Here is a 144,179-nt window from a genome sequence, read left to right as displayed (position 1 = left end):
ATGCGTACGAGAAGGGGGCGTATTTTTTTTAATTCCGGCCGCTTCCTCCCCTTGGTCGGCCAGCTACCGATCCGAACTTAGGGACGCAACTTGCGAGGGAATCATTTGCATATCCGGCCCCTTTTCCCGTACGACCGTGCGGCCGCTTCGACCGACTCTGAATGAGGTCCTAATTTCTTTAGACAGAAAAGTTTTTTTGTTTTTTTTAGTGTAGAAAACAAGTGTAAAAATACTTTAAAAACAGTGTAAAATTTGCAGCCAACATGGCTGCGTGTAATAAAACTGTCTTTATGACAACACTACAAAATTGGCATTCCAAACATGGAAAAAACAACTGTGAAAATGCATTATTTTTCTGTATATACATTTATAATGTAATAGGCAATTATCAACAAGTTGTATCAGTCCCAATAGCTATGCTGCTTTATGATATATGGTGGGTCAGATGCCTCCTTGAATAGGCCAAGAAACACATGGCGCAAGTACGGATTGTGGCCCCAGCTTCCAACAATCTGTCCTTACGACATGTGTTTAGTGACCATGTCCAATCAGCATTGTCACCACCATATACCATAGAGTAGTATTGGGAAATATAAAACGTGTTGATAATTGTATAAAAACATTAAATAAAACTGTTAAACGTTGTAAAACCAAAGAATCTCCACCACAGACTCCAAAAGGCCACTATAAATTGCCTGGCTTGAGGTAGACGGGTTAGTGGGTGGGGGAGTAGGCTGTGACTGGGTTGGAGGCATCACAGTGGCGGGAGGGGTAGGTGGGTAGGGATGAGGGTCAGCAATGTAGGTGGCTGGTGACAAATAATTTCTGAACCCCCTGATGACTAAATCATACAGCAGACGCTGAAATTCCAGCTGCATGTTAGGCATCATCTGCCTCATGGAGCAATTTATGTGGGAAGTTAGGTGATCAAAGTGGTCGGTTGGCCTTCTTAAGACCTCTTCAGCCTGCCTGGTCTGGGGCTGTTTTCTTCCCTGCCGAAGCCTTCTTTTTTGGGTAGCTGTTGGTGGTGGGCATGAAGGCAGTGATACCTCGCCCTCACTTTCCCCAATGAGGCTCAAATCAGGAGTCCCTGCCAACTTCAGTTCTTGGGTGGGAGTTTGTTGGAAAAAAATAAACCAAAAATTAATGATCATGTTTTAACCCATATTTCATTTTTTTCTAGTTTCCTACAACCGTGGATGAGTGTAAAACCATCGCTAACTGCTGGGGAGCCATAGATGGGAAACATATCCGCATAACCCCACCTGCCAACAGCGGATCCTACTATTATAATTATAAGGGGTAATTCAGTATCATTCACATGGCGGTGATGAATGCCAACTATGAGTTTATTTTTGTAGATGTTGACAAAAATGGCCATGCTTTGGATGGTGGGTCGATCAAACAGACCGCATTCAACCGAAGGCTCATCTCCAAGACCCTCAACTTGCCTACAGTGGAGGAGACCAAGCACGGCCTAATTATTTGTCTTTGTGGCTAACGAGGCTTTCGCATTACGCGAGTATATAATGAAGCCATATGCGCAAAGGGGCCTGACCAAAGAGAAGCCGATCTACAATTACAGGCTTTCCAGGGCACAACGTATTATGGAAAATGCATTTGGAATTCTCAGTAACCACTTCTGCATTTTCCACACCTCAATAAACCTGCATGTGGACAAAATTGACTGGGTCATCTTGGCATGTTGTGGCCTGTATAACTTTCTATGGTGCAAAACAAACCCAACAAAGGGCATCTGGCACAGCTATGCCAGACGACCCTGACCACCCTAATGAGATTGTCCAGTAGTTGTCTGTGGCCACACCTGGACTGCAAAACACAGAGACTGCCTGGGCAAAACAAGTGAGGGAGGAATACATGGCCTATTTTAATGGCCCGGGGCCAGTGCCATGGGAGGAGGACTGTCTCAGATAAAAAAAAATAGAGAAGACATTTGGGGCAAGGAAGGAAAGTAATGTAAAGAAAAAACAACAGCAAACAAGGTGTGTATGCACTGTATATATACTTACCAAACCTTCCTCGGATGCCACGCTCACAACTTCGGCCACCTCCTCCTCTCCCTCTCGTTTGGCCATGAGGACAACCGACCCTCACTGAGGTTCTCCCTCCAGGACACAGGAGATCAAATTGTAATACAGATTGTTTAATGGTTAGCATTACTGCCTCATAGCACTGAGGTCATGGATTCGATTCCCATCATGGCCCTACCTATGCGGAGTTTGTATATTCTCTCTGTGCTTGGGTTTCCTCCGGGTATTCTGGTTTCCTCCCACACGACAAAAATATACTGGTAGGCTAATTGGCTCCCAACAAAAATTAACCCTAGTGTGTATGTGTGTGTGCATGTGATAGGGAACATAGATTGTAAGCTCCTCTGGGGCAGGGACTGATGTGAGTGGGCAAATATTCTCTGTAAAGCACTGCGGAATATGTGTGCGCTATATAAATAACTGGTAATAAATAAATAAACAAATAAATAATACCACAAGGTCGGGTGATAAACATCATTAGCTGAGGCTCCAGATCTTTTGGACTCTTCCACCTTCTTCCTCTCTTTAACAAAAACTGTCCTGAGATTCTGGATTTTATTCCTCACCCATTTAACTGTTGCGTCGCTGTAGTATCGCCTGCTATATTGGACCAACTCCTCCAATGCCAATAGTTTTTTGGACTTGTTGGCATAGTCACGACAGATAACCCTCCAGAGACATTCCTTGGCTTGCAAAAGCTTCAGGAAGCCAGTAATAAAATCGCAATCCTTATCCAAAGACATTTCTATGAGTAAAAAAAAAAAATGAAATGGACATTTTTATTGTTATTATACAAGTTGGTTTTTTTTTAGGATTCTTAATGTTGCCATATGTTGCTGTTTTTAATGTTGTTTATAGTTATAGTGTTTTTAATGTTGTTTTAAGTTATGCTGTTTTAATGTTATGGTGTTTTAATGTTTAAGTTTATTTTGAATTGTTGCATTTTTCAATAAAGTTTTATTTAGAACAATTTAATATGAATGATACTGTTTTTTTAATAATATATATTATGTGTATACACAATAGGGCTGGCCACAGAATAGTGGTCAGAGGGTGGGTCATGCATTTATATACAGTACATTGGTGGTCAGTGGGTCATGCATTTATATACAGTACAATGGTGGACAGTGGGTCATGCATTTATATACAGTACATTGGTGGTCAGTGGGTGGGTCATGCATTTAATAATAGACATTTGTGGACAGGGTTTGCACTTAAAACACATTGGTGGTCAGTGGATACATTGGTGCTCAAGAGCACTACATTATACTTACCAAAATATAATAGATCACGATCAGGTGTGCAAGCTGCTAAAGGAATCGCGTCCATCTCCTTCCACGCACGATGCTGCACAAAATGGAGACTGGGTGTGTACAGGGATATGTCAGTCAAGTGACACGGAATGGACAATAGATCGTGCCAACACACGAACAATCTGCACAATCTGTAGACAAGATCTGAAGATGCGATATACGAGCAGCGGGTACGCGCATTGTGATCGTGAGTGGACACAATTTTTACATATTTTAAATGCGTCGAAATCGAGCGAATCATGTAAAATCATGTAAAATATCGTCTAGTGTGTACGCACCTTAACTATGATAAATTGTGGGGCAAACACATTCTGTTACGCTGTGATAAGCAGCTATACAGACTGTGGGCCTGATTCAGACCCGCTCGCTAGATGCGGCCGCTCGCTCCCAGCATATGGAAATTCAGCTAAGTGACGTCAAGGCAGGCGATCGCACGGCAAGGCATAAGCATGCCCACTATGTCTTGGCGAGCGATCACTTTGTGTTTATAGACGCCCACCAGCCTGTCTTTAGCTACCCACTAGCGAACGTCATCTCCAGGAAGTATATACAACCATCGGTACATCGGGTTCATCGGATCTGACTGCGGTGACTGTACCCTACCACAAGCACTGCAAGCACTTCAGTGTATAATTCAACCAGGTGACGTGTACTATGACGCTGCCTGTTAACTATGCACGTCTCTGAAACGGCGTTGAAACACAGGCACGCCTGCGTTCGCAACTCCACTCCCCCGTTACAACTGCCCTGCCCCTGTTACCACCCACAAACAGTCTCTCCTGTCACTCATTCACCTGGGCTGTCTTTGCTGAGCAAGAGAGTGCTTCCCGATCGCTCTGACTAGTTCGCGCACGCGCACTGCGATGTATACGCATGCGCAATTGCATAACATTGGCTGCGTACGATGGAGCGGCTGCTTGCGAGACGGTCTGAATCAGGCCCTGTGTGTTAATATTGAGTAAACTTAAAGATAGATTGATTGGTCCCATGCAGAGAGAGGAACACTAAACTAAGAGATTCCTTATTGTGTAAAACAAAACTATAATTGTACTGTGACCCTTGTAGGTTTTAACAAACTCAGCCACCTCTCTGGACTTCCAAAGTGGCCACCTGCCCCATACAATGAGGATACACCATTAGTTTTAAATAGACTTGCTATAAACAAGTGTGGACATAAAAAGCACAAGTGTGAAAAGTGCAATGCATATATTGGCTCATTGTCTTTTCCACACTAATGCGCTGATTTCAGCAGATTTGTTTCCTGTCTTAGTGCCACCTCACAGAAGGTGGTTAGAGCAAGTGAGCAAAACAGAAGATTGTCTACATTTTGACCCCTGAAATATACGGTTCTGGCAGAAATCAGTGAAAATAAACTCTTTTTTTTTTTGAGCCATTAGGCTTTCACATAATATTTTGTTTTAATGTAACTCCAAATGTGTCTTGTAACTTTCTTATTAAAAGAACAGCATACACTGATTTTTCCTGAGCAGCCCTAAAATGCCCCACTCATTTTTAGTAGAGATGTGCACAGACTCCTGTGTTTTGGGTCTAAATTATCATTGTGTTTTGGGTCTAAATTATCATTGTGTTTTGGTTTTGGCAAAACCACTGTCAGGTGTTTTGTTTTGGTTTTGGATTTTTTTAAAAATTGATACAAACAGCTAAAATCAAATAACATGGGCCTGTTTTTGTTCCTATGGTAGTATTAACATCAATAACATTCCATCCAGTCATTTCTAGTCAATTTTGACCACCTCACAGCACCTGAAATCACAACGGAGGGCCTTACATGCAATCCAAATTATGCAGGAGACAGTTTTTAAGATCTGAGTTCCGAACTTGGCAAGTAGACCCGAGTTGGGACTGGGTTCTACTCTAAACCCCAAAGTGATCTGAGCTGGGATACGGTTCAACTTGGAACAACAAAGTTTGGGTGTATTCGGTTTTCAACAAAACCAAACTGCTCATCTCTAGTTTTTAGATGTTTTAATTTACTCTCTGATATTGTTATCAACTGGAAAACTTGCTGGACAGCCATCCGTTCAATTGCTGACACTAACATTGGCTACACCACCTTTGGAATGTAATTTGTCTGCTACTATTGCTTTTGATAGTTTAGCAAATGTCAAGAATTGAAAAGACATGTTCGTGGGAGCACACAGATGTAATATCATGTAAAATTACGCTATTTCAAATTTGAGTTTGCAAATGGTGATGGAGTAGGTATTTCCCCCTAAGGTACAACCAAGGAATGTATATAAATATGTCAGGGTAACTAAGGAGGCCAAACACAAATATTTTCACAAGTAAAGCATCCTTGGGAATGCACACTTCACTGTAATAGTGTCTTAGCTCATGCAGGACTGGAGTCTACTGGGAATACATGCTGTGATTTATATGGCAGTTTGACCATTATTTAGTTACGGTTGTTCATTTCTGTATCCTACCAGCTACTGCTCCTACATGTCTGTCTATTAGGAACATATTATTTTAAACAGTGTAAGTTCCTGGGCCAGCATTGTCAACAGTGCAGATAAATATGGTGAGTGATATGCATGCCTCTAGCTTCCAAATAAATTATTAATGTGATTCAAGTTTTTAATTGGATAATAGCAAGTAAGACAGATAATATAAGGTTTATAAACTAACCAATAAAAATACTACTAAGATCAAGCTATGAAAAGTCAATTCAGATCAATCTTAGATAACTGGTATCAAACGATTGCTAACATCCAAATGAAATGCAAATTAAGATATGAGGGAAAACTCAGTATAAAAAAAAAAACATTTACCTGGTCCAGTCTTTAATAGGTTACCACTTGATCTACAATATAAAAGTGAGAGGAGGAGGAAAGGCATGACTGGCCTAAAGGCTATTTGAGACTTGGTACCGACAGTAGTATAACTAGGGGGGGTTGAGTGGGGCACGTGCCCTGGGCGCTGTTGGACCCGGCGGATGTGCCGGCGGCCGCGATCCTGGTCAGTGTGGTCCGCAGCACTACACTGTCTACACACTAAAACAAACACACTGGCACCAGATAGTACATTAACTGACAGTGACTGTACTATCAAGCGGCGGTGTGTTTGTTTTAGCAACCAATAAGGGTCAATCAGACTCTTATTGGCTGCTGCATCCAGGGCACTCATGAGCTCTGCCTTCCGGCTCCCACAGTGGGTGAAGGAAGAGACGTCATTGCCGAGCAGGAGGAGCGGCCGGCGGTGGGCACAGGAGCAGGGATTCAGGTAAGTATAGTTTTGTGTTCTGTGTGTTTTATGTGTAAATGGCACTACTACTTGGGGCACTATATAGGGGGCACTACTGGGGGCACTGCATAAGGGAAGCTACTGGGGGCACTGCATAAGGGGCACTACTACAGGGGGCACTGCATAATGGGCACTACTACAGGAGGCATTGCATAAGGGGCACTACTACAGGGGACATTGCATAAGGGGCACTACTACAGGGGGCACTGCATAAGGGGCACTACTACAGGGGGCACTGCATAAAGAGCACTACTTCTGGGGCACTGCATAAGAGGCACTGCTACTGGAGGCATTGCATAAGAGGCACTACTACTGGGGACATTTCATAAGGGCCATACTACAGGGAGCATTGCATAAGGGGCACTACTACTGGGGACATTGCATAAGGGGCGCTACTACAGTGGGCATTGCATAAGGGGCACTATTACTAGGGGCATTGTATAAGGGGCACTACTACTGGGGGCATTAAGGTGCATATGGAATGGAAAGCAATGTTCCCAGAGTGACGAGAAATGGTGGGGTGTCATGTTGACACACCCCCTGTGGCATGTGGCCACATCTGCTTTTTGGCCTGCGCACCTTCGCCACGTGCACACAGTGAGGGGGCCTCATTTCAAATCTTGCCCTGGCCGCCAAAGATCCTAGTTACGCCACTGAGTACCAAGATGCAGAGATTAGCCCAGACTGAGGTCTCAAAGTGTATTACTATGATATTTATATAACAATATAGCTGTCCCTTTCAATGTATATACTTGTGTGATGCACAACCTCTGCAGCGAGCTGCCTGGCACATTACATGTCCCCTCCTGTACCCAGGAAAAAACGTCCTGTAAGCTGTGACTTCTCCCTTGCCTTTGAGTCCACAGGCTGCTTTCATTTGTGACTAAACTTTTGGTTTCGTGTTAGAGCCCTTCCTATCCTAGTATCATACCAATATTCAGCAGGGGCTAGAGAAGGTCTTGTGACTTACCTCTGACACCTGTCCTGTCTGTCAGGATATTCTGATTTGCCTGGGAAGTCTGCTCAATATGCAGACTGCAACACCTCCAGTGTGAGCATGAGACTGTGCTATTTCTTCCAGGCTGATTATTTACCTGAGAGTTCTTCTGTCTGTAGATGCCTGATTAGAACAGTGGGCCTGATTCAGACCCGCTCGTAAGTGCTATGCACTCGCAAGCAGGCACACGCACGGGGCTCGCTACAAAAGGGTCGATGTTGATCGACAGCTCACCCCGTTTTGTAGGCAGGGAGGGGGGGTGGCTACACAAACGGAGGCATTCCCGAAGGAACGCCTGCCGTTTGTGGGACGCATCACTGACATCACCAGTGATGTCAGTGGAGAGCTTTCTGCTCTGTTAGAGCAGGAAGCTCTCTGGGGCTTGCGACGGACGAGACCCTACCATAAGGGTCTCGTCGCAAGCCCCGATGGTCGCAATGGTCGCGACCATCACCTAGCCGCTCACAAAAGTGACCCACAGTTTAGCGAGCGGCCAAGAGGCCGGTGTAAAAAAAACACCGGCCCACCCTGATTCAGAGCGAGCGCTCGCTTTTTGCGAGTGTCTCTGAATCAGGCCCAGTGTTTGCAGTCCAAATAATAGTGCTGGACTTGAACTGCAGAGATCATTAAGATGGATTTGCTCTCAGTGCCTGCTATTCCCTCTACACTTCCACAGCTTTCTTATCCTCAGACTGTACACCAAAGTTCCCTCCAAAATTCAGGATGGGCGCAGCCATGTTGGAGTCCTGACTAGCCCCTACCACTCAGAGTGCTGCTCCCAGACCAGCTGACCACAGCAGCCATCCCCAACAGTCCAGGGGTATATAAGGAATTTCCTGGCAGTCTGCTGGTGCCAATGCTTTGTGGTCTGTATCCTGCTGCAAGTATTTCTTCAGATTCTTCAGCATAGTGACTTCCAGGGAAGTATCCGCCACCAGCACTCCTGGCTTCAGCTATTCTGGCTCAATCCCAGTGTCCAGCATTCTGGTTCAATCCCGGTGTCCAGTATTCTGGTTTAATCCCAGCGTCCAGTATTCCGGTTCAGTCCCGGTGTCCACTATACCAATTCAATCCCAGTGTCCAGTATTCCGGTTCAATCCCGGTGTCCAGTAATTAGGCTCAATCCGAGTGTCCAGTAATTCGGCTCAATCCCGGTGTCCAGTTTTCCGGCTCAATCCCGGTGTTCAGTTCTCTGGTTCAATCCCAGCACTCAGTATTCCAGAATCCAAAATCAGTCATTACCACTCCTCTCTAAGCCACTTGACTGCATGAGGAAAAGTTACATAAAACCTCCCAGTTTCTGCCCAGACCTCTTAGACATCATTCCAGCCAGAACCCTTAGTCCGGGTCCACAACCAACCACATCCATACCAGTGACACTTGACAGACGCCAATTGTACATGTGTAAATATGGGGGATGATAAGGCATGTATCCTGTCCATATACTGAAAACATCTTTTTTCCATAGTGAAGGGTGATATTGTCTGGTGATTCCAGGTGATACTCAGACAGTAACTAATTGGGATATGAATCATCAGTGTTGGTGCCCCTGATTTTATGGAGCCAGGTTGGGGGAGATCTTTCCTCAGACTCAATGTTTTTCTGCAGTGTAGTGGTAAATCACTGGTAGTCACACTGACCACCAGATATTATCTTTTATGGGGGCATTTAGTTTGAAAGAAAAGTTTTTCAATTAAGTGTGCGCCCATCTTTGTAGGTGCCAAGGTAGGATAAAAATATGGACTTTTCCTTTTTCATTCATTTAATTTCAAGTTACTACTTTTCCATTTTTTTCCTTCTTTTGAACTAGACGATAAGTGGGACTTATTGTCTATAGTTTTAGTGTATATTTAGACTTGTCATCTGCAGTAAAGGGATAAAGTAAAATGTTTGTGCCTCTGAAGTCAAGACCTAAAAGACCAACCTTAGGGGTTTATTTGTTAAAGTGTGGGTTTATAGAATTGGAGGTGTTGCCTATAGCAATCAGTAAGATTCTACATATCATTTATCTAGCACCTTTTAGAAGATAATAGCTAGAATCTGATTGGTTACTATGGGTGATAGCTCCACTTCTATAAAACCCAACTTTAGTAAATATACCCCTTTACAGTGTACTACTGGACTGCTAGACATTCCAGTACATATGTATCTATCTTATTAGTGAGGGTTGATATTGAGTGGCTATGTCTCCTTAGTTTGACTTGTTGACTTGTAGCTATTAAAAATAAATTGATTAAACTGTGTCTAGAAGTTATGGCTTTCCCACAAGGACTCTCATTTACAAATATGCTATATAATTGTTTGGGTTTTTTCTTGTAAGATTACATAATCTTTTATTTTTTTTCCTCACTTTAGCAATCATGGGGCCCATTTATCAAAGTGAATTTGAGGGGATTTACCTCAAATACTAAGTATCCCCCGGATGTATGAAGGAGGGACCGGGACAGGTATCTCCGATACCTGCTGCGATCCCTCCATTGCCGCTGGCAGCCGCCTCCCCCATAGGTTTCTATGGGGGATGCGATGCTGCCAAATGTACCAATATCCGGAATGCAAAGCATTCCCGATATTGGCTCCAGCAGCTAACGCTATCTGAAGATAGCGTTAGCCGCTGTAGCCTATGGGGACTTACCGCATATTTAGCCAGTGGAGGGATCTCACGGATCCCTCCGCCGGCAATGAGAGCATGAGAGCAGCTCATGTGCAGTCCGCTGGACTGCGCATGCGCAGCAGCCCCGACTGCCCTCCGGAAACATCGCAGGGAAAGGCTCATTTCGGACCCCGTCTCCCTGCATGTCCCGAATAATACATCCGGCAGATAGGATCGCATTTTGCAATGCGATCAGGGGCGGTACTGCATGCCCTGATCGCATTGCAAAATGCGATCATTAATAAATGGGCCCCCATATGAGCATTAATTGGAAAGGCTCTGAAAAAAATTAAACATCAGTGCTTATACAAGGGTGTGTTTGCTGTAAAGCACATAAAGGGCCTGATTGAGAGGTGGACACAGTGTCGATATATGACGCAATCGGCTAATGTTTTCAGTCTGTGCATGTGTCCAAGTCGCACTGTACATGCCTTCCGATGGTTACCCTTAAGATGCAGAACGAATTTGGAGAGCTGGGGATTTCCTGGGAGGTAAAATAGGAGTGGCTAGACAGATTCAGGTGATTTCTGGTCAGCAACTGCGTCCAACGATGTAGTTGCACTGATACAGGTTGCCATGTTCATTGTAGAATCTGCACCTCCATAGATCTGGTGCAAACTTCGATGTTGCGACCGACAGTAGGTCTTAGCACGGATTAGTGCCGCAGCTGGTGGGTGTCTCAGTAGGAAGACCATCGGCCATGGCATTACCTTACCTAATTGATGGAAACAAATAAGTAAGTGTGTGCCCACACAAAATAAAAAGAAAATAAAAAATTATATATATATATATATATAATATATATATATATATATATATAATTTTTTTTAATATATATATGCATACAGTATGTATATTATATTTGGTGCCCAGCCCCATATACTGCCATGCAGCCTTAAAGTCTGAAGTTATGCTTTTGCTTCAGTGATTTCTAACTACAGAATACCATTGTTCCAGGAAAAAGAGAAAATATTCCAAAGCTTCAATACGTTATTCAACTGCAGTTTTCTAGAAAATCTATAGCCCGGAAAAGAGTTGCTGAAATATTTTCTCCAACCACAATCTGTTAAAAGAACCTAATAAAACATCATTACTCTAGACTGACAATGCCCTTTATGATTGTACAGTCATAACTCACAAGAGAAAAACGAGGATGTTTTAAAAGAAACCCATAATAGTTACACAAATAAAACAAGAGACAGTATCACAGGTTCTTGTGATATCCTGAATGTCTTGTGGCCAATGATGTGAGGGAGATGGTATTTCCAGTCTTTTTATTAGCACCACTTAGATGAAAAACTTGGTAGTTAAGAAACTCAATAAATAGTAGATTCTTTTTAACAGTATTTAGTAAATTGTTACTAACTTACAGTAAATGAGTCTGAGTTCGTAGGTGTGAGGTCTAATTTTATTTTAACTTACATCTTTTATCTTTTGCTGTTGGTAATTGCATCCAGAAAGATAAGAGGATTAAAGTTAGTTTTGTTCCCTAATTGAATAAATATGTTTTTAGAAGAATTTACATTGAGATGTTTTGCTGTGAAGGTTTCATTCACAACAACTACGGCTTAAGTTTTACTGAGTAGAGATGAACATTTTAAAATACTAAGTTTTTCTCCAAACAGCAGTATATTCTCATTTTTTTAATGTGAAATGTATTTGCTACAAATCATTAAAATTATGAAAAATTAAAAATTTTGCTGAATCACCTATTTCTTTTTTTCTTTCCTCGGTGTAGGAAATAGTGCATAATAATGATACAATCAAAGACATCTTTTATGAAATCCAGTTGAAGATCTGCCGATGTAAGGATTCCAGATCTGCCGAGGCTAGGATTCCAGATCTGCCGAGGTAAGGATTCCAGATCTGCCGAGGCTAGGATTCCAGATCTGCCGAGGTAAGGATTCCAGATTCTAGATATGGGACTTTAACACATTTGCAAAATGCTCACCGTGCTGGCCGGCACTTTTTTTCTTAAGCCCCATACACACTGGACGATTTATTTGATCGATATATCGTTCAAATCGTCCAGTGTATATGCACTTACCGACGAACGATGCGCACTCCTGCAGTCGTTATCGATGTCCCCATTCATTGTACATGCAGTCCAATCTAGGGATATCGTTAACGATGCCATGCTGCTGATTAATAATTATTATATTATTATTATTATTATTATTATTATTATTAACATAGAAAACACTACACAGTAAAAGAGTATTAGAGTATAAGTACAATACACAATGGTATACCATAGCTAAAGTACATGCATTAGCCTAAGGACCAAATATTATTATCACACCACAGGCTGGGTAGGACAGATAACAGGGGCACAGATAGGAAACTCGTTGAATCTAGCAGGTGGGAATCAATTACGATAGGAGTGAATTCAGTACTAAGTGATCCTATACCCAATTTATGGGAGAACACACAAAATTAGAGCCACTGAAAGGGAGAAGCAGACAAGGGAGTGGAGCACTGGTGACATGTAGGGTGCTAGGGAAGAACAAGAGGGTACTGCCTGTAAAGCCTACCTACTAAGGGAAAGGGATTTGAAGGATTAGCTGGTGGAGTGGTTGGAAAAGAAAGTATTGAGTTATGAGGAGGTATGAGAGTGACCAGAGTGGAGGAGAGGCATTGGTCAGAGGAGGAGCACATAGGGCAGGTGAGAGTGAACAGCATAAGGTTAGAGATGTAGGGAGGGGCATAGAGGTTTTAGTGAGAATGAAGAGAATTACTTAGATTCTGAGTAAGATAGTGAGTCACTGATGCAAGTTGCAAAAAAAGGTATTGTATGGCGGGATAGGAAAATGAGATAAGCAGCAGCATGAGGAATAGATTAAAGTGGGGAGAGGTAAGAAATAGATAGGCCAGAGAGGAGGTTACAGCAGTTTACCTCGGAGATGATGAGAACATGAAAATAAGTTTTGGTGGCATCAAGGTTATAGAAGAGCCAGATTCTGGAGCTGCTAGGTCGATAATATGCAAATGTTAGTTTCAGTCTTCTCCTTGTGTGCTAGCGTGCTCCAGAATGTGCAAGCCCTGAGACTCCCACTTTCAGTGCCCGTGTACGCTGCCCGATCCCTGGTGGTTCTGGACACTCCATCATCAGCGCACCATCGCGTGCACCATCAACACTTGCACCAGCCCTATGGAGGTGGAGTGTCGCCGTCTGAACTTGGCTGCGACTCTACGCCTGAGGATGCAGCTGCTTTCACTAACATGCGCTCTCCTCGGGCCACCTCCCACCACCAAAGAACTTCCATGGTTTTACCTCACCAGTCCTGATACCAGTGGTTCAGGACGCAACAGCGCATTTGTGTGTACAGTCAGGGTAATGCATGCGCTGTAGAGGTTTTCAGAATATTTTCTGCATGCGCAGTAGCAATTAATCGCTCAGCTGTGAGCTTTAGCATTGCGTGCACCCCAGAATAAGGCCCACCATGTCTGAACTTTAACTAAAATTCTGTGGGAGCCTTGGAGAGTGATATAGTGGAGAGAGATAAAGTACCAACCAATCAGCTCCTGTCAGTTTACATGCTGTGTTTGAAAATGGCAGGAGCTGATTGGTTGGTACTTTCTCTATCTCCATTTAATCACTCTCCAAGTCTTAGTACATCTCCCCCTGTGCCACATACACGGATTCCTGCCTAAATATATCTGTGTCAGTATCTGAAATACAAATCAGTGTCACCTACAGTGACTTATACCTGTAAATTAACTATGACTCTATGCCACCCGCACTGTCCTGTGTCTGTTACCAAGATAGGAGTTTGACATACTAAGTAATTAATAGTATTCTGTGTACAAGGCTACAGATATATAAGTCTGTGAATAGATACATTTCTGTTCATCCTTATGTTAATATACAATGTGGATGTGTCATAGGCAGATGCTCCTTATTATAACAACCACACTATTAACTCCCTGCGATATTCTGCTTAGACTGCACAATTCCTGTTATCCCACAGGAATATGCTTTTAAATATTTAACGTCTTACCTTGTTTAATTTACACGCTTGTTTAGTTTAAGGATACCAAAGTTTGTGTACATTTTCCAAGCATTAAACATACTTTGCCAAATACACTGGTGCTTGGGGGAAGCAGCCCTATTAATAATAACTAGGGTTCATTTTAGTCCTACAATTGTTTAGTAAAATGTATGAGCACAAATCTGCACAGAGGGCCTGATTCAGAGCCGCTCGTAAGTGGCCGCTCGTTCGCTCCGAGCGATGTTCGCACAACTGCGCATGCGTATGGGTCATAATGCGCATGCGCCAACCAGTCATTGCGGTTGGAAATCGAGCGCTCGCAAAATAGCGAGTGCCTGCTAATTTGAGTGACAGGATGAGGCATTTGTGGGTGGTAACAAGGGAAGGTGCTTGAAAACGGGGAGTGGAGATCCGAACGCAGGAGTGCCAAACGGTCAAAACGGGCGTTTTAAGGGTGTGCATAATTAACAAAGCAGCGTCATCGACCACGTCACTTGGTTGTTTCTTAGCCTGAACTGTTCGCATGACTGCGGTAGGAAAATCCAACCACAAGCACTGCGAGCAGTTCAGACGCCTTTCGATGTACTCGATTAATCAAATAAATAGCGGGGATGACGTATGATGCGAACGGCCAGGGGGCGTCTTTACAAAATAGCGAGCGCATGTTTCGTTCGCTCGCTCAGACATAGAGGCGTCAACAGACCGCAAAGAGCGAGCGCTCTATTTAAATAGCCGGCACCTTTTTCTGAACGAGCGATCGCAAATAGCGTCCGGCTCTGAATCAGGCCCAGAGAACCTAGTTTTGTTTAACTTAGAGGTAACGTAGTGCCCCAGTGAGTTAGCTCTGACATGGCAAATTTTTATCCCTTACATAAATAATCCAATATGTAATATTAGTGTAGTGTACACAATAAAAGACAATAGTGAAGCTTTACTCATTTTCAGTTCTACCACCAAGATAAAATCCCAAAATGAACACTTGCACATTTTTGATGTTTAAATGTTATTTACATTATTGCATTCAGCAGGTCTCCGTCCAATGCAAGTACCTTATTGATGTGCTAAGTGCTGTGCCTACTTCCATCAGCTGCTTCTTTTTGCCTCATGACACCATGCCACTTGCCATACCAGCTGCTACTAGCCTGTGCTATTATTGGCTTTTAGCAGCTCCATTTCCTCTTTGGCAACAGAGTTTAGTGCAGGACAGGAAATGGAGTCACTCTAACCAATAATAATGGCAGCTAATAGTAGTTTAATGGTCTGATGGGCAGTCAAAAAGAATTGGAATGATGGTAAATAATATTTCAACAAAAAATGAATTATGTGTGAATAGTATACTAACCACCAGTGTACTGGGTCTGTAATGTCCACTAACTACTTGTTAATTTGGTCCACAATTGATCACAAACCACCGGTGAATTGGGTCTCTATTGCTGATTAGAAACCAAAATATTGCGTTTGCAATGTACATTTGTCACCAGTCAGTTGGGTATGTAGAATCCACTACAGACTAAATTTCTACCATCTCTACCAACAGTAAATTGGGGTTGTATTATCCACTACTAGTCACCAGTAAATTACTTGTCTAAAATGTACCTGCCGTCAGTGAACTATGGGCCTGATTCAGATTTGGGAATAGAGTAAGAAAGAGCAAGTAACTGTGTATCTTGGTCAAAAAACCATGCTGCACTGCAGGTGGGGCCGATTTAATATGTGAAGAGAGAGTTAGAATTGGGAGGGGTGTGTTTAAACTGAAATCGGAATTGCAATTTAAAAATAAAGCTATCCAGCATTTTGGGCTACATGCAAAAGCAGCCAGTATTTACCCCACATGCAAACAAAAAATGTCTGTATTTGCACCCCTTGCATAGCAACATGGTTTGTCCAGGTACAGAGTTACTTACTCTATCTTACTCTATTCCCAAAGCTGAATCAGGCCCTGAAACTGTAATGTCCATTACTCACTCTGGATTGGCTGCTTGGGAATGGGGAATGGGGAAATAGAGAATGAACAATATTAACTAACCATTATATATGTTACCAGAAATATCTTTACTGTGCTTGGGGAACATATTATTTATGATCATTCATCGCATGAGATGTCAAAAAAAAATTTCTTCTTTTTTTTTTATAAACAAAGGTTTTAAATAGGTAGAGAGATTATTTGGGGCACATTTTGCAAACATCACCTCAAAATATGTAGTATAATTTGGAGTTTTGGGCTAAGTTTTTGCTATATTCCACTAAATATCCTACTAACACTAGTTGCATCAGTGCCAATAATGATGTCACTCTTCTGTAGAGAAATATCATATTGACATAATTACATGTCCACTATGTATGTGTTAAAAAAAACGCATTTTATATGCTTCCTTTGTCTAGAAAAGAGAATAGAGAAACAGAATGCATTGTATGTAAATGTCCTGGTGAGAGTAAAGCTGGGTACACATCTATTGAATTATGGCATTGATCACCCAATATCGGCTGATCACCCCAATATTGCATGAAGGAGCGTTAGCTGATAAATGGTTTCAAATGCTCCTGCAATGGTTGGATCAGGATGTCATGATTTTTAGTCCTGCTTAAAAATTGTGATCCCTGACCTCTTGATCCTCTTATGCTTGGTACACACTGACAGATATATTGGCCGATCAACTGATCGGCCAATCTATCTGCTGCCTGTCGGCCAGTGTGTACCCGCGATGTCGGTGAACGTCATTGTTCACCAACATATCACATTGGCTTTGCTGCACAGCCGATGGACAGATATGTCTGCAGACATATCTGTCCATCGGCAAGTGTGTATGGGTGGTCTGCAGACTGCCCGTAAACACACAGCGGCAGCCGCGAGGAGGGGGACGGGACATGCCCCCGACACACCCCCGGCCGCCGAGACCCAAGGGCAAAGCAGATGATGGCCGTTTAGTGTGTATGAACGACCATCATCTGCAGATATAACTGCAGATCACTCAATCTGAAGATATATCTGTCAGGTCTGTACCCACCTTTAGACAAAGCACCGTGGCTACAGGATGTACACTGATAGGAAAATCACTTTGAGAATTGGAGCTTTTATTAGATCTACAGAGTGAACTGCGAAGTGTGTACCCAGCTTAAGGCTACTTGCTGATCTATGCTGTCTCCTAGGCAATGTCCTTCCTATGTCACAGTTCCCCTGTCTCACAATCAACTGATTGCAGAAAGCTGCCATGCAGTGAGCATAGATCAGTATGCGGCATGGCTCTGAAGGCAAATCAGGGCATCTGTATGCAGCAATTCTGTTTTTCTGCTCTTTATTCCTGCCAAAGAGAAATATGTAAAAAAAATGTGCTCAACAGATTCTTTTTTTTAACGCATATGCTAACAAGCCATATTCTGCTGAGTGGGGACTCCATAACTTTATTATTAGTAGAGTTCTTCAACAGAGACCTTGCAGTGCTTTTACAGTGATTTAACCTTGAAGACTTTTAACATGAACACCAGGGTCAGTGCTATGCAATGAGTCGAGTCTCATAATTAATACAATGTGAACCTAGTCACAGAAAGTGTAAACACTGCTCTTTTGTGCTATTTTGTTTATCTAAAGAGTGGAATATATTATTTTTTATTGCAGAACTGTGGACGTCTTAGGATAAGAACAACATACAACAACTGATTCTGTGTGTAACCTAAACATAGGGCCAGAAATTGTATTTAGTACATTAAGCATTTTATATAAGAATATTGAATGGCTCATTCAAAATAAAATTATTATTATTGTTAGTTACTGGTTCTTACATAGCACAAATCAGAGCTGGATTAAAACCCACCACTAATACTGGGCCCCCTCTAATCTGTATATACACCACTTCCCCGGAGTTTGACAGAACCCACAAGGGTTCCTGCACCTTAGCTATGATTGGTTAAAAGTCAGACCACTCAGCCAATCCACAGCCGCTGTGACAGTAGGTGATGATTGGCTAAGAGTGGTATGACTTTTAGCCAATCATGGCTAAGGTGCAGGAACTCTCATGGGTTCAATTAAACTCCGGGAATATACAGATTGTGGGGGGTTGGGAACAGAATGCCGGCGCTGAGGATCCCGGTGGCCAGAATCCTGACGCCTGCATTCTGACAGGGTTAGGATACCGACACCTATCAATAAGTACCCTACACCTACACCTAAACCTAACCCCTCCCCCCATGCAGCCTAAACCTAACCTCCTCCCCCAGTGTAACCCTAACCCTCCCCCATCCCGCAGCCTAACTCTAAACCTCCCCCTAGTGCCTAACCCTAACCCTCCCCGTAACTCCAATACTTACCGTCAGGATGCTGGTGGTACGGGAAGCTGACTGGTGTCGGGATTCTGTCAGCGGCATTCTGAGCACCTGCATCCCAACAGCCGGGCTATAAACTACATCCCCTTGTGGGTTCTGTCAGACTCGGGGGAAGCCGTGTATATACAGCAATGTATATACATCGCTACTGTGTCCGATGAGAACAAGTAATCATTTTGTTTTTTTGCCAAATCCCATGATGCCTACATGGACAAAAGGACTGACCAGCTCCAGGGAGTAGGTAAGTATGTAGTGTGAGTGCGGGTGAGTGAGTGAATGTGTAATGAAGTGTTAAAACCTTAAGTGTGTGTGTCATGTCTTTTTTTAATATATTCTTCACAGTGGCAGTAGAGGTGCCAGCAGCCTCCTGGCACTAGTGGTTCTACAAGTGTTGCAGGGCAGGCTTGCTGGGACTTGTAGTCCCACTGTAAAGAACATTACTATTACTATATTTAAACCATTAGCCCTGCACCCACCACCTCCAGGGGTGCAGGGAAGAGCCCTGGGCTTTCAGCCCATGATTGGTTGATCCTTAGGATGGAAAACTCCATTTTAATTTTGGAGTCTCCACTTTCTGAGGATTGCCAGCCCTGGGCTGACCAGTTTAGGGAAGGTGAAAGCTTAAGCAGGAGGACCCTATGCTGTGTGTCCTCCAGTTGTGGCATTACCACCTCGGCTGTTCAGCCCGGTGCTGGATATAGGAAAATAGGGGGAACCCCATGCCGGTGTTTCCCCTGATTTCCCTGCAGCAGAATGGGCACAGAGGTCCAGGGCTTGTTATGCTTTCGAAGGGGTGGACCCAATGCCGTTTTCTTTTATTTTGGTTTTTCACTATTACATTGCTTTAACCCTAAGAAGCCTGCATAGATCATAGTGATCTGTGCACTGCTTTTTTATGTATTCATGTTTTAGGTTTTATTTGCATTGTGAAAGTTTAAAACCGAATGCATTTACACCTTCCAAATTCCGACTAACATTGAAGTCGATTTTGAAATTTACTTAAAAATCAAATGTTAGTAAATCAGTGATTTGGACAGTGAAATAGAAAGTTGATTTCAGTCGGTTTCAGTCGATTTAAATCAACTTTGAAATTGACTACAAAATCGACCTTTAGTAAATATCCCAAGTAAATAAAACTGATCCATTACTATACTCAAAGTTTGAAAGAGGGGAATGAATGTATCTGCTCTAACAAGTGGATGATTTAAATTGTTGCCACATGAAGAAGAAAAAGAGATCATAAAACTAAGTGAAGTTCTAGACTCACACTTTGATACTAAAGACCTGATAGAGGTGACTTACTACGTAGGAATTCACATACAGCGAGAAGAAGATTGGAGTTTTCTACTAAATCAGTCTGCTACAATTTTCCATCAGTTTGGAATGTCAGAAGCAAACTGTGTGACCACACCAATGGATGCATCATATCTGACATTAGAAGGAGAAGACTATCTATAACCAAATAATGAACACTACAGACAAACAGTGGGGGCACTTTTATATGTGGCAACTACTACAAGACCTGATATTTTAGTAGCTATGTCTCATCTTTGTAGATGTGTGAGTAAACATCATCAAAAGATTGGAATGCAATTAAGAGAGTGATGCAGTACCTTAAACAAACGCAGGAATTGAACCTGATATTGCCGGCAGAAGATATACTTGAATTTTAAGGATATGTAGATTCAACTAGCGCAGGTGATTACAGGGAAGTCAATAAGTGGCTACTTGTTAAAACCTGGGAACAGTCCAATATCATGGTCCAGTAAAAAGCAAATGTCAGTGGCTTTATCATAAACAGAAGCTGAATAATTTTCAGTAGCTTTTGCCAGTCAAGAAGGTGTTTGGTTACATCAGCTACTACAGGATTTTAGAGAGTCAGTAGCTCAACTGACAGTATTATTTGAGGACAGTCACTGATGTATAAATCTTGCAAACAGTTAAAAGATAAACGCTAGAACCAAACATGTTGATGTGAAGCATCATTACCTTTGTGATCTAGTGGAGTAATATGTGATTCTGCTTACATACTTTGAGACTGTAATTATGTTGGCAGATGTTTTGACAAAGTTAATCCCAAGGCCGAAGTTTAAGGGCATTAGATTCAAGATGGGACTGGGTTGAGAAGCAGTTGTTGAGTGTTAGACGTGTAATTTTGATATTGCCACCACTGTTCTAAACTGTGTTTATTATACATGCACATGTCATCAGTGTTCTGCTATTGATAAAGTTAGATGAAAAGGAAAATAGCTAGGGTTGTGTTTATTCAGACTAGGGGTGTGCACCGGCCACTTTTCGTGTTTTGTGTTTTGGTTTTGGATCTGGATCTTTCTTCGTGTTTTGGATCTGGATTGGTTTTGCCAAAACCACCCTTCCGTGTTTTGGGTTCTGGGTTTTGTGTTTTGGATCTGTATTTTTTTTAAAAAAAGCATAAAAACAGCTAAAATCACAGAATTTGTTGGTTTCTCTGCTCCTATGCTATTATTAACCTCAATAACCTTAATTTCCACTCATTTCCAGTCTATTCTGAACACCTCACACCTCACAATAGTGTTTTTATGTCCAAAAGGTTGCACCGAGGTAGCTGGATGACTATGCTAAGCGACACGAGTGGGCGGCATAAACACGTGACCCATCTAGGAGTGACACTGCAGTGGCAGACAGGATGGCAGTTAGAAAAACTAGGCCCCAAACTGTACATAATGCAAAGAAAAAAAAGAAGTGCAAGATGGAATTGTCCTTGGGCCCTCCCACCTACCCTTATGTTGTATAAACAGGACATGCACACTTTAACAAATCAATCATTTCAGCGCCAGGATCTGCCACACAACTGTGGCTGAAATGATTGGTTCGTTTTGGGCCCCCGCAAAACAAGCTGGCAATTAATGTGTCCCTGCACAAACTGGCTCTACGGAGGCAAGATGTCATCCTCATCCTCCTCATCCACCGATTCCTCACCCTCTTCAGTGTGTACATCCTCATCCTCACAAAGTATTAACTCGTCCCCACTTGAATCCACCACCACAGGTCCCTCTGTACCTTCTGGAGGCTGGTCTCCCTGGAAGAGCTGATAATTCATTTTGATGAACATCATCTTCTCCACATTCTGTGGAAGCAACCTCCTACGCCTTTCGCTGACAAGGTTCCCGGCTGCACTAAACAATCTTTCGGAGTACACACAGGAGGGGGGGCAACTCAGGTAAAATAGAGCCAGCTTGTACAGGGGCCTCCAAATTGCCTCTTTTTCCTGCCAGTACAGGTACGGACTGTCTGACATGTCTACTTGGATGCTGTCACCGATGTAATCCTCCACCATTCTGTCAATGGTGACGGTATCATATGCAGTGACAGTAGACATGTCAGAAATTGTTGCCAGGTCCTTCAGTCCGGACCAGATGTCCAAACTTGGTCCTGCCTGCCCTGCATCACCGCCAGTGGGTTGCTTAGGATACCTAAGTTTTTTCCTGGCAGCCCCAGTTGCGGGAGAAAATGAAGAAGGAGCCGTTGACGTGTCACGTTCCGCTTCAGCTGACAGTGTGTTCACCAGCAGGTCTTTGCACCTCTGCAGGCTTGTGTCGGCCGGAAAGAGAGACACCACATAGGCTTTAAACCTAGGATCAAGCACGGTGGCCAAAATGTAGTGGTCTGATTTCAACAGATTGACCACCCTGGAATCCTGGCAAAGCGAATGAAGGGCTTCATCCACAAGTCCCACATGCCGAGCGGAATCGCTCCATCTTAGCTCCTCCTTCACTTTCTCCAGCTGCTTCTGCAAAAGCCTGATGAGGGGAATGACCTGACTCAAGCTGGCTGTGTCTGAACTGACTTCACGTGTGGCAAGTTCGAAGGGCTGGAGAACCTTGCACAACACGGAAATCATTCTCCACTGCGCTTGAGTCAGGTGCATACCCCCTCCTTTGCCTATGTCATAGGTGGATGTATAGGCTTGTATGGCCTTTTGCTGCTCCTCCATCCTCTGAAGCATATAGAGGGTTGAGTTCCACCGCGTCACAACCTCTTGCTTCAGGTGATGGCGGGGCAGGTTCAAGAGTGTTTGCTGGCGCTCCAGTCTTCGGCACGCAGTCGCTGAATGGCGAAAGTGGCCAGAAATTTTTCGGGCCACCCAAAGCGTCTCCTGCACGCCCCTGTCGCTTTTCAGAAAATTCTGCACCACCAAGTTTATTGTGTGAGCAAAACATGGGACGTGCTGGAATTTGCCCAGATGTAATGCCCGCACAATATTGGTGGCGTTGTCAGATATCACAAATCCCCAGGAGAGTCTAAGTGGGGTAAGCCACTGGGCGATGATTTCCCTCAGTTTCTCTAAGAGGTTGTCGGCGGTGTGCCTCTTACTGAAACCGGTGATACACAGCGTAGCCTGCCTTGTAACGAGCTGGCGTTTCTGAGATGCTGCTACTGGTGACGCTGCTGCTGTTGCTGCGTAAGGTGATACATCTACCCAGTGGGCTGTCACAGTCATATAGTCCTTAGTCTGCCCTTTTCCACTTGTCCACATGTCCGTGGTTAAGTGGACATTGTGTACAACGGCATTTTTCAGGACACTGAGGACACTTTTTCTGACGTTTCTGTACAGTCTCGGTATCGCCTGCCTAGTGAAGTGGAATCTAGACGGGATTTGGAACCGGGGACACACTACCTCCATCAATTGTCTAAATCCCACTGCACTAATGGCGGATACCGGACGCACGTCTAACACCAACATAGCAGTCAAGGCCTCAGTTATACGTTTTGCTTCAGGATGACTGCTGTCGTACTTCATCCTCCTCGCTATGGACTGTTGGAGGGTCAATTGTTTAGTAAAAGTAGTGGTGTTCCTACTTCCTCTCTGGGATGATGAACGACTCCCAGCAGCAGCAACAGCAGCAGCGGCAGCAGTAGGCGTAGCAATGCAGGATCCTCCAGAGGAATCCCGGATAGGAGAGTCAGTCATGCCAGTTACATGGCCTGCAGGACTACTTCCGATCCTGACTAAGGAGGAAATTGACGAGGAGGGAGTTGACGGTGTGGTTTGCAGGCGCTTGGATACAACAGGACAACGGGATTTAGGTGTCCCTGGACTGCTTACGGTCTTAGCCAAAGTTTCTGAACTTGACAGTAACTTTTTATGAATGCGCTGCAGGTGCCGTATAAGGGAGGATGTTCCTAGGTGGTTGACGTCCCTACCCCTACTGATTTGGATAGAAATATTGCCAGACCAAAGAGGTGGAATGTTTGGTCTTCTGCCCAGGCATGACCGTGATGGGCTTTTTCATCCCACGGACAACAACTGTCTCCCCCGGAGCCTGATTTAAACAAACCACATCACCATCAGAATCCTCCTCGCCAACTTCCTCCTCAGCGCCAGCTACACCAGTATCCTCATCCTGTTGTACTTCAACAGTGACATCTTCAATTTGCATATCAGCAAGTGGACTGTGGGTGCTCCTTTCAGCACTTGCAGGGGGCGTGCAAATGGTGGAAAGAGCCACCTCTTCCCGTCCAGTGCTGGGAAGGTCAGGCATCGCAACCACCACCACACTTGGACTCTCCTTGGGGATTTGTGATATCTTCTTAGAAAGCACAGTTCTTCGCTGTGCTTTTGCCAGCTTAACTCTTTTGATTTTTTTAGTGGGAGGAGGGCTTCCATCGTCATGTGAAGCTGAACCACTAGTCATGAACATACTAGGGATCGACCTTAGCCGTTCCTTGCCACTCCGTGTCGTAAATGGCATATTGGCAAGTTTACGTTTCTCTTCAGCTGATTTAAATGTCTTTTTCAAGGTCATTTTCCTGAACTTTGCCATTTGGGATTGTATGTGCCCTCTACTATGACATTGGGCATCGGCCTTGGCAGACGACGTTGATGGCATGTTATCGTCTATGTCATGACTAGTGGCAGCAGCTTCAGCACTAGGAGGAAGTGGTTCTTGATCTTTCTCTATTTTATTTTTATCGGAGAAAGTTTGGTCCACCATTTATGTTATATCGATTTGATATATACGTGCGGCTAAACACAGAAAATAATTTTTTTTTTGGTTTGGACTGGAGTGTACTTTGGGGGTTACAGCACCCTTTAACGGTAAAGCCAGCCGGCCCTTTACTTATGACACAGGCGCACTCTTGGCACTACTTTGTTGATGCACGTGCGGCTACTGCGCACACAATTCACAAACACAGAAAATAATTTTTTTTTTGGTTTGGACTGGAGTGTACTTTCGGGGGTTACAGCACCCTTAACGGTCAAGCCAGCCGGCCCTTTACTTATGACACAGGCGCACGCTTGGCACTACTTTGTTGATTCACGTGCGGCTACTGCGCACACAATTCACAAACACAGAAAATAATTTTTTTTTTGGTTTGGACTGGAGTGTACTTTCGGGGGTTACAGCACCCTTAACGATCAAGCCAGCCGGCCCTTTACTTATGACACAGGCGCACGCTTGGCACTACTTTGTTGATGCACGTGCAGCTACTGCGCACACAATTCACAAACACAGAAAATAATTTTTTTTGGGGTTTGGACTGGAGTGTACTTTCGGGGGTTACAGCACCCTTAACGGTCAAGCCAGCCGGCCCTTTACTTATGACACAGGCGCACGCTTGGCACTACTTTGTTGATGCACGTGCGGCTACTGCGCACACAATTCACAAACACAGAAAATAATTTTTTTTTTGGTTTGGACTGGAGTGTACTTTCGGGGGTTACAGCACCCTTTAACGGTCAAGCCAGCCGGCCCTTTACTTATGACACAGGCGCACTCTTGGCACTACTTTGTTGATGCACGTGCGGCTACTGCGCACACAATTCACAAACACAGAAAATAATTTTTTTTTTGGTTTGGACTGGAGTGTACTTTCGGGGGTTACAGCACCCTTAACGGTCAAGCCAGCCGGCCCTTTACTTATGACACAGGCGCACGCTTGGCACTACTTTGTTGATGCACGTGCGGCTACTGCGCACACAATTCACAAACACAGAAAATAATTTTTTTTTGGTTTGGACTGGAGTGTACTTTCGGGGGTTACAGCACCCTTTAACGGTCAAGCCAGCCGGCCCTTTACTTATGACACAGGCGCACGCTTGGCACTACTTTGTTGATGCACGTGCGGCTACTGCGCACACAATTCACAAACACAGAAAATAATTTTTTTTTTGGTTTGGACTGGAGTGTACTTAGGGGGTTACAGCACCCTTTAACGGTCAAGCCAGCCGGCCCTTTACTTATGACACAGGCGCACGCTTGGCACTACTTTGTTGATGCACGTGCGGCTACTGCGCACACAATTCACAAACACAGAAAATAATTTTTTTTGGGTTTGGACTGGAGTGTACTTTCGGGGGTTACAGCACCCTTTAACGGTCAAGCCAGCCGGCCCTTTACTTATGACACAGGCGCACGCTTGGCACTACTTTGTTGATGCACGTGCGGCTACTGCGCACACAATTCACAAACACAGAAAATAATTTTTTTTTTGGTTTGGACTGGAGTGTACTTTCGGGGGTTACAGCACCCTTTAACGGTCAAGCCAGCCGGCCCTTTACTTATGACACAGGCGCACGCTTGGCACTACTTTGTTGATGCACGTGCGGCTACTGCGCACACAATTCACAAACACAGAAAATAATTTTTTTTTGGTTTGGACTGGAGTGTACTTTCGGGGGTTACAGCACCCTTTAACGGTCAAGCCAGCCGGCCCTTTACTTATGACACAGGCGCACGCTTGGCACTACTTTGTTGATGCACGTGCGGCTACTGCGCACACAATTCACAAACACAGAAAATAATTTTTTTTTTGGTTTGGACTGGAGTGTACTTTGGGGGTTACAGCACCCTTTAATGGTCAAGCCAGCCGGCCCTTTACTTATGACACAGGCGCACGCTTGGCACTACTTTGTTGATGCACGTGCGGCTACTGCGCACACAATTCACAAACACAGAAAATAATTTTTTTTTTGGTTTGGACTGGAGTGTACTTTCGGGGGTTACAGCACCCTTAACGGTCAAGCCAGCCGGCCCTTTACTTATGACACAGGCGCACGCTTGGCACTACTTTGTTGATGCACGTGCGGCTACTGCGCACACAATTCACAAACACAGAAAATAATTTTTTTTTGGTTTGGACTGGAGTGTACTTTCGGGGGTTACAGCACCCTTTAACGGTCCAGCCAGCCGGCCCTTTATTTATGACACAGGCGCACGCTTGGCACTACTTTGTTGATGCACGTGCGGCTACTGCGCACACAATTCACAAACACAGAAAATAATTTTTTTTTTGGTTTGGACTGGAGTGTACTTTCGGGGGTTACAGCACCCTTAACGGTCAAGCCAGCCGGCCCTTTACTTATGACACAGGTGCACGCTTGGCACTACTTTGTTGATGCACGTGCGGCTACTGCGCACACAATTCACAAACACAGAAAATAATTTTTTTTTTGGTTTGGACTGGAGTGTACTTTCGGGGGTTACAGCACCCTTAACGGTCAAGCCAGCCGGCCCTTTACTTATGACACAGGCGCACGCTTGGCACTACTTTGTTGATGCACGTGCGGCTACTGCGCACACAATTCACAAACACAGAAAATAATTTTTTTTTTGGTTTGGACTGGAGTGTACTTTCGGGGGTTACAGCACCCTTAACGGTCAAGCCAGCCGGCCCTTTACTTATGACACAGGCGCACGCTTGGCACTACTTTGTTGATTCACGTGCGGCTACTGCGCACACAATTCACAAACACAGAAAATAATTTTTTTTTTGGTTTGGACTGGAGTGTACTTTCGGGGGTTACAGCACCCTTAACGATCAAGCCAGCCGGCCCTTTACTTATGACACAGGCGCACGCTTGGCACTACTTTGTTGATGCACGTGCAGCTACTGCGCACACAATTCACAAACACAGAAAATAATTTTTTTTGGGGTTTGGACTGGAGTGTACTTTCGGGGGTTACAGCACCCTTAACGGTCAAGCCAGCCGGCCCTTTACTTATGACACAGGCGCACGCTTGGCACTACTTTGTTGATGCACGTGCGGCTACTGCGCACACAATTCACAAACACAGAAAATAATTTTTTTTTTGGTTTGGACTGGAGTGTACTTTCGGGGGTTACAGCACCCTTTAACGGTCAAGCCAGCCGGCCCTTTACTTATGACACAGGCGCACTCTTGGCACTACTTTGTTGATGCACGTGCGGCTACTGCGCACACAATTCACAAACACAGAAAATAATTTTTTTTTTGGTTTGGACTGGAGTGTACTTTCGGGGGTTACAGCACCCTTAACGGTCAAGCCAGCCGGCCCTTTACTTATGACACAGGCGCACGCTTGGCACTACTTTGTTGATGCACGTGCGGCTACTGCGCACACAATTCACAAACACAGAAAATAATTTTTTTTTGGTTTGGACTGGAGTGTACTTTCGGGGGTTACAGCACCCTTTAACGGTCAAGCCAGCCGGCCCTTTACTTATGACACAGGCGCACGCTTGGCACTACTTTGTTGATGCACGTGCGGCTACTGCGCACACAATTCACAAACACAGAAAATAATTTTTTTTTTGGTTTGGACTGGAGTGTACTTAGGGGGTTACAGCACCCTTTAACGGTCAAGCCAGCCGGCCCTTTACTTATGACACAGGCGCACGCTTGGCACTACTTTGTTGATGCACGTGCGGCTACTGCGCACACAATTCACAAACACAGAAAATAATTTTTTTTGGGTTTGGACTGGAGTGTACTTTCGGGGGTTACAGCACCCTTTAACGGTCAAGCCAGCCGGCCCTTTACTTATGACACAGACGCACGCTTGGCACTACTTTGTTGATGCACGTGCGGCTACTGCGCACACAATTCACAAACACAGAAAATAATTTTTTTTTTGGTTTGGACTGGAGTGTACTTTCGGGGGTTACAGCACCCTTTAACGGTCAAGCCAGCCGGCCCTTTACTTATGACACAGGCGCACGCTTGGCACTACTTTGTTGATGCACGTGCGGCTACTGCGCACACAATTCACAAACACAGAAAATAATTTTTTTTTGGTTTGGACTGGAGTGTACTTTCGGGGGTTACAGCACCCTTTAACGGTCAAGCCAGCCGGCCCTTTACTTATGACACAGGCGCACGCTTGGCACTACTTTGTTGATGCACGTGCGGCTACTGCGCACACAATTCACAAACACAGAAAATAATTTTTTTTTTGGTTTGGACTGGAGTGTACTTTGGGGGTTACAGCACCCTTTAATGGTCAAGCCAGCCGGCCCTTTACTTATGACACAGGCGCACGCTTGGCACTACTTTGTTGATGCACGTGCGGCTACTGCGCACACAATTCACAAACACAGAAAATAATTTTTTTTTTGGTTTGGACTGGAGTGTACTTTCGGGGGTTACAGCACCCTTAACGGTCAAGCCAGCCGGCCCTTTACTTATGACACAGGCGCACGCTTGGCACTACTTTGTTGATGCACGTGCGGCTACTGCGCACACAATTCACAAACACAGAAAATAATTTTTTTTTGGTTTGGACTGGAGTGTACTTTCGGGGGTTACAGCACCCTTTAACGGTCCAGCCAGCCGGCCCTTTATTTATGACACAGGCGCACGCTTGGCACTACTTTGTTGATGCACGTGCGGCTACTGCGCACACAATTCACAAACACAGAAAATAATTTTTTTTTTGGTTTGGACTGGAGTGTACTTTCGGGGGTTACAGCACCCTTAACGGTCAAGCCAGCCGGCCCTTTACTTATGACACAGGTGCACGCTTGGCACTACTTTGTTGATGCACGTGCGGCTACTGCGCACACAATTCACAAACACAGAAAATAATTTTTTTTTTGGTTTGGACTGGAGTGTACTTTCGGGGGTTACAGCACCCTTAACGGTCAAGCCAGCCGGCCCTTTACTTATGACACAGGCGCACGCTTGGCACTACTTTGTTGATGCACGTGCGGCTACTGCGCACACAATTCACAAACACAGAAAATAATTTTTTTTTTGGTTTGGACTGGAGTGTACTTTCGGGGGTTACAGCACCCTTAACAGTCAAGCCAGCCGGCCCTTTACTTATGACACAGGCGCACGCTTGGCACTACTTTGTTGATGCACGTGCGGCTACTGCGCACACAATTCACAAACACAGAAAATAATTTTTTTTTGGTTTGGACTGGAGTGTACTTTCGGGGGTTACAGCACCCTTTAACGGTCAAGCCAGCCGGCCCTTTACTTATGACACAGGCGCACGCTTGGCACTACTTTGTTGATGCACGTGCGGCTACTGCGCACACAATTCACAAACACAGAAAATATATTATTTTTTTAGCACTTGGGGGGAGCACCCCTGATGGACAGAGCACCCCCTGGACAACACTACAGCACTCCTTTAGGACTGGGACACTGCACAGGACTTTGGAGTGGACACAGCCCCTATGGAGAACTGACTGCACAACACAGTCCAGCCAGCCCCTATGGACTTTGAAGTAGTGGACACAGCCCCTATTAACAACAGCAGCACAACACAGCCAGCCCCTATGGACTTTGAAGTAGTGGACAACAGCAGCACTACACTACACTACACTACACAGCCCTAACTCCCACCCTCCCTCTTCACTGTCCACAGCCGAGTGAGAAAATGGCGCCGACGCGGGTACCTTATATAGGATCCAAAACCCGCGAGACTCGGAAGGCGGGATGATGACGTTTTGCCTCGATTTCAGATCCGAGTCAGGCGGGAAAAGTCGAGCCTGACTCGGATCGGACTCGGATCGGGGGGGCTCGGGGGGGTTCGGATTTCAGAAATCCGAACCCGCTCACCCCTAATTCAGACTGATGTAGAAGAAGGTGTCCCTGCTCTCTTCTTTTCCATGTGACATGTGGGACTAACTGGCCCTCGGCAGAAACCAAAGATTGCATAGCGGGTGATTTGACCCTGGCACAAATACAATTTTTACGGAGTATACACAATTGTACAGACAGCTTCCTTTACCAAATGAGTGTACAATCAGGCTTGTGGCGTCCAAGAAGCTGATACTGGTGATTATTTATGAACAACAAATAGGCCACAAATGCAGCATTGGACCCACTGTTCGTTCTGGTTTTGCACAAATATGCTCAGAGTTCCAGTGGCGAACACCAATTTATGGAGCAAAATGGTCACAGTTGTTATGGAGCAGAAGTTTGCATAGACGCTGAGGAGTTGAGAACATTTTGGCACACTGAAGACATTCCCACTGAAGAACAAGTACAGTCAGCTGAGTAATTCAGAAACAGGACTTCATTTTACAGAGCAAGATTATTATAATGAGATAAAGGGATGGCGAGCGCTTATATTAGGTGTGTACAGATATTTTCTCTCCGCAAAGGGACCTGGATTGTGCAGACCTGGCAGAGACCTTTTCGCAACAAAATAATTCCCGTGCCCATTGAACTGTTTATAAAATAAATAAAAAGTTGGTAGCGTACCCCTCCCTCCAAAACCTCAACCAGGCCCAGCGCTAAGTAGCCTGGTTAGTAACTCGATAACCCTGGTTGTCCGCACTCCCACCCTGCTACAAATTAAGAATAAAAGTACTAGTTTATCCAGGCAGAAGCTACTTCCCCCAAAGGGCCCATTTCACCTAATTAATGATTTGGTTGTGGTTTTTAAGAGAATAAAAAAAAGACATACTTTGTTCAATTAAAAGGAATGTTGCTAAAGGGATATAGGACCTGATTCAGAGATACACGCTATGCCGAGATTTATACAAATGGCATGGTTCAGGGATGGACACTGTCAGTGGCGGGCTGGGCCGGGGGGCAGGGTGCCATTTGCCCCCCGGGCCGCAGCGTCATGCAGGCCGCGGGCCGCGGGCAGTCTGTGTCACTGTGACACAGACTGCACCGCGTGTGTAGCGCTGACAGGACGGAGTTCGGTCAGCGCTACACAGCACAAACACACAGCCGCCGGAGCCGGCAGCTGTGTGTTTGCTTTAGCAGCTGATGAGAGTCAGACAGACTCTCATCGGCTGCTGCTCCCACTGCCAGAGCCGGACTTCTTCCGGCTCCCGCAGTGGGTAATGGGAGTGACGCGTCACTCCCATGACGCGTCACTTCCATAATGCAAAGCGGCGGACGGAGGAGCTGATCTCGGCGGCGGGACCAGGAGCAGAAGCGGGTGTCAGGTAAGTGTTTTTTTTTTAAATATATTATGTGTGTCTACTGCGGGGGGTCTGGCACTATAAGGAGGAGACCACTACTGGGGGCACTACAAAGGGGGGGACTACTACTACTGGGGGCGTTACAAGGGGGGGACTACTACTACTGGGGGCACTACAAGGGGGGGGACTGCTACTACTGGGGGCACTACAAGGGGGGGACTACTACTACTGGGGGCACTACAAAGGGGGGAACTACTACTACTGGGGGCACTACAAGGGGGGGACTACTACTACTGGGGGCACTTCAAGGGGGGGACTACTACTGGGGGCACTACAAGGGGGGGACTACTACTGGGGGCACTACAAGGGGGGTACTACTACTGGGGGGGACTACTACTAGGGGCAATACAAGGGGACTAGTACTAGGGGCATTGCATAGGAGGGAGGGGACTACCACTGAGGGCACTGCATCGAGGGACCACTGCTGGGGGCTCTATATAAAGGGCAATAGTGGGGGTACTGCATAGGGGGAAGATTACAACTGGGGCCACTATTTAAGGGGCACTGCATAAGGGTTACCACTACTGGGGGCACTATATAAGGGGCTTACTACTGGGGGCACAAGGGACACTGCATAGGGGGGATAACTACTGGGGGCACTACTCGAGGCCTGCATAAGGGTATCCTCTCCTGAGGGGGGGGGCGCCGTTGCATGCACGTTCTTTCGGGCACCCTGGCTACATGCTACTCCTCTGCCAGTGCTCCCTGCATGCATTTGCCCCCCAGGCTAAAAGTTGCCAGCCAGCCCCTGGACACTGTGGTACAGCCGCTGCGTGTTTGTACACAGTAGCTATGCTACAATATGTAAAAGCCACAGTAGGTGTCTTAAGTAATAAGACGGCCACTGCCAGCTTCTCTGATCCGATGCTGCATCTGGAGACGCAGCCATCAGATCATCTGCGCGACCATTGGACATCTGAGTAACTCACAGGTTACTCAGGATGGCAATGTATTTCACCATGATGGGGCCAGTGAAGCTGACTGGCCTCAGCACGCCCAAAAAACACCCTTGTTTCTGTGATGCTGGCCGTCACTGCCCCTCCTCCACCCCTAAACAGCATCTGGGCATGCGCAGATCTCACACCATTGGAGATGTACATAAGCTATCAGGTTTAATACATTTCTGAATCGGGTCCAGAGTTACAGATAAAATTTATATTCTGCTGAAATGTAAGGGGCATTCTTGGACAATCACTGGGGGGGTGGCTAAACAGATGCACAGAGATATTGCCTCTTATGGGAGTGTAGAAAGACACTGAACCGCAGGAGCCCCTACCATGGGGTTGGTGCAAGTTTCAATAGTGCGACCAATGGTTGTGTCTGAAGACGCACTAAGTTGTGTTTCAGTGTCTACGGATGCTGACAGCAGGTGTCTCAGTCCTTGTATATTCGGATGCATGGCTGTACACCAGGGAATGACTTTGTAATGGCATTAGCATACAGATGCATATGCACCTGTGGCAGAAGACACAGCCGTGGCCATGTCTGTGTGTGGCTCAGAATCAGCCCCAGAATGTTTCGCTTTGTAGGGGTAACATAAATCTTCATGTGTGAGGACCACTGAGTGCACCTGAGAAAAATAATGTGTTTTACAAAAGGCATCATTTGTGCTTCATAAATGCGGTCCACTAGGATTCAAATGAGAATATACTAAACTTAGTCTGGTTAGTGTCATATAATCATCCCTATTAATCACTGAGAATATTATTGGTTACATATTTGTGTAGGTTACAAAATGCTTTTACTTTTAAAATTGTTTTTGTTCTTCTACTAGCCGCGTGACCAACTATTCCTTAGATTCTGACCTTGACTGTGAGCCCCCTGCACTGCCTGTCCCTTCTCTTGGTTTCTCTATCCATCTCAATAGAAGCTGGACACTCATTGTAACACTAGTCATGGTGAAAACACTGGTGAGTCTTGTTCTTGCTACCTGTTTCACTATCATACCTCTGTGTTATCACTCTGTCTCCCATATATCTTGCACCAACATCAGAAAAGATATAAGCTCCCACTAACACGTGTTGTGTCCTGTGGGTAACTGAGTACAGATGAGCGCATGACACTATGAGGAAGGGGGCTGCTGTAGATGAATGCCACATGTAGCCTGTTTTAGTGGACCCATTCTACTTTCTGGTGTTTGGCATCAAATGGACAAACAATAGCTTCATGCTCATTAGCATCAAGGCTCCATAAGGAACAAGTCATTTTTTTGCTAAGGTTTTTTAATTTTAACCATTGGGACTGAAAAGGAGGATCCACTGTATCCCAGGAATCGGAAATTAGATAAGCATTAAATTGGTGAATAATGTGCGTGCATGCTTGTACTACAGTATATGGCCTAGTGTATCCTGGATTTCTCTGGGCATGCTGGTGTTGTAGTATTACAACAAGTATTAGCATATTCAACCACTTTAAGGTGGCCTGGACTTGCTGAAAACAGTAGTGCACTGTGTGAAATTATTTCAATATTAGTTTCATTTCATTACAACACATCACAGTGGTATTGGAAGAACCCGATTGCTTTCAACATGGGAAGAGGCACTTTTTTTGTGTGCTTGTCGTCTATAGCCTCGCTAAATCTCGCGCCCAATTGAATATACCCAATACTGTGCCTTAAAATGCCCTTACAGAACGTAGGATGCACTAGCCCCTTCACTCCCTGTGACCGCTTCCTGCATTATATATGCCCAACTCTCTATAAGAGGAAGCTCATAACCATTTTTATTGTGTATGTGCTTTATTGAAAAGCGCATATCGAGCTTACATTCAACTCCACATCAGCCTGTTTGTCTGCAGTCATGTTTATGGGAATCTGCCTGTGGGCCTGATTCAGAGATGTATGCTAATGCAATCGCAACTGCGATCTCTCAGGGATTGCAATTGCGAAAATATGCTAATGGCTCACTTGCCTTCCAATTCTTAGAGACGGCCACTGAAAGTATCTCACATCCGCCGCTTGCGCACAAAACCGGAAACATCAAGCAAAGATTAGGCAGCCTTCCATCTTCTGAGTAAAATCTAACATGCCACAGACACAGCGTGTCTCCAGACACACAGAGGGCTCTCCTGCTGCGAGCAAGAACACAGTGGCTAGTTATGCGTAATCTCAATTCAATTACACGTGCGGGGAGGGTTTATTGGCAATAGTTACATTAAATAAAAGTGTGATATTCAACCTTTAGTAGAATCCCCCAACATGTGAGCTGAGGGCCTGATTCAGAGCCGCTCGTAAGCGGCCGCTCGTTCGCTTTGAGCGATGTTCACACAACTGCGCATGCATATGGGTCGTAATGCGCATGCGCAAACCAGTCATTGCGGTCGGAAATCGCGCGCTCGCAAAACAGCAAGGGGCTGCTAATTTGATTGACAGAATGTACCGTTTGTGGGTGGTAACAGGGAAAGGTGCTTCAAGACGGGGGAGTGGAGATCCGAACGCAGGCATGCCTAACGGTCAAAAGGGCGTTTAATGGGAGTGCATAATTAGTAAAGGAGCGTCATCGACCACGTCACTTGGTTGTCTTTTACCCTGAACTGCTCGCAGTGATTGCGGTAGGAAAAACCTACCACAAGCACTGCGAGCAGTTCAGATGCCTTTCGATGTACTCGATTAATCTAATAAATACCGGAGATGACGTGTGATGCGAACGGCAAAGGGGCGTCTTTACAAAATAGCGAGCGCATTTTTCGTTCGCTCGCTCAGACATAGAGGCGTCAACAAACCGCAAAGAGCAAGCGCTCAATTTAAATAGCCAGCCCCTTTATTGGAACAACCGTCCGCAAATAGCGTCCAGCTCTGAATCAGGCCCTGAGTCAGAGATGGACATAATGCCGATGTTTACGCAGTTGAGCAATTAACAGTGGTCTGAGTATGCGTCTGAGTCGCACTGCACATGCATCATCACCGATGTACCATGCACAGAGGATTTATTTGCAGAGTGATTGACAGGCAGGGATCGTTTGTGGGCGGCAATGGGGAGGTAGCAACTCAGACATGTTGTGAACGCTTTCGTGACATGTTTCTGCCTGCAACTGCGATCTTGTATGCAGTCACAATGACTCCACTGTCTCAGTTCCCGCGGCCATTCTACACGACAATAGGGTTACTCAGAAGACTGATTAAGGGCTGATCGGTGGCCGAGTTGCATCTTTATATGCAGTCGCCTGAATTGGTGAAGCTGCCAGTGGGTGTCTCAGTGCAAATCCTGGTGGCTGTGACATTTGCATATTTTCATACAAATTTGCAGCTGCGGCATGTGCCATCTTACATTGTTTAGTCTGTGACATATATTACGAGTACAGAGGCACATTTGTAAGTACACAGGCATACTAGTAGAGCAGATCTCTCACTGGGAAAATATGTTGTGTGAACAGGTCCTTTGTATTGTTTCTGACACAGAAGATTATGCTTTTTTAGTGACATCAGTGAAATAACCTTGAGCACAAATTGTCTTTGTGATTTGTTTTGTCTTGTGGTTTGTACTTATTGCTTGCAGTTTCAGCGTCTTTACACAGTTAGATTTACAGTTTGGCAACTCCCTCTCCCTACTGTATCTATGCCTTGCTTTAAAGATGTCAAATTAGCCCCTGTCGCCATTTCTCTCTGCTCTTTATATTCACATTAAACTTTTCAAAAACCTTTTCTAAATTATAGCCATCATTGAATTGATATTTAATCATACCTGTAATGTGATTTTAGAACAGTGTAATGTTATATACTATCTTTGTTTTTGAGTTTCCACATCAATGAGACCACCAAACACACCAATATGATATAGCACTTAAGTCTGGCAGCTTTCCCAGGGCAATCCTGGTTTTTGTCACCAAAACTCTTTATTCAGAATGTTTATGCAAATCACATTCATCATTTGCCTGGATTATCGGAAATAATGGTAAAAGACATTTATTACTGTTGTACTCCTACTTTTTAATACTGAATGCATGTCACACTAGTATCCTAGTCTTATATTACAGCAATGTGGGCATATTAATTATTGACTTCTACCAACTTGCGCAGTCTGCTTGTTTTTCTTCTTTCCAATTAATGTTTCTTATTTGCCAGTGTAGCTACTGGCATTATTAGACTTGCTGCAGTATTGGTGTATTATACAAACATATGCTTGTTGAAGCACCTGGATCTCTCAGTTATCAGGTAACTGATCAGCTGTTTTACCCCTTTTTTTTGATCTGTTGGTCCTGGGACAGAATAGCCACAGGAAGGTGCGGTGTGGGCTTATAGAGGCCTTGTGCTGGGAGTTACAATTACTGTAGGCATGGGGCACAGGAGGGAGTGTAGCCACAGTCTAGTAGGAATTGTCCTACCAACTGCTTTCATGGCAGAGATCCAACTGTAGTCATGTGACCGTCCGCTGTGTCTCCTAGCAACAGCTTATCAGGGCCTGCATGAGTGCCCTAGGAAAGGAGTCCCCCTCCCACTCGATATCAACCTCCATGTAACAAATCAGCTGTTGGGGTCCAGATTCCAGAATAAGTGATGCACAAAAATAACCATTAGGCTGGCAGTTTTGGACACTAAGTCAATCTCCATCTAAAAATTAACAAGGTGCCAAGTATGTGAAAATTTACATTTTGAGGAACATTTGCCCCCCTCCTATCCCCTGGCTATGCCACTGAATGAATGTCCACTCTTTACCAAAGACTCCCGCAGAGAGGTTATGGGCTTTGAGACACCTAAAGACAGCTGCTGATAAAGGAATAACCAGGGAGCAAGGGACACAACACAAATGATCATAGACAGGCCAAGGTCAAGATAAGACTGAAAAACGAGCCAAAGGACAGGAATGGTCTGGAAAGAGAACAGGTCTGTAATGGGAGATCAAACAAGCAATGCTGAAAAAACCATGCAGCAATGAAAACCTCTTGTTTAGTCTCAGGGTATTGCATTGACCACACTTTTGAACCGGGAGTCAGCTGAAACTAATCCAATAAGCTGCCACACATCAAGTAAAAAAGTATGTATCACTAATGTGAGGACATGGGATGTGTGTTACAAATTTACTGGCAGCATCTCAGTCATTGCAGAGATCAATTTACTTTTTAGTCCTTTTGTGTCCCCCATCCGTCTCCTAGTGTATGTGTGATCATTCTCAGGACACACATTTTCATTAGCATGTCTATTATGTACTGTAATAATGTAAGTTATTGAAATGTTTAATACTGGATAAGCCTTGATGTTAGTCGCTGACTTTGGCTAAGAGGCCTCGCTCTGCCAAGGTGCTAGTGGAACGCATCACCAGTTCTGTGGATTTATACTTGGAAATTCTGCAAGGACCTATACGCTATTCATTGCTGTGTGTTCTGTGATTAGCTTCTACTGCATGGGGTCCTGGAAATGCTTGATTGTACCCAGGGACTATCACTGCTGTGTGATCTCTGATAGTTTCTACGTGTGGGGTCCTGGAAGTGATTGAGTGGACATACGCTATGCACTGCTGCGTGATCAGTGATAGTTTCTACTGTGGGGACTGAGGGTCTCTAGCTATTTCGTGGAATTGTTCTGGGACATTATACTCTACTGGGACTGCCTCTGTCTGGACTGCTACCTGTTTATTGCCCGTTCACTGGATTTACTGCTTGTCCTGACATATTATCTATTTCTGTGTGCTGTGGAAAAATAAACCATCACGTTGGTTTCATCTGCTCGGTGTCTGGGTGATTGAGTGAACCCCGTATCCTCACACACTATATCATTACATCGGAATCAGTATGAAATACCGACTGCTGAATAGTCGGCGGTTCTCATATTGACGCCGGAAACTCGACTGGGGCTGGTAAGAAACGTAACCCTCCCCTGACCCCCCGTAACCCTAACCCTCCCTTGGTGGTGCCTAACCCTAAAACTCCTGGCATGGTGCCTAACCCTAACCCCCCCTCCCCGCACCCTAAACCTAACCCTCCTGGGCATGGTGACTAACCCTAACCTGCCCCCGGTGGTGCCTAACCCTAACCCCCCCTCCCCGCAGCCTAATCCTAACACTCCCAGAGGGGTGCCTCACCCTAAATCCCCCCGGGATGTCTACACCTAACACCCCGCGGCTAACGCTTACCTTTGTTTGGGATGGCTGCTGTCAGGATTTTGGCATGGGGCTAAAGATAGACGTCAGGATTGTAACCTGTAATCTTTAGTCCCAGGTTGGGCTTCTCTTGTCAGGATTCCGCCGGCCGACATCCCGGCTGCCGGTAATCTAACTGCATCCCATTACATCTACTGAGCTTATTCTAGGGTGACACAGTGGGCTACGGCCCAAGGAATCACGGTACTTTTATACACAGAGGGCAACTGCCCAAGGAGTCACAGAGCTTTTATACACAGAGGACCACTGCCCAAGGAGTCACGGTGCTTGTATACATAGTGGGCTAAGGCCCAAGGAGTCACTGTGCTTTTATACACAGAGATTTATACACAGAGGGCTACTGCCCAGGAGTCACAGTGCTTGTATACACAGAGGGCTACTTCCCAAGAGTCACAGTGCTTGTATACACAGAGGTTTACTGCCCTAGGAGTCACGGTGCTTGTATACACAGAGGGCTACTGCCCAAGGAGTCACGGTGCTTGTATACACAGAGGGCTACTGCCCAAGGAGTCACTGTGCTTTTATACACAGAGGGCTACTGCCCAAGGAGTCACTGTACTTTTATACACAGAGGGCTACTGCCCAAGGAGTCACGGTACTTTTATACACAGAGGGCTACTGCCCAAGGAGTCATGGTGCTTTTATACACAGAGGGCTACTGCCCAAGGAGTCACAGTGCTTGGTCAGTGGTGTAACTAGGGCAGGGCGAGCGGGGCACATGCCCTGGGTGCCATGGGACTGGTGGCGCAGGGGGGTGGGCATCGCAAGCCACGGTACCGGCCCGCCCTAGCCAGTGTAGCGCCGACCGCAGTGTGTGCAGTCAGCGCCACACATTTACACAGGACCGGCACTAGGCTTCCCAGCGCCGGTCCTGTGCTGCAAAGCTGAGCCCCTTCCCTCCACCTGAGCTCTTGCCCAATAGAGCCAGGAGGAGGGTGGCAGGCGGGCGGGCTCAGGCTGTGCTAACACACACATCGCCGCCAGCGCTGGTAGCAATGTGTGTGTTAATCAGCAGCCAATGAGAGTCAGACAACTCTCATTGGCTGCTGCTGCTACTGCACACACATCACCGCCGAGCGGCAGCGATGTATGTGTGAATCAGCAGCCAATGAGGTCAAACAGACTCTCATTGGCTGCTGCTGCTGCTGTATACACATCACCACCAGTGCTGGCGGCAATGTGTGTGTTAAACAGCAGCCAATGAGAGTCAGATAGACTCTCATTGACTGCTGCAGCCGCAGCGCCCACTACAAGAGCTGGCTCCCTTTCAGCTCCTGCAGTGGGTAATGGGAGAGATGTCATGATGTCTCTCTCATAATGCAGAGCGCGCCAGCCCAGGAGGATTGATGTGCAGACGGCAGCGGGACCCGGAGCATGGATTCAGGTAAGTATTTTACTTTTATTTATTGATTAATGTCAGTGTGTATTATCGTGGGGGGGGACTACTACTGGGGGCACTGCTTCGGGGGGAGACTATTACTAAGGAGGGGATTACTACTGTGGGCACTGCTTCAGGGGGGAAGACTATTACTAAGGAGGGGACTACTACTGGGGGCACTGCTTCGGGGGGGAGCCTATACTGTGGGTGGACACTGTTACTAAGAAGGGGACTACTACTGGGCGTACTGCTCCTGGGGGGATTCTACTGGGAGCACTGCATTGGGGGGGACCACTACTGGGGACTACTACAGGGGGTACTGCATCAAGGATCAAGGGGGACTCCTACTGGGTCCACTATATAAAGGCACTGTATAGGGGGGACTACTACTGGGAACTACTACTGGGGGGGTCACTACTGGGGACTACTACTGGGGGGGCACTACTGGGGGGGACTACTACTGGGGGCACTATATAATGGGCTTACTACTGGGGGCACTGAAAAGGGAGAACCACTACAGGGGGCATTGCATAGGGGGGATAACTACTGGGGGCCTGCATAAGGGGGGATCACTCCTTGGGGCACTGTATAAAGGGCACTGCATATGGGGGATCACTACTGGGGGGCTGCATATGGGAGATCACTATTGGGGGCACTGTATAAGTGGAACTAATGGCGGGCTGCATAAGGGGGACTACTACAGGGGGAACTGTGTAAGGGGCACTACTGGGGGCCTGCACAAGAGGGACCACTACTGGGGTTTGTATACTGGGGGTACTATATAAGGGGTACTACTGGGGGCTTGCATAAGGGGGACCACTACTAGGGGCACTGCATAGGGGGGACTGTATAAGGGGCACTGCATTAAGGTGCAAACGGAAAGCAATGTTCCCAGTGACAAGAAAGGGGTGTGTGTCATGTTGACATGCCCCATTTTTCAGTGGCCACGCCCATTATTCATGGGGGGGAGCTCCATTTACAAATTTGCCCTGGGCTCCAAATACCCTAGTTATGCCACTGGTTACGGTGATTGTATACACAGTGGGCTAAGGTCCAAGGAGTTACGGTGCTTGTATACACAGAGGGCTACGGCCCAAGGAGTCACAGCGCTTTTATACACAAAGGGCTAAGGCCCAAGGAGTCATGGTGCCTGTATACACAGTGGGGTGCAGCACCAAAAAAAAATGTTTTGTTTTTTTTTAAACTTTTAACTTTCTTGAAAAGTTTTGTTTATTTTTTAAAACTTATTTTTTTTGTACACACAGCCTCTTGTGAGTCTCGACACTTTAATCAGCGCAGCATACATCAGTGTGCAGTGTGCCCCTTATACACAGTCACTTTGCCAGCACAGCCACTTGTAAGTCTGGAGACAGCCACTTTAATCAGCATAATATAGCGCAGCACACATTAGCGTCAGTGTGCCCCCTATACAGTCACTTTACCAGCATAGCTACTTGTGAGTCTCTGAACACAGCCACTTAATCAGCAGAGTATAGCACAGCATACATCAGCATGCAGTGTGCCCCCTTACACAGTCACTTTGCCAGCACAGCCACTTGTGAGTCTCTGGACACTTCCACTTAATTAGCAGAGTATAGCGCAGCATATATTAGCGTGCAGTGTGCCCCCTTACATAGTCACTTTGCCAGCACAGCCACTTGTGAGTCCCTGTACACATCCAGTGAGTATCAGCAGAGCAGTGCGGAGCGTAGGAGTGAAATGGCGCTGAGTCCTGGTCTTGGCACCTTATGTAGAGGTGAACTCTTGTAGGAATCCGACGTCAAGAGGATGACGTTCGGCCTCGCAGTGAGATCCGAGTCAGGCGGGAACACCCGGGCCGTGGCTCGGGTGGACTTGGATCCCCGCTGTTCAGAGCGGTTCAGCTTCCACAAATTCCGAACCGCTCATCCCTAGTGTGAATGAAGCTGGATGGCTTAATTATGCTATATCGCATGCAAGCCACTAGCAGTAGCAGATGACTGATGCTGCAGAAAGATTAGCAGGACAGGTATTGAAAACAGTTGCAGGCTAGCAGGATAGCCCGTGGCTGTAGTAGTAAATAGGATATCTTGGAGCAGACTTCAATTGTACTGGAACTGGGTGTCGGGAGCACAATTGAAGCAGGCTGCAGTAAATGCTGTGAAGCAATGCTGGAGCAGGCTTGCTGGATTATATTGGAGAGAAATGCTGAGAAGCATTACTGGAACAGATATTTTGGAACACACTGAGGCAGAATGCTTGTGAAGTAATTACTAGACCAGTTGAGCTAGAACACACTAAGACAGAATGCTACTGGAGCAGGTTTTCTGGATAGCACTGGAGCAGAATGTTGTGAAGCAACACTGGAGCAGATACTGAATCAGGAGCCAGTGTAAAGATCCTCAGAAAGAGATGTTGTACTGGCAATGTGTTCTCAGCAGTTCCTGGTTTAAAAAGGGCACTCTGGGTGCTGATATTCTGGGTGAGGCATGTGAACAAATTGCTGGGAGCTGGTTAGATAGAGGGGATCATGTGATACAGTCCAAGATGGTGGCACTGATGAGGCAACAGCAAGAACTGCCGGGAAAGGAACGCCAACCACACTTACAGAAAAGTGAACACAGGTCTCAGGAATGCCACAGGCGGCCAGTCAGGACAAAGGTTGCAGTAAAGTCACACTGCCGGGCCTAGTAATAGGCCCCGATGTGTAATAGTCTAAGCAGAACTCAAAATAATTATATATTGATCACTATGAGGAAAGCATTTTCTATACTGTCTGCATAGTTGACTACTCTCCCAGAATTTCCAGGAGCTTCACAAATGTAGGTTAGTTCTGCCAGCTTCCGCGAGATTGTATGCAATCAAGGGGAGTGGTAGCCCCATAAATGTATTCATTACAGCCAGGGCCGTAACTAGGGTGGTGCGACCTGTGCCATGGCACAGGGCACAGCAGGGCAGGAGGCGCTGTATGGGACTGCCAATTTTCCTGTTTAATATCATTCTCACTAGTAGGCTTCTCTTCTTTTAACCCCAGCATCTCCTGGCCTCCCCTATCTCTTCCCTGGCCCTTCTGCATGAGCAGAGCCGTAACTAGACTTTTTGATGCTCTGTGCCAGTGAAAGCATTGGTACCCCCCCCCTCCCCATTTTTTAAATAGGGACATAAGATAGTGCACCTGAAAAAGGACCATGGCCTCATGGGGCAGGGCCAGAGAAGAGATATGGGAGGCCAGGAGAGCTGGGGAAAAAGGAAGAGGAAGCTACAAGTGAGAATGACACTAAACAGGAAAATTGACAGGCCCAAACAGCACCCAATGCCCTGTACCATGGTACTGGTCGCACCACCCTAGTTACGGCCATGCCCATGAGGCCATGGCCCTTTTTCAGGTGCACTATCTTATGTCCGTATTTGAAAAATGGGGGGGGCGCCAATGCTCTTTCTGGCACAGGGCACCAAAAAGTCTAGTTACGGCTCTGATTCCAGCATCATAAACATACAATATTAGAGTAACCATCAATAATTCTGTGCTATTTATTCACTGCATGAAATATAGGCCAAGTGTCCCTCATAGTAATCAAGAGTTCTTTTGCTGGCTAAAGCATTCCAGGGCAGCACAGCACAGTCAGATATTAAACTGCAATTGAATAGAAGCTCTTAAGCGGCCCTTACATGTTGCGATTTTTTACACAATGTGCATGATTTCAATCAATTGTAACGATCAAACGTGCACATCGTGTGTTGTTTCTGTGTGTATACGATGCCGATGCACGTCCCCGCATTCATATAGTTGGATTGTAGACAGGGCCGGACTGGGACCAAAAATAGGCCCTGGCATTTAAAGAGCACACAGACCCACCTCGCGTCAGCATCTGTCTCCTGGCATAGACTCCTCCCCTAACTATTCCTGACCCCTCCCACTTCTTAGTCTATGCTCTTACAAATGTAATTAATATTAGAACAACAGACAAGTACACATCATTATCTATTAAAATACATACAACAGAGCACATCCTGCATGGGAGTCAAACATTTGGTATTGTGTTGGTTCTGTTAAGCTGTATACACACCTATAGATATATCTGTCCAATTCGTGTGGTGGGACAGAAAATCTGGGAATGTATGGGAGCAAATAACAATAGAAATTTGCTCCCAGATGCTGGAAAATGGACCAGATTTTCTTTCCCACCAGACAGATTGGACAGATATCTATAGGTAAAGCTGGCACTTCACTGGTGTAGGTCATACACAAGAAAGGGGAAAGCATTTTCCCAAGCGATATTTTAGCAGTTGTAGAAGATTAGATAGTGTTCACTGTAGGACTTTTTTAGGGTAGGGGTGCTGAATGCAGAGGACACCTCTGTGCACACCAAAGCAGAGCCACAACTACACATTTTAACAAAAGAGCAACGGGAGGGGGAGAGAGACACGGAGATGGGAGGGGGAGATGGAAGGGGGAGAGGGAGACAGAGATACTACATGCTGCACACACCCCCAAATGACATTGCACATGCTGCGCGTGCACCCCCCCAGGCTCCAACACTGCACCCCGCACAACTGACATTATTTACACATGCTGATCACCCCCCCCCCCTTCCCCCTGCTTCCCCCGTGGAGGTGCAGTTACCTGGTGAAGCTGCAAAAAGCACATGCGCAGCACAGCACATCTCCCTGCTGTGCGCTTGCCTCATGATCCTGCCCAGTCAGTGCCCAGTTCGGAGGGCGGGCATGGCAGATGGGAGTGGACAGCCTGGCCCCAACCACCGTCCAGAGAGAGGACAGACCGGACAGACTGACAAGTGCAGCCAGCAGCAGGACTCGGAGGCCGGTCTCAGCCGGCGTCCGGACTCTTCAGTGTGGCTGTGTGCGTGGCCCTGGTGGCGGCAGTACAACCTCCCGTACCTCTTCATGCTCAGCAAGAAGATTTCAGGAACGTGCGGCCGCGTCATGACGCAGCGTGATGACGTCACTGCGTCATGACGCGGTCGCGCATTTGTACAATCTGTTTACTGAGCAATGTGCCGCCCAGAAGGTTGTACTGCCGGGTGAGCCTGTGCTCAGCCAAAGCGGCCCATTTGGCCATCGGCCCTTCTGGCATTTGCCAGAAGTGCCCGATGGCCAGTCCGGCTCTGATTGTAGATCTTACTGCAAAACAGTAAGATCTACGATCTTTTGAGTACAATGTGATACACTTCTATGCATCTTGTCCTATGATCGTAGCGATCAATCGTACACCATTTGACCACATCGTATGAAGAATTTCAAGGGATGAATTTTAAGGGCAATGGTACAACACATCCTACCAACTTGAATCGCACCATGTATGGGGGCCTTTATTCTATGTAATGGTGTTAGGCAATGCACATAACCCCAACTTGAGAGTTCATGGTAGTCACTTTTGTTCTGGAGGGCAGCTCTAGAGGTGCATAATGTGACATCAGCTTACTCTCCCTACCTTGGCTTTGTAGACTGTTGATTTATAAGGCCACATATTTTCGTGACTTTTAGCACTCCCTCTAACACTCCTTTGACCTTTCATGTCCATTAGCACGGTTCAGATTTCTATTTCCCCTTGTACATGCAAATACTAAAGTACCAATTAACTTGTTCTCCTAAATTAAACATATTGTTGTAAATGGCTCCAAATAACATTTGATCAAAGGAAATTGGAAATGTGATTTTCTTTTCTTTCCTGCCTATATACATGTAAAAGTAATTCTGCCTGGCAATAAGTGTAGAAATGAAAAATATACTGGTTTCAAGCTAATGCTCTGCATCAGTGATCACCCAAATCCTAGATTGCATTCCTCTAGTTCAGATTAATCAGTGAACTCATGCTGCACGACATACACCAAACAGCTCTCTTGTATGTATTTGCCAGTAATTACATCATCTTCTGTGATTCCAAAATGTGTTTAAGGACATCTGTAGCTTTTACAGCTTAAAAGTACTCAAAAAAGGCTGTAAGTTTTGAGAACTAACAAGAAGCTACATAGGACAATATGAAAAATCTACACATATAACCAACGGGATACGGTCAATATCTTGACAGCGAGGATTCCAGCGTTCAGAATGCCGACCAACGGAATCACGAAGGTGAGTACTGGGGTAGGGTTAGGTTTAGGCACCATCCCATAATCAGCCTGAGCAAGGAGGTTGATTCACAAACCATGATGTATCCAGGAGCAATAATTTGATATGTGCTCTGCTATGAATGGCTGTTGATAATTCACTTATGGCCCCGATGCTCTCACTTTTCCATGTGCGGGTGTCCTAGCCAGTAGTAAAGTGATAGTGATAGTGATAGCCCCCACAACTCTGTAGCCATTAACGATATTGATTTTTCTATTAGAGTAATAATAGTTAAAATGCAGGAAAAGTCCCAAATGGGCTTTTTTGTTCATATTTTATAAAGTACAGTACAGCTGAAGTTATACTGTATACATCTCTATATTTGCTTTTATTCTGCCTCATGTTTATTACCTATTTTACTATGTTTAGCCATAGCTTACCTTGGATAATGCAATTTAGCTCCATTTTCTCCTTTTCTTGTAAAGTTATGAGTCTGTGTATTTCAATAATGTATATATATATGTGAGAGGGACTATTCAGTTTGAAAAGTACTTAAGCTTAAGAGTCTGAAGTAGTTAGCTCTCTGCTTAGTTCCTGTTATGTCATAGAAACAGGAAATGTCTAAGATCATTCTTGGCATCAACACCTGTGGCTCAAACCACCTTCATTGGGAATTACCAACCATCTTTAATTTCAAGATGCAATCTTGTGTTTTAAAATTGTGTCCCTCAAAATCCCCTCATCAAGCTTAGCAATCTATTGTAATGTTATGGGCTTTATCAGTTAAAATTGAATTGAGTATTTAAAATGCAAAACAAATACAATGTAGTTCAAAACAATATCATGACAGGTTGTAGTGCTAAGTGTTCCCTATAGACCCAGGATTGGCCAACGTTACAATAACTAGGGAACTTGAACATGTCACCCCTGTTTTCTAGGAATGCTATGGCCAGGATCTGCGTCTCCCGACGCACACTTCCTGGCCTCGGCTACGGAGCTGCAGGGACAATCTGAATTCCAAGCAGGAATCCTACACTATTCTCAGGTATCTCATACTTATCATCCTCCGCTGCCCTCTCCTTAGCTGCGGTTCTGTTTAACTCTCACCCTGCACTGCTTGGGCATCAGAGATTACAGGACCTGCACTAACAGCAGAGACAGCACTATTGGTAACAGAACCATAACCTCTATCTAGACACTACCACAGGTGATGTGTCTATGGAAAATATTTTAAAATGTTAGTACCAGGCTTAATTAGATGGCTTATTGAATGGAACCAGTATTGGTTATATCTGTGGTTACATCATTTTATCACTAGAATCATAAAAAATAAAAATATTTTCCATATTTTGAACTGCATCAAAGGGTTTTTGAAAAGTTTTTGCACTGTAAGAGTTTTGCTGTCATCTCTTGTCTTGTGTCTCAGTCTCATAGTTGTGTGTTTACCAGATTACAGATTAAAGCCCCATCTTGTCTGAACATTTGTTCATTTACAAAGTGTGACTTAGTTAGTATTTATATTTTTACATCTTTGATCAGATATTGACTATAGGCTCGGAGATGGTTTTTTAATGTGGTCGGATTGTGTGATTCATAATAGGTGTGGTGAGTTTAATATCAACATAGAAAGGTTTTTCAAAGGTATCACTGCAGTTTGCTAAGTATATAATCACGTGGAGACTGGCTTGTAAACAAAAAAGCCCAACCTTGACAAATTTTCCCCACAAACCTCTGTCACTAAGATTTATGTTTTCTGGGGAATTATAGAGGATGATTTAAAACACTGGAGGATAATTGTAAAGCCAGTCCCCAATGCCACTATAATGTCACAAATAGAGATGGGTGAACTGATTGAGCAGATTCTGAAATTCCATTTAATAGAAAAGAGTTGTCGAAAACATGTAAAAATGAATGCATAGTAGAGAATCAAGCCAATCACAGTGAGTGTAACACTAAATAACCATCAGAAAGCACCGATAAATGTCTCAAGTCTATGGGGCCTAGTTATCATTCAATATTTGTGGCATATCATCAAATATTAAGTATCACCCCAATGTATGAAGGAGGGACCGAGGCAGATGGAATCGGTATGATTTACTGGCGGCCCCATGCCCGGCGGTTGGAATCCCGACAGCGGCATCCCGGCAGAGGAGGAAATCCTGATCATCCTAAGGTAAGTATTGACTAACCTAATTCTACCCCCTAACCCTAACCCTCCCTTAGGGGTGCATAACCCTAACCTTCCTCCCCAGTGCCTATCCCTAATCCCCCCTCTAAGTGCCTAAACCTAACCCCCCCTTCCCTGCCGCCTAGACCTAATTCCCCCGGGAGGGTCCGTAACCTTAAGTCCCCCCCGGGGGTGCCTAACCTTAAACCTCCCTTCCCCTAGTTTAAACCTAACCTCCCAGGAGGGTGCCTAACCCTAAGTCCCGCCCGGGAACCCTAAACCTAACCCCCCCCCCCCCCCGCGGCTATCCACACTCGGCACCCGGCGTCCCTTCAATCAGGATGCTGGGCGCCAGTCTCCCGATGTTGGTAAAATGACAGACATCTAAATTTAGATGCCTGTCATTTAACCCTTGCTGGGATTAAGCAGTCAGGAAGCCGGCTGTCGGGATTAGGTCTGCCGGCTTCCAGATTGTAAACCAGGCAGATATCTCCATATCTGCTGTGTTGTGTAGGATGCGGTCAATATCCCGACCGCAAGGATTCCGGCAGTCAGCATGCCGATGCCGGAATACCGACACTAGTCAGAATACTGGCGTCGGCACCCAACCACCGGGACCCGGAAGGTAAATACTGGGGTTAGGGGGAGGGTTAGGGTTAGGGATTAGATCCAGGCACCATCCCATAATCAGCCTGAGCAAGAAGGTTGATTCACAAACCATGATGTATCCTGAGCAATCATTTGATATGTACTCTGCTATGAATGGCTGTTGATAAGTCACTTATGGCCCCCATGCTCTCACTTCCCAGGTGTCTTAGCCAGCTGTAAAGTGATAGCGATAGTAATAGCCCCCACAACTCTGTAGGCATTACCCTGTCCCAACTTTATTGACAGACTATTAGAGTAATAATAGTTAAAATTAGGGGTGTGCACCGGCCACTTTTCGTGTTTTGTGTTTTGGTTTTGGATCTGGATCTCTCTTCGTGTTTTGGATCTGGATTGGTTTTGCCAAAACCACCCTTCCGTGTTTTGGGTTCTGGGTTTTGTGTTTTGGATCTGTATTTTTTTGAATAAAAGCATAAAAACAGCTAAAATCACAGAATTTGTGGGTTTTTCTGCTCCTATGCTATAATTAACCTCAATAACCTTAATTTGCACTCATTTCCAGTCTATTGTGAACACCTCACACCTCACAATAGTGTTTTTATGTCCAAAAGGTTGCACCGTGGTAGCTGGATGAATATGCTAAGCGACACGAGTGGGTAGCACAAACACGTGATCCATCTAGGAGTGACACTGCAGTGGCAGACAGGATGGCAGTTTGAAAAACTTGGCCCCAAACAGTACATAATGCAAAGAAAAAAAAGAGGTGCAAGATGGAATTGTCCTTGGGCCCTCCCACCCACCCTTATGTTGTATAAACAGGACATGCACACTTTAACAAACCAATCATTTCAGCACCAGGGTCTGCCACACGACTGTGGCTGAAATAATTGGTTCGTTTAGGCCCCCACAAAACAAGCTGGCAATTAATCTGTCCCTGCACAAACTGGCTCTACGGAGGCAAGATGTCGTCCTCATCCTCCTCATCCACCGATTCCTCACCCTCTTCAGTGTTGTGTACAACCTCATCCTCACAGAGTATTAATTTAATTTGTCCCCGCTGGAATCCACAACCACAGGTCCCTCTGTACGTTCTGGAGGCTGGTCTCCCTGGGAGAGTTGATAATTCATTTTTATGAACATCATCTTCTCCACATTTTGTGGAAGCAACCTCCTACGCCTTTCACTGACAAGGTTCCCGGCTGCACTAAACACTCTTTCGGAGTACACACTGGAGGGGGGGGCAACTCAGGTAAAATAGAGCCAGTTTGTACAGGGGCCTCCAAATTGCCTCTTTTTCCTGCCAGTACAGGTACGGAATGTCTGACATGCCTACTTGGATGCTGTCACCGATGTAATCCTTTAACAGACAGACGCATGCTTGTCGCTGCTGCTTTGAGGATGCAGGTGTGGTTACAGCCCACACAATTCACAAAGACAGAAAAAATGGAAGAATTTTTTATTTTTTGTGGAGCACACTTTGAGGGTTACACCACCCTTTAACAGACAGACGCACGCTTGTCGCTGCTGCTTTGAGGATGCAGGTGCGGCTACAGCCCACACAATTCACAAAGACAGAAAAAAAAAGAAGAATTTTTTTATTGTTTGTGGAGCACACTTTGAGGGTTACACCACCCTTTAACAGACAGATGCACGCTTGTCACTGCTGCTTTGAAGATGCAGGTGTGGCTACCGCCCACACAATTCACAAAGACACAGAAAAAAAGAATAATTTTTTTATTGTTTGCGGAGCGCACTTTGAGGGTTACACCACCCTTTAACAGACAGACACACGCTTGTCGCTGCTGCTTTGAGGATGCAGGTGCGGCTACAGCCCACACATTTCACAAAGACAGAAAAAAAAAGAAGAATTTTTTTATTGTTTGTGGAGCGCACTTTGAGGGTTACACCACCCTTTAACAGACAGACGCACTCTTGGCGTTGCTGCTTTGAGGATGCAGGTGTGGCTACTGCACATACATTTCACACACAAACACAGAAAAAAAGAAGATTATTTTATTTTGTTGGAGCACACTTTGGGGGTAACACCACCCTTTAACAGACAGACGCACGCTTGTCGCTGCTGCTTTGAGGACAGTATCATATGCAGTGACAGTAGACTTGTCAGAAATTGTTGGCACTTCCTTCAGTCCGGACCAGATGTCCAAACCGGCCCTTGACTTATGACACAGGCGCACGCTTGGCGCTGCTACTGTGTTGATGCACGTGCGGCTACAACGCACACAAGTCACAAACACAGAAAAAAAAATGTTTTTTATTTTTTGGAGCACTTTGGGGGTTACAGCACCCTTTAGCGGTCAAGCCGGCCCTTTACCTATGACACAGGCGCAAGCTTGGCGCTACTTTGTTGATGCACGTACAGCTGCTGCGCACACAATTCACAAACACAAAAAAATATATTTTTTTATTTTGTTTGGGGTGCCCTTTGGGGGTTACAGCACCCTTTAACGGACAAGCCAGCCGGCCCTTTACTTATGGGACACAGGCGCACGCTTGGCGCTGCTCCTTTGTTGATGCACGTGCAGCCACAGTGCACACAATTCACAAACACAGAAAATATTTTTTTATTTTGTTTGGAGTGCACTTTGGGGGTTACAGCACCCTTTAACGGTCAAGCCAGCCGGCCCTTTACTTATGACACAGGCGCACGCTTGGCACTACTTTGTTGATGCACGTGCGGCTACTGCGCACACAATTCACAAACACAGAAAAAATATTTATTTTTTTTGCACTTGGGGGGAGCACCCCTGATGGACAGAGTACCCTGGACAACACTACAGCACCCCTTTAGGACTGGGACACTGCACAGGACTTTGGAGTGGACACAGCCCCTATGGACAACTGACTGCACAACACAGTCCAGCCAGCCCCTATGGACTTTGGAGGAGTGGAGACAGCCCCTATGGACAACAGCAGCACAGCACAACACAGCCAGCCTTTATTGACTTTGGAGGAGTGGACACAGCCCCTATGGACAACAGCAGCACAGCACAACACAGCCAGCCTTTATTGACTTTGGAGGAGTGGACACAGCCCCTATGGACAACAGCAGCACAGCACAACACAGCCAGCCCCTATGGACTTTGGAGGAGTGGACACAGCCCCTATGGACAACAGCAGCACAGCACAACACAGCCAGCCCCTATGGACTTTGGAGGAGTGGACACAGCCCCTATGGACAACAGCAGCACAGCGCAGCACAGCACAGCACAGCACAACACTACACTGCACTACACTACACTACACTACACTACACTACACTACACAGCCCAGCCAGCCCTAACTCCCACCCTCCCTCTTCACTGTCCACAGCCGAGTGAGAATATGGCGCCGACGCGGGTACCTTATATAGAATCCAAAACCCGCGAGACCCCGGAAGGTGGGATGATGACGTTTTGCCTCGATTTCAGATCCGAGTCAGGTGGGAAAAGTCGAGCCTGACTCGGATCGGCCTCAGATCGGGAGGGCTCGGGGGGGGTTCGGATTTCAGAAATCCGAACCCGCTCACCCCTAATAGCAACACTCCCTGATTTGCTGTTTTTGATATAAGGATAGCCCTACTGTCACAATCTATTGGAGGTAATTTTTTTATAACTTTATCTTCACAGCCCTCTCCATCTCCACTGTTTTTATTTAATATATAAGTTATCTACTGTATATATAAATAAAATTATTATTATTATTATTATTATTATTATTAACCATATAAGTTTCGGAATATACACGCAATAAAATGGCATCTCATCTTGTGTATTTTTTAACACACTGAGTGGTCCAAAATCCTGATTTGTTTCTGTATTTGCCATTAGTGCTATATACAGTAGTCATAAAAATGCACAGCAAATATATTGCAATATCAACCAATCCATTTAACCAAGTTATTTTTCACATGGTACTGTCTTGAATGAAAACAATATTTTTGCTGTACTTGTCACTGTTTGAAGAGCACTCACGCTGCTTCTGTTTACTGCCGGTGCCCAGAGTGGCAGGCGCTACCTCTGACCTGCACCTTCTGCGCATGTGTGGCTCCCTGCTGTAACTTTCTCTCTGTCTAACTATACATATGAACTTGTCCCTGAGTATCTCACAACAACAGGAACCCCACGGAGACCTCTCTATTCACTGTGCTACCACTGCAGTATATATATTAATATATTCCATTGTCACCTCACCACTGCACATAGGTGCAAACAGTGAGTGCAACCTGGCACACCATAACGCCCAGCAACCCTAAACGCTACTGGTTGCAACAGGCTAAACCTTACAACCTGTACCTGCTATGAACCTGTGCTGCCTTGTACCTATTTGTACCTAGTTAATAAACCTTTACTTGGTTAAGCTGACCTGCAGTGTGGACTAATATCCATTACACATCATTGCCACTTACCACCAAAGTGTCTGCCAATAGTCATTAGCAGCACTATTAGTTATATGTGTGTACACATATTCAGGCAATAAACTGTGATAGTATTTGGATTGTATTCTACAACATACTAACTACTAAAAAAAGACTCTTAGATGGTAGACATAATGACTTCAAATGAAGTTTGGTAATTCATGGGGAATTCATATATTTTTAGTTCCAAACCAGTATGTACAGGTTGCGTCCATCTTGGACTTTGAATGGATTGACCATCAAATTTGCACATCAAGATGCTAACATTACAGAATTTGCAAATCCGATTGGTGGCTTGCATGATAATTTTTGTGTTGTTGCAATAGACTAAAGGTGGGTACACATTAGACGACAGGGTCACCTGATCTGGCGGATCAGGCTGACAAATCGTCCATATCGGCAAATGAGGACCCACTATGGACGCCCATAGGTTACGAGTTCCACAGAAAAATGTGCAAGTATACCAATGGATTTCATTGCATGAAAAATATATTTGCCACATAAACTAAAGGATGCCACACTGTCTCTTTACTTTTATGAGACAAAGTACATTAAAGTAGTAGTGTAGAACTAGCAGTTTATTTGACATGCGTTCGGCGGTCTGGATGCTTACATTACCGGCGCCAGAATACCAACGTCTGTCAGAATCCCGGTGCCGGCATCCTCCCCACCAGGATGCCGAAGGTAAGCAACGGGGTGGGGGGAGGGTTAGGGTTAGGTTTAGGGGTTAGGGTTAGGCACTAGGGGGAGGGTTAGGGTTAGGCACTAAGGGGGGAGGGTTAGTTTTAGGGGTTAGGTTTAGGCACTAGGGGGAGGGTTAGGGTTTGGCACTAAGGGGGGAGGGTTAGGTTTAGGCACTAGGGGGAGGGTTAGGGTTAGGCACGAAGGGGGGAGGGTTAGGTTTAGGGTGCGGGGAGGGGGAGGTTAGGTTCAGGCACTAGGGGGGAGGTTAGGGTTTGGCACCAAAGAGGAAGAGTTAGGGTAGGGAGAGGGGGAGGTTTAGCATACCGACCAGCAAATGTCAGTATGTTAACCCTGTCGGAATCCCGGCGTTGGGATTCTGACCGGATCCCGACTGTCGTTATTTCATACCAATTCTGTTTATTTTATATGGTGTATAATGGGATGTAAAATAAGGAGAGGGAGGACCTTTGTGATAGTATATAGTATTGTGCAATGACAATGTTTCTGTTCCAGGTGATACACATAAAATGATGTAGGCATTATTCTTATTATCTGATTTTATCTATATCCAGTACAACAATAAAGCAGTTGAGCACAAAAAAGGAGTATGCAAAAAGCAACTTCACCTTACAGATACATATGCTGCACATTTTTTATGGTTAACTGATGATTTTTACATTTAGCACAATTAGATCGCCTTCTGTATTAGATAGTTAAAGGCGTAGCTGTACCTTCATCAATCATATATCTAACTGAATAAAAAAACCATGGACCATCCAACAAAGCATGATCATTAAAAAAAGGGCTGGTCCATTAACTCCTGTTGTTACTCACCACAGGATTAACCCTGCCAACATAAATAAACAGGTGTCTGACTTTTAGTGTACTCAGCTGTAGTCCACCAACATGAACATCATGTTACACATACTGAAAATCTACATTAGAGTGTATACAAGCCTAGGGAAATAAACCTGAAATCAATCCTCATATACCAATCAGCACATTCAATACACATGATTATAAGTGCTAATGGGTGTAACTAATGAAAACACAAGACAAACAATAGCAATAATTTAACTTTGCACTATGAGCTGATTTCCTGAGAACGAGTTAAAGAAGAAGAATATACAGTAGATATACCAGGGTAAATTTACAAACTGTACAAAATGCATTGTCGCATTGCTTCTTTTTTGTTTGCCTAATAGTTCACCAAGTATATTTCAAGGTGGAAATCCATTTCCCAATTCTTGCCGCCCCTGGAACATCAGTCTGTGCTTAGCTGTGCATTTGTGGCTACATCTGAATATACCCAGGGAGGAAACACCCTTCAACATAGTAGCAATAAGACTACCGCACTAGTCGCAAAGCTCCCTCTTCCCACAGTGACCATCTGTATTTTCTCTCTCTGGAGAGGAACATGAAAAAGTTGGCAAGTATGTTACTATCGAAATGGGCAGATGGCAGCACGGATGGTGGTGTAATGGTTAGAGATGTGCGCGGACCCCTGTGTATTGGTTTTGGCAAAACCACCCTCGAGTGTTTCGGTTCGGATTCGGTTCTGGATTGCTTTCAATTTTAAAAAAAACATGTCATTTGGACCTGTTTACATGTAATCCAAAACAGAGATTCATTTCTTAAATCTGAGTTCAGAATTTACAGAAGACCCGAGCCAGGACTTGATTCTACTCAGAACCCCATCTGAGGCGGGAGCCCCTAAGTTTGGGTATTTTTCAGGAAAACCGAACTGCACATCTCAATAATGATTAGCATTACTGCCTAAGGTCTTAGGTTCGATTCCCACCATGGCCCTAACTGTGTGGCGTTTCTATATTCTCTCCGTGCTTGTGTGGGTTTCCTCTGGATGCTGTGTGCCTGTTTGAGCGTGCAATATGAGGCTGCCTGTCTTTGTTCTTAGGCTTGGACCTGCACCAGTGATTCATCTTGCCACAAGCATTGCAGCATTTATTGAATGCAAGATATTTGTGACGCTCATAGAAATGGCGACCACCACAATTCACACAGTGTGCTAGTAGCTAAGCATGATGCTGGAGGTCACATACCTGAGACTCTCTTTTAAATTATTGGGCACTTTTGGTAGCCTGTTAATGCAGCATGCAAATGTGTATTGCAGTTTCCAGTGTTAATCCCTGCAAGACTTGTATCGAGTTTACTTGTTAGTACACCCGGAGAGGGCAGTCAGAAAGTCGACAAGTTGATACTACTCAGTTGTGTTTCACAATGGTTTTTATAAATACTGCTTTTTGCAAGCACTTTCATTTTCACTGATTGTTAGCAAACTGTTATTTAATGAGCATTGCTCTCTACATATGATGCACTAACTTTATGGTGCTTTATTTACTAAACATAGCCCATGTGATGTGTGGAATAGAACTATGGAGTGGCACTCTCGGAATATGATAAGGCAGGTGAAGGCAACTATTGGTACTATTTCCTTCAAAGTTGTAATCAAGGATATTTTGAGTGGCACCTGCGGGGTCAGTCCCTCCCTCACAACATGTGCCAATCCACCCTTTTGCTCCACTTTCTCTCCCCACAGAGGAGATGATTTCAACATGCTAGACCCTCTCCAAATCGGAAACCAAAGTATGGCCTGCACACCTAGTGAAGCCTGGGTTTCCACTGAGTGTACCCTGTCACAGTTAGTCCTGCTCACAGTTAAATAACAGTACAAAAATCTTAAACATGTCCTCATCTACAGATTACAATTTAGAAATTACGGGGTATATTTACTAAGCCTTGAATGGAGATTATTATTATTATTATTATTATTATCATAAACTGAATGGAGATTAAGTACCAGCCAATTAGCTCCTAACTGCCATGTCACAGACTGTGTTTGAAAAATGACAACTAGTAGCTGATTGGCTAGTACTTTATCTCCGTACACTTATCTCCATCCAAGGCTTATTAAATAGACCCCTGTACCTGAGCAAACTAGCTTCAAAATGAAGTAGTGTGAAGCCACTAATATTTTAGTACTCATTTATTATTTTTGGAAATGCTTGTATATGCAGTAATGGTGGTGGCACTCCAGAAATGTTTTTGCCTTGTAATGTTAAATGTCTGGCACCCAAAGAAAAAAACTTTGCCTACTCTTACCAGGAGTACTGGCTGCAAGCAACAACAGGAAAGTCCAATTTTCAGTTAAGTAAAGCACTATTGCATGTTATAAAGTAAGACATGCCTACAGCTTGGCATCTGTACGCAGTTTAACTCTAAGATACATAATAATAACAAAGCAAAGTACAGTACTGAGCCAAGGATCCTGTTCCCTATTTTTTCCTTCTTTTTTATCCTTCCTTCCTGAAAGCTCAGCTAGAAAAAGATGGAATGATACATTTCACATTTGAGTGTTTACCTGTGAGGCAATATGACCTAAGAACATAAGAACCCTTTCACTGAGGTCACAAATGGATCTGTATCTGGGACTCAGGTAAGCTTAAAGTGACACTGTCACCAAAGTAATAACAAAAATACCTTTTCAGAATTGAACACATTTATAACTACTTTCAGATCATGTACAAGGTTTGCATCATCTTCATTCCAGTAAGCAGTTTTGTTTGAGGTTCTTTGTTCACAATAGAATAATAAGAAAGGACAAAATGATTAAAATTCAACTAATTCATGTGCAACCTGACTTAAACACTATCGAACAGGCTCAGACATGTTCAAAACTGTTTGATATTCTTGATTTCAAGAGTTTTTCTTAAATTCAACAAATCCTGACAAATTTAACATTTTAGCACTGATTTGGTAAACGTCCTTGAGAATCGCATTAACACTGGTTCACACATCTCTAGTAAATAATTTCTACTACTGACATAAGCATGACACATATGTTACTAGTACAAAGCTGGATACATAGTGAAATACAATATTTCTATCATGTTTGCCGACATTCTGGCTGCCCCTTCCGGGAGGAAGCAGCCATATTGGCATAGCAGGGGAGCATGGCTGGCATAGGGGGGCACGGCCGGACATCTTACCTGGCATTTGTGGACGGAGCAGGGCCACAATGATGCAATTCAGCTGCGGGGGTTTCTGTAGTAGCTGCGCGTTTGGGCGGGTGGAAGGCATGCCTGCCTTTCCGGGGGGCGGGAGCGGCTCACAATTTTTCGAAGGCTTTCGGCCGAATCGGGAGGGTAGGCAAGTATGATTTCTATGTGCATCTCATTTCAGCTTTTTTGCTTTCTACTGTATATGTGTCCAATGCAGCATCTGGATTTTCAACTCTTCTTTCTGCATGTTGCTGTGATTCCCCGGATCCCAATTCCATGAACATTTCTTTGCCTGACACCCTAATTTCTTATTGTCTCCCCAATATCTGCTTCCAGATATTTAACTCTCATTAACTTTCTCTTTAAGACTCTCCCAGTGGAAGAACGCTTCTAGTCATCATGATAGCTACTGCCTTTTTCTGGTGTTCTATTGGCTTTGTTTAGTTTTTTATTTCTTTAATACCTCCTTCCTTTCTCAGACCATCATCTTGTTGGAGAGTAGTGTGTGGTCTCCTTTCAGTCATACACGGCCTGCACTCGCCACTGTAGAGTGCCAAAGTGCTCCTCCAGGGTAAGATCTTACAATGCTATAATATCCACTATAGTGGCCACCGCTATTCACCCCTGTTTTATCACTGTACCGCTGTTACCTGTGTGTTTACCTGCTGTTACCAATAAACCTGCAACCCAGGTTAAGGACATTCTGTGTGGCCTAACATTCACTTTCACATTCAGCTGGCACCTATTGTGATCATCCAGATTGCACCAATAGGTCATATCAATACATTTGACCACTTGTAATTTATCTTACACCTTTTTAAACTGTTGAACTCTAACTCGACAAATCTTATATATTATTTACATCTATATACTGTATATAAAATCAAATGTCCTGACTGACTCACTGAGTGACTGACTCATCAATGCCCAGTGGACCTAGAAACATGAATATCTGGGAGTTGCCAGGATCGGACTCAGGGGGACTTTTGTCGAAGGGCAGGAAGTCAGGGTGCTAGGATGTGGAGAGAGAATTAATCGAGGGTGTTGTGTGTAAGTCTTCCTCATCAGCTAGATCCGGATGTTGGCGAGACGTGATCAAAGGCGCGGAGTCTAACTTACAGGGAGGTCTTCGCCAGTGACCCCTCCAATTGGGATTTGAGCTTCTGCTGCACCCAGTAAGCAGGGTGTGGCCCCTTGGTCAGGTATCCGGAACTAGCAAGAAGACTGGAGTATGCTCGGGAGAATACAGATGCAGGGAGTACTGGAGACTGGCACACTGACTGTGTACTGAGATGTAACTGAAGTATCCAGACGCAGAGTAATTACTGGAGTGTAATACTGGAGACTGGCACACGGACTGTGTACTGAGATGAAACTGAAGAATCAGATGCAGAGTAAGTACTGGAGTGTAATACTGGAGACTGGCACACTGGCTGTGTACTGAGGTGTAGCTGAAGCATCCAGGCTCAGGGTAGTGTCAGAGTAACAGTAGAGAAACTAGTTAAGAGAAGACACAGGAGTAAACACTAGTGAATATCGCTGGGAACAATCACTGGTAGATACTGCATGGAGCCTGGAACGATGTCACTGCAAACTGTCACTGGAAGTAGCAAAGTTATTCAGGCAACTTCCTGTTCCTGGAGTCCAGCTATATAGGTAGCTGTCCATTGGAGGAGAGAGTCAGTTGAGCTGCCAAGGCTACCATTGGATGAGAGACTGTTCAGGTGATACAAACAACATGGCTGCGCCCATGACCGCCGCCGCAGGAACTCCGATGAGGAAAATTGCGTGGACATCACTTGTACCCCAGGGAGAATGCTCAGCATGTCACCTGTTGCTACACCAGGTGCCTGACTGCAATGCTAGTCAGGGGAAGCCGGCACCGTGGTAGGTATGGCCCCGAACTATTAGATTCAGGGAAGAATTACAATCGAGGTGTGGTCATATAGATTGTTACCCAGACTCATTTATTGCACCACTGGGTCAATTACTTTAACATTTATTGATCCCGCATTCTCTTCAGCTCCAAATCCCATATGGTGCAGCATAGGATAAACACTTGAGAAAAGAGCCCTAGTTGCTGCTTTTTGGACTAACCATTCTTGTTGCATCAATCAGAGCAAAACATTTCCAGCTTGTCAGTGCAGAGAGGAAAGGAAAAGTAAGCAGGGCTTAATCAATTCGCCTAACCTGGAGGAAAAGAGATAGTACTCCACCTAGGAGCATAGGGTCACAAAACCACAGCAGTGCACCACCTTTAAAGAAATATCGGGCCAGCAACTGTTATAATCTAATGACTTGAACAGTGATAGTTAGTAGTTTAGTTATACAGGTTATATAGTGTATTGCATCATAAAGCTTGCACAAAATACTGTTTTCCTGTTTAGTGTTGTAACCATCTTCAGTTTCACAGACATACGGAACGGGAGAGAAGGAGGTTCCTGTATAATAAAACTTAACTGGAGCAAGTGTATTTTCTGTGTGAACTTTGAACTTGTAATGTACACTTTAATGCATCTGCATAAAATGAAGTGTTAATTTAACTGTTTGCTCTAGCTGATATTGCTCCTGTTATTGCTAATAAAATATAGCATTGAGTACCAATTGGTCTGATGTTGCTGGAACCACAGGATAATTGACTTATCCCAGCCTCAGGTAACTTTCTGAAGAACTCTCTCAAGTAGAACACATTGGCCCTGATTCAGACCCGCTTGCTGGTCTGAAGGGCGTTTTTTTTTTTTTTGGAGACTGGCCTCCTGGCCGCTCGCTAAGCTGCGGGTGACCTTGTGGTAGGGTCTCATCTGCCGCGAGCCTGAGTGAGCTTCCGGTTCTAATAGAGCCGGAAGCTCACTACTGACATCACTCGTGATATCAGTAGGGCCGCCCCCAAATGACAGGCGTTCCTTCAGGACGCCTCTGTTTGGCCAGCCACCCCCCCCAACCCGCCTACCAAACGGGGCGAGCTGTCGATCAACATCGACAGCCGCCCCATTTGGATGCGAGCGCTGGAGCAAGTGATTTCTCACTCGCTCCGGGGCTCGACCATCGACCCGCTTGCAAGCGCTATGCGCTTGTGAGCGGGTCTGAATCAGGCCCCTTGTGAGGGTGACACAGTTGCACTTCCAAAAACATGACCAGCTTATATAGTGCCCACACTGAGTGGATTAGTAACAGGTGTAAAACTCAATTCACCAAGCCGCATTTCAAATTATCAATATAAGTTCATATTCAAGGAGAAATTCATGTATCAGAACCCTCATATCAAGCTCAGTTTAGATTAAATTAGAACCCTTGTAATAAATTATACAAATAAATAAATACCTGTACCGATGAGTCCCTGGTCCAGAACACGTGACCTTCACTGTGGCCATCTGACCCGTGACTCGTAGAACTGCTGATAGCACTTGGTTAGTGAGATGAGTCAGTTGACAGCATTCATCTCCTGCTGTTCGTCTAGATGGATAATGCCATAGTGGGGCACTTGATGTAAACACACATCACGTGAATCCGTATTGCAATGTCTATGTATCAAAAGGATTTCATTATTACACTTGGTAAGGCTAATCATGTTCTCACCATAATCATATAATATCTAAATAGCTATCTCTATATCTAATATTGCAGTGGAACACTCAACGTAATAAAACATCACATGACCACATACAATAACTTCCTAAAAATAAAGAGCAATATTAATGGATGATATAACCCCACATTTTGTTTACAAAATTATTCAATCCAGAGTATGTTACACACATTTTAAGATTTTTCTCAATAGAGTAATAAATACCATATATCATAAAGTACCCATATGTAGGTTAGGAACCAAACTTGCTCTTCTTAATGAGATTAATGGAGAAAATAAAAAAATCTTTAGACACCAACAATATACAGTACATATCACATTGTGTCTACCAATTATTTCACAACGTAAACAAATATGGATTTAATCTAATACTTTCATATTCAAACACCGACTATCATCCCAAGTGATGCCAAACACCACTGGCAGTTTGTGTGGCTCCCCAATTTGAATAGTGATGGAAGGAAATGTGTTACTACATAGGTGAGAGAGGAAAATGTGTTACTACACAGGTGATGGAGGGGAATGTCAAATGTGTTACTATGGGTTGAAGGAAGGGAATGTGTTACAACACAGGTGAGGGAGAGGAATGTGTTACTACAGGGGTGAGCAGGAGTAATGTGATACTAAAGAGGTGAGGGAGTGAAATGTGTTACTCCAGAGGTGAGGAAGGGGAATAAGTTACTACAGGTGTTGGTGAGGGTAATGTGCTACTGCAGGTGTGAGAGAGGGATTGTATTTCTACACAGGTGAGGGAGGGGAATGTTGAATCTGTTACAACACGGGCGAGGGAGGGAAAGGTGTTACTACAGAGGTGAGGAAGTGGAATGTGTTAGTACACAGGTGAGGGATGGTAAAGTCTTACTATAGCAGCGATGCCTTACTATAGAAATGAAGGTGAGATGGAAACAGAAACATTAACTTATCGGTCTACTCAGGTTAAACTGGGTACATCTGCTAGTACAGTGTATATATATATATATATATATATAAATTGTGGTGAGGGGGATTGTCTCTCACCCGAAATACCCACATTCTTGTGGAATCAGCTCCCTCCAAGGTAGGCTGGAGTGAAACCTGTGCATTCTGCATTAGCAGTGGAGGTGTGGAATTCCAGGTTTTCACATTTACACAGACCAAACTGGAATAATCAGTGGAGCACAGGAATGGTTTAAAACTCTCACAAACCTGATGCTCGTTGCCCTGATGCTGAGTAGCAGCCAGGAAGTAGGGACACAGTGTTGTAGTACCAGGGTCCAAGGGCTATGCTTGGAAAGCATGCCCAAATTGTGGCTGCAAGCCACTGCTGAGTGATAAGCACAAGGAGTGCTGGAACATTTACTTTTATGTTTGTTTGCTTATTTTCTGTTATCCGTCTATGTTATCTCCAGAACTATGCTCACCTATGCTAAGGTGCAGTGTCTGCTACCATTAAAAGACACTGCTTTACCAAGAACCTGCCTGTCTGGAGTCCTCATTTCAATACCCTGTGTTACAAATGGTGGCCTGTATGGGGACCTCTGCACTGCTGTGTTGCAGCACAATTGCTAGACGACTACGGCATAGTAAAGGAATTAACAAGGCAAAACGTTTGGTATACGTGAGTATGGTTGGGGAACCAGAAAAAACACACTTGTATTAAGGACACTATAACTTGTTATGCTTTGTGCAAAAGCTGTTTATGTGTACTGAAAAAAAAAGTTTCTTTGCTTTGTTTTTACTAAGGTGCTTGAGATATAACAAATGTTGATTAGTATCTTCACCAGTGAGTATGCTGTCTAAATAAGTTCACCTGTTGACTGAGCAAGAGCAAGACACACATATTACTGAAGTCTAATTAAGCACTGCAGTGCTGGAAGAGAAAAAGACAGTTTTTGTTTTCCTGTGTTCTGTTTAACCCCTGCATTGCTGGGGAAAAAAAGCAGTGTTTTCTTTTTCTGTGTTAAATGTGAAATACAATTGCTTTGCTGAAAGAAAGAGATAGATTTATTTGTGTGAACTGGCTTGTTGTCTAAAAGCACCTACATACCCCTCCCACTATACCCCTCCCAAAATGGAGGAAGAATTTCATACTATAGTAAATTTGTTGGCCTCTCACCAAAAGACAGAGGAACAAATGTTACAGTTAATGCCCCAGTCAATGGGCACAACAGGGGCTGGGCATCTGAAGAAAATGTCTGCCTCAGATGACCCAGAGGCATATTTGCTGATATTTGAAAGGGTGGCACAGCGTTTAAAATGGTCAGCAGACTCTTGTGCTGATAGCCTTTTCCCCTATCTCACTAGTTAGGCTCAAGAACCCTATGCTGATTTGTCTTCTGCTGATACAGAGATTTATGATCTAGTCAAAAGTGCAAATCTAGCTCATTCAGGTCTCACTCCTTCTGTGAAAGCACAACGCTTCCACGAATGGGCCCTACTACCAGGGGTCCCTATTCACAAGCAGGTTGCAGAACTCGCCAGACAGGGGCGGAGTTGGCTCCAGCCAGAATACCTCACTGCCGCTCAGATTGTAGAGACGGTGGTTGTTGACCAGTGTATAGGAACCCTAGGGCGGAATGTGCCGCTCTGGGTCATACACGCTGATCCTCAAAATCTAGAGGAAGTACAGTGTTGGAGCGGTATGAGACTGCAAGAACTATGACAAAAATGACAGAAAAGAAACCAGGGAATGAGCAACCCATTAAGATGGCACCTCATTGGCCTTTGACCCCGACTGTCACCGCTCCTCAAAGAAACACCACTGGAGATGCGAGGGTCGTTTGTTCAAGTGCAGAGAGCCAGGTCATATAAGGCGAGACTGTCCCAGAAAAACAGAGCATATGGAGTGTGGGGTTGCTAATATGGGCACTATGGGCCTGATTCAGACCCACTCGCGAGCGGCTGTCCGCTCGCAAGTGGGTCGATGTTCTGGACTGAGCATGCACACGACGGAGGGAGCTCCGTCGTGCGCATGCGCCAGACGCGACGAGCGAAAGAAAGTCCTTCGCTCGTTGTGTCCGATCAAAGGGGGCGTGCTGTCAATGTTGATTGACAGCACGCCCCCTTTGGTAGGTGTGCCGGGGGCGTGCCTCCCTGACGGGGGCGTTCCCACGGGAACGCCTCCCGTCAAAAGCCGGCCCACTGAGATCACTAGTGATGTCAGTGGGAGTGATTTTGGCTCTGATAGAGCCAAAATCACTCCGGAGCTTGCGGTTGAAAACCTCAACCGCAGGCTCCGGCTCGCAATTTCGATGGTCGCGATGGTCGAGACCATCGCGGCCATCAAAATGCACGCTCGTATAGCCTGTGGGTGGTGACCCACAGCTATACGAGCGTCCAGAAGGACGCTCCATTTTCATGGAGGCCGGCCCTCATTCAGAGCGTGCGCTCTGCTCAGAGCGTACGGCTCTGAATGAGGGCCTATGTACCCCACTTTTTGCATGATCGTACCCCTGGATTCCAGACCCCCATTAATGTGGGAAACTGTGTTACTGAATGGCTGAGAACTCCCAGCTCCCAGTATTGTAGTGCCAGGGTCCAAGGGCCGTTCTGGGAGAGCATGCTCAAATTGTGGCTGCAAGCCACTGCTGACTGATTAGCACAATAATTGCTGAGACTTTTATGTTTGTTTATTTTATGTTGTGTGCTATTAAAGTTTCTTTAATACATGTAAATATTTTTAAACCCTCTGACCACCATCACATACAGTACATCAAGATAAGATCTAATATGAAATAGTATCCTCCTCTCAGGACAACAATTGTTACCTGTACCCTTTGGCAACTTCTCTTCAATTACACTAGTATCTCACATAATTATTGAAGTATGTGTAGTATTCCTCTAAAAAACAAATTCTGCTCCAAATTGTCTCTTAAATTATAACGTCAGCTCCCATTCCCTTCCAAACTTCTTGAGATGGGATGCGGTCAATATCCCGACCTTGGAGATTCCGACGCACAAAATGCCAGCGCCGGAATTCCGTCATTTGTCATAATCCCGGCGCCAGCATCCTGACCGCCAGAATCCCGAAGGTAAGTAGCGGGGTTGGGGGGAGGGTTAGTGTTAAGGTTAGACACTAGGGGGGGTTAGGCACTAAGGGGGGAGGGTTAGGTTTAGGGTGCAGGGAGGGGAAGGTAAGGTTTAGGCACTAGGGGGGGAGGTTAGGGCCAGGCACTGGGGAGGGAGAGTTAGTATACTGACAAACAGGTGTTGGTATTCTAACCCTGTGGGGATGCCGGTGTCAGGATTCTGACCGCCGGGATCCCAAGCGATGGCATCCTGTACCCATCCCCTTGAGACAACCTCACTCAACCTCTTGTACCCTCTTTATTCAGTCTTCATTTGCCAGCACTCAACTGAGACTGCATTGACTTACTGTAGATGATAAAGGTTTGGATTACTGCTAAATCTTAAGGCCACTACTCACTTCCAATTCTTCTTGACCTTGCTGCTGCATTTAACAATGTCAGCAACTCAATTCTCATACAAATGCTGCACCGAAGTATTTAGAAAACTGTCCTAACTCGGTTCTTATATTACTTATCAAACTGCTATTTTGAATTTCAGTATCACCTCTAACAGGATAAAACAAAAAAAATATGTTCTCTGTGTCATGCCTGAGAGTTGTTTTAGGCTGGAACAGGCGTGGGAGGCCTGGGAGGTGTGAATAAACCTGGGTGGCTTAAGCCAGGACTTCCTCATGTATTGCTGTGAGGAGGTAGAGGAGCTGCAGAGGATGATGGGCCTGAAGGCGAGAACAAGAATGGAATGTCTTTATTAAACAGCAGTTTGGAATGAGAACTGGAGATGATAATACTGAATAAATTAGCAGAACCGGATTGGGACCGATGATGCTGGATTGAGAGCTGGAACGGTTTGAGACCGATGTTGATTATTTGAAGATCTTGATTGATTTGAACCCAATGTTGATGAACTTGATCGGTTGGGACTGATGTTGATGAATTGAGGAACTTGATCAGTTGGGACCTATGTTGATGAATTGAAGAATATGAGTCCAATGTTGGAAGCATCGGATGAGAACGATGGTTGGAGGTGTCGGCTGGAACCAGTGGTGGCTGTAAGAACAAGACTTAGTGGTAAAAACCAGAATGATGTGCAAGATGGAAATGAGACTTGTTTACCAGATATAGGACTGTATACACTTCAGCAAGGAGCTACGTTGTACTGGCAATAGAGGCCAGTCTGGAAAGGAAATTTATTGTAAAGGATCCCCAGGGATTGGATGCTGCGATCAGCCGATCTGGGAGCAGTGCTCTGAGTGGAGGAAGAGCGTCAGCTGACAGAGTCCAACATGGCTTCGACCATGCTGTTGTTTAGGAAGGAACTCTGGTGTGCAGTCTTTGTGCCATCATGCTGGGAAGACACGCTGTGAGCAAGAGGCTGCAGAGAGCCATCTCCATACTCAGTAACAGGACACTGAGCAGACTGGGCAGGAGCAGCACAGACAGACCTCAGCACCAGCCGGGAGCGATGCGCAGCATGAACAGACCTCTGTTCTATCCTGGACAGGCACCGGATCGGTAAGAAAGTGGTTTTAATAGTCCGGAGCGCGAGACTCTGGATCTGTCCCCCTATGTTGTCCTATGTTTCCTAATCTCTGTCTGTCATTTCATTTATTTTACAAACTCAGGGCTCAATCCAATTACATGCAAAGGGTGCAAGTTGCCGTTGCAACAGCGTTAAAACACCAGCAACGGTACCACATCTTTCACACATTACAATCGGCTCCGAGCCCAAATTCGCATAATTGTAACTCTCTTTTGTCAACAGAACAATAAACCTACTCTTCAAGGTCGCTGCCTACCGTATGTTTCATCCTTGAATCTGTCCTTTATTTACCATATCTATATATGTATTTAAATAATGGTTAGATTTGCCTTTATATATTCCAAGAATAGGGTCCACTATGAATTAATAGTGATAGGATCATGTAGTGTCCATTATTATCACTGATACTGTTAGGTTATAGAATAAAGTACCTGTACCTAATATTAGGAGAATACGGTGAGCTTTTAGTTATGTGGCAGATAGCTACCACTGCACTGTTATCAATGTGCAGAGTAAAGTGGATATACCCTATGCAATTTTCAGCCTGACATGTCTATATCTAGGGCTGATAATTGTGTAGTGTGTACGCAGCACCAGGGCCCAAGGGTCGGTCCAAAACCCGTTGGATCAGATATTGATATAGTGTGTGCTGCACAACATCATTTTGGCATCATTCAGAAAGTGCAGTGTGTAAGGTCCTCAGCCTGATGTCTGCTAAATAATTAGCATTTCCCCATGGAGACAAGATGATTTGGAATCAAAGGATCGTTTGGGACTAAACAATTATTGGGTAGTGTGTATGGTGTATATCAGCCATTTTCAAGATTGTTTAAGTCGATTTAAATTGGTCTGGTCATTAGCATCATTGGGTAAAATCTTATAGTGTGTACCCAGCTTTGCTCTTACAGTTCATTTACAAGCTATACACTTGCAACCTGTAATTATTGTAGTGCATTTATAAGAAATATAAAGTCACCTTGTATTTCACCACATTTTTTAATTGTCAGATCGTTATTTACAAGATACTGCTGATCACAAAAATAGGGACATAGACAAACATTAATTGCCAGTTATAGGCAGTTATAGACAAGGGAGAATTTTCTACAAATGACTACTCACATTAGGAGAGTCAGACTCTTTAGTGACAAAATGAAGCAGCTTTTCATGAATGAATGGGAAAGTATAAGAATGCTAATAAAGGACGTTGGGTACGGGATGCCGGCGCATGTAATCCCGGTGGTCAGAAACCTGACGCCAGCGTCATAAACCCTCCCCCTCTCCCTACACTAACCCTAACCCTTCCTCCCCAGCGCCTGAACCTAACCTCCCCCCTAGTGCCTAAACCTAACCTCCCCCTCCTCGCACCCTAAACTTAGCCCTCCCCCTTAGTGCCTAACCCTAGCACTCCTCATCACCGCAGAACTTACCATTGGAATACTAGTGGTAGGGAGCCAATAGCCAGAAAGCCGATAGCCTGACCGTTCCGCCCGCTGCAGCTGTCGCTATCGACAGCTACAGCTTGGCGATGCCCTACCCCCACAGCAACGACAGCTGCAGCGGGCGGAACGGTCAGGTGAACTGACCGTTCAGGCTATTGGTGCTGCTATCTTGTAGATAGCAGCGCCGATAATGACAGGTGCGCCTTGCTATGGGCAACATCTCCATTTCTAAAAACCTGCACTTTAGTAAATATACCCCTCAAAGTCTGACGGTGAAACTGCCCCTGCCATAGGGCTGGTGCAAGTGTTGATGGTGCACTGATGGTGGCGTCTAAATAATCACCATCAGTATTACAGCATCCAGAGACATTGATAGTGGGCGTCTCAGTCCTAGCACAGTCAGAAGCCGGTTACTACACCAAGGGAAGGGCTGATACTAGCATTTGTATGTTATCACAGCCACAACTCCAGCAACAAACACGAGAGCGAATGCAGCTGCATCCATCTCTGGATCAGGCCCATTGTTCTTAGACTTCTAGATATCTGACTACTTTTATATACAATTGCTTTCTTTTCAATTAAGTATACATTTATTTTTATATTTTGCTTGCTTTTGTATTTTTCAATCAGTATAGTGTAAGGAAAATGAACAGTATGTTTTAGTGCTCAGTGGAGATGTGTACTCACTAGAGCACTATTAATATCAGATACTAGTTTACTAAATATACATGATTAAGGCAGCAAGATACCATGTTTTCTTTTCTCCTTTTTGTTGTGATCTTATCCAATTGGGGTTACTAGCACAAGCACACCCATATAAAAGAATGTTACACTTCAAATACATTAGTATTAAATTAATGAATGAGTTTAACCTGCCCCAGAGTGATGCAAGATAGAGTACAGTATTTTCCATCCAGCCTCCTTTATGATATACTGTAGATAAGTACTTTTTTAAAGGGGTTGTCCAGCACTTAGCTTGTTGGTAAATTGCCCTGATAACGCATCTCCAATAGCAAATAAATGCCATATGAAATGATAATTATCATGGCAAAAATGCATTACTTCATAAATATGCCCTCCAGTTCTACAGATGTCCTCATTTCTGTAACACTAAAACTCCTCATCTTACTAGGCTTGTAAACTGTCTGACTCAGCAGTGATTTGATTATTGTTGCTCATGTATAATATTTAACTTAGTAATGCATAGGCTTTATGTAAAGCCAGGACTGCACTGTTAGGTCTGTTGTTCCAAGCTATAATCATGAGAATATTTATCTTGCTACTCCCTAGACCAGGGGTGGGCAAAAAGCATCCCTCCAGACTGTACTGGTTTTTATAAATGAAAATGTATCATTCACAAATGAATGGAATTGCAGGCTATGCAGATTTGTGCAAACGCAGAGATCTATCTGATTAAAGACATAGCTCTTGCACTAGGGATATGGCTAGTGATAATGATGAGGCTATTTAACAAAGCTTATTATAGATGTGTGCAACTTGGCATGCGGGAGAATATCTGCATCTAGGGCCCATTCAGAGATGTACGCTATTGCACAGTAGCTGCGTCTTTGGACGCAGCTATTGTGCAATAATATACGAATACCGCAGAAGTAGTCTTGTGCAAATAAACGCCTCTTGCTGGCTTCTGTGATCAGCAACTGCGTCTGAGGATGCAGCTATCGGATCATGTGCGTGATCATCGGTCATCTGAGTAACTCAGAATGGACAGTGGTTACACGCAGCTGAAGTTAGTGAAGCTGCATTGGAGGAAAGCCGGTTACTCAGAATGCCCATTGGTTACACGCAGCTGAAGATAGTGAAGATGCATGCAAGGACAGCCGGTTACTCGGAATGGCCAGTGGTTTCACGCAGCTGAAGTTAGTGAAGATGCATGCAAAGACAGCCGGTTACTAAGAATGGCCAGTGGTTTCACGCAGCTGAAGTTAGTGAAGATTCATGCAAGGACGGCCGGTTACTTAAAATGGCCAGTGGTTACACACAGCTGAAGTTAGTGAACCTGATTTCTTGGACGGCCCAGGGGCGTATCTATAATGGGTGCAGGATGTGCGGGGAACAAGGGCCCCTGGGTCCAGGGGGGCCCCGCACCACACACCCTGCACCCATAGAATAACTTACCTCTCCGACGTCGGTGTGGGGGTCCGGCACTGTAAAAACGACTGGAAAATGGCAGCCGCGGTCATTTTCCCACAGTTTGTGCATGCGCAGTACAGGGAAAATGGCTGCCGCGCCCATTTTCCCGGTGACCAGTGCATCCTCTATAGACTCTGGGCGCACACTAGTGCCCAGAGTCTATAACTCCGGTGCTGGCCGCACACAGGTCAGTGCACTGCCGGCCGCTGGACAGAGAGGAGGGGGCCCGTGTCGGAGACTGCACACGGGCCCCCTCCTCTCTAGAAACGCCCCTGGGACGGCCAGTTACTCAGAATGGCCAGTGGTTACACGCAGCTGAAGTTAGTGAAGCTGCATTCAAGGATGGCCGGTTACTCAGAATGGCTGGTGGTTACACGCAGCTGAAGTTAGTGAAGATGCATGCAAGGAAGGCCAATTACTCAGAATGGCCAGTGGTTACACACAGCTGAAGTTAGTGAACCTGATTTCTTGGACGGCCCAGGGGCGTATCTATAATGGGTGCAGGATGTGCGGGGAACAAGGGCCCCTGGGTCCAGGGGGGCCCCGCACCACACACCCTGCACCCATAGAATAACTTACCTCTCCGACGTCGGTGCGGGGGTCCGGCACTGTAAAAACGACTGGAAAATGGCAGCCGCGGTCATTTTCCCACAGTTTGTGCATGCGCAGTACAGGGAAAATGGCTGCCGCGCCCATTTTCCCGGTGACCAGTGCATCCTCTATAGACTCTGGGCGCACACTAGTGCCCAGAGTCTATAACTCCGGTGCTGGCCGCACACAGGTCAGTGCACTGCCGGCCGCTGGACAGAGAGGAGGGGGCCCGTGTCGGAGACTGCACACGGGCCCCCTCCTCTCTAGAAACGCCCCTGGGACGGCCAGTTACTCAGAATGGCCAGTGGTTACACGCAGCTGAAGTTAGTGAAGCTGCATTCAAGGATGGCCGGTTACTCAGAATGGCTGGTGGTTACACGCAGCTGAAGTTAGTGAAGATGCATGCAAGGAAGGCCAATTACTCAGAATGGCCAGTGGTTACACACAGCTGAAGTTAGTGAACCTGATTTCTTGGACGGCCCAGGGGCGTATCTATAATGGGTGCAGGATGTGCGGGGAACAAGGGCCCCTGGGTCCAGGGGGGCCCCGCACCACACACCCTGCACCCATAGAATAACTTACCTCTCCGACGTCGGTGCGGGGGTCCGGCACTGTAAAAACGACTGGAAAATGGCAGCCGCTGTCATTTTCCCACAGTTTGTGCATGCGCAGTACAGGGAAAATGGCTGCCGCGCCCATTTTCCCGGTGACCAGTGCATCCTCTATAGACTCTGGGCGCACACTAGTGCCCAGAGTCTATAACTCCGGTGCTGGCCGCACACAGGTCAGTGCACTGCCGGCCGCTGGACAGAGAGGAGGGGGCCCGTGTCGGAGACTGCACACGGGCCCCCTCCTCTCTAGAAACGCCCCTGGGACGGCCAGTTACTCAGAATGGCCAGTGGTTACACGCAGCTGAAGTTAGTGAAGCTGCATTCAAGGATGGCCGGTTACTCAGAATGGCTGGTGGTTACACGCAGCTGAAGTTAGTGAAGATGCATGCAAGGAAGGCCAGTTACTCAGAATGGCCAGTGGTTACACGCAGTTGAAGTTAGTGAAGCTACATGCAAGGACGGCTGGTTATACTCAGGATGGCCGGTGGTTACACGCAGCTGAAGTTAGTGAAGATGCATTCAAGGACGGCCAGTTACAGGCAGCTGAAGATAGTGAAGATGCATGCAAGGACTGCCGGTTACTCAGGATGGGCAGTGGTTACACACAGCTGAAGTTACTAAAGCTGCATACAAGGATGCAGCCACTGGCTTCAGCATGCCTAGAAAACTGGGACAACACGCCCCCATTATCTGGAATGCTGTCAAGACACCCTGCCCCCGGCCCATATGGTTGCAGCTGTCAATCAGATGTCTGGGCACTGCGTGCGAGCTCACAGAAGATTTGTTTGTGCTAAGTACAGATCCTGCGCATGCACAGAGATTCTAACATTAGAGTTGTACGCAAACTATGGGATTTGCGTACAACTCTGAATCAGGCCCTTAGTTCGGTGCAGGCTATGTTAGTGACATTGCGGCCGACCTGCGTACAACTCTGAATCAACCCCTTGGAAGGTTGGAGATTCACCTATTGTGTGTTGCTGTGCTTTGCTTTGGCTAAATTCATTTGCATCATTATGTTATGACAGACTCATATTATGTTGATAGAAGCATAAAGAGCACCACTTTCTACATCTATATACTGTGTGATTAATTCTTCTGTCAGTGAAACCTAGTTTCTCTGCATGCCCGAAATTTGCCTTATCTCCCACTCCCATAGGCTGCTCCATGGTATCACAACTGCAAAATCAGGACAAAATTTATTTTGTTCAACATTAAAGTTTCCACAAGGCTCTAGTAATATTCCTCTATTTATCAGGAACCTATTTTATTATTCCGAGTTTTAAAACAATGTGTTTTGTTCTATCTTTAGTGGTAAATGCAGATATAGGAATGAACGATATTCAATAATCGAATCTTTAATATAAATCGCAACCCCCCACCCCCTGCAGAGACAGTGGTAAAGCGGATGCATACATGACGTCTACAACATCCCCGACGGGCGGCACTGTGTGAATAATCCCCCCTTGCAGGATCATTAGCTGGAGGGGAATCTGCAGGAGAGTGCTGATATCAGACTGTCCGCTGATTGGCTTAGAGCTGCGAGCTGGAACCAATGAGCAGGGAGGAAAGCTCATGTCATGTTAGCTGTCTGGAAGCGAGCTGCCAGCAGCACATTAGCAGAGCGGAGAGGAGCAGGGCAGGCGCACATAGAGCCTCAGCCGGCCGGTATCCCTGTGTCTGAGACATGAGCTGCTTATTATCACACTGACCGGGAGCACAGAACCGGAGGAGAGGCTGCAACTCTGGAGCATTCATTACTCTCACGTCAATGTGATTGTGTAACATAGCTGTACCTAGAGACTGCACGCAGGAATACTCTGACCAGGGCATTGAATGGTAAGTTTCTATGTATGTAGAGTTTTATATTGGTCAGTTACTTCTTTCCAATACGCTCGTTTCTGTTACTATTAGATGTTTCCTATTTGTATGCGTTTGTAGTATAGTAATCTTCTGTAATGTCATCTCGTGTGTTTTTACTAAGTGTCTGCGAGAAGAGCCTGCTGCTTGCTCCTTCCCTGTAATGTCTGGCCGGCTGGAAGGGGGATGTGCTGAGGAATGTCAGCCACCCTGGGCTTTCTGTCACCTAGAAATTCTTCGGACACTTAATTAGTTTAACGGGACCAGCAGGCTAAGTGCAGAGAAGACACACACATCCCTTCTTAGTTTAGTTTGGGCACCAGTTGCTGTATTAACCCTTCACTCCGAGGAGTCCCGCAGCTCTTTGCACTGAAACGCCCCCTGCCGGCTACCAGAGGTTAATCATCTCCTGGTAGTCTGAATGTATATGCTCTTGTGGATCACTTGCACCGCAAACATGATTATCCCGCATTATATGATTTGCAGTAGTGGTCTTGAAAGGCAAGGGAACAATGGGGTCTCTAAGAGTCCTCCACATCGGCTCCAAAATGAATAGGGACGATTGCACTCAGCGAGCAGTTTATGAGCATCGGTGCAGAAAGGACTGTTCCCCTGAGTGTCTCCGTCTCAGCTGGCGCCGGGGAGTGTTAACCATATAATAGAGTTGTTGATCTTATGGCAAATAGCATTCCCTCAGGGAAGTGGGGGGGGGGGGGGGGGGGAAGGAGTAGTCTGAGTGTTAAATTAGATGTCTCTTACATGGGCATCGCAGGTTCAAGGCCAAAAAGTTGTTTTAATGCATATTCTTGTCATTGTTCTACACCACTACCACTTATAACTGTGTGAATGTGAAAATACTCAGAACTAAATACTTGGAATTGTAATACTATGTATTCAAAATGTATCAGAATGAATGAGCTGGAAAATCCTCTCTAGTTAGAATTAGGACTGCTTTGCCCTAAAGGGATATAAAGGAGATTTAAGTGTCTGTAGAACACTTTTTGTTTTTTTTCTTTCTTTCTCCTGCGATAAATATATATGTACTTAGAATGTAAGTTGCCTACTGGACTGAATGCATAGGGGTATATTTACTAAAGTGCAGGTTTTTAGAAGTGGAGATGTTGCCCATAGCAACCAGTCAGATTCTAGATATTATATTCTGGATTAGACTGTGCTAGATAAATAAGTACAATCTGATTGGTTGATTATGGCAACAACTCCACTTCTAAAATCCTGCACTTTAGTAAATATACCCCATAGGGTTATCGTTATATTATTGTTAATTCTCTGTACCTTTTAAACATTGTTCATAAGCCTGTATGAGCAGCCCAATAGTCCTGTGTAGACAGGAGTCAACCAGCCTTGGCACCAAGTAGAGTTAGTGCTTTGCGTCCAGGATGCTGTATCTCTGTGTGCAATAAAACCACCATTATTGTGCAATAATGTTATGTTGAGCAATTCCTGTCTCCACCAATTAAAGATAACTATCTATTATATACTGTTTATTTAGTCAGATCACAGTATTGGTATGTGTGTGTGTATTTTAGTAAGTGGAGATAATGTCTCTTAATTAATTTATTGATTGTCACTTAGTTGTTAGTATGTGGTTGGAACAACATGATTGATTAGAAGACAGGGATTGGTTAGTAGGAAGGGATTGGAAAGGGTGGCTCTGAGTCTCCCCTGAATATGATCTATTTCCTATTTATCGCTTAGCATTTGAAACTGAAATTTCATAAGCCTACCGACCCTGTCTGGCTCTGTTTCTATGCACATTTGAAAACCTTGTTCATAAGTAAGTTGATAAAATGTGTGTTTAAGAAAAAAAAAAAAATCAGTGATTTGGACATTCTCAAGTGATTACTAATGATTTATTTTGTGTATTAATTTAGAAGTGCATACACGCATGATTGTCACATTTTCTTCATGCTGTACTTTTATTCTTTGTGTATTTTTATACATACACATGTGACTTTCGGTGGTTCTCGTGTACACAGGCTGCCTAGAGAACTCCCATCTGTCTTTTTAGCAGGCCAAGATTATAAGAGGGTGTGAGTTTTGGAGTGTTTGCCCAAATGAGACTCCAGATGTGGGATTTCAGCTGTTCTCTGTCACTTTGGTGACAACTGGTGCTTTCCCAATAAGCTTTTGCTTACACCATTTTACTTAAGTAGGTGTCAATTTTTCAGCCCCTTGCTATAGTAAAGACAATATACTAATCCACTGGGAGAAGCCAGCCATGTTTGACTATCTTTATTGGATATATTCAAATGCTTCTATTTTATATTGCTAGTTGTAGCTTATGGGTAGAGTAGCCTTTGTTGTAATGGGTTTTCTTTTAATTCTTTTAGCAGTTTTTTCCATTGCTTTAGGAGTTGAGCTGTAGTGGGCTACAGAAGTCTGTCTGCAGTCACATGTTGCCTATTTCAACAAAGCTCTAAAAGAATGATTCAGTATTTCAAGGATCCTATCGCAAGCAATATTTACTCTCACTGGAGGTATTAAACAATGGCCATTTATCATTGTCAAACCAGATTCCGTTTAGTCTGTCTTCAATATGGTCTTGGTTTATGGTGACTATCTTTGCCCTTGGACAAAGATCTATCATTGTTCCTCTGCTGGGGGTCTGTTGGAATGAAAAAAGGATGTGGGTGATACTACAGTATTTCTTAATGCAATCAGACTGAGAGACAGGAAACGCTACATGGGGCTCTTTAATCGGAGGGGGAAACAAGGTTAGCGCTTGGCCTGGGACCTTAAAACATCACCATATTTATTCTAAAAATGTAGTTTACATATTTTGAGACAGAATGTTTATAATAAAATATCTTCTCCAGAAAATGTTTTGATTATGTGACATTGCCTTTTTAGAACTGTTCCATTTCTCTTTTATTTGGAAAATTGTCTTGGCCACACTAGTAAAGCTATTAACATTTATTTTAGATTTTTTTTCTGTGTACTGGTTCCAGAGCCTGATCATGCTTGTACACACTGGCATTGATAAATACCAGTTTAGAGCGTAGACAAAACGTTGTTCAGTTTCCTCATTGTAACAGAGCATTAGAAGTGTGTTTATGAACATGTCTAAAAGCTCCTCTAAGTATAATGTGCTATTGTACTTAAATAAGGGCTGCCATAGATACCTCATTCTATTTTAATGCTTAGAATGCTGCTCGCTAATGCTTAAGTTGATGCATGGCAAATAACTTTTCTGTGTATGTGTGTACAGGCCCATATGCGTATGCTCTGGTTGGTCTATCAGAGTCCATGCACAGTTGATAAGCTTTAAGAGTGTGTATTAAACACTTAGAAAAAATGCTTGTGTGCAGTATTGTGGCTGCACCGAGTGGTAAAGAAAAACAATTAATTTACCTACACTATTCAATAAGTTCTGCCACAGAAAGCCAAGACCAGTAGAACAGCTTATCCTGTTTTGAGATGAGATGTGTAGGGAGCTGATGTTTGTCTGGATTATAACAGGAATTGTGATCATTTAATATCCAAGTATTTGCAGAAGTGCACCATCCACTGAAGAGAAAAAAGTTGTATGGGTTAATGGTTGAGCTATTAAGATTAGTGGCAGATGTGTGTAAGAAAAAAAAAAAGCAACAAGGGAGTCTGTTCTCAGCAATATCCCATAGGGAACAGGGGCAGAGAGGTAAACCTTCATTAGTCTGTGACTTCTGTACTCTTTGGGCCTGTTAGTAGCAAAGGTAATTATTTATGCCAAATTTCATAGCAGCCAGGCCAGTCTTCTCTAATGATCTGATCCCCTGCCCCAATAGACCTGATAACGTTCCAGTTCTTAGTTTCTTTGCTACTCTTCTTTACAGTGAAAAGTTCATGTTTTAAAAATGTAAATGAGTCCAGAAGTGACAGACTTTATATTAACATAAATTTATTAAAGATATGGCTGAAGTGTTTCACATTTTTATTGTTTCAGAAAGTGACTTGAAATTATTTTCTTGCTTCACAAAACACTGTTGTGTAACAATAACAATGTTTTATTCTTGCTGTTAGCACTTTGTTTAGATGGTATTGGCTGCCAGCTGAAGGGCATTGTGTAAATAAATGTCAGCACTGAATACTTTCCTACAATGTAGCAAGCACTAAAATACATGGCATTGTCTGCACACAATACGGTGCCTATGAACAGAGAGATAGTAATGACAACATGCTCAAATATTGCTTACAAATATATCTCGTGAATAATATATAAGATGAAGAACAAAATACAATATACCCTTGTTTATTGTATGCTGATATTGGAAAGGACTGCACAAACACTTCACCTTGTGATGATAATTATGTTTAGTGCATTATACGTTTTCTTCTGTGTTCTGAAGTTACAGCATCCTGGGTACTTACTGAATAGGTTTATTACAGCAGTGCTTCTCAGACTTGGTCCACAAGACACTACAGTCCATGTTTAAGGATATCTATGCTTCAGCCCATTTGATTTTATTAATACCATTCTCAAGTATGGATGTCCTCAAAACATGGATTGTTGCCTTGAGGACAGAGTTTGAGAAGCAATGTATTACAGCATTGTGGGAGTGCAAAGGTCACTTCTTGTTCCAGTTCTATTCTCGTGCCAGGGTCTCTAGAAGTCTGCAAAGGAACAATCAGTGTACATGGCCTGTGACTCTTTATGGGGCTCCTACTGTCACATGACCTTGCCTACCAATGAGTGTTTTGCTAAAGACCAGAAGCCCCTTGCGGTGGTGGTTGTGCATAGGCTGTGCCCCCCATGTGGTGATTGTACATAGTCTCTGCCCATTAGAGTCAAATGACTCCTTAGGAAAGTGCTGATTGACATAATGTGTAATCACAGGAAGTCAGTTATTGTATATGATGACCATTTTATATTGGTGCCATGATTTTAAAATAGGAAATTGAAAACCAATGTAAGCGCTGTGGAATAAGTGTGTGCTATATATAATTGATGATGATGATGATAAATATAATGTGTTGTATGCTCAATCCATAAATCAGATGTTTGAGTATTCCCTGTTCATGGACAGGTTGAATTACTGTAATACTGCTTAAAAAATACACCTGTGATTAATTAAGGACATCAGAGTGATCTTTCCGCTCTTCTACAATGAGATTACCTGTGCAAAGAGTGAAACTCTTGAAACGCAGTGCAGTTTAAGGGCATTTATTATCTGGAAACTGTTCTATAGCAAATTTACATGTTTAACATAAATCTTCTTGTCCCAAGATTTAAAAATAAAACGAATACACAAAAAACCTGAAGGGATGTGTAATTATTGCTAAAATTGTACAGTGCTGCTTTGTTTAATTTTTTTTATTAAAGGCTCCTGAAGTCAAGCACTTTGTTTATCATTGTAGTAATCATGGAGCCAGCTCCTTTGATTATAAACCTTGATGTGTCTGTAGCATAATTAATGCTTGTATACATCTAGTGCAAATCATTGTTTTTGCTAGAATAGTTTAAAATGTTTTATTTGATTAAAACTAATGGTTAGCCTGTTCGGTAGAATGATTATGGTTAACAGGGCATGGACTTTGAGGTACAAGGCCAGAGCTCCAGCTAGTGCCATAGATTTTCTATGACCATTGTAGATAATTGTGAAATTAAAAAAAACAAAAGAAACACATAACTCTTAATTGCAATGTAAAAATAAAGCTGCTCACTATTTGTAGGCTACCAGCAAAAGCAACCAATATTTTCCCTGTATACAAAGGTATTTTGCATTCCTTGCATCACAACATGGCTTATCCAAGTGCACTCTTTGGGGTATATTTACAATCGGATGGTTTGTCCAAGCCACCGCCAACCAATGGATAGTAAATATACCCCTTTATACACCTTGACCTGTTCATTTAATGTAGACTTTAATATACTATATTACCAAGCGCCCCTCAAGTTTTAATAAGGTGATGATTTTTATTTATTTCCATTTTTTTTTAAATCAGAATGAAAGCTTTATTGTAAATTGTTAATTACTATGTTCGATATTCTCACCATTTATTTTGATTTGTATGTTTTGTTTTGAACTGCTTTTGTGTGATATATTAACTTTATTTGTGTATGGTTGAAAGTAACAATGTAATTATCTTGCCTATACATATATCCACTATACAAATAACTGAGCATTTGCTTGCATTCTTACCAATAAACCTGACAGTCTCCCAGAAATAACGGTTACTTCCAACAGATTGCAGATCAAAAAACGTGGCATGTTATTTCAGTTGTTTAAGTTTTTAAGTGTCACCCTTTTCAAGAGCTTGTCCGACTTCCGTCACCAGATCTGAGTTTCCTTATTCCAGGTTTTGCCACTTCTGATGTAGCTGGTAGTGATTGTTGATGGTTTTTACAAAGTTTTAGCTTGTTAGATCTAGGAATAAGGTTACAAGATGGTTTATGTACAAAGTGTTTTCTGTTCCATAAGAATGTGTTACATATTCTTCAGTGTTTCAGCTAAATTAAGATACAACCTGTTATGTAAAAGTAACCATAATTGAACTGTACAATACAATTGCTTTTCATAACCTGCTGGCAGCACTGTTATAACTGCGGTCTATGTGGAGAATTTTGACTAAATGTTTCTCACAGAGGAATATAGACACTGGTCAGACAATTGTACACTAAACAGCCTTAAAAAACTGTTGTGCCATTATCAGAACTCCAGGCTTCTGTTCATTTATAAAGGCAAATATTTTCCGATTTCTTAAATGTTTGATGTGGCATATTTCTAACTTCTTTTTAAACTGCCCTACCACCATTTTACTGACTTGCCAGAGCCCAAGGGGCTATACCATGCAGCCATTTAACCTGGGGCTCCATGGTTAGACTTATAGCTACAGCTAAACACTGGACACTGTGTGTAATCAAGAGGACCAACCATAAGCCACAGTTGCATAGACAGTATTTTTTTGACCTTGGTACCTTCCAAAATACCTCTCTTCTCAATTATATTAAATTGGATGAACTGAAAAGTTTTTTTTTTTTTTTTTGTTTAATATTTAAAAACAGACAAACCCCAAGAAAATTTGCTGTATAGAACATCCCCAGGGCTCTGGGAAGTAAAACTAGATTCAAAAGTGAGCAAATTTTATTTTAAAACTCCATAGAGACATCTGTTCATACATTCGGAAGATTTAATACATACATTAAACTAAATGAGAGGAGTTATTAGTCTACTTTGAGTTGCCATATACACTGACCAGCCATAACTTTAAAACCACCTACCTAATACTATGTAGACCCTCCTTGTACTGCCAAACCTGATCTGACCCATCTGTTTGAAAGACCTCTGATGGTGTCCTGTGGTATCTGGCACCAAGTCATGAGCAACAGATCCCTTTTTTTTTTTCCCAGCACATCCCGCGGATGCTTGGTCGGATTGAGATCTGGGGTATTTAGAGACCAAGTCAACACCTTGAACTCTTTGCCATGTTCCTCAAACCATTACTGAACATTTTTTGCAGTGTGGCATTATCCTGCTGAAAGAGGCCACTGTCATCGGGAAATATAGTAGCCATGAAGGAGTTTACTTTGAAATGTACCACCTACCTAAACATTGTCCAAGTAATATCCATATAAATGCCAGGACCCAAAGTTTACAAGCAGAACGTTGCCCAGAGCATCACACTGCCTCAGCGGCTTGCTTTCTTCCCATAATGCATCGTGGTGTCATCTCTTCCCCAGGTAATCAAAGCCCTCGCATCCATATGATGTAAAGGATAGTGTGATTCATCAGACTAGTCCACCTTCCTCCATTGTTCTATGGTACAGTTCTGATGCTCACATGCCCATTGTAGGTGTTTTTTGGTGTTGGACAGAGATCTGCATGGGCACTGTGACTAGTCTGCAGCTACGCAGACAGCTGCGTTGCACTGTGTTCTCCGCAACCTTTCTATCATAGCCAGCATTGACTTTTCAGCAATTTGTGCTACAGTAGCCCTTCTGTGGAACAGACAGGTTAGCCTACGCTCCCCATACACATTAATAATAATCATTGGGTGCTCATGACCCTGACACAGGTTCACAGGTTGTTCTTTTTTTGGACCACTTTTGGTAGGTACTAACCACCACATACTGAAAACATGCCATAATACCTGCTGTTTTGGAGATGCTCTGATCTAGCCATCGCAATTTTGCCCTTGTCAAAGATACTCAGATCCTTACGCTTATCCATTTTTTTTCCAACTTCCAACACGTCAATGTCAGTAAATGAGTGTTCATTTGCTGCCTATTATATCCCACCCCTTGACAGGTGTCATTATAACAAGATAATAATCAATATTATTCACTTCACCCGTCAGTGGTATTAATGTTATGGCTGATATGATAGGCATATATACTCTTAAATTTTAGATAATGCTAAAGTGTACATTACTTTTAACTATGTAAAAACACAGATTTTAAAGGAGGGTGTACTTTTTTTTTTTTTTTTAACTACTGTTTGAATCTTTTTCTTTTTGTTTCCCAGATGCTTTTGCTTGTACACTATTTTTATATGAATTATAGATTCTGTACATCACGATTATGTTCATTTAACTTTAGCAGAAATTCTGTTTGAAATTTTTCCAGTTACATAAATTATTGGCAGCATAAGAGCTGCTAGGCAAAATCATCTTCAAGTGTTCCTTCTTAGACAGATTTGCTTATGAGTTTTTAATAAAGTCGGTTGTATATTTCACTCTGATGTATTTGTACACTTTTTTTTTTTTTCCCAAGCCCCCGCCCCCCCCCCCCCCCCCCACACACCTTTTTAACGGAGGACCTGTAGAGAGTATTTCTGTTGCATAATGTAGGCTGATTGCCAGTTGTTGCTATATAGTCAGAACTGCCCAGCATCAGTCAGTAAGTAGTGAGAAAACAGTCATTACACAAATTGGACAATCTGCATACTTAAGCTCCTTCCCTTAGGGCGTTAAGACTGTGTGATTTTAGCCCCTGATGAGATTTTAATTTCCAATATGATTGATTTAGTTGGCTTTCAGTAACATCCCAATAGTACAGATGTCCATAAGAATGCTGGATCTGGATGAAATTAAACTCATTGACTGTCAACATTTACTGAGAATAATGAAACCCTTGATTTCTAAAAGACCCCAGGTGAATTTACTATATTGTAAAAAAAATTGTATTATTAAACGTAAAAAAAAAATTGCAATTAAGTTGTCAACAGTTAAATGGTGCAGGAGCTAGAAGATTGAGAGATTATACTAATTGTTATTGCCTTCTATCAACATTATTGGAACCCTTTTTAATGTTTTTAAAAAATGTCACCCTTAAAATCCAGGACCCATGGCTTTGGGATCACATTAGAAGGGGAGGGGGATTGTGCTCCATCCACTAAATCTGTATCATGCAGAGAAAATTAAATGCCTTTTGTTTTGGGTGATTAATAATCATTCTTTCCCAGAGCATTTGAGAAACCTCGCATTAAAACTCCTTCTCAAACCACCTAATTTTTATGTACCATTGAAGTACACCTTATTCATAGCTGGAGATTTTCTCTGGACAAGCCAGGAAGATGATTATCTTTGGCTGCAGTTTATCTTGACCCAATAAGTAAGGGTGAAGTATTAGGCATATGCAAGGGTTGTTTTGTAACTTGATGCTGATGGTAATTATGTTCTTAGGGGGAAACTGCAATGATAACACTCTCCAGTACAACTACCAGCAAATGGTGTGTAAAACACAAAAAAAAATAATCTACTCCCTATTGTCGCCCTAGGAAAGAGCAAATGGAAACTAATGATCTTTACTTTACGTACAAAAGTTTTATATCCGTCAAATCGTACAGAGTTGATTATTACCTCAATGCCTCCCACAGTTTCCATTTGTAGTAGGTTTATTGCAGTTTATAACAGTTTTCCATTTTTTTTTATTAAAATGGTTACAAATATTTTACCTTTCTGAATAAAGATACCTAGTTCATACATATGCATAACAATATTCCTAATTTATGTTGCAAATTGACATACCCATGCATATGATAAAATAAAGTATCTAACAAGATTATTTTAAATTCAAAACAAATAGTGTTTTAAAAGTTAGGTACCCATTTTTAAAAGAAAAGACAAAATAGTCTCCTCATTTACATGTATTTTAATGTATATATTTTACTTTTATGTGGTAGCAGTTAATTATTAGTTTTGTTTGTTGCCTTGACAAATGAGTAAAATGTAATGCTTTATGTATGTGCATGGTCCGGATAACGCATCAATTTCTGATGAGCTGTGTTCTGACTAACATATGAGCAGTTGTGACTAAGCCCTAAAGAGTAAATCTAATTGCTAGCCTACAGATGTGTCCTTCCGCTGTTCTTTAAGTCACAGCAGATAGCCTCTCTTGGCGCGCCAGGTTTTGGGCAACTTACCCGCGTCAAGCGTTTTCCTTGCAAAAGGTGCATCTTATTTGTGTTAATAAAAGAACTGGAGGCAACACAACTACTTTGCTACAGTGCAGTGATCAATTTGATGTGAAACATCTGTGTATGAAGTTCTGCGATACTGCAGCTTTTTCTTACGTTAAGTTATGTTGTGCTTTATCTGCAACTTTGTTCATGTTTAAAACTATTCCTGAGTAGTTAAAGTCTCAGCCCAGCTTCTGTAGTACATTTGAATGGTGTTTCTCTGTGAATAAGACACACAAAAGAGGGATGTTTTAGGATTTCTCTGCATGATGCCCAAACATTCTGCAGTACTGAAAAAGTGCATATGTGCATGGATGAGTTGAACTGAGTTGATCATTCAGCTTGCAGTGTGAACCGACTGCATGATTGACCAAATAACTTGCACACATGTAATTGGTCACAGACCACCCTGCGTTTGCTTTCTACCTATCCAAATGGGAGCAGATTTTGCATACAAAATTATTTTATTGCCCAAGAATAACTGTGGTCTTTAGGCCTGATTCAGAGATGGACGTATTTACACAGCCGCACACAAGCTGTGTAAATCCATCCATCTCTCATGCAAATACAGAAGAAGGTGTCACACCTCTGTTCTGCATTTGCGATCCCAGTACTGCGACCGATGTTGCAGACTGGGATCACCATTGCAACCGATGGTTACGATAGTTGCTCTTTTGGTCAGGCTGTGGGAGCTGAAGCCTCCCGCAACCCGGCCGGTGCCTGGTCACGCAAGAGGCCAGGAATCTGCATCCGCCGACGCAGACCCTGGCCTTTTTTCTCCCGAAAAACTGAGGTGACGCGCCTCCATTTCCGGGTACAGCGTCCAGATATGCCCTCCGGCATTTCAGCCAGAAGACAGACATCACTCTAAAAACAGATAAGTAGATCTTATTATTAATAGTAAGAAAAAATAAAGATTCAAATGCCTATTATTGTAATACTTGCTGATTATGGTGGCTCACATTGTATCATTTGGGGAGATTAAAGGGAAATGGAAGCTTGACTGCTAATAAATGGAGCTATTCCATATTCGTCCTACATGTTTTATGAAGGAATGTGTAATAACTCCTCATTTCATCAGCTAGTAGTTGACAGTTTATCAATATTACTTTGATGGATTGTCTGGCACTGCTGGCACAGAGATGCATCCAGCCCTAGAATGGCCTGTCTCAGAATAATTATTTATCTAGGCTGGACCTAGAAGTCAGGCATTACTGGCTCTTGGGGGTACCAGTGTTTTAGTAGTGTAGGGGGAAAAAAACCTTTGTCATGCCATGCTGGAGAACAAACAGTGCCATTCAAAATGTCATTGGGAAGAGTAATCCTCCCAGAAGTACCACACCAACACCGGTGGTGGGAAAGTCCAGAAGGAAATTTAATATTTTCATGCAGTCCAATATCTCCACCAGTTTGTTGGGCAAGACTGGCTAATTGTTCGGCTAGCTTTTGGCAAACATTAAATGAAACGCCAACCCTTGTTTGATATATGGTCTGTCAGGAAATTTTGCAGCGGATATAGTGTGGGCATCTACTGTGCCATTTTATGTGGTTTCTTCATTAACTGGCCAGACATATTTGGGTTACACTGATTGTGTGATTCACTGTAACAGCTGCAAAGCCTTTAGCCATTCTATAAAGGCCTAAAATTACCATCCCTCTGCAGGAATGCTGGCTTCATAGTTACAATAACATTAAGAAAGCAGTCTAGAATTAGGGAATGCTCTGCCTTGGAACACTAAACAACTGTTTATTGTATGTTTTCTTTATTTATTTTTATTCTATTTTAGATACCCAAGGTTTTAGAACAGTGTTTGAACTACATCCAGCTTTACGTAAATAGTTACAACAAAAAGATATTTGGACTTTTTAAAGTGCTTCTACTAGAATATCCCTGGCAATTTGTGCTTTTCAATTTGTAATCTAAATAGAATAAAAGATGGCAATGTTAACTTGCAGCAGGGCTTTACATATTTACATCAGATTTCAAAGGCTTTATTGCTATGAATGGTAGCCTTGTTGGATCATATTTTCTTAAAGAAATGTACTTGATTATATTTGGTCTCCACTTGTGGCAGGCAGGGAATACCTTTTCTGAGCTGAACGCTCCATTTAAGAGAGAAAAAAAAATTGAACATTGATTTGCGGATCCCTCTGATGCTCATGTATGTATATTATTACATTGGGCAAGCCTTGACTCCAAAATAAATCTTTTGCTGAATGACATAGAAAAGAGAAATGTCTGATGTTTTGAAGTTTGCTTTATAAAGGATTTGTGCTTTAATAAAGTACATTGTTGACTCTGCAAATATCCTCCAATATGTACTTTCTGGTCTGCTAATGAACACTTCCGCTCTGATTATTTCCACAATACTTTTTCCACATTCCATATCCTATCTTTCGAGTGTCCCTGCAAGTTGGTTGACATCCGACTTAAAGAATTCATATGATTGTGCAGCCTATGTAAATTATTAACTGCTCATAATTCCTTTTATATGCATAACAGTTGGCAGTGGCATGTCTATCGCATAATATCTCTGCCGTTGGACCCCCACTTAGCTTGGTTTTGTTTGTAAGATATACTCAGTGCTAATAGTATTGTTACCCACAGCTAAAAAATGTGGCAGCTTTTACAAAGCTTGCTTTCATGCATTCCCAAATTTCAGAGTATTCCCCCCCCCCCTTCACAAACTCCTTGTAGAGTATTTTCCCAACTAGATCACTTTGTTTTTCAGAAGTGGATGGGGCCTTGATTCACATGACTTCACAATAGGAGAAGGTGGCTTTGATGGCTCAACTTGCATTGTCAAGCCCCTATCCCCCGCTCTTGTCCCTTGGGTCACCCACCTATGCAGGAGAAATCTGAAAAAAGAACAAGCAAGTATGGACTATAGTCATGTGTACATCACTGCTACACCTGACAACGTAAACGGCTCTTAAACCCATGGTGATCTACCATATCTATGCTCTAAAACATGGGTGGGCACTAAGCAGCCCTCCATTTACTGATGAACTACACATACCAGCATGGCCAAGTAGCAAAACTGTTGCAGGGCATATTCTGATGTGTAGATCTACAACAGCTGGAGGGCCTCTTATTGCCCACCCCTGCTTTAAAAGAAACCCAGTGGGTGGGGTATTTATTCACACAACTACCACTTAATTGACATTTTACAGGTGCTTATATGCATTTCTACCAAACTGCAACTAATAAATAGAACAAGCTGGGGGTGGTGTTGGGAATGTACGTTTTATATATATTACTCTTTGGGTTCATTAAATATAGTTTAAAGGAACATTGAAAACGTTTTAAAACATTTTCTATGATTTATCTAAAGCCAAAATATTTTTTTATAGTTGTTCTATACAGACCTTTTGTACCTACAGTGACAGTCCCAGTACTTAGCAGCCTATTTGAAAAATTACCATTGTTCTTTTAAAAGATCCAATCCTGATCCCAATCTGCACCACTCACTAAACTACAGTCAGAAATTATTAATGGGTACTTTGTGTTAAGGGACCTATGCATTAGCAGATCTTTCTGAAAGACAAAAGATTTATCTTTTAAAAATTCCTGGGGCTGCTGTGACATATCTGTCATGTATTTTTATTTTTTTTATGTTTCTATTCATTTTCATTAAATCATTCGTCGTTTACCGCGACAGATATGTCTAATATCTGTCAGCGATAAACGATAATTGACCAACATGTTGGAGAGACAAAAGACGCAATTTGTCGGCCGCGGGAGTTTCGCATTTTTATCGTTCAGAGCCTATCCATTAGCAGATAAATTGAATGACTGAACGATAAATCGTTCATCATTCAAATTTATCTGCTAATGGATAGGCCCCTTTAGAGTAAGTTGAGTTTGAGAAACTGCCACAGTTATACTTGGTGTATGTCTAGGAATTAAACACCTAAAGTCTATGGTGTCCTCTTCCTCAGTCTCCTGATTCTACAAAGTTTATTTAGCTCTTATCCATTCTTTCTTTGGTGTCCCCATGAAAAGTGTTACATTACTGTAGTCTTCTGCAGGCATCGCATTGCAAAGCTGTAAAACGGGGATGCATCATCTACATTAGCTGACATTTGCATGGAGGTGGTTCTGTGTTGTATTCTGATGTATCTGAAAAAAAAAGTGATGCGTTTCATGAATGTTTGTTCCTGATGATAGTAAGAACTGAGAATATTATTCTTATAGCTCAGGGGTCAAGCAAGCTGGAGAAGTTTGAATATAACCTATAGGGAAGCTTGTTTCAACAGCTGATCAGATCTGCAGCAGCTGTAGATGCAGCCTGTCCTTGCACAAATTTTATATGCAGCATTTAACCTCTCCCATAGATGTCCAGAAAGAGATAGGTGGATTGAGAATCTTCTAAATCCCAGGATCCATGATATGAGACTACTGCTAGTCTCTTAATAGATGGGAGGAAAGTTTAATCTACAAAAAAAATTGCCTATTTCACATATCGGAGTCTGTCTGTTACCAGGTCTGGTGTCTTTTCAATTCCCTCCGTGCTATCTCTGGTCGCTGCTGGCACTACTATTGCCTGCCTTACATTTACCCCCCTCTCTGTTCCCACAGTGGAAGAACCATCTTGAATTTTTCCACATGGCTACTATCTGCCAACTGGATTTCAGCAGAAGTGCTCAAATGTCCTGCTCACCAATAGGCGCTGGGAGCACCCTGATTAAATCATCGCCTTTGTCCTGCTCATTACCAGAACAACTCTCTCTCCTTGAGGACAGTCCCCTGGCTGCAGTGGCTTCCAGCTCTGTTCCAGCTTCTGCATCTGACTCTGCTTCCAGTGTCCTGCTCTTACAAAGTGCATCTGCATTTGATTCAGCCTCCAGTGTCCTGCATTCTGGTGCATACTGACTCGAAACACCAGCTACCTGCTTATAAGTTCTCTCTGCATTCAGTCCTAATTAATCCCAAGCATCTACCATCTGGGCTGTTTTGCACTTCACCCCCATTGCAGCAGGTGTCCCACTACACACTGGTGCATCAATTTATCAATACTGTGCAGCACTCTAGTATCACAATCTCCTGGCATTTCACTGAGGTCATCTGCCTGTCTCTGTTTACTAAAGCTCTTAGTACGTTATCATAAAGAGACTATACTTGTTGTGCTACTGGCACTCTATCCAGTATTATCCTAAAGACTATATTCGATCTATTCATTCACAAGCACCAATGCATACCCTTCTACTAGTGGTCTGATGAGTGGGAGCTTTATCATGGCCTCAAGCTTCCACTACTTTCTCCCATATAAAGCTATGGTCAAAGCTAGAGATATTCTGCGACTTTGACAAATAAACATTTAGTACATCTACCCCCAAGTCTTGTAGCATTTACAATCTTTAGAGGGATTTATGCAAAATAATAACTAAACCAGTGGTCCATAAACGTGTACATTGGCCCTACTTAAAAACATTGGAATATCCTGCAGCTTCCAATTCTTTCTGTATCATTGCTCACATGGAGCTTTCCCTGGAGCTTACTGGGCAAACTAGAGATCACAGGTGTCATGATTCACGTCAATCAAATTTTGTGACCTATCTACATCAAAGAGCACAGTTTGCCTGCTCTCACACAGGGTGCTTTCTGTCTGCTGTCCCGTTCTGTTTGGTGTTGTGTGGTACTGTTGTCTAGAACTCCATTCTGTTCTTTTTCAAAATGACTTGTGCCTTACAGTTTGTATAGTCAGCCCCATTATCTGCATGTAGTATGTTTTGGCCTCCTGCCAAACTTGTTGCTTACTTGAACAAGAAACGTTGAAGTTTCTCTGATACTTCATCATTGCTGTGAAGCCGGTCAATTATTGCTTATCTTAACTAATTTAACAATGAAGACACAAAAGTGATTCTTCCCGTCGGACCATCACACGGACGTGTGAACTAAAGAGCATTAAGTCCAGATGCTCTTCAGTTCAGCTAGTGATGGATTTTGGAAAATATTTATTTGCAAGTATGTTCTTCCCTTTTTTTTTTTTTTTTTATTTATATCTGCCTGTTTGTTGAGTCTTCAGATGATTAATTCTAACTTCACAAACTATGCATTTACTTGCATAGGAAACAGTCACATGTTTACACATTGCGGTCAATAGCTTTTAAATCATAGTGTCTGTAACACTAATTGTGCTCTGGGCACATTGTCATTGCTTGTAGTTTCTGGTTTCCTCTTGTATTCATGCACTAGCTTGTTAACATATTCAAACGTGAGCTCATTGTCTGGTCAAGCATCAAGTTTGGTACATGGCTGTATGGAGAACCACCTAGTAGCCTAGTCAAAACATGACAGTATTTTGTTTCTTCCATTACATATAGGTCCACTACCTCTTCTATACAGGCCCGGCAACAGGAGGGGACTAGGGGCACAGCTGTACCGGGCCCCAAGATTCTAGGGGCCGACAGACAAACCTAATGGAACTGCTGCCTGCTCTGCTACTACAGTGATGCAGGCTGCACTGCAGGCATGTTCGGGCCCCGTCACTGCATGGTCCATCACAGGCAGATGGGGCCCAAACATGCCTGCAGCGCACACTACATCAGTGGTGGAATGTCCAGTGGCAGTACACTGCCGTGTGCCATAACACAGAATGTGACCGCCCTCCTCCTCTCACGTTTCCTCCCCTCTTTTCCCCTCACGTCTGCTACGTCCCTTCCTCTTACCTACTCTCTCAAGCTGCTGTTGCCGGGGGGGCCTGACGTCGCTCTCTCCTCCCACCCCCCCCCCTTTACCCTTACCATATCACCCTCTGTTTGTCACCCTTTCCCTGTCATCCAATGCTTCTCCCCATCACCCTGTAGGTGCATACACACGGAACGAAAGTGTGCAGGGCCCCATGATTTCTGTTGCCGGCTCTGATTCTATAGTACTCTTTAAATAGTTCTGCATATGCCGTCCCTTAATCATCTTGATTTCTGATTAATTTTATTGCTGACATCCATTATTTCATGTAGCTAATGGATTTAAGTGCTGTTGTTGTTGTCAGGTCTTGCAGTTTTTAGCTATATATCAATCCGATCATCTAGTATTGGAATAAGCCTGGCCTCTTCTGTATATTCCCACTTACCTATAATTAGCAGCGTGTTCCCTTTTAAACTTCCATAACAAGTGTTTCATGATTATCCGATTTAGTCTATTATTTTCTTTCGTAGTCTCCTTCTGTTTAGGAATTTTATTTTTGTCCAGGTCCAACAACCTGCAGTCCTATTTTTGTGCTCAGATAATTCCGGACATTATCTGGGTGTGTTGAAAGAAGAGACTTTTTAATTATTGAGCAAAACTTACACACTGCTTTGTGCACTGGTGCCAAGTTTAGCAATCACTCTGGTGGCTGACCCTATCTTCAGAAGTGGCACATCCCTTCCTACTCTGACGTGGCGTTAACAACTCCCACTGCTTATTACCCTGGCAGGCAGGGCATGGGGGCGACATCCTCTGCTCCTCAGCCAGACTATAATTGCCAAGCGCCACACTTTCTGCCCATAGACCTGTAGGAGCAGCAGCCGACAGTTTCACATGTAAGAAGCATTTCTCAGTTTCTCCCAGGGCCGTAACTAGGGGCGTGCAACCTGTGCCGTCGCACTGGGGGCGGCACCATGGCTGCCCCATGGTACCTGCAGCGCTACTGCAGAATTTCCTTGGACACTTCGGGCATGCACGCTGCAGCCTGTGGAGTTGCTTGTAGTGTTCTGGGGATACTCTTAAGCAGTTGTCCACTTCCTACTTCCAGTGGCCCTGCCTCCTTCGTTTGATGGCACTGCTCTATCCTCCATGTTCGTGACAGGAGTTCCTTAAGGGGCTTTAAAAACACTGGATTAATGACATTCTGTCAGGGCTACTTACCTTGGAGAAAATGTGTCCCCTGCTTGGCTTCTTGTTGTGGTGAAGCAGGAAAAGTCACCCCCTCTGTGATTTCAGCAGAGACTCATAGTGCATCTTGTTTGACGTCTGCGCGGTATGTGTAAACTCTGAACTCTCACCTGATGTGACCTGTGCAGTTGCTGGCGTTTGGGATTTTTTTTTTCGTGCAATCTTTATTGAGAAACTTACAGAGATCACTTCCTGCTCCCCTCTCTTCATGTGAGGAGAGGCTGTGATTGGCAGCTACAGGTGGTGAATTTATCGCGAGGGAAGATACCTGATGGTAAGTGACACAGGGGTCTATTTACTAAGTAGTGTTAGGAGACAGAGTGAAAAGTGATAAGGTGCCAGCCAATCCCCTTCTAACTGCCATCTCACAGGCTGTGTTTGAAAAATGACAGTTGGGAGCTGATTGGCTGGCACCTTATCACTTTTCACTCTGTCTCCTAACACTGCTTAGTAAATAGACCCCTCATGCTCTTAGGAATTTCTGGGTATATTCCTGCCATAGGTGCCTGAGGGTCTATTTACTAAGCTGTGTTAGGAGACAGAGTGAATGGTGATAAGGTACCAGCCAATCAGCTCCTTACCTTTTTCAAACACTGCCTGTGACATGGCAGTTAGGAGCTGATTGGCTGGCACCTTATCACCTTTCACTTTATTTCCTAACACAGCTTAGCTTAGTAAATGGACCCCACAGGCACTGACTATAATCTTGCCGGCTATTACCACTTGCATGTAGGAGACAGAGAAATATTTGCTACATTTTGAGAAGCAACATGTACAGGGCTTTTCTTTTTTGTTTATGTTCTCCTACACACATGTACATTAGTGTCTTATGTTCTCCGAAGACATTGGCGCCTGTCCTGGTTCAACTAATGGTAGCATGGGCCCTGACTGCAGCAATGCCTTAAGTCAATTGTCAGTTTCTAGTTTGCTCTCCTCTTTACTCTTCCCAATAGGTTTACGTATACACCTTATTCTAACACTTTACATCTACCAGCATGGATTTTAGCAGTTTTATGGCTCTGGATTTCCTACAGAAACCAGCTGTTCCAAATGTACTTCTCACCAGAAAATCAAAGGAATCTCATATCAAATTGAGGAAAGGAGAACTTTGCTATAAGCAGGTAATGGCAGAGCGACAATTTAAATAATTATGCACTTCCACATTTAAACACAGGCGTTGGTGCAATAGGGCTTTAAACTTGAGGTGGGAAGCCCCTGTAAATGTTAATTCTGTAGTATGTGGGTGACAGACTGTACACACATGCTGATACATTTGCTGGATGACATTGTAAACAAGATATGAATACTTTTTTATTTTATTTTTTTTGTATCTCAGATGAAGCTGTGATAATTCCCCATAATTGTATACTGACTTGCTGACCCTCTGCCATTTTACTTCTTCAGTAGCTGCTTTGCAACAACTATATCCAATGTAAGGGTTAAAAACAAATGGTAAAAAAAATAAATACCTCAAGAAAACTTCAATCTGCTCATGTCTAATTGTGCGTACACACTGTACGATTAAAATGAATATCGGTCATATCGTTATCGTGCATTTTTTCGGTGCCTCTAACCCACCAACGATATAGATATCGTCCATCGACCGTGAATGCAGGCCAACCTGGTTAATATCGACCAGGTTACTATAGGGACCCGCGATCGTTGATCGCAGGTCGTTGGTGGCGTGCTAAATTATCGATCATCCAGCACACCCGGGAGATCGTTCAACGTTATTGTTGACTATCGTCCCGTGTATGCACCATAAAACTCAAAAATCTTGTCTGACTCCTGATGCATTTTATTTTAATGTGTTCCGATATTATCATTTTTATCGGCTCTTGTAAAACTTTGCATTCCTGAGCTATTGACTTTATTGTGGAGCAACTAATCTGAACTTTAACATTGAGGGAAATCTAAGCAAATGTGTACTTTGTTCTTTCTTTATCTATTCATCTAGACACCAGTGAGGTCACAGCAAAGTAGTCAGCATGAGGTAGCCTTTGGGGACCACATTTAATTACATCGTTCAACAGAGGATAATAAATTACAGCTTTTCTGCATTATTGACCTTAAGCATATTGTTAGTCTTTGCTGGTGACTCCTCCACATTATAATCCATTTCCCTTAACTGTCATGGCTGATGGCACAAAAGTGATGTATGTCCAAATAGGGTCATTGGTTCTCTCACCCCTTCAGTAATTGTATTTTTTTTTTTTTGCATAGGGGCCTTTGTTTGTGATGAAACAACTAAATGATACCTATTTGTCACTAGGTGGCGTATACATCCTTAACATATTGTATGAATGGGGAACAGTGGGTGAAAAAGAGGATATAGACTCGCCTGTTGGAGCAAATGTTTGCAATGCAATCACTTATTTATTTCACTTTTTAGAAGTTTTGATGCAAGAGGAACATAAAATACAGCTTTGATTGCCTAGAAAGAAAATTGCAGGCAATGTGCTTAGCAACTGCAATGCAACCAGTGTGGTTGTTTTTGTGTGTATACCACTTTAAATAGCAGACAATATTAAAGAATTATAAAAACGAAGTTACTTTGTAGAGAACTGGTTAATGTAGTTTGCAAATAATTTTTTATATAATATGCATCAGGACTAAAGCATGTTCTGGTGGGGCAAAGAGGTAACCTAGCACCTCGTAAGCAATTTGTGTACTGATTTTGTGCACCACAGACTCTGTAACTAAGCCTTACTATGCATCCTGCATTGACTCAAATATGCCTCTCATTCGCATTAATAATGCGACCAACGTACAATGCACGGGTACCCTGGACGCTGGCAATGCATGCATCTATTATTTGCTACTTGGACATTTACCTGTGGAAAAAGGCAAAATAAAAGTTTCCGATATAAGTGAGCCACGACATGCTTTGTGCTATGTATCATGCGTAATCTGCAATACCAAAGCTACATGGGGCTACGATGCAAGTTAGATGCTAAATTTAGGAAAAAGTACATAATGGAGTCTCTAAATAATGTCATGTGTCTCACACCACATAGCGCAAGAATAGGTGTTGGAAAGCATGCATTTACTGTCACGCGACAGATGCAGTATGTGATTACCTTTTTATGGGGGAATTCAGTTACTTGTGATGTGCTACCGGACATTACTGCATTTAATATGGTAGGAAAATGTAGCTAATGTCCAGCACACCTCTGTGGGGTTCCCTAAGTGATGGAGGCAGTCTGCTGCACATCGCTAGTAGTTGATTCAAACTCTTAAAGAACTCGCTGCCTTGTTTTCCATCAGTGATTTATTACTGACTGTACAAAAATACAAACACTTAGTTCTGGTCACTGGGCTTGAAAACCCAATGTCCGCATCTTGGCCCAATGTGACCAGTGATAAGAGGTTCAATTAATGTTACACAGCCAATAAACTAGCAGATCCCTTTCAACAGCCTACAGTGTAAGTGGCAGTCTCAAAGTTTAATGTTTAGGACAGGTGTACTAAACTCTGGAAAGTGATAAAGTGCCAACCAATCAGCTCCCAACTCTTAATTTTTCAAACACCGCCTGAAACAGGAGCTGAGTGACTGGTAGTTTATCACTTTACAATTTATCACTTTTCGGCGCTTAGTACATATACACCTAATACATCTTCATCTGGTGGACCTACTGTATAGTGCACATTGGATATGCAAATCTTTTTTGCAATACATTGCGGCAGAGTGCATTTCTTTTTTTTTTTATCCAGCCTGATGCATACATTTTAAATGTATTTGGTGATCTGCGTGAAAGACTTGATAAATAAGTTACTACCTTACCTTGTTTGGCTTAAAGATAACTGTTTAGTTGATGAATATTCCTATGTATTTTTCATCCAATCATCTAATTGTATTATCGCTACAATGATGTGAACATAGTGAAACAGAAAAGGCCAGACATTACAGAACTTGCTTAGAAGACATGAACAAATTACTTGCTGTAACAAACAATATGCCACAAGCAGTTAGATTAGTTTAGGTTTTAACTGGCAAGTAATACATGTAAGTGGTAAGATGCCAAAAAGACATTTGTAAACCAAATTTTAAACCTTACCTGTATCCAAAAGTGCTATTGTGGTAGTCTGTAACAACGTAGTACTTCACAGACAGAGACCATGTTAATTTAGTTATTCTTGAAATGTGTCCCAATGTTGAGGAAACATTCTTTAAAAACCCCATCAAAAGTGCATTGAATGTATTTACAGACACTATTGTGCTTGGAACATTCATGTTCTCAATTTCTTAAGCCAGCCAAGTCGAATTTCGGCCAGCAAGAAGAAAAAACTAGGTCTAAGTTTCAAACATCACAGTTCTGTATACTAGTCTGTCTACTTCACAAGCCAGTCTCCTTTTCCTGATAGGCATTCAAAGCATGTTGTTCTGATAAAGTGAGACACTTAACTCACTTCCCTTACATAATCTTTCCAGTGCCTTGAAACCTTTCTTATCTCGTCTGACAGTATAACATGCATGAGGGTTCTCTATTAGCATTTCATAGATTTTGAAAGTGGAATCCTGGTACTACTACTACTACTACTGTGAAATTTAAATGTTGTGCACCATTTTAGGATCTAACCAGTCTACTTATGTTCTTATTTTTACGCTCTATGAAAGCTCTATGCATACTATTATTTTTATATCTAAAGCTGATCGAGAGGCTGGATTACTTATTTGCATCACTTTTCTGTAGGCTGCTTAGGTTTGTGATATTGCAGGGAGTAGCCAATATAAATCAACAAAAAGGGAATGGATTTAAATGGCTTTGTCTCCTCTTTGGTGTACTGAAAAATCAGGCTTCTAGAGACGTTAATTTGTAACATCAAACAAGTTTATTTTTTTTTAATGAAACCATATAAATATGTATTGCCCATAGCAACTCAGTCTATTCAAACTTTTATTTGTCTAGTAGCCTAAACCTTAGACTCCCGGGGGGGGGGGGGTGCCTAACCCTATCCTATCCTCCCCCTTTCCCTAGCCTAAACCTGACCCTCCCGGGAGGTGCCTTTCGTAACCTGCCTGTTTTAACAGTTCTTGTCTTTATCAGGTTTTCTTTTCTCTTCTATTTTATTTACTTGCAAAGTAACATGTTCTGGTTTTGTAGCTGAACCATACAACGTATTGCTGGAAGTAATGAGGTAACAAGCCTTTTTAATTTGCCACTTCGCTCTAAAGGTTACAGGGCAGCATCAATAACTGGCACATTGGTTGTACATGACCAAATATTGCAGTGTGTTTTTTAAGAAGCTTTCCTTGTAAGGCCGAGAAGGTATCACACATGGCGTACACTTCTACTAGAGAGCTAAGCATCTGTCACGCAGATTTTCTTTTTACCCTGCAGCTATGGATGATATGTAACTGGGCACCTTTTCCCCTGTTAAATCCTATGATTTCATTTATCCTTTTAATCTACCTCCTTATGAGAAGATCCAGACCTCTGGGAGAGATGGAAACCGGCAGCTTTCCAGAAAGAGGACTTGGCATCCACAGCATGCACTTGTTTGACAAGGGGGTTACATGTACATAAAATGTGACCTTGCACGTCCGAGTGCTTTTTGTCTGGTTAAACACATTGTTCTACAATGATATCATGCCTTTTTTTGCTTGCGTATATAGATTTGTGCAACAAGCTTTCAGCAAAAAAAAAAAAGAAAAGAAACTTTTTAACATATAACTTTTCACTTCCAACACCCCCCCTCCCCCACCCCTTAATCAGCAGGATTTGCATGAATCATTTTCATAGATAATATGGGAAATCAAAATTCAGGGAAATAAGATGAGTATGTTAGACAAGAAGCTGTTTAATCTCTGAGTAGAATACAATTTTCTTTACTGTGACATGTGGCTGAAATTGAATGGATGTATTTTATCCCTTTATATTTTCAGCCTGTTCATTACTTAATAGATTTATTATTATAAAGTGTTCCTGCTAGACTGTGGGCAGTGCAGGGCGCTAAGTGGGAGGGCAGAGAGTTTATGAAAAGGGCGTGTCATTGTGGTACGCCGCCAATTTCTCGCACTGGGGTATGTCTGTGTTTTCCCCAGGCTGTTTTTGTTTTTTTTGTGGGGCGCACCACCAGCAAGAAACATCTACCGCCCAGCACTCCTCTCCCCCCCCCCCCCTCCCCCTGCTCCCATGACTCCTCTGATTGAAGTAAAGCCTAGTGTCCCTCCCCTCTGCATTGTATACCTCCTGCGCTGTCCCCAGGTTGGTGTCTTCCGGCAGTGTCAGGGGAGGGTCAGGTGGCTAGACACAAGGAGCTGGATGTCGGAAACCCAGCAGAGAGTGGCACCAGCGGGACCGTACAGCAATGCTACAGACAGGGTGCATCACTCCCAGGGGAGCCTCCAGGCACGATGACCTAGAGTAGGAAGCCCTCCCTGCTGTACCACAAGACAGCCACACGAAGTACACAGCAGAAAGGCCCCACAGTACGCCAGCATTGCAATACCCCAGCGGGTGGCTCAGTTGATGCACGTGCGCGGGGGAGAGGGCAGCTTATTCGTTTCCATTAGTTTGACCTCTTCTCATGTACTTTTATGTCTGCATCCCTGCCATGTAAAATCTGGCTATATCATTCAAGCCATTCAGCCAACCAATACAGTCTTATCAGTAGATCAGGTATTGGAATGAAATAAATTCTGTGTAGCCTGTAAATGGGGACTGTATCTGGGAGCTGTATAAAAACATTTTCTGTGGGAGCTGTATAAAAAATAAATTCTGTGGTGTCGGCACTCAATAACCTGATGCTGATTTCACTAGAGGGACCAGATCCTACAGATTTTGATTATGAAAAAGCTGCAAACGACTGGGCCTCTAAGAATAAGAGGAGAATTAATATATAAAATGTTATTTCAAGTTGAAATCATTATAAGATCAGGGTTTAAAACAGGTTATTGCGAAGGCCCCACATGGATGCCACCCAGCTGGAAAAAAATTCTGGGGAGAACACTGTACGTGCCCAGCACTTAAACGATTTGTCCGATTCCAACCGATCTGAATGACAAATCGTCAAAATCGTTTAGTGTCTACCCAGCTTAAGACACGTATCTTGCTGCAGACTCACTTAAGTTACTGTAAACCGCTTTTTCTTGGTGTTACGTCTTGAATCACTTCTAGTCATAATAAATACTGACTTCTCTAAAGGCAACTGTAATAGAGGAAACTATTATTAATGGTGTGGAGGAAGAACAACAAATTGAATTGCAGGATGTAGAGCTAGAGGAACAACAACCTGCTAATAATGGAATCATAGAGGAATTTATAACCCAATTTGTGGGAGAACAACAAACTATATAGATTACCAATATTGTTTAAGAGAGCTGACAGATCCAGCAGATGAGGATGAATTTCTGATAGTGACTAAAGGAATGATACAGTAAAAATAGCGAAATTTGATGGGACAATTTTACAATCATTGGAACGCTTGGCTGGAGAAAAATTCAGATGTGTACACTTCAATATGGACACACCATGAAAGGTCTCAAAGTGATACCTCTGGCTTAGGTGAACCTGTAAGTGACCTGGTGGAAGAAAACCGGAACAGCGACAATGGCAGCCTGGTTGCAGAGGCCCGTAACGAGCAGGAGGAAACAATAGGATCTGTTCCCAATGAAGATGCAGTAGAAGCGCTAGAACAGCGTAAAACAGACTTTAAAATAATAAAAAGGGAGCATTGCAAGAAATGCAGCAGCAGAAGGAAAACCTCAATGAGGGACTCCGGGAGGAGACTTCACGTGTTTGGCTGGTGCCGCATAATCCGAAGACTCAGGTCTAGTGTGCTGGGGGTGAGCTCCAAAATCTTAATCAACAGTCAGCCTGCAAAACGCACTGTTTCCACTAGGTCCCAGCGCTATCACCAACACCCAGCGCTGCCTGCAAAGCTGATCTGTCTCCAGCTCCGAACACTGTCATCAAAACACAGCTCTGCCTTCAAAACTCACTGCTGTCACCAAGCCGCTGTGCTGTTACCCACATCCAGCGCTGCCTTCAAAACTCGCTGCTCTTTCAGTTCCCAGCGCTGTCGCCAACATCCAACGCTGCTTTATGTTTGCAGTCACTTATTTAAATGTAAATAAATAAAAACATATGGTAAATCAAACTATACCAGTGTTTTTTTTTTTTTTTTAATAAAAATCTATAATTGTATAATACATAAGCATTTCTATTTGTTGGTATTTAATGCAACAATATAACCTCCATTTAGAACGCTGCTTTCAGACCAGCAAATGTCCCCAAATGTTATAGGTAATATGCAAATTAATAAATTTGCTGATTGCGAGAAGGAGGCACATATATGCCATTTATAATTGAGTTTTAACTTTCTCAGTCACAAACAGTAGCTTTGTTGCTTCTTGAATAGTATATTTTTATTAATAGACAAAATGTATACTATATCATTTTTACCTTCAATACAGCTGATATTCAACCAAAACCAGTAGTGTATATATCTACCTTAAGCTGGATGGTATGAACGATAATTGTCCCTGAAAAAGAGAAAAAAATAAGACTGAAAACAGTTGTTACAACTTGTTTGAATCAAACCGGTTTTGGTTTACCCAACCAGCCAATTCTTGTTCCAATGTACAGTAGGTGGAAAGTTCCCACCAATTGAACGATTTTTGCACAGAAGTAGGCGGTTGTCTAACTTTGGTATTTTACTATATTACCGAAATGTTACATTGTACGGTGTGCACACAGCCTTAGAGGTGATGTCATGGCCACTCCACAGCTAGCACTTTGCCAGTGGGTCAGCTAACAACAAATTCATGACCTGACAAAATCCCTTGCATTACTTTCGTTAGTCGTAACATGCTATTCCCTTTCAAGCGTACAAGTTTTTCCTACTGTTCCTGGTATTGTCTTGTAGTCTGTTTCTATTTTTTTTTTTTTTTTATCTTGTAAACAGGGGTGGATTGGACTCAACTGGAAGATTCCCAGTGGGCCAACACGCCTATCGGCCAGGTGACTCGCTCCCTTTTTTTTTCTTTTTCATAAATGTAGCCCCGCCCCCACTTCCTACATGATGGGCAGCCCTGGTGTGAGGCCCCGCCTTCACTGCTAGTTGCTGCCTGCACCTTTTTGTCTTTCTTTATTTTTTGCGTACAATGTGTTGAGGGATTTCTGTCGCAATGCTGTGTTTACAGCATTGTGTTCATGATGTATATTATAGAAGTATGTTATTTAGTGTATTTACACAAAGGGTAGTAGGTTAATATCTGGTTGACTAGTCATGCTGGTGAGAACAGAAGATCTAAATCAAATCAATATTTGGTTTGACCACCCTTCAATACCGCATAAATTCTTCTAGGTACACTTGCACAAAGTCTTGGATTTTGTAGGATTATAGTTAAATGTATGATTAACCAATCATACCAAACAGGTAATAATGATCATCATTTTCATATGTAAGTTGAAACAGTCGTTAACTGAAACAGCTGTGTAGGAGCCTTAAAACTGGGTGAGGAACAGCCAGACTCTGCTACAAAGGTGAGGTTGTGGAAGAACGTTTCATGTCACAGGTCATATACCATGGCAAGACTGAGCACAGCAAGGTAGTTATACTGCATCAACAAGGTCTCTCCCAGGCAAAGATTTCAAAGCAGACTGGGGTTTCAAGATGTGCTATTTAAGCTGTTTTGAAGAAGCACAAAGAAATGGGCAATGTTGAGGACCATAGATGCAGTGGTCGGAGGGGGAAACTCAGAACTGGCAGAAACTAGTGGGACCCAGGTACACCCATCTACTGTTTGGAGAAGTCTGGCCAGAAGTGGTCTTCTTGGAAGAATTTCAACCAAAAAGCCAAACGTTCGATGTGGAAACAAGGCCAAACGACTCAACTATGCACAAAAACATTGGAACTGGAGTGCAAAAAATGCCTTTTGGACTGATGAATAAATATTTGGTGTAACAGAAAACAGTTTGTTTGCTGAAGGCCTGGAGAGCAGTACAATGAGTGTCTGCAGGCAACAGTGAAGCATAGTGGAGGCTCTTTGCAAGTTTGGGGCTGCATTTCAGCAAATGGAGTTGGTGATTTGGTCAGGATTAATGGTGTACAAAATGCAGAGAAATACAGGCAGGTACTTATCCATCATGCAATCCCACAAAACGGGGGATGTCTTTTTATGTGGTTATACACTATTTTCTGGAATATTTCTATGGTCTACGTCCAAGGTTATACATTGCATGTATATATTGACTACATAATTTTTTTATACCTTGCATGTTATGTATAGTCTACATCCCATACAGTCGATATTAATACCTGGTCTTCATTTTGTCAGACATTAACTCCAGGGTGGGCAAAATATTTTTTTGTGTGTATCTTAAGAGTTTTCTCCAACTTATGTGTCACCACCCATCTGAAATAAATGCCCACCCTTGGGCTAAGGCTAATTGTATACTAACCCTGCCTACCATAAATTTTAGTCCCATCTACATGAGGCCACTTTCCAATTTTTTTTCAGGGCTACTGTTAGCTCTCAATCCTCCCTGGGTCAAAAGCAGACTTAGTTCCTGGTCCAGAGGTGCATGTTGATTGCAGCGCGTAAGGGGCGGATGTTTTCAGTCTGATATGGTCATGTCAGAGAGATGCAATTTTGGTGGGTGTTTCAGAGAAGTAACGGGGGTGGTTAGTCAGGCACAGGTGTGTAGCAGAGAGCACTGACTGAGATTCTGTGCCTACATAGGGTTGGCGCAATCTCCCATGATGTGATGGCTAGTGCGTCCTTTAATACACATAGTGACTGACTGGCACCGCTTCTCTGTATCGGGCCCCTGGTGCTGCATACAAATGTGAATTCCCCTTTTCAAAGAAAGTTTGATAAACATGCTACAAATTGTTCAAATCACCTATGATTATCTACTTTGAATATAACCGCTCTGGGCGATCTACGTAGCCTATAGACCAAGTGAAAAGTAGGTATAATCACCTGTCATTTATTTAGTGTTGAGCAATAGAAATTGTCCATGAAACCTAAATCGCTTAACAGAAAGCCAAATGCGACAAATGTCTGGGTACATGTCATGAGTGACTTCCTACTTTTTTTTCAGATGATCAATATTTACAGTTTAAGGCAGCGGCGCTTGGCTCGTGTACTTCCTCACAACAAGCCAGCAAAATGCAGTGAAAGAAACAAAACTTGTCTGTGTATCTGTGACCCCTGACATCTGCTAACAGTCCTGATTGCTGGTGTCACTGAAAGTTGCTGATATGGTCAGTTCAAAGCAAGATATTTAGTCAATATACACTCAACCTTTTCTCTTGGGGGGTGAAATGTCTAAGTTAGAATTGTCAGGCTGAAAGCATGCAGGCAATGCTGGTCTCGTCTTAAAGTCTCTTACGCACATTATACTTTGATGATGGATGATAAAACATACCATTATTCCTTATGGAGGCAAAATACAGGGCTGCAAGTACTTTTTAGCAAGTGGCATAGTTTTAGAGCTTAAACCTGAAGCATGTGTTTTATAATAAAAGTACAGTTTGCAAACTTTCTTTTTTTTCAGTCTAACATGTTTCCTTCCTGTGTCTTTTATGCTGACTGTACCACATTTTCTCCACAAATAATTACAGTGTGGCTTTATCATTAAGCAGATGTTTTCTATTTTGAATGAAAGTAAATGATTGCAATTAACCAGATGCTGAACTGTGGGTTAGGACAATCCTCCTCCACTCTGCAAGAGCTGTGTGTGCGTGCCTGTGAGACATGCAGAGATTCCCTAAACTTTTCTTATTTATTTTATTTCTAGAGCTTGTGTAGAACAGAAGAAATGTGTTGAAACAATCTTTGGCTCTTACATTTGTTTGCAGTTATATTTCTCGCCCTAAAAGTGTTTTCACTTTCCTGATAAATGATCTGCTTATAAAAGTTTCCCCAAATGTGAACTTTGAATCAGAAGCACTAAAGATTTTAAAATCTCTTTTTAAAGCTTTGTGGATCATATGAAAATCAGATGTCAGAAGTACTCATCCGTATTCAAATGGCCCTAATAGCAATCCTCATGCAATTTGGTACTGAAGAATAATCAATACAAAGAATGCAAGATGATACATTGTCACTACTTTTTTTTTTTTTTTTTTTCTTCTAGTAAAGTGACCTGATCAATGTCCATATTGGAAATATCGGGCCATATAGTGCTTAGGCCGAATGGTTTTATCTAATGTACATAATTTATGTGGTCAAATGACTGCACAAAGTCACGTGATGGTTATACGGCATTTATAGCTGATCGATATTGATGAGATGAAATGTTTATTTCATCGCCAAGTAGATGTAAGCTAACCCGACTATTGATGCCTGCTTTTTTACAGACCTTTTTAGGGGAACTAGTGCTGATGTTTTAAAGAGCGAATGTCTTGCATGACTTTTTAATAAAACTTTACACTGAAGCTTTGAATCTTTCAACTCTACTTGATACTGTTTAGTGACGTAACCTAATTGCTTTGATCATATTATATTATTTGCCCGCTTAGAAGTAAAGTATCTCACCCAGCCAGTCTACATTGCACAAGCCCTTTATGAGAGATTAGAATGTGGGGAAGCTTTTTTCTTTTTGGTGACCATTCTGTGTGTGGAAAACCTTTTGACACTGCTCAGGCTTCTATTCCTGCCACCCCACTCTGAGGAATAATTTAAAGTTTAAAATAATGCCACCTTTTGGTATGGAGAAAGTGGCTATATTAGTAATTGCAAAAACTGGTAGCTCTACAGTGCCCCTCAATGGGGGGAGCTATAAATTATCTGCGATGGCCGTGAAATGCCTCCCACAATGGGTGGGTGAAGGCCCTTTTTACTATTGACACCAATAATTCTCCCTCGCACCTCCATAGAGGTGTGCAAAAAAAATGAATCCTGTTTTGGCTACCATATAATGATTTTTGCAGCCAAACATCACAGCGGAATATCTCCCACACTTTGGGGCCAAATGTAATAGGGTGAGTTTAGAAAATGTGAGTTTAGCCATAAACTCTCACATTGGTGGAGTTTTATCTGCAGAATGGGAAAACATCTGGATGAGTTTACATCGTGAGTTTCTCGAGTCTAACAACATGCGAGTTTGCATATTCTCGGATTCTTACTTTGGGAGAGTTAAAGTGTGAGAGGTTACTGCTACACTCTCTCACATTTTCTAAACTCTCACCCTATTACATTTGGCCCTTGGTTTGAAAATGCAGCTTAAGTGAAACAGGTGGATGTGCAAGCAATATGGAAAGAATTTAAAAATACAAGTAATGCCCCTTTTACACCAAAGTTCCAGGTCTGACCCGGGATTTGGAACCAGTTTCTGACCTGGGACAGACCCCTTTTAAACTGCAGCACCGACCCCGGGTCTGCACCGGGTCTGCAGTGACCTGGCTCTTCTGGCGTTACATTGGACACTTGGAGATTATGTAATTATGCAAACTCCAAGCGACACTGAAGCCGGCCAATCGGGCAGCATGCAGCACGATCTGGGTCATCGTGACCCGGTTTGCACCGTTTACATTGCAGGGTGACATGGGGATGACCCGGGTCCCTGGACCTGGGTGGATCTAATTACACTGACAAAAATCCCGGGTTGTGGCTTCACTGCAAGCTTCACAAATGCTACAAATTGTAGTAAACCATGCATACACGTTACATTAAGTGGTTGTATAAAATGCTAAGCAAGACGCATATGTAATGGGTTTTTTTGTTTGTTGTTTTTTTTGTATGACCATGTCATCATAAAGGCATGGGCAGCCTTCCATTTCCCTAAGAGTATGAAACAGACTTTATTTATGTAAAATGAGTATTCAATGCAGTGTAGTTGGTCACTTTTATTCCAATCAGACACAGCCCTGTGTCTGTCATCATCAATTTTAAGTATCTGCAAGTCCGGTCCCTCCAGATAGACAAAGTTGTGTCATTACGGTGGCCAATTTGGCAGCTGTTGTGTCAACCAGCTCATTCTATCTCCCATCCCAGCCCCAAAGTCCTTGCATGTGAAAAATGACATATGTTTGCTCAAAAAAACTACTGAATCAGGTGCTTAATATCCTTTTTGAAATGGTTACCATTTAACTATTGTGTGTAATGGAAATTCAAAATATACCATGATGGCAGAAATATTTAATACGCACAGCCCACTGGTGATTTAAATTTTATGTATACAACTGCTAAACATTTTTACTTATTTTAGATATCCATTAAACTCCGCAGTAGGACAAAAGCTATTCTTTTGGGCAAATACTCATTCTTGGTTATGACCAATTTAAAACCTTTTTACTAACATTTGAAACCTATATATCTGCATGTGTGACCAACTTTTTTTTTTTTTTTTCTGTTTTAATTTAAAGAAACTTGTAAGTCATCAGTTCTGTGTCACTCTGTTTGTGTGTGTAGCAAAATAGGTCATTTTTCTATGCACTAAAAGCTAAACATGAAACACTTACTTTTGTTTACTTAAATGTTGCCAGAAAGAAATATATTGTGATTACTTTTTCAAGCATGTTCTGGGATGCTTAACTTAAATCATTTGCAAATTATACACTCAAATATATTTTAAAATGTGCTTTAATTAAATTTTAGTATTTTGGCAGTATGTGTAATGCTTTTGTCTGCATCATGTAAAAACAGCAGTTAAAAATGTTGGTTGTCAAGGAATTAAATATACAAATACAGCTTGTTTTGTTGTAAAATAATAAGGTTGATTATACTTGGGAGACTTTTTATTTGTGGCTACCATACATAAGGGACTCTGAAACCCCTAACAAACCTCTTATTGATTTGGTCATGCTGGTGTGATATTACATAGTGAACCACCTTTTAGCGTAGGATTGAAAAACAATAGCTCTATAGACTCTTGAGTAAACCAGAGCCAGCCTCTCATTTAATAAAAAGATTAATAGGTCTATTTCCATCTCTCGAAGTTCCACCTTTTGGCCTCTACCATAATCTAACATTTATAAATGTTGGTATTTGATTTATGAATTCCACTGTGCAGTGTGTGAATTTCATGACCTAATATTTGTTTAATAAACTGTAACTAGTTATGTACTGAGCTCACAATGTATTTGTATCAATTTCATCAAGTGGTCTATGCCTTTTATTAGATGATGTATGCGTTTCAATTTGCCAAAATGTGTATTCACAGCTTGGATGAATTATATCGCCAGTCTCTCATAGCTCTGAGGTTCATTGGGTTTTGAAGCTGTAGTCTTCCAATCTAAACAGTAGAGGGTACTGTGTCACACACAGTAATTGTGAGCAGAGCAAATATTTTCTTATATCTTAAATTTCTTGTTCCCATAAAAAAAATTAACTATACAAGAGAACCTATGAATAACTTCAGAAAGAGACTGGCAACAAAGGTAGTGCTGTATGCTGAACATCATGCAGCAATAGAACAATATACATGAGTAACATAACCACTGGATATGATTGACTAGAGCTGGCCTGGGCAACTTGTGGCTCTCCTGGGGCCAACTTTACACGTTTCTCCTCGGCACCTCAGGAGGGTACGAGCAGAAATTGGGGTCCGTGTTAATTGTGCACGATCAGGACAATAATTGAATTGCTCCGTCGCATCCTCGTTAAGAACGGGCGTGTAGAAAGTGGTTGAGAAAAAAAGAATTGTTGGAGGGTTTACGGTCTGAATGAAAGACTAAAAGTCCCATAAGGGTCATTTGTATCCTTTAAAGCTGGGTACACACTAGACTATTTTATGAACGATTTGACCGATTCCTACGCATCGGAACCACAAATTGTTCATATGTGTGTATGCACGGCGACATCGTCCGTCGGACTTGCATGGTGGTGTCGTTAGTGGGGGCCATGCTTCCGGCATCGGGAAGTGTGTATACCCTGCTGGGTTCCATCGCTAGTGATATCACGTTGGGAGCACATTGTCTAGTGTGTACCCAGCTTTAGGCTTACCATCTCCCTTTTTTTTCTTAATTGCTATCTAGCAGTTGCAATGCATTGTGTCTGCCTCTTGTTAGGCTGTTTTGTGCATCCTGTAGAAGGCATGTGTTTTTAATAAAACTAATGTAAACTGATAAAGCAGTGCAGACCTGTATCCATACTTTGTTGCCATAAAACTAGTAATACACAATTCTGGATTACCAGAAAAAAAAAAAAAAACTTATTCTAAAGTCTTTAGTGCTAACACTGATAAATAAACCTTGCAGTGATGTCTGGGTCACTGTATTTTCACTACTGTTAATGTTGGTGATCTTTTAGTCTGGTCAGAGGAGTTGAGTTTTAGAGAAAAAAAAATGAATTTCTGCATGCCTATATCTATTTAATGTATTTTTGTTTAATCCAATTAAACAAAATGCAACATTTCAAAAGAGCAATGAGTAGTAGCTTTGGTAATTTTGACTATATTAAATTCCCTCTTTTAATGAGCACATTGTTACAATTTTACTTTAAAGTGCTTTGTAAAAATAAAATATATAAAAGCATGTAAACTTCCAAATGGGTAAGCATTTTATTGGATAATTAAGGTTGTTGTAAATATTTCCTGTGGAACATTACATTACAAATAAAAGCAGAGGCAAGTACCTTCCTTTTGAAGAGTTGGATCTGTTAAGTTTTACTAGACCATTCTTTTGGTGCTATTTTGGTAAATGTTTCCACGTGCATTTTACCGTTTGGTCTAATCTGCATGTATTGAAGTTCCAGAAGTTTATCTATATCTTATAAAATAGTCATAAATGTGTATTTTTCAATTACATAATCTTGTGGGAACTATAATAAAAACATTTTGTGAGTATAACACCAGGGTGTGGGGTTTTTTTATTTTATTTTAATATAAGCAGGTATTGTAAATTAAAACTAAAACTATCTTCTTCTGGGTACACACTGGCAGATATATTGGCCGATCTATTGATCAGCCAATATATCTTGTGTGCGTCGGCCAGTGTGTACCAGTGTTTACGCGTCGACTCTGCTGCGCAGCCAATGCCCAATATATCTGTAGATATTTTGGGCTGGTTGTAAGGGCGGTCAGCCGACCGCCCCCTACACTGTATGCAGAGGCCGTGGGGAGGGGGGCGCGACATGCCCCCCAGTCAGTGGGAACCACGGCCAGATGACATATGATGGTTATTCAGTGTGTATGAACAACAATCATCTGCAGATCACTCGATCTGCAGATATATCTGTTTAGTGTGTACCCAGCTTTAATTCTAAAATGAGTAAAGCATGAATTGCAGATTGAAGACCCTTGGAAAAACACCGTACTCAAGTTTATTATTATTATCCTTTTATTTCTATGGCGCCACATGGATTCCGCAGCGCCTTACAAGGTACATAAAAAATTGAGCAGAACAAGAGAACAGTGACTTACATATTATATACTTATTTTATTTATATAAAGCCAAACTATTATAGCCCTTTACATTATCAGCTTTGAATGAGGCATGGCTGTGGGAGGCAGATGTGCTGGCAGGGGAATACTGCTTGGGATATCCATTCATGACCCTCTTACGTTTTAAGAATATATCCACACCCAGTAATATACGGTTAACATTGGGTAGTTGTAGAATACAGATATTATGAATTGGGCTGCAAGCAGCTGACACAACTTGGACAGAGTAACTGACTGGCAACAGTCGGTCATCTAACAGCTGAGTACAGAAGTATGGCCTACAACTCGACCTTGTCACTGAAAAGCAAGGTGAAGTTTCAGTCACATACTGTGATCAAAATAGACCCTGGAACATTGGGAAACCAATCTAGTCTGATAAATCCTTGTTCTTTTTCATGCTGACAGGAAATGGCTAGTCCATGGCTTCCATCTAGCATCTGCTGGCTAGTAATAGCTGTGTTTGGGTTTGTTTGGCCAATCAGGTGAATCCCAGCAAATGGATACTTTCAGTAAAAATGAGAGAAATGGTAATGGTCCCAGCATTGGGACAGTGAATTTCGCTGATTGCATATCTCAAGCTAGATGAGCACCTGAGGGATAAAATGGGATACATTTATTATGACTAGACATCACCACCTAATATTCATAACCATTATAGAACTCATTATAGTCCAACTTTCACTATGCCACACTTTTAACACTTTCAGTGTGTCCCAGTCAATAAATTCAGTTTTTTTGGAGGAAAAATGGGGTAGCTGCTTTCCATTGGATATAAGTAAAATCAAGCGTCCACTTACTGTGACATTAAATTCTTTCCTTTTCTTTTCATAATGAATAGTAATACTTATGAATGAATTTAACTGCACTAAAATATCACCTGCTAGTCAAACTTAAGGGTAAAAGTGATGTGATGTATATTATCACATCACTTTTAATGGTCATATCCCAAACATTACTGGGATAGTAGCTTATATGATTATGTGCTTTGTGTGTAGACCCTTTTACTTGTATGCATTTAGCTCTGGCTCATTCATATATGCTAACATGGCAACTTGGCACCTATTTAGCATGGACAGACCATATGAAGAACTGATGCTGCTTCGCATTGGCCTGTATGTGCCCGCTGCCTAGAACTTTTTCATACCTGGGAATTATTTTATTCATATAGTTATATTACGCGGGGTCTTACAGAGTATTTAATCATTCACTTCAATGGAGCCTAGCATAAGTCCTCAAGCACACAAACACCTGTACATTATGGGGAACAATAGTCAGAAGACAATGAAACCCCCAGTATGCATTGAAACTAGCGTGCCTGGAGGAAACTCACACAGACAAGGAGAACATACACACTACAAAATATATATTGATGCTTTGTGAGTTGTAAGATACAAAGCTCATGAATATTAACATTATTACTATAAATAGTCCATGTGTATGGATAGCTTTTCATTTTGGCAGTGGACTCCATTGCCAAAACGAAAAGCTATCCATGCACATAGATTTAAGGGAGGGCAAGTTTTGTTTTCATTCATACTTATTTTTTTTATTTAAAACATTTTTTCAATGTGATCAATCGCTAATGATTGATGCTGTAGGCATATTAGGGTTGTCGCAGCGAGAGGAATGGTCTGTGCATCATGGCTGCTAATGCTTATGTACTTCCTTACATGTTAGAAGGTCAAAGGATTCATTAAATAAACTGTACTTATTGCATCCATAGACTAGCATCTTATCTTGAAAAACAATAAATCGTATTTGTGCTCCACGCTTATATACCGGCAGCCTGAAGATACAGATGTGATTCACCAATTACAGAAATTCATAGTCAAAAAATATGCAAATTCATTTAGCTGTGGGGCTTCTGAGACTGATCCCATAAGGTATTTCTTAATAGGGGAAGCATTATTACCCCTATCTGCTGTTTTTTGTGCCTTTCGAAAAAGGTCACCTCTAGTACGCTGCCACGGACTGACTTGTACATTTTACTGCATTACATTGACTTGTTTTTCATACAAACCACCATGAGCTATACAGAGGGACAATTGCGTATAACCATGCAGTGAGTGGAAGAAACCAGGTGCTGGATATATTTATGAACAGATTATAAGGATTCTCAAAGGAAGTAACATTGAACTTTAGGATATTTAAGGTTTAAAGAAATATCTGAGAACTTTAACTTAATAAATGACTGTGCCTTACCTGTGCTCTTGAATTTGCATATAGCATCTCATCTTGGCAGACTCGAGCACACGTAGAGAGTGAAACAATATAACGCTGAACCAACATATCTTGATCTTATGATTGTGGGCTAAACAGTCTCTTTTGGGAGCTGATGATAAAGTGTAAGTGAACTGTGCTTTAGGATCCTATTTATCAAGCCGGTTATTCATAAAATGATGTAGAAACTACAGTTTCTGCATAGTTTTATGCATCCTGGCAATGTAACAGCTCATTAGCGCTGCAGACAGCAGTCCCCATTATTATCAATGGGGACATCTCTCACCCTTATGTACCAAACCCATTGGCTTATGCCATCGTCAGATGGCATATACTGCTTTTATGCCTATGGAGGCATAATTGGAGGAGAGGGATTTAACAATCCTCCTCCCGCAGCCTCCGGAAACTGATACTGTGGGCATGTGCAGTGTCCCTTTCCTGGGAGGAGTCTTTCAAAAATATGAGACTCCTCTGATACCCCTGGGATGTAACTCGCCTGTACAGCTGTTACTGCTACCACTGTCCCTGCAAGTTACATTTATTACATAGTGAGGATAATTATGTAAACCAGAGGTTCCCAAACTATCCTCAAGGCACCCTAATGGTGGGTACACACTATACAGATATATCTGCAGATCGAGTGATCTGCGGATATATCTGCAGATGGTTGTTCGTAGACACTGAACAATCATCATCTGTGTCTGCCCGCAGGTCCTGGCGACCAGGAGGTGTCGGGGGCGTGTGCTAGCGGGCGTGTCCCGCCCCCTTCCTCGTGGCTGCCGCTTTGTGTCCGCCTGGACACATCTGCCGATGGACAGATGTTTGCAAACATCTGTCCATCGGCTGTGCAGCACAGCCAATGCGATATGTCGGTGAATGCCAGCGTTCACCGACATATCGCGAGTACAGACTGCCCGAAGGGCAGCAGATACATTGGCCGATCAATTGATCAGCCAATGTATCTGTCAGTGTGTACCCAGCTTAACAGTCGCTTAACAGTCCAGGTTTTAAGGATATCCATGCTTGACCCCAGGTGACTTAATTAGTACCCTCAGTCAATTTATTTATTTATTTTATTTATTAACAGTTTCTTATATTTTTATTTATTAACAGTTTCTTATATAGCGCCGCATATTCCGTTGCGCTTTACAATTGTAAACATTGATAGAACAAAACAGGGTAATAACAGACAGACATAGAGGTAAGAGGGCCCTGCTTGCAAGCTTACAATCTATAGGGAAACAGGCATTGATACACAAGGATAGGTGCTATATATATTGCAATTTGGTCTGTACCCTCAGTCAATTTGATTTAATCACTTGTTCAACCATGGATATTTTTAAAACCTGGACCGTTGGTGTGCCTTGAGAACAGTGTATGGGAACCTCTGATGTAAACAATAATGATTTCCGCTGCGATATACAATGAGAAATAATTGTGCCACTTCTGTGATGTTTTTTTTTTTTTATTTTATTTTTTTTTTTAAGTACATATGCGCCTTGAGACTGATTAGGAGAAATGATGGACAGGGTTACTTGTGCCCGCATACAGGACAGTTGAGAAGTCTGGTTGTGAAACATAAATCAAGTGAGCTTCTATAGTGAGTAGACAAGTTGAAACATGTCTGGAAGTAAAAAGGGAAGTGATATAAGTGAGGGAACCTGTAATGTCTGTGTTGTGTGAAGTGTCTAAAGACTGGGCTATTGTTATGCTACTTGTAGGTGACAGTTTATTTTACAAATGTAAAGATGAGTAACATGAGCTGATAAACCCTGTTATCCCAGGCACACATACACCTGTTTTTAATCTAAATCACCTTCTCTGCAAATAGGAGAGAAATTCCAGAGCAGACTAACGTGTCAGTTTATGTACCAATTTCACATCTTACTGCGGAGTCCATACAATGCATCCTCCTTCGTGGATCTTTTGTACAGAGGTGCTACTTCCAAGGAAGGAAGGAAACCTGGAAGGCAGAAAAGATGCTAATAAGTAGCACTGTCCACTTCCATGTCATTGCCCAACATGATAGAATTGTATTATTCAGTAGTGATGCATTCAGAATAAAATGACTGGTCAGACTAGTATTGTGGCCACCATACACTTATTGAATCTGATCATCTTAAGGCTAGGTATATACTTGTACAAAAAACACAAAGGCACTGCTGCTGTAGGCGTATGGGCAGAAGCATTGGACAGAACGGTGGGCAGTGCGTACACACTTTTTGTGCATTATTGTACCATCAAAACAGATGACAATTAAACTGCATATGAAATCTGATCTTTCCATGTATCCAATTTTCTTGTGAGAAAAAATAATTGAAGGTGCATGCACACTCAGAGATATCGCATGATGGGTTGGGAATCTGAAGACCAGTCCAATGATGGGATAGGTGTGTACCCAGCTTAAGACTTTCAATGCATAATTCTGGAACTTGCCGTATGCCAACTGTGCAGCAGATTGTGATACAGGTTGAGTCTCCCATATGCAAATAATCCGAAATACGGAATATTTTTAGCATGACTGATATAGTGAAACCTTTTGCTTTTTGATGGTTCAATGTACACACACTTTGTTTAGGGCACAAATTTTGAAAAAAATAAAGTATAAAATGACCTATAGGCTTTGTGTATAAGGTGTATATGAAACAACATAAATGAATTTCCTGTACGTACACAAACTTTGTTTGAGCCACAAAATTATTGAAAATATTGTATAAAATTACCTGCAAGCTGTGTATATAACCTATAAATTTCCTTACTCTGTTCAGATTTGGGCCCTATTCCTAAAACCTTTCAAAATGGTATGCAATTATTCCAAAATACGGAATATTCCGATATCCACAATACCCCTGGTCCCAAGCATTTTGGATATGGGAGACTCAACCTGTATAGTCAGATGCAGTCGTTATCAGATAGAATGTGCTGTCTGTTCCAAACATTACCTGAGGGACATCAATCAGATTTTGCCTGGAATTGACGGCAGCAGCTGGAGGGCCGCATGTTGAATGCCCCTGGTATACAGGCTACACTACCATTTATTATGTAAACAGAAGAAGCTACCAAAACAATACTTTGGGGATATGACAAGTCCCTTTTTCATCAAGTGTAAAGCATGATAGTTTTTATAGATGTGTATTATTCAAAAATAAAACCCACCTAATGCTGGCCATACGCCTACACGACCAGCATAAGATCCGATTCATCATACGGTTTCCCTATGATTCCCCGGAGCTCCCTGGCAGTCCCAGCAGCATGTTTGTTTTTCTAAAGGGGGGCATCCACTAGACGATCTACTCCCTGTCCAATCTCTAAACTATTTTCCCTTGATTTTTTTTTTCCCTTGAAATTTTATCTTTCAGTCTGAACGATTTGCAAATTATCTTTAATAGATCAAGTGAAATTGACCTGCATTTTCAGTCGACTAGCGAGACGATCAAACGACCAGCGGGAGCGCGCATCGTTGATCGTTAACGACCAAACACTGCACGATTTATAAACTATTTTTAAACGATTGAACGATAACGACGTCGTTATCGTTCAAACCCTGCTAAAATCGTGTAGTGGATGCCCCACTTTAGCACACGATCTGTCGTAAGATCGATCCTGTGTCTCCCAGGCTCATAAGGGAAACAGTCATTGAAATGACTTGAATTGCACCACGATGGATTGCATGAATAAAATAAACGTCACAATCTGCACACGATATGATGGACATGATGTGCTGCACATCTGATCATAAGATCCGATTATAGGAGTGCGGGAGCGTAACTTACTAAAATAATACACGATTTTCACAAGATCCATCTTGTGACTCATCGAAAATCGGGCAATCGGCCTGAAATCGTGCAGGTGTATGGCCAGCTTAACCCTCCTATGTAGCAGATCAAACCAAATATTACTTAAAATAAATTTTAATTTTTAGATTAAAATGAATAACTTTCACATAAGAGTATAGTTAAAAATAAAAGACTAGATTCCTAGTATCTAAAGGGTCTTATTTCATAGGGCAAAATGAAAATCCCTTTTCACATAGTACATATAATGTCTTCAAATGATGACAATAGCAATTTCATTTGATAACCCCTTTTTCTTTAAATCTCTACATCCTGTTTCATCAGTCTAATGCTGGGTACACACTGGCCGACGTATCGGGTGCACGTTGCCCACTGGGTACAGAGGATATGTCTGTGAATGACTTAGGGGGTCATTCAGACCCGCTCGCGAGCAAAGGACGCTCGCAAGCGGGTCGATGTTGCCCCACTGCGCATGCGCACGATGAAGGGAGCTCCGTCGTGCACATGCGCGAGACCCGGATAGCGACTGGCTCTCCGTCGCTCCGGGTCTCGCACCAAAGGGGGCGTGCTGTCAATGTTGATTGACAGCACGCCCCCTTTGGTGGGCATGCCAGGGTCGTGGCTGCCAGACGAGGAACGCCTACAGTCTGAAGCCGGCCCCACTGACATCACTAGATCACTGATAGAGCCAAAATCACTCCTGTGCTTGCGGCAGCGAGACCCTACCGCAGGGTCTCGTCGCAAGCCCGATGGTCGCGATGGTCAAAGACCATCACGACCATCTTTTTGGCCGCTCGCATATGCTGTGGGTGGCCACCCACAGCTATGCGAGCGGCCAGGAGGCCGCTCCATTTTCAGGTAGGAGGGCACTGTTTCAGCGAGCGCTCCGGTCAGAGCGTTCAGCTCTTAATCGGGCCCTTAGTTCAGACATATCGCGTCGGATGTGCAGCACTGCCAATGCCAATCTGCCCATCAAGCTGTGTGTACGGGCAGCCAGACGACTATCAGTACACTTGCTGAATAGGCCGTCCGGTACGGGGATGCGTCGCAACCCCTGGCCAGTGGGAGCCCTAGCTAGATGGCAGTGATGGTGGTTCAGTGTGTATTAAAAACCATCATCTGCAGATATATTTATCAGGTGGGTACCCAGCATAAGCTAGAAACCCTTTTTTTAATTTTATTTTTAAAAAAATTAAAATAACTACCCTTTAATTTAAAAAAAAAAAAAAAAAAAAAAGTCAGTGTGCTGTTGAACAATTTAATCATTCTTGAATTAAGAAATTACAAAAATAGTTTGTCATACTTACCGACTTTTCTTACTACTTTTCCGGGAGCAGCCCGGTCATCTCAGTTTTGGGGGGCGGGGCCAGGCTTCAGCTGTCATTAGGCCCCATCCCCTTTGCTAGAAAGCCCGTGATTTTCGGGTACCCGATGAGGGGGCGGGGCTAAACTACGATTCACACTATTTAGCCCCACCCCCTGCACACGGACCTGCAAATTTGTCCTAAAATCTTCCCCATCCTGCCCACTTCACTAGGAAGTGGGCGGGATGCTGGAGATATGCCTACTCTTTCGGGGTTGTGGGGGGTTACCCGAAAAATCGTGAGCCTTCCGCTACTCCCAGGAGAGTAGGCATGTATGATTACAGTACTATAGTTGTCAAAGAAAAAAATGTTTCTTAATCAGTCATTATATAATATTTTGCTACAAGTTCAGTAGTACCTAATGGATATGTCTGAGAAATCAGTACCTTGGGTAATTGTATGAACAGTTTAAAACATCTGTTCCACTACATAGCTGCCTACTGTGCTATTAGGAGTAAATTTGTATTGCAATAGCATTTTAAGTGTTATATATATATATATATATGTGTACGTACGTGTGTTTTCTGTTTTTTGGGAGTTTTTTTTCTTTTTCATAAGCATGCTACTTTATCCTGACAAGACCTGGATTAAAGGTTTTAGTCAGATTTGCATATTTAACGCCTGCAAAGTTAAACAAAAAAACAAAACACCTTTTTACATGTGGGTAATTCCATGTTCTTGTGGCCACCTGGTGTTAGACGTATAAGCAATAGACCTTTCTTTTCCTCTTACTGGGCATAAAATACATACCCTGAAGTACTGTGTGTTTTTACTTCTTTGACATTCGAAATTTAAATTTGTTGTCCATGAATCCTTATATTCACTTTAAACCCATCTGATCATTTGTTGGTTTTGGGGTTGTTTTGTGTGTGTTGCTTTTTGTTTATAGAAAGAAATTTTTAGTTTTTTATTTTGCATTTGAAGGACTGGTTTTGTTTGGGCATAAATACTGTACCAGACAAATATTAGTCACCAGTCACACTGTCTCTATTTTATGTTACCTTCATTCTGAACTGCATTTCTGGGAGGTGTCCTTGGTGTTCATTACAATCACTTGGGCAGTGTCTGGTTTGTGGTTAAGTCTCTGTCTGTCCACATCAAGAAGAGTCCTCTATGGTATAGTTAATACCAACAACAGTCAAATGAAAGAGGAGAACTGCAAAGCAATTTCCATGTATAACCTACACCTAGTTTTAAAGGTCTTCATTAAGTCGATGCTTTGTAGTCCCCTTGTGGTGGCATGTTTTATGTTCAACATGAAATGATGAGCCCTATTTTGAAATGTGACCTCATCAAGAAAAACTACTGTAAACTTCGGTTGAAATTTAATGATGCCAAAATTACAGCTTTGTTTTGAAAATTTTGTTTTTATAAGATTAAATTTTTTTTTTTTTTTTTTGTCTAGGTCTTTGTGTGACCTGAAGGGACCCTGTAGAGCGGGTGAATTTATATGGCTCTCATCAAGTGATGCAGTATCTTGTTTACATAAACTAGCAATATATTTCCTAGAACAAGGTCACTGATCAAATACAATCCTATAATGCAATAGAGCCATTGAGTTATGTACCTGTGAAACATGAATTCAGGCAATTGTAAAAGTAGGTTTTGAGAGTTGGAGGGTCGCTCAGTACTCCAGATAAGCACCAGGTGTGAAGCATTGTTAGATGACCTCCTTTTACTTGTTTGGACAGAAAGCCCTGTGTGTATTTACCACACAAACTATAAATAATAGCACAAATGAAAAACCCACATCTGTTTGCTTCTATTACCCTACCCACTGTTTTTACAAAAGAGTCTCTCTGTACTGAGCAAAACTCTAGGTTATATAGCTGAAGAATACTATACTGGAAACTATTGTTTAGTTAGAATAAATATTGTAAAATAAGGGTGAAGTATAGGCCTGTCAGGTCATTATTTCCCCCACCCCCATATTCAGTCCTTATTTGGCATGGAATGAGAATGTCTAGAGAGCGAGGGACAGAATAGACCCCTAAATTCGCCTACAATCCTTGTTCTAAAACACCATATATAGGGCCAAATTCAATTATCCTCGAAGTGAGGATTAGCCGCAATGTTGCGCCCGGGGCTATTCAATTGCAGTCCGCGAAAAGGCCGCAGGTTGCACTTAACGTGGATTTCTGTTCTCCTCCTGAGGCTCAAACAGAAATCCACGCTAAGTAGGGCTTTCTGCCCTTATCTTGCCCGCGTTAACCCTTAGCTCCAGACACTTAGCCCAGCATCAATGTGTTAACGTGCGTTAGCCACAGATTTACCGCATGAGGACTAGGGCTTCTAATTGAAAAGCTCAGAGGCGTAAAGTCTGAGGCTACAACCCTTTTCCTTGTGCAGTAAGCTAACAAGGCTTAGTGTTCCCTCTAGAAAGTGGAGAGGGCAGGGCGCAGACTAGCGGGGAGGGCATGGTCTGCACCCACGCTCCTTAAAAGGGGGCGTAGTGTGTCACACTTGGGCGCGTGCCCAACACTTACGGAGGTACTGGGCATCCCCAAAGCTTTCCCTTCATGAGTACTGGGCGTCCCCAAAGCTCCCCCCCTTCCTGTAAACTGTCTGATCTCTGTGCCGTTTTAAAATTTTATCTGCCTGATCTCCCAATCCATTGACCATACAAACTCAGCTAGAAATGGCTATTTTTGACACCCCTGAATAGCACATCTATTCAACATGGGGTAACTTTTTTTTTTTTTTTTTTCTCTTTTTCATTAATATATCATTATTTTTCAGGAATGTAATTTTAACTGGTCTGGTGTAGTTTCCTTTACCCTCAAGCTTTATTCCCCACTGAGCATGGACAGTAAGGGCAATGTACAATGCAAAGTCTGATAAAAGAAGAATAGAAAAGACCACGAGATAGTGGTGTAGAGTGAAGCTAAATCTGAAAAATTACTTTTATCTATTGTAAATAATTGGTAAATCTTTTGTGGTTACAAATATATTTCAAATGTTGCACACTGCGCAAGGGCTGAACTATGGGAGACAATGGAGGCGCCTGCCGCCGGGCTCCAGCTCTGAAGGGAGCACCACCTCCATTGTCCACAACATATTCACCCCACTTAGGGCTGTAACTATGTACCTGGAGTGTACTGTCACGGCTGCCCAATACCCCTTTCCGGCACCTGAGAAGCCACCATACACTAGTGCAGAGCTCCATGTCAGACCATCAGCTGCTGCCTTAGTCCATCTATAGCCCCTCTGCATGCAAATTGCTACATTACAGTGTCAGCGGCTGTGATGGGGGGCACCACATTATAACTTGCCTCCGGGCGTCTGGGATGAACTTACGCCACTGACACTGCGTGTTGTCATATTAGCAAAAAAAATAAAAAAGACATGCATTATTAGCATTTTTCTGGTTGATTGATAATAGTTAGAAACCACAGTGACATAATTTCAAGATCATTAAATTAAATTTTAATAAGATTATATAAACACAAACTCTAAAACTTGGAAAATTTAAACCTTTCCACTCTCAGGCCTGGAATTTGCTTGTGTGACTGAGCATTGAGCAAAAGGATCATCATCGACTTTGGCAATCGCTTATGTGTGCCCAAATCGGACAAGCTCCGTCCAATGCGCCCTCTGAGGCGAGAAGCTGGTCCTGTTGATTGTGATCTTTTTCCGACCACATTTTCTAACCCAAACCTCTTTAAAACCAAAGGACCCCGTTCCAATCTTATGAAACCTAGAATAGGTCTCCATGCCATGCCCACAATCCTGCAAAATCGTGGCCATTTCCTATAGACAACATTTTTTGGGGGGACTGAGAATCAGGACCGTTCTGCCAAAATTTAGGCAGTTGATAGAAAAAGCTTGTTTTTTTTTTTTAAGGGCAGTAGGAATTGGTAGTTGTTGCATAATACCACTACTTAATTTTTTGTTTCTAGTGCAGGCATGGGGAACCTTAGTCCTGGGGACCGTATAAGGCCTGCGGAATCATTTGGTCTGGGCCTCTGAGCTTTTTTTTTCTGCTAGCCTCATCTGGCTAGCACAGTGCCTAGAATGGCACCCTGCAGCCAGAATCTATGCAGCAGTGCCGCCTGGAGCGTCCTTAGGAAACTTCAGACCGTCACACCGCTGCCTTACAGCTCCCCTGAGCATCCTTAGGATGCTCCGGGCATTGCTGTATTCACCGGCGATCGTGGCCCCAGCGTCACACTGAGGGGGCGTGGCCTGTACCAGGCCTGCGAATAATGTTTTATATACAGTATATCCAAATGGCCCTCGGCAGAAAAAAGGTTCCCCCACCCCTATTCTAGTGTAACCTCACTGTGTAAACTGGAAAGCTTCTAATTTTTTACTAGATGATTAGTATTCTGTTGCAGTATAAGAGGTCTGGTGCAAGATACATAGACCCCCTTGAATGAAGCTAAAGTAGGAAATGCTTCAATAATCCTGTTCCTATAAAACTTTACATACATATGCATGTCACCATTTCAGCGGTGTGAAGTGTTTTGTGATGTGTTTTTTTTGCCTCTGATTTCTCAAGCCGCATTACAGTTTACAAGGCTGAGCACTGTAAACTGCTGGATGCTAGGAACCACCAGCAGAGTACTACTGTGTTGTTGACTTATGTCCAGAACAGGCAGTGCGGGAAGTCTGCAGAACGCATAGCTCTCAATCACTCTCCTTCATGGCTGGCCACGAAAGCAAACATTCTCTAGATCACAAACCATGGACAATCTTGAACATAATGCACCCATTCATTGTAAATGAGAAAAGTCTTATGATAACTGCAGGTGTAAAACACTTACGTTATATGAACCATGATCCATTTAAGATAGTGATCGGTACATTTATTGCATGCTTTTTAATTTACTTTCTAAATCAGATTGATGGAGATGCACAATCTCCGGTTGCAACTAATGAAAATAAGTTTTATATACTGTACTGTGGTTTAGGGGGAGATTTACTAAAGCTTCTAAAAATGAAAAGTGGTGTTACCCATAGCAACCAATCAAATTCTGGATATTTCTTTGTTGCATCCTAGAAAATGGAAAACTTAATATGACTGGTTGCTATGGACAACACCAACACTTTACATTTTTTAGAAACTTTAGTAAATCTACCCCTAAGGCCCCCATTTATTAATGATTGCTTTTGCAACGCGATCAGGGCATGTCAGTACCACCCATGATCGCATTGCAAAATGCGATCATTGCGGCTGGATGTATCATCCGGACATGCAGGGACACGGACTCCGAAAGGAGCCCGTCCCTGCGATGTACCCAGAGATCTGCCGGCCAGTGCCGGGGGTGCTGCACATGTGCAGTCTCGCGGACTGCACATTCACAGCCGCCATAGCTGGTGAGGGTTCTGGCGGTTCCCTCCGCCAGCTAATTATGCGATGTGTAGCCCATAGGCTTCAGCGGATATTGGTAAATTAGGCAGCATCGTATCCCCCATAGAAACCTATGCGCGATGCGGCTGCCTGCGGTAATGGAGGGATCACATCAGGTATCGGAGATGTCTGCTGCAGTCCCTCCTTTAATGCATCCGGGGAATACTTTATTATTTGAGGTGAACCTGTTTTTGGGGATTATACCTCAAATATACTTTGATAAATGGGCCCCTACAAGAGAAAAAGAGAATTAGTAAGCTTACATTTTCACTTGACTTTTTTATTTTATTTTTTTACATATTCACTGAAACACACATCAGTAAAAGTTGATCTGTGGAGAGCCGGTATTTGTCCAACTATTGCTATTTAATGATGTTAGGGAGTGATGCCTTGTTACATTGTAAGAAACATCTATATTCACAGTTATCAGATTAGTCATGCAAATCCAGCCACCCAACAATTATACATGCTGAATGGCTGCACTGCAAGTAGGTCTCATGCTTGCCAGCAGTATTTACTATACGGGCAAATGTCATGTATGTGAAGCAAAGCCATGCAACATAAGGCAGGGCTCGTACAAACAGACATTGAATAACAATACCTGGTAAAAGTATAAACAAAACTTTGCACTTTGTCCCCACTTTTAACATAGCATTTGAAGCTTGTTCTAAGTCTCTATGCAGCATTTATGCATTATGCAGCTAACTAATGCTCCCATACAAATTTATTACAGTGCTTTAAAGCTGGCCACACACATGGCGATCTGCACACGATCAGCCGATGCGTACTATTTCCCTTGAAACTCTCCCCGGCAGCTCTGAACACGATCACCACAGGATTTGGTGTCCAATCTTCAAACGATCTCTCCTGCATCCAGACTTTCACAGTGATCGCCTCCTAGATTGTCAGATCTGCTCAACTGCACGGCAGATCTGATTATGTGATGTGCGACCAGCGGGGACGCGCATCGCGATCGTGAGTGGGGACTCGCGATTTACTCAGGATTTTACCATATTTTACTTGATCTGTTGTTCCAATGTGTCGGAATCGGCCAGATTGGGTAAAATATCGCTATGTGTGTGGTCAGCATTACATTGCTACCTGTGTGTATGGGTCCAGATGTATGTGTATATTTACATGAATGATCTGCTAACCATATATACACAGCAAGTAACAGCTAAGTGATCAGATTTTATTTGTATTAAGCAACTAGCATTATTGTCTTTGCCATCACTGGTGATTTACTAAGTATACAATGCAATTTGTGTTACAAAGACATAACACAGCAAGCAAGACCAAGAGCAGTCCTAGAAATACAGAGAGTACTTATCTTTACCCCCTGACAATAACACATGCTTTTGAGACACTGCACCATCTTATCTCATTAAATGTAACAATAGACTATGATCAAATCACTTGTTTTTTGTTTTTTTTAAGTAAACCTATTAAATTTAAGAAATAATCTGCCACCTAATTTAAGAATCAAATGTAATCTGGATTTCTGACAGGCTAGATGAACTTTGTGTGTAGGTAAGATATAGTTATGGTGCATACACACGGTCAGATTTTTCCTTCAGATCTGAACGGTGACTATTTAAAAATCATTCAGTCGTTCATATCTGAAGGAAAATCTGACATATCTGACATGCCTGAACGATGCGCGTTCCCGTTTGTCAGATAACGATATCTGACATCTGATGGGTTTGCAGTCAGACTTGGACGATTCCATTCATTTTAATGCAGTCATAAATTGTTCAATCGTTCAAAACTTTGGTCAAATCGTTCATCTGACAAATCTGACCGTGTGTATGCTCCATTACTAACATCCGACAATCCTTTCCAGTGACCCTATTGCTAATCCATTATAAGTAAGCATATCAGATGTGATCTTGATGTGAGCATTAAAATACCCATAACTGAATTTTTTTGTTTTGTTTTTTATTTGAAATAATAAAAATTTGGAAATTATTACATTTTTATAATGCAAAATAATAGGTATTTTTTTATTGTGCAGTTGGAATTTAAATAGGGACAGAATTTCAAGATTTACCCTTGGAAGTGTCCCTGTCTCAGGAAAATAGTGACAGGCGACAGTATTTTGCTGTCAAACCCAAAGGCATTTAGTAAAGTTAACACAGTATCTAGATTAAAGCTAATTTTATAAATGTAATCTTCTTTCCAGGCAGTTAATAATATAATAGACTATACCTAGGTAGGGAAGACCCTCCCTATAAGGAAAGTGAGGCCAGACGATGATTAAGTATGTGAGACCAGCAGTCAGTGATATGTAAAAGTTTTGTTTAGAACTGGATAACTGTCTTCCGTTAATCCCATATAGATGCTTCCCTATATTTTTCTGTAAACCAATGTGTATAATTTAGGGTTAAAAAATAAGTTGTATACTGCCTAACTATTTGTTGCATTGCTTAAACACTGACCTGTAACTTTGTGTTAAGCTGCCCACACACAGCGATATTTTACCCGATTTGGGCGAATTCGATCAATCGTGATGACAAATCGTGTAAAATATGGCCAAATCGTGAGTGTCCACTCACGATCACGATGCCAATGCACGTCCTCGCTCGTCGTACATCGCATCTTCAGATCTGCCGTGCTGTAGGGCAGATTTGCCAATCTGGGACACAATAGATCTTAAGTCAGATTGGACAGTTTTTACTCCAAATCGTGACCACGACTGCCGGGGATCTGCCTGGGGAGAGTTCAGGGGAAATCGTACACATCGTGGGATTGAGAACACATCGCTATGTGTGTGGGCACCTTTACAGTAGAAGCCTATTAATCACTGTGTACATTTGACTTGGACTAATACCTCCCAGACCGAACCAGACTTTACCAGTGTCCCGTACCACTCACCCCTTCACATTTTAGTATGTGAATTTTGTGTCCTGACAAATTTTATTCAACCATTTTCTGCATCTGTTCTTTATTCAACGTAATCTACAATGTTTTTTAAGTAGTTTTCTCAACTAAGGTAGTGAATGGAGAAATGGATTTGTATATTAATGCATTTTTCACATAAATTGTAATATCGACCAAGAAGATGAGTATTGTGACTGCTTGAAGAAATTCAAAGGGATAAGGCCAGTAAACTGTATGTATAGCCTGGGGTTCTTGCACATAATGGATATTTATTGTTAAACAAAGAGTATAAAGTGATTAGATTTTATAATCTTATTTATTATTATTACCAGTTATTTATATAGCGCACACATATTTTGCAGCGCTAATCAGTGTGTGATATGTATTTTCTGTATTTATTTTTAGGACATAAAGATTCACATTTTATAGAACTATATTTGTAGCTACATGTATACAGATAGTATTTTCTTCAAAAATGAAAACTTATGACAAAAGACGCATCTCTGATCAGTGCCCCTAATTAGTTGTACATACTGTGCAGTGGGGATTTGTTTCCACATTGTCAGGCTGGAATGCTTTGCTCACATGTACGTCTGTTTATATAGAGAGCCTCCTGGTGTGTTTTCAAGAGCAGTCACTGTAAGGTTTTCCTTTTTGCTTTTGATGCACAGAGGAGTGGGCACATTTTTAAATGTATGGGCTTTAGGTAAAGGAAGTTGGGATTGCTGGTGGCCATCTGACTTTACTGTTGTTGGAATTCTGTGTAAGCAAGGGGATGAATGGGGGGCCGGGCTAGTGACAGTATGAGTAAGTAGAGGGGTTGGCTCTTATAAGTACAGGTAGGGGTCTGGTTTGCAGTGCTCACTTATGGAAACAAACTAAGCAGAGTCATACCCTGGAATGTATATAGTTGCCCAGTGGAATTTCTCCAGAAGATTTGCCTTATCTGATACAGCAGCAATATTTCCAGTGAATTGTATCGCCACTGACAAGGTGAGAGCAAGCTCTAGTTCAAACAACATGATTTAGATTGGGAAATCCTATTTTTTGTTTGTCTGCTGTATTTTCAGTTTTTTTTTTTTTTTTATATTTTATTTATTTATTTTTTTTGTACTTTGTTACTCATACATTTTTAAAGCTTTATTTACCAGGTTCTATGTTGTAGTTTTGATACTGAAGTAGTTAATGTGACAATATAATGTAAAAATTGGAATGTCACATCTCATTTGTGTTTTCTATCACAGTGTATAGAGTATAGTACATTTTTAAATATTCTCATTTGCACTTAGCTGTAGCTATAATTCATATTACCTGTAGTTCAGTGCAGGCACTTAATCTCAAGGTTTTAAATAAGTGAGGTTAATTGGATGCTGATGCCTTGTCTATGGATGTGTAAGTTAAGTGGGGACAGGTCTGCCTGAGCTGCTCAGGGTGCCTCTGTTCTAGATGACATACAAGATGGCCCCAAATTTGATCCCCTTTATAGAACAGACGTAGCATTTGTATGTTGCATGTGTACGTTTTGTTATCTGGCCTGTCTGATCTGCAGGTGGTCTGGGTAAGCTTTACATTTCAGCTTTGAATGACCATGGTTTTTCTTTTCAGCAGTGTATTCAGGGGGATGCTTTATTTTGTTGTACATGCCACTAGCTCTGTTTAACCTGGTTGCACAAAAGAATGTTTCTAAATGTCCTTAATAACAGCCATGTTTATTTCAGTGTGTCTCATGCTAGATGAACACCTTTACTTATTTTACAGCTGTTGTATGTTTTTTTTCAGATAAGCAGTTTACTTGAAAGTAAGAGTATTTTCCTTCTCTACTTTTCCGTAACATTTTAAACTGTTGAAGACCCCCCACCTCTACAAATCAGTTTCAATGTAATATAAAAGACAAAAGTAGTGTTCAGTCCAGCAGGTGACAGTGTGAGATGTAAATATCTGTGTACATTGGAATAGTCAGCTAGCTGTTTCCTAGAGGTCAGGACAGGACAAATCCCAGAAAGCAGGGAATGTTGGCTACTGAAGCTTTATTGTTCACTAAATTAACTACTTGTGATGTTTTCAATCAATCTCTCTAGCTCCACCTCTTTCCTACCATAAGAACTCTAACATGATTCAGTCTTTTGAAGTGGAAATATAGAGAAACTACTCAGTTATTAGAGCCCCAACCTGTTATTGCAATAGGTCTGGATGTAAATGAAATATGCTCTAGCTGGATGGACATGCCTGTAGCAGAATGGCCTGGTGTTATATTGCCTGTTTGTATGTTTTTGTTATTTTGTTTCATCCTTTTTGTTTTGAACATCTGTCTTTTCACTAATGCTCTAGGATTACAGCACAGACTTTGTAGTACTGGGAATGTTAACCTCTAAGAAAGTGTTGTAATCCAAACAGTGGTACTCCCATTATTGCTGATTTTTATTCAATTAATACAATGCACTTCGCAAATACATATGGGAAAGAGACCACAGCTAGGTACACACAATTATACTTTTAGATCCAATTTTTCTTACAATTACGCTTAAAACCAGATGAACATGCACATTCATGCGCAAACATTATTACAATCTACCATTTTATCTGATCCTCATCTCTTGAAACCATCTGCTGAAAAGGTCGTGACTGTAGGAGCAGCATTAGTAGTATTTGTAAAGCTGCATACACACACAGCGATTTTGTTACCAACGATTTTCTGAACGATTATCTGTCAGATTTTTTAAAGTGTAATGAACGATTTTTTTTTTTTTTTAACTACAAACGATTTTTGCATATTAACTTAATGAAAATCTTTGAGTTGGCCAGTCTGACTGAACTACAAACGTGAACGCGCATGAACGATAATCGTTCATCGTTTTCACTCAGAAAGTGAACGATTAAACTATATCGTTAACGATACAGAATGGTCTGTAGTGTGTACACACTCTTAAATAATCTCAAGAAAGGCTAAGGAATCAGAAGATCTGTCAGACGATTGTATAGGTGTGTGCCTAGCTTTACTGTTCCTGGCAAACACTTGCACCTGTCTAATGTTATACTGTGGTAATAATTATAAGCCACACTGGTTGTCTTTAGTGGACGAATCTATAAATGTACAATGGAGTGTCTATAAAACCTCTATTTGTGCATTTGGGTATAATTTTAAAGCCACAAGTTCTAACTGTTGGCACATGTAAGGCCTTCCCCTTTCTCTGTCAGATTCTGAAAACTCTCACCTAATCTCTATGGCTCAAATAGTTTTATTGTTAACCTCCTATCATACATGTTTTGCTCTTTGTTACTGATATTGTTCACAGGTCCCTTTTTTGCTTTAGTAGAGTGCCTCAGATTTTCATTTGGACTATATATGGGCTAATCCAAAACTATGGTCATTTTGAAAAGTGTTAGGGGCCTATGTATTAATAATCACGGTACAGCGATTTATTAACAGTCCAACTCGACGTGAATATTTTAATTTTTAATAAATATATCCTAGCTATGTACTACCAAGAACTCGCAGGGACATCGTTTACGGTAACCGCTGTCCCCGCGATTTATATCCCCGGCATTTCGCTGGGGGAAGCTGATGCTGCGCATGCTTCGCTTTTTGGAGTTTCCGACATAGGGGTCAGATCGTAGTCCCCATTGATTACAATGGCTTGATACATAGGCCCCTTTAAAATTCTCCAATGTGTGAAATTTCCTGAAGTTCAGTTTTTATGTTTTCAAACAGGGCAAAATCATTTGATTTTTGAACCAGGCTGAATCATCTCAAACATTGACTACTTTTATTGGGTAAATGTAGTACAAGGGATCATGATTTTATTATAAAAATGTGTAGAGAAGACCATCCATTCATGTTTGCGTTGAATGGTAATGGTATCCATCCCCAGCATATAATTATATCATGCTAATGAATATTTCATTTTGCTTCAATTAAAAACTATAAGATTATCCAATAATATTGTTAATATTGATAACTGCCATTTCTAATTTACAAACATGTATTTCACAAAGCAGCATTTTATTTATACATTGCAGTCCCTGTATTGAAATAGTTCAGGATTAGTTTTTACAGCTGCTGAGCTGGTTTGTACATGCTCGCTGCCACTGACATGGCCAGCAATTTACCACTTCCTTTGAAGAACATATACAACTGTAAAAGCATTCCCTTGTATGACTGCTTGAGCGCTCTGTTCTGTTCAACAGATTTGCTGCATGTATTACTTTGAAGGGAGATTTTAAATATGTAAAAATATGGCTTTCTTGTTCATTTAGTAGACTAAGAGGGTCAAAATTTCCATTCTGTATTAACTCTTGTAGAATCGTTTTACACTTTATAATGTGATGTATTCCTGAAGTTTAAATGAACATAATTAAGATTAAATCCTAAGGAAGAAATAATGACAGAGCTGGTAACAAGTAACGCTAGGCCAATGGGTGATTGATTTGCTTATGTGATTTATTCTTAAAATATTTAAGAAAGCAACAGTGCAGCTTTCCATTCTGCAAATAAGCTCATGAGATTGATCACCTGAAGGTAAAAACAGTGTTTTCTATTTCAGTGATTCATCACTTCTGTAAAACCCTATGGAGGCGTATAATTGCTTGATGATCGTTTAAGTCAATACCATTGCCACATTACACAATTAAAGGAACTAACCCCATTGCAGGATGATCAGTAATTGTATAGGTGAGCACAGAAGAGACTAATTTAAAAAGTGTGCGATCTCTGTTATGAGATTAAGTTCTTGAGGTCATGCCACTAATGATCCCCTTTAAAGTCCAGCCCCAATTGAATAAGAGCATAATAGGTTAACAAGTTACCATGTGCAGTATGCCCGGTATCAATGTTGGCATTGGGGCAAGAGCAAAATGGGGCAGCCTTTTGGGAATGATAAATCAAATGTGCAGACTAATTGTTATAGCTGTGGTCTGGAATTATATGGGTTGTGTACTTTATGCTGGCTCTCGGGATTCCCGGCAGTCAGAATCCCAACACTGGCATCATAACAGGGTTAGGATACCGACAATGGGAGATAGGAACCCTACCCCTAAACCTAACCTTCCCCATCAAATGCCTATCCCTCCCCCTTAGTGTATAACCCTAAACCTCCCCCTAGTGCCTAACCCGTCGGAATGCCGGTGCCGGGATTCTGACTCGTGTCAGGATTCTGGCACCGGCATTCTGAAAGTTGAAATCCCGGCTGTCGGGATACCAGCGGCCTCCCATATATATAACTCAAAACAAAAAAGTCACTAATATTCCACTAATATTAACAAATTATTTGGTACGTTTCTGCAAGCCCTCAATCAGTGTGAGCTCATCTCCAACAATTAGTGTCCAAGGCAACTGCCTAGCTTTGCCTAATTGTTGCTCCGCTTATGAAAACCTCCGGATGATGTCATAAGGTACATATTTACCTGCATGTAAGCACAGCTTTTCTTTTTGACATCCTATGGAGAAGTTTTTGCTCTTCCAATATAAAAGAATTGAACCTTGTTAACAGCTTACATTATGAATTCAATTACTAGTTCTTTTATATTTTACATCCCATGACAATAATAATACATTCAATAAAATACATATGCTGTTGAAGTACCAAAGTACCAAATGTTTTGCTAAAGTACCCCTTTTCATTCGCCTGTATAATAACTTGAAAATGCTTATTGCATATTGAATGTGTGGTGAAGTCTTTAAGATGTAAGCAGCTGTGGAGACAGCTCTGCCATTGTACATGTATCACAGTGTCTGTACTGTATGCAGATGCTAATATTTCAGTCTGGTTAAACCATCATGTTTCAGATGGATAAGACCTTCTTTGTAACTACTTCTAAGCCTAAGAACGTTACACAGTTGAGCCTTACTGCCTTTGCCAAGGTGATGTCTCTACTATTGGATTTCCCCAGAAATCTGAATTGACTCAAAAAATGTAAAAGAAAAATTAAAGAACATATTTTCTTCTTTAAAAAAAATGGTGCCATAGCTTCCAAATAGTATAGAAACCCTTAAGAAATATAGAATTTGGGGAAAAATAGTTTAGTAACACCTAACCACGCTGTAGAAGGTGTACTTTCTTTTTGGACCTCTTTCTCGGTCTGTTATTGCCCAGTCTTGTTTTATTGTTTTGTTCCCAATTGTAGAGTACAATAGACTATGCTGGTGCTATATAAGTGACCATTACTAATAAGAATAAGAATTTTGTAGCGTAGCTAAGCTGCAATGCAAATCCTTAACAATCAAGTTATGTATTGCATGTGTAAAGGTGCGTATCCACTACCCGAAAACACAGAGCGATTGAACAATATCGACATCGTTATCATTCAATCGCTCATAAATCGGGCAACTAAAATGTTGGCAACGACCAGAGATGCGCGTTCATGCTGGTCGTTGCCGGCATCGCTTACCATCCGAACATGATGATCAACCTGACGATATTGTCAGGTTGACCATGTTCGGGGATGAGGGTGGGTGCCTACACTGAACGATATATCGTTCAGTGTGGGCATTGTGCAATGTAGTTAACGATATCGTTCAGTCTTTTCACTGTCTGGTAGTGGATACCCGCCTTTACACAGGAAATACCTGGTCTATATAATGGACAGTTTTATATTCCGCTATCTTGCTATATTAGACGGGAAATAATGAACTGTACAAAATGGTGACTGATGAGTGGCTATGTGTGTAATACTTTTTGTGCATCCCTGTCTTGTGATGCACAATTGTGTAGTCTGATAGATTTGACAACCGTGCATAGAACTAATAGAAGTGGCAATCTCTCACTAAATGTACTTCTGTGTGTGTGTGTGTGTGTGTGTGTGTGGGCAGTTGCCTTTTATTGCGGACAATAAATATGATAAACTTTATTGTATTTCCCCCTTATAATGCTCTAGGCAATTGGCAATTGTCATGTACAACTCCACTAACTATGCAACATTGATGTACAGGGATTGCATTGGCTTCTTGTGCCATAGCTCTGCAGCTGTATGCTAATGCTCGTAAATGCTTTTCCCTTGTGTACTACTATAATGGTATATGCGCTGTAATACTGTTTGGCACGTCTTCAGACACAACCTTTCGTCATACCATAGAATCTGCACCTGCTATAGGGTAGGTGCAAGATTCTCTGTCAGATTAGGGTCTCTTATGTGAGCAATTGGGTGTCTCTGGGGTCTATTTGCTAAGCCTTGGATGGAGAAAGTGAACGGAAAAAGAACCAGCCAATCAGCTCCTAACTGCCATGTCACAGGCAAAAATTACAGGAGTGGATTGGCTGGTACTTTCTCTGTTCACTTTATCTCCATCCAAGGCTTAGTAAAGCAACCACTATCAGCGACATTCCCGTAACTCAGACGATCTCTACTTAGAAAATGTATTGGACATTCCGGGGCGCTGACAGGGAGGTGTCTAAGACCCGTGCACCTCATTCACAACTGCAAATCTGTGCGCACGGACTCTGAACGCATGCATAGTGCAACTCACACACATGTGCAGAAAAAAAAATGGCTCTACGGCTTCCGACATTTGCAACGCGGGCGACTCAGATCAGCCCCACAGTGTTTAACACATTGCCTGATGTAGAGAGGCATGTTAAAATTACAATGTAAACCTCTGTATTACCATGTACAATGTAATCGCAATGAAAGCATTTAAAACTGGTCTGACTGAATACTTGTGAACAGTTGGTCGGTGCGAGTTTTTGAGCTGCACCTGTTGGAGATAAGTTTGTTTAAGCCTTAGTAGAGGAAGGGGGTAATACTGTATCTCAATATTACCCGAGGTCAAAAGGTCATCATCCCTATAGGGAGAAACTGTAGCTTCCTTTGTTGGTGTGCGGTCTCTCTCACCCCATTTATTATGATTTTTGGAATGTGAAATGGTTCTTCCCAGATCTTAGAAAGGAACTTGTGTAATAATTTTGTCTTTTAATGTTTGCGGTATTTTGTACACTATAAACTAAATGGGCAATAACATAATGTTTTGCATTTTTGTGCATTAATGAATCAATAAATGTCTTTACCTGTATGTCACTCTGACAGTCCTAATTTTTATTTTTTTGTCTTTTTTTTTTTCGACATGCAAAATATCCCACCCACATGAACCTTTATGAAAATGTCTCACTGATGTAGTAAATGAACAATTTCCCACCCATGAACCTATGTAAAAATTATTCATTGATGTTGTAAATGAGTTTTCCAGACCACTAAAGTCCCTTCTTCAGAAGTGACATCTGAGGAACAGGCTTCTGACATATACAATGGCATCTATTCATTTCACATGATCATTTGGCCGCCCCTGAAATGTTTGCATTCATACAGTTGTTTGTGTGGTTTTTTTTTTTTATTGTTTGTGTATATACATTTTTATATTTAAAATATCTTGCACTGTAAAATTAAATTGTCATTTTTCTCCAGAACAATTAATGAGCTAAAAGCCTGAAGAGAGCATTCCTGTATTTGCCTATGGCGATGGAGCAAAAAGTTAGCAAGCTCACTTATGGCTGCCAGCGAAGTTCCACATCGGATGATGACTCTGGTTGTGCTATGGAGGAGTATACTTGGGTTCCGCCTGGTCTTCGTCCTGAACAGGTGAGAGCAATCTGACCGTTTTAATTATCATACTTTATGTTGCATTAACAGGTTGTGTATCATAAATATATGAAACTATGTAAATTAAAGTTTTAAATAAGGTTAGACTGTAAGTATTAACTTTATCTTATACATCTGTAGATTATAAGATCGCTGCCTGTCTGTCATTACCCAGTCTCGTTTTATGACCCTTTTGTTCCCAGTTGTAAAATGCAGTGTAATATGCTGTACAAATAACTTAATAAATAATACAGCCTCTCTGTATATGATCCATAAATAGATTAGTGGACTGTATTATACCATATTAACAACTTTACTTTACAACTATCACTTCTGGCAGTGGTTCTTTAGCCTTTCAGTTACTCCTAATTCTTCAGTGGGTAGCACAGTGTCTCCTTGTCTAGCATTGCTGCCAAACTGCACTGGGGTCATGAGTTCAATTACAACCAGGGCCCCTTTCTGTGTGGAGCTTTTATGTTCTAACCGTACAAGTTTCCTGCAGGTTCTCTGGTTCCCACCCATAATTCAAAGACCTATAGGTAGGTTAATTGGATTTTGAAAATAATCAAATTGTAATATTCACTGTGATCTACATAATATGAAGACACAATATCTGAATCTTGTCATAAATGTTGGCAAAGGATAATTAAAAGAATTGCTTGAAAACTAATAGTGTAGCTATTGCACGCTAACATTTTAACAGGGTGTAAAGGTAAGGGACATAAGCTTATAAATTTTGGAAGAGGATTATCCGTTAACCTGTTGCTCTTTTAAAGTAGAAACTGACATCTGGCTAAAACATGTTTGAATTTGACCCCTCCCATGAAGTTGACTTAAGGTCCTCTGAAAAAAGCTCAGATGGAAGCAATGAAAACTGTGGCTGGGGATGAACCCTAGCAGCAGGAGCTGACAAAGCAGCTTTTGTCTCACCGATGTGTAAAATTCAAGAAGCAAATTAAACTTGTTTATAGGGGCTGTTTTCTAGATGGCTTCTCACGTTATGCAAAGTAATTGTAGATAGTAATGTTGGAATTTCCATGGACTTGTTGACTAGTTTTGGAGGAGGTGGGTATAATGGCCACATTAAATGTGCATAATTTATGATACCCCCTAATAGTAACTACAACTTGCATTCCAGAAAAGCAATTCAGCAGCTGGGTGCAAACTGACTGTCATCTACTTGTGCTGGGCTGACTCTCTGATGCTCATTATCACATAAGCCCTAAGCTGCCTTAGACCTAACATCGCATTGTTCACTTTTCCTAGCCAATTCACCTCCATTTTACATTTAATTTTAGATATATAAATTATATTTTCATTGGCTGCTACAATCATTTATTTAATTTTTATTTTTTTGCAGGTTCAGCTGTATTTTGCATGTCTGCCAGAAGAAAAGGTTCCCTATGTCAACAGTGTGGGTGAAAAGTTTAGAATCAAACAGCTCCTGTACCAGTTACCCCCTCATGATAATGAAGTAAGATGGCAGCTTGATTACACATTGTCTTCACACTCTATAGCCTGATGTAGAGAAGAACATATGCATGTAGAAACCTTTATACACATGGTGTCTGGTTTCCTGAGGTTTTATTCAATGTTTACACCATCCCTTAAAGCCAAATCAAACAGTAGATTAATCTATTATTAAGAACATGCGTCTCTGCACTTAGTAAGGTCACACATTTTTAGTGCTTCTTTATGATGCCGGTTGGATCTGGTCTACTGTTTCTGTCCAACAACCATTTGAAGAATCTTTGTGTTTGCACTGTTTTACAGTTTGCAGGTTTTTCTAATTTTACAGGGTTGTTTAAAACTCTGGAATGGATACGGTTTTGTTTTTTCATTGCAAGAATGTTAAACTTTTGTGTATATTTACTTATTTCACTCTAATTGTACCTCTTTTAAAGCCATTTGGCCTATTCAGTGTTACTTTAATGTGTCTACCTAGAATAGCAATATAGTGTATTTACTGACATGTAGAATGTGGTAGTCAAGTGTCAAAATAAACCCCTGGTCTACAAATGACAAGTATTGACCTAAATGTCTTGTTTCCGTAGGTGCGATATTGCCAGTCTTTAAGTGAGGAAGAGAAGAAGGAATTGATGATGTTCAGTACCCAGCGCAAAAAGGAGGCCCTTGGGAGAGGCAATATTAAACTGTTGTCAAGGGCTGTGATGCATGCAGTCTGTGAACAGGTATTGCCAGTCTCTGAGGTTTATCGTGCGGACCTATTATTTGTTTATTTATTTTTTATTCATTTATTTTTTTAGTTTTTGCAATACAGAAATTACTGTATGATGCCAACACTCCATTTTATCACCTGAAATTCCTAAGATGTACCAAATTCAGTACATGTATTTATACTCCAGTACACTGGGCAGGCCCTGGTCTTCTGCCTCTCCACACAGGTGCCACCAGGGCAATAAAAGTGCTTCCCCATTGGCCTTGCATCCTGGGCGGTGGCATTGGACACACTGCCCCTGGTACAACACTGTTTTTTAAGCTCATTGTCTTGTGTTTTTTTTCTTTTACTTGCAGAATAGTCTATTTTTTCTTGCTTGCTTGCTTTCTTGCTCTGAAAGTTTGTCTTACACTGTCACGGTAATGTAGAGAGCCCCTCCTGAAGGTCTGCGTGTGTATGTGTATATCTTCCATGCACGTGCAGACTAGTAATAATAAAGCATTTTCTCCTTGGGAGAAGTGTCAAATTGTAGCCAGATGGGTAACTTTATTAAAACCACATTTAAATAATGAAAACCAGCTTAAGTGGTTCTTTAAATATCTACTTAACATATATCTGTATTTTTCTTGGTTTAGAATCCAGTTTATGGTCAGATTTAAACTTTCCTTCTTTTGGATTTTAAATGGATGTTTAAATTCCTTTGGTAGTTTTATGTCGTAAGTAGTATTTTTCCTTTTAATGTGAACAGCAGCAAATGTGCCAACATTCAATCAACATGTATAGATTTGTTTGTTTTTTGTTTTTTTCCCCAATATATAAATAAATTCTATATATTTTTATTTCAGTGTGACGAGAAGATAAATGGAGGTGAAATTGCAATTTTTGTTTCAAGAGCTAATCCTGGGGTATGCTGGCACCCATCATGTTTCACGTGTTCCACATGCAATGAACTACTTGTCGATCTAATATACTTCTACCAGGATGGAAAAATACATTGTGGCAGACACCATGCAGAGCTACTTAAACCAAGATGTTCAGCCTGTGATGAGGTATTGGATTGAATATATTTACCTCACTTTGCTGTTATTTTGAATGAGCCTTTACTGCATTTTCATATAGTACTTCTGGGCAAGGGTACGTTATGCTGCAATATACAATAGAAGTACATTTTCTTACACAAGTTTTACATGTCAGTAGTGCTATAAAAGGAGGAATTCCGTTCTTTAGATAGGTTTCATATTTTATTTAAGTTTCGGAGTAATAGCTGTATTACAGCAGTATAATTAACTTTTTCTTTTATTTTCCACAAAAAAATAAATAAAAAGGGGATATATATAAAAAAAGAAGGGACATGGAAGAAATAGGGATGTGCACATCCCACACAGACCTTATATACACAAGCAATGTAATGCACTTTTGAATGTAGTCTTTGATCTATACTATAAATGTACCACATAACTGATTATAAAATTCTCACATGGCATCTGCTGGTATTAAATGTGACCCGCACAAGCTGCCCAGATGTAAATATAAACATATGGTATACCGTGGTGTCCCCAGCTTAGAAAAAACAAACTAAACACCGTGGATGTAAAATATGGCTTTTATTTTTTTCCAATATTCAAATTTTACAAACTTTACAAAAGTTAGCAAATGTACATGTCTTAGAACAATGCAAGAAGTCAACAAGGTTGTTATTAGGACGTTACTGTGCACAGTGTTTCTTATCAAACTACTGCTAATTTGTTTTTTTAGATTATATTTGCTGATGAATGCACAGAAGCCGAGGGGCGGCACTGGCACATGAAACACTTCTGTTGCTATGAGTGTGAGACTGTACTAGGGGGCCAGAGATACATCATGAAAGATGGCCGCCCCTTTTGCTGTGGCTGCTTCGAGTCTCATTATGCAGAGTACTGTGAATCCTGTGGAGAGCATATAGGTATTGAGAACTTTTTATTTGTATTGTGTCCAGAGTGCATTGTAATATGTGTGATGCAGGTTTAAAATGTTTGGTGTGGGCAATGTGTATCTAAGCACTTAATTACAAAGCTCTTTTTAGCAAAACTAAAGAATATTGTTGCAAACTATGCAATGTAAATACACAAAGGCATGCTAATTATTTTTAGTATTGAATTTCAAGGTGACTGACTCTAGTAACATAAAGACCATATGTATATTTTTCACTTTCATTGCATTTTCAGTATTGGATGTAGCAACTATAGGAAACCTATGTTTAGCTACAACTATTTCTTTTTCTTCTAGGTGTTGATCATGCTCAGATGACCTATGATGGACAGCATTGGCATGCAACAGAAAACTGCTTTTCTTGTGCACAATGTAAAGTTTCTCTACTGGGGTGTCCTTTTCTCCCGAAGAAAGGACGCATTTATTGTTCCAAAATTTGCAGCTTGGGAGAGGATGTACATGCATCGGATTCTTCTGACTCAGCATTTCAGTCTGCTAGGTCTAGAGAGTCCAGAAGAAGTGTACGAATGGGAAAGAGCAGCAGATCTGCAGATCAGTGTAGACAATCACTCTTGCTGTCTCCAGCACTGAATTATAAGTTCCCAGGACTGTCTGGTAATGCCGATGATACACTGTCTCGTAAAATGGATGATCTCAGCTTATCAAGGCAAGGTGCCAGTTTTGATAATGACTTTTGGAAAGGAAGAGATGAGCAGGAGACTCCAGAGGATCATGAAGAATGGGCTGAGCATGATGACTACATGACTCAATTACTTTTAAAGTTTGGAGAAAAAGGACTCTTTCAGCAGCCTGCTGAAGAACATCACAATCGGTCTAGTGAGCACTGGGTGTCAGAGAAGGTCAGTAGTGACTTAAAAAGAAATGGACGCAATCAAAGTTTAGCAAGTAAAAAATATGAGACCGATATGTACTGGGCACAGTCACAGGATGGACTCGGAGATTCAGCTTACGGCAGCCATCCAGGCCCGGCAAGTAGCAGGAAAATACAAGAGTTGGACTTGGATCATGGAGCGTCTGGTTACAAGCGTGACAAGAAACCGTGGTATAAAAACTCATTGGAATGTCTGTCTGATGATCTTAAACCACAGCTTGAAAACATTTGTGACTCTATGGATTCATTAGCATTGTCCAATATAACAGGTATGGTCTGGTTTCTTTTTGACCTGTTTGTCAATGATTTTGTGAATGTACAGATTTGCATATTGATTTAGATATTAGCAGCACACAATTTTATAAATAGCTTCTTTAAAATGGTTCTCATTTGTTTTATTGTAAAAGAGCAGTTATAGCAAAGTAAAAAATTTATTTTTTTATTTGTATTTAGTACAGATCAAACCAAATATTTTGAAGTTTTGAAAGTGGACATTTTACTTTTTAGTCTGAAATGCCATATAAATATCTGTTTGTCAAAAGCTGAAATTATTCAGTTTTTAAACTACTGTGTCTAATGCCTCTCATTTGGGTAAAAAGGGGTCTATTTACTAAACCCCAGAGTTGCTAAGCCTTATATATCGCTGCATATTGCAGCACATCAATACATAATTTGCATATGCTGTAGTTTTATAGGAGCCCCAGTGAAAACAGCCCTTACTAACTGACCTTTTTCTCTACCTAACCGAATGCTCCTGGTGAGGAATTCGGGTATTATGCAGCCAATGGCTACGTATGCGCAGTGATGCATGATGTGGAGAAGATTCTTCAAACCCTCTGCAGCTTCACAGGTCCCCCATAGAAGGGAATTGGATAACGCTATATTGGTATACCCAGCAGCGGAAAGCTTTTCTTGCCACTGCCTGATAAATAGATCAGGCATCTTGGTCCTCATAGCAGGCTATGGGGTTGTGGCAATTAAAAAAGAGGGACTACATGAGAAGTCAGTGATTTTCTCTGCAGCATCTCTCTCTTTAAATAGGAGGCGGTGATGTTATCCTTAGCAGGACCATCTCTTACATTGGGCTTGTTGGGCAGTTGTCCAAGGGCCCAAATCTTGTAGGGACCCGCCAACCCACCCCCCTGCAGCCGCGGCCAATTGGTAAATTTGTGATTATTTTTATAAGCCGGTGGCCTGTGCACTGTATTCTGATCTAACTTCCGCCTAAACCCCCCCCCCCCCCCCCCTGGTGACGGGTACTCACCTCAGTCCCAGTTTCACTTCATCCGCCGGCTTCAGACAGAGTCTCTCTGCATGCATAGGAGGCCTGATGGGCATGCAGGAGGGTTTAATTTTATTACCCATTTACATTTTTTTCCCCTGAATGGGTGGGTATTGCTTGCCCATGGCCCACACTGCTGTTTAGACAACCCTGCCCCTTAGTCATAAAGCCTGCAACACCTATCAATCACAGTTAGACATTGTGATACCATTATTAGCCATGTGGTTCATCTGTAAATTCAATTCTATGGAATATGGTAACTTCTGCAAGCTAATGTGTTTTTTTTGTTTGTTTTTTTTTCTACTTACTAGCTTCTATTGATGGAGAAAGTAAGCTACGACCTTCACACTTTTCTTACCCAAATTTCCAAGACTTGGACACAGGGGATTGTGAGAAAATGAGCAACATGGGCACTCTTAACTCTTCCATGCTCAACAGGAGTACGGAGTCTCTGAAAAGCCTAATCTCAGAAATCTGCCAGGAAAAGCCACCTCCAGAAGAAAAACCTGTTCACACATCTGCTTTGAGAAGGTCAAAATCACAAACAAGACCTCAAGTCAAATTTTCTGATGATGTCATTGACAATGGAGATTATGGCAGCATTGAAATCCGACGGCCACCAATGAGTGAAAGGAGCCGCAGAAGGGTTTACAAATTGGAAGACCGCAGTCAAAGACCCCATCGTCATCGGCGCAGGAAATCTCGCTCTGAAAATGCACTTCACCTTGCTACAGATCACAAGGCACCAGGGTGGGAAAAACCTAGGTGTTCTACTTCTGAAGACTATGATAGACTTTTCCAAAACAAATCTCCTCAAGAGGTTCAGGCGTACATTCAGAATGGGGAACTATTTGGACAATATGCAAATGCTGCTTCAGATTTTGGACTGCAAAGCCAAATTATGGATAAGTATTTTGGAATGTGTGGTGAAGATGACTCTTGGTGTTCAACATGTTCTTCTTCCTCCTCTGATTCAGAAGAGGAGGGATATTTTCTTGGACAGCCTATTCCTCAACCACGACCACAACGATATCAATATTTTACAGATGACATGCCTACTCCTACATCTCTACTATCCAGTAGTCATCTTGGCCAAAGGACCACTAAATCCAAAAAGAAGAAGGGACACAAAGGCAAAAACTGTATTATTTCCTAAGACTCATAGGCATGTTCATCTTCATTCCTGTGAAGACAGTCTATGAACATTCTCAGTCCAGAGACACTTATTTCCTTTTATAGTTCTGCTATTTGCCTAAAAATGTCTGTTGGGTTTTATTTTTTTTAAATGCTTTGCCAATTGTACCAATTCAGGCCGGCTGGTGTTTACAATGTGTAATTACTATTGACAAAGTTTGTGTTTAGCAGAATATTTACTTAGACTATCACAGGTTTACAGTTCAGGTTTGCTTTGGTTTTATTGCTTTGCACATAATACTGAAGTTAGAAATTAGACAATGCACCAAATGCTTAACATTAACTGGCATAACTACATCAGACTTGCTATCTCTGCATACCTCAAGCTTTGTAACCCACTCTAAAGGCGGGAATGGTATAATGGAATAAATAAAATTGCAGTTTACAGGAATCATTTACTAGTGAATATGGTGTATTTTCATCTGAATAAGACTGTTTGCTTGGAACAGTGTGTATTTTGCAGTCTTACATTTAAGATTTGTGTATTGGAAACAATGCAAAGTTCTTTTGTTCCAGATCATTCACACTGTTTTAACATACATGAAGAACCATTTTGCAAGTATTGTCTGTTGGTATTTACTCATGAAAGTGTAGAATATTTAGATGCAAGTTATTTATATTGTTGCATATAAACAAATCTAGCCCTAATTTAACAGTGCAAATAATGTATATATTGTATATGTCAAATGCAGAACTTGTTATTTTTTTATATTTCCTTTCTGCAATGTTGCATTTTTTTCCTCTGCAGCGTTGAATAGGGGCCCAACAGATGCGTTATGGTTGATTATTTGTATGCTTTCTCCATGTTTATTGCAGTTTTAGAACGCAAACTCCAACAGTATTTAGTGACTGATAATGGTTCTTCATATATCCACCCTCTCTCATGAATTATTTGGCCCTGCATTGGTGTAAGTTATTTTACACATATGTAACCGACTTTTTATTTATAGATCAGAGATTAGCAGAAGAAAAAACATATTTTCTAAAACAATGGCAGCAATAGCTTTTGTCTGGAAACCATATGTTTTAGATACCAAAATTCACTTGTTTGATATTTCTAAAAAATTTACACATTTTTGTGAATAAAAATATACAAACTTGCATTTTGTACATTTTGAGTCTTTATTTTATTTATTATTTTATAAGTCAGAGGGCCCCCTAATTTCCCCTCAAGCTTCCCTAGCAGTGTGTGCTGTGGATCATCTCCTTCTGTACATTGTACAGCAGTAATGTAATCAATGGATTATCAAACTCAACATATTAATTTGTGCTCCTGCAAGGAAAGCCATAAGTATATAGTGCTGTTGAGTTCTGAGTACAGGTTAAACATTCAGTGTGGCAAGTGTCCATGACAGTTAATATGTAGTTTATACAGTAGATTATTACAGAAACCACAACAAAAATAAGTCTATATTGATATCTCGGTTGTATTCAACAATACAGCTGTAAATAATCCTAGATCCAACTTTGACAATAATTGACAGTATACAACACTTTGTGTGCTTTTGTTATTACTAATGAAACGCCCTTATTTGCTAGAGTGCATTGTGGTAGTGTGCTCTGCATAACTTCTCCTTTGTATTATCTTTAGGTTATCCAACGGTTTTTAGTTCAGTCTCTTCCACTGTATGAAGAGGGACAGGTTCCTGTGGGTTAGGCTGCATAGAATCTCTGCACATGCAACAGTGGAACAGATGTAGTGCAGATGCCGCGTGCAATATAGCACACATTTCAACTGATGAAAAGAATGGGTGCCGGGTCAGGTCAGGTTGTACAGATAAAGGAATAGATTAATTTATTTACAACAGGTGAATACCTAAATTAAAAAGGGTGATCTAATAGTTGAATCTAGTAAAGCTGTCTGTTAGAACTTACATCCTTGCGGAACAAGTGTGCACGCCAGACATAATGTGCACTGGGCATGCACCTGGATGGGCAAAAAACTAGTTCTATTGTAATCAAGTCTTGCGAAATATCAATTATTTTGGGGGGGAGGGTGGATGGACTTTCTTGTGTAGCAATGATTTAACCACAATAGGTTGCCTTCTCCCAGAACAAATGTAGAAAAAAATGTGTACTGTTAATAGTTGTTCTTAATGCAGCTGTAACTTTATCATTGATCTCACAATTGTAAATATAAGGGCAGTTACAAATTTATATATAGTTACACAGAGCCCTGCAATCCTAAAGTTAGACTTAACAATTGGACATCAACTACGTAGATTACTTATTTTCCAGTAGGATTACGCGTTAAAAAGATGTTCTTTTGTTTATAAGAAAAAGCTCTATGACAAAGATTTTAGAAGGAATTGTGGTGGTGCGTTAAAGTTGCTGAAACCACATTATAAATATTGTGAATAAAATGACAATGAAAACAAAGTTCTTTTGAAAGGGTGTACATCAGTGATGAGGATTATAAATATTCTAGTGAAAATAAATGTACAATTTAATATAAAAAAAAAATGTAAACCTTAGAATATAATATTAATATGTATGTGTATATATTAGAGATGAGCACAGACCCCTAGGTTTAAGTTCTAAATCATTTGTGTTTTGGCAAAACCACCCTCAATTGTTTGTATACATTTCAAAAGAATTCCAAAACCAACAACTAGCTAAAATTATGTTATTTCGACCTCTGTTTGTTCCTACAGTATTTTTTTTTTTTTTTTTTAATAGAAATTCTTTATCTGGTATTTTCACAATAAACACAATCATTTCAATATACTAAACAATTTCAATACAGAAATACAAAATAGAAAATATGAAATCCCGGTAAACCAACTATATTCCAATTGGGCACATTACAATAGTAAATCAAGTTATAAAAAAAACCCTACTGACATATCCAGTAGAATAAATGATATATTTAGACCGAAATCCATATCATCTCTACATACAATGTC

The 144,179-nt window shown here is 42.3% G+C and overlaps 1 protein-coding gene across 3 annotated transcripts; it reads left to right on the top strand.

Moving 5' to 3' along the window:
* The first annotated feature begins 73,640 nt into the window (after positions 1 to 73,640).
* PRICKLE1 (prickle planar cell polarity protein 1) lies at positions 73,641 to 142,311 on the top strand. Of its 3 annotated transcripts, none has more exons than XM_088457975.1 (8): positions 73,641 to 73,946; positions 133,585 to 133,758; positions 135,119 to 135,232; positions 135,813 to 135,950; positions 136,783 to 136,986; positions 137,693 to 137,879; positions 138,203 to 139,066; positions 140,391 to 142,311. In XM_088457975.1, the coding sequence occupies exons 2-8, from the start codon at positions 133,633 to 133,635 to the stop codon at positions 141,233 to 141,235; spliced, it is 2,478 nt and encodes an 825-aa protein (XP_088314101.1). In that variant the 5' UTR covers positions 73,641 to 73,946; positions 133,585 to 133,632; the 3' UTR covers positions 141,236 to 142,311. The 3 variants fall into 3 exon arrangements, with proteins under 3 accessions (XP_088314101.1, XP_088314107.1, XP_088314114.1); XM_088457981.1 differs by lacking the exon at positions 73,641 to 73,946 and adding an exon at positions 87,160 to 87,242; XM_088457988.1 differs by lacking the exon at positions 73,641 to 73,946 and adding an exon at positions 129,845 to 129,862.
* The last annotated feature ends 1,868 nt before the right edge of the window (positions 142,312 to 144,179 follow it).

The sequence above is a fragment of the Taudactylus pleione genome, unplaced genomic scaffold (assembly GCF_031769625.1).
Source record: "Taudactylus pleione unplaced genomic scaffold, aTauple2 ptg000041l, whole genome shotgun sequence".
Lineage (NCBI taxonomy): Eukaryota > Metazoa > Chordata > Amphibia > Anura > Myobatrachidae > Taudactylus > Taudactylus pleione.
This window is presented reverse-complemented; position numbering and strand designations above follow the sequence as displayed.

Bases quoted from the DNA above. Each gene is read 5' to 3' on its own strand.
- PRICKLE1 (XM_088457975.1), top strand. From the start codon at position 133,633: ATGGCGATGGAGCAAAAAGTTAGCAAGCTCACTTATGGCTGCCAGCGA. The intron at 135,951-136,782 runs GTATTGCCAGTC...TTTTTATTTCAG, and splicing joins TGCATGCAGTCTGTGAACAG to TGTGACGAGAAGATAAATGG. The intron at 137,880-138,202 runs GTATTGAGAACT...TTTTTCTTCTAG, and splicing joins ATCCTGTGGAGAGCATATAG to GTGTTGATCATGCTCAGATG.